The 143436-nt window shown below is 44.6% G+C and overlaps 3 protein-coding genes across 7 annotated transcripts; 2 read left to right on the top strand and 1 right to left on the bottom strand.

The window, feature by feature from the left end:
- Window positions 1-34113: 34113 nt before the first annotated feature.
- On the top strand, window positions 34114-87254 carry SESN3 (sestrin 3). Of its 4 annotated transcripts, none has more exons than XM_080376995.1 (10): window positions 34114-42636; window positions 66108-66173; window positions 69269-69466; window positions 70087-70269; window positions 70658-70894; window positions 72467-72635; window positions 75169-75284; window positions 77666-77856; window positions 78270-78414; window positions 79255-87254. In XM_080376995.1, exons 1-10 carry the CDS (start codon window positions 42538-42540, stop codon window positions 79339-79341), a joined length of 1491 nt encoding a protein of 496 aa, XP_080233121.1. In that variant the 5' UTR covers window positions 34114-42537; the 3' UTR covers window positions 79342-87254. The 4 variants fall into 4 exon arrangements, with proteins under 4 accessions (XP_080233121.1, XP_080233122.1, XP_080233124.1 ...); XM_080376996.1 differs by having other exon boundaries at window positions 34117-42636; window positions 72488-72635; XM_080376998.1 differs by lacking the exon at window positions 34114-42636 and adding an exon at window positions 44963-45088.
- Window positions 87255-97390: 10136 nt separating this feature from the next.
- On the bottom strand, window positions 97391-118765 carry ENDOD1 (endonuclease domain containing 1; the record flags this gene model as incomplete). The annotated part of the gene is made up of 4 exons (XM_080376080.1): window positions 97391-98815; window positions 104605-104861; window positions 109178-109246; window positions 118618-118765. Coding segments are annotated over 4 exons (1608 nt in total), but the record flags the coding sequence as incomplete, so codon positions are not given.
- A 1570-nt stretch (window positions 118766-120335) lies between these two features.
- Window positions 120336-137136, top strand: CWC15 (CWC15 spliceosome associated protein homolog). Of its 2 annotated transcripts, none has more exons than XM_080377008.1 (7): window positions 120336-120458; window positions 122760-122898; window positions 124989-125101; window positions 126033-126121; window positions 126907-127017; window positions 135933-136051; window positions 136787-137136. In XM_080377008.1, the coding sequence occupies exons 2-7, from the start codon at window positions 122768-122770 to the stop codon at window positions 136914-136916; spliced, it is 693 nt and encodes a 230-aa protein (XP_080233134.1). In that variant the 5' UTR covers window positions 120336-120458; window positions 122760-122767; the 3' UTR covers window positions 136917-137136. The 2 variants fall into 2 exon arrangements, with proteins under 2 accessions (XP_080233134.1, XP_080233135.1); XM_080377009.1 differs by lacking the exon at window positions 120336-120458 and adding an exon at window positions 120950-120968.
- Window positions 137137-143436: the final 6300 nt, after the last annotated feature.

Genomic DNA, 143436 nt, shown 5'->3' with positions numbered 1-143436 from the left:
ATGTAACGGGATCTCAAACTGCAGTCTGCAAAAACATTGGCAGTGTACGCTCAGATCTTCAGTTTATGTTCTCAGGTTGCCACAATATAATACTCTCTCTTTTTTTTTCCTTTTTTTTTTTTTTTTTCAGTAGTGCAGAGATATACTCTGTTTGTGGGAGTTGTTATTCCTATTTAGCTTTGCACACTGGTGACGCAGCCAAGAGGGAATGCATAGGGCTGCAGGCAGTCTTAATTTCTTGAGCCAAACCTGAACTCTATAAAATCAGACTTGGACCAGCAGTGTTTATATAGGACAGCATGTGGTCCTTCTGCTCTGGTATGTGAGGTAAGCATCAAGACTTCTCAGCTCAGCAAAGAGGAAATAGGAAATACTTTAAATGTATGCATCTTTACTTTCATTTCCTTTATTTTTTGGATTATTAGTGTGTAGCCACAAATTTTCACATTTGTTACAGCCTGCTACTTCTAGCAGAGGCACAGGGTTTCAATGTTCTCCAAAAGTTTCTTGAAGTATTTTGGTTTTCTAATGGTTTTCTCTTCCCACAGGTGAAATTTCAGCACATATCTGAAATGGCTTCACATAGTCTCAGAATGCATCTTACCTTCTGTCCATGTGTCATTCAGCCCTGCAGCTGTAATGCTGGGGTAAACACCCTCAGGTCAACACAGTTAATTACTTTTGGTGGAACAGGGTTCAATATCTGTCCTTCATATGCACTTTCCACTCTCTGCTGAAGAATTCTTTATGGGCTGCCAGGGTCTCTTTGCTGGTGGGCTGGCTTTAAAATGTTTCTCTTCTTGGTAGTAAACTGCCTTTTCCAATGTTTCCTCTGGTAATATCTAGAATTTGTAGGCCACCTTCATAGGTGGTCTAATTTAGGCCAGATGCGCACACTTGTTAACGTGTCTATGATGATATATAAAAGCTCTGCATTTAGAAATGCCTAATAGGGTATTTCAATAGTAAAAATTTTTTTTTAAAAAAAAGGAAAGTAAAATAAAGCTCTGTTCTATAAGTGCATGTGACACCAGTAAAAGATTAACTCTGAAAAAGATGGCTTTTGAAAACTACATCAGGTCTTAAGTCCAACAAACTAGTGGGAAGCCACCCTGATAGTAAATAGCCCCAAACACAGACGCCCAGCTCAGTGCTGTAGAAGCTCAGAGAAGCTTTGAGATCCAGGCTCAACACATCACTCTGGGTTTGGTTGTTGTATTCATCGGGATAACACCTCAAGAAACCCAGGGAAACAGAGCAGTGCATTTCTGTCCATCCCATTTGAAGCACTCCAGTTGTCATCTTAAAACTCCTTTTCAGACAAGCCATTGCTGACCACAAGAAAACACTGTGATTGCTGAAATACTCGGCAGTCTTGCAGAGCCTGCATCCTTTGGAGATGATGAACCAAATCTGGCCTTATGCTCAGTAAGGAGCCAGTTCATGAACGCTGGCTAGTAAGCTCAACTTTGCTGACCTGTTGAGCTTAGCTACCTAAAGAGACTGCTCCAGTCCAAGTGACAAGAGGTATAAGACTGAATCCACTGCAATTTGCAGCAATGCTTTGTTCTCAGCTGAATTGGTGTAGATCTCAAATACCTCCACGATTCCTTTGGTGCAACCCAGAATGACTGCTATGAGTGGGATTAGCTTCTTTAGGGTTTGAACGGTCATGGCTTGCCCCAGACAAAATGGAAATCACTGGAAACATCTGTAAATGTTTATCTGCTTTCTCAAAATGTCCCCACTGTGTATTAAGCAGGGAGATACTTCTTTTGTAGTGTTTGCAGGGCATAGGAACTCAGGAGGGTCTCTAAAACTTTTCACGCTAATTTGTGACACTTGATTTTCCTCCTCAGGGATGTCTCCCACTCCTTTGATTCAGCAGGCTTGTTTTCTGTGTTGTGCCACGTGGTCCATCTCGACTCCTTACCCATCAGATGTAGCAGCTGTCCTCTGGCAATCTGTTAATGAAGAAATGCCCAGGTAAGAGAGCTGATCATGCTGCACAGATGTCTCCTGATCTGTACGCTCTCACCAGCTGTGATGGAAAACCACTGAAGCAGACTTTCAGAGACATCCAGCAGGTTCCCAAAAGACCATTGTGGATGGCAGAACTACCCCACCTGGTGCACAACTTCTGTGAAAGTGTCCTCAAGGTGGCACAGAGGCGAGGTGAACAGCTGTTCATGAAATGCGTGAAATTCATTAAGTAGCCAGTACTTCCAAAGCTGTAACCACCTAAGCCCCCAATACACACGCGTGGGAGGTGAAGGCTGACATCCTATGATACCAGAACTCAGACATTCCCCGAAATTGTCTGTAAGTGTTGGAAAATTTGAGTTGCCCTTCATAGCATGAAAGTTATGGTGAATATATTTGAAATAAGCCAGAAGAAGGGCAGAACATGGGGACCCAGCCCACTTTAACATTTTAATGATTTTCCCTTAAATGACATAGAGACTAAAACCCAAAATCTAGGTAAAAATATCCAAGGGTTTGCAATACTATGAAATTCCTGAGAAGTTTGCCAATTAATTCTTTCCTTCTAAAGCCAGGAAATAAATCACCAGCCTTAAACTCACCCTTTCTTACCCTACCCCACCTCAAATGAGGTATCTAAACTTGTACCTGGAATAAAGCAAGTAACTGGTTTACAAGTAGACTTTTTTTCTTGCCACTGCTCTATCAGTACTTGCAGGGAGCTAGAAAAAAAACCACAACCCAGAATAAAACCATGAACTTAACTCAGGTTTCCCAGCTCAACAGAACAAAAGGATGAAAACATCACCTGGCTGGCTACTCAACAGGGACCCTCTCAGCTAACCTCTGTGAGCTCTCAGCATATTCTTTTTCCTTAAAGTGGTCTTCAGCTGCCGTGGATGGGTGTAGCACTATCTTAATTTACCCCAGATGGAGATGTCTCTTTTTCCCTCCTTTCTCCCTTCCCTTCACCACAAATTTTAACCAAGTCCAGACTGAGAGAGCCTTTGGCACCATTCCTATAAGCCTGCAGAACTTACAATATTCAGAAGCTGCAGTAAACAGTCTGAAGATAGTGATATTCACTGCTGTTCCAGCAAGGATTCGCAATACAGCAGGAGCCTTATGACAAAACCATGTGAGCCGAAGCAGATGACTGTAACAGCACTGCATCGCTATACTATTTTCTCACATTCAAGCTATGATTTGTAAAATACCCAGTTGCCCAGATGGCTCACAGAACCAAAAATACAAGTACAATTTCAGGATTTTAAATTTCTATGAATTTTCTACATTACTTCTACCTTTCTTTTGTTCCCTACATACTATACTCAGTCGCGCCAATAATATATATTCCCTTCCTGCTTCCATGTCCTTTTAGTAATTTACTATACATATGGTAAATTCGTGTGTGTGTGTGTGTGTGTGTGTGTGTGTTAACCAATGGTCTTTGTCAAATTAACCTTGATGTCACTCCCTCAACTTCAGTGATTTTGCTCTCTGTGAGCTGAGATTGTTGTAGAGAGGTAGTAGAATAACCTCAATATTTTGTACTCTTTTGGTCCTCCGACTTCCATAATCCTACATATTTTTCAAACTACACTACTGAAGCGTTCCTCTGCCTCATTTCCTCCCAAAGCCTGAGCATACGCCTGAAGTCCAGCCTCTTCTGTGACGGTGGTTTTTGCACATTTTAGCACAGAGCTGTAAATGTAAGTAGGGCTGTCAAGTAACACTGATTTAATAATGATAACACTTCATGCTCTTACAATGCTCTGCATTTCCAAAGGACTATTTAAGCAATAATTAACTCGGCACAGTGTCAGAGTAAAGCAGGTAGGTCAGTATTTGCTGTGACTACTCGACAGAAGGGGAAAGCGCAGCAGTGAGGCTGAGCAAGCTGTGGCAGTGCTCCCTGCTCCCACTCCCACCTGCAGGATCTCGTCCCGCTGCATCCCTGAGCTGAGCCACAGTCAGCAGCACTCCCCAGGAAGCAAGCAGGGCAAGCAGCCCCAGCAAACCCTACAAGGATGCAGCTCTCCATTGCCACCAATGCAACCGGTGCATGACATGATGTCGGGCCACTTGTGTCTTCTATGTGTCCATCCTCCAGAAGAAAAGGAATGAGATTGTCCTCATTGGAAAGGAAAAGAATTGTCCCTGGATAGAGAAAGGATCCCTTCCATCAGGATACCGGTATATAAAATACTGTGACAAGATAGAACTTCCTATCTTTTATTGATGAAATTACAGGTTGGGTTGATAAAGGCCATAGCACTCATCTAAGATTTCCAGAAAACGTCGGAATCGCCTATGCATGACACTTTGACTCACCAGCTCAAACAATGGGAAAGACGGCACAGAACATGGTTGAACACAGGTTAAACAATAGCAATGACAAGTTTCAAATGTAAGACTATCCAGGGAAACATCCTCAAACAGGATCCCATGAGACTTTTTCTTCACCTTCTGTTATTTAACAGTTTTGACTATGACATGGAAAGACAAGCTATTGAATAAAATTGATGGCATAAATATAGGCATAATAGTAACTAATGAGGACAGTATACCACCGACAGAGTAAATACCTAACAACAAAGACAACCTCTACAAGCTGGAGGATGCTACGGAAAACAGCGACTAAGGCCAGGAATGGATAAATAAAAACTTGTAGCCAAAAGCAGATGAAGCCAAAGTGATTGAACAAACACAGAAATGCTGAGTGGGAGTCCAGAGGTTATAGTGCCTCTGGCTATATAAAAAGAAATTAAATGGTGCATTGATGATACCTTGTCAGTTCTTCCCACGCAGGAATCAGAACAACAAAGGGTTCACAACTCTCAAGGACAAACCTACAACACAATCCAATGTCTATAAGCTGACAGTTGACATCTTCAGAGTAGAAAGATGTATTTTAATAGTGAAAGGGTTAATCACCAGAACAGCTCACTGATTGCTATGGAGAATTCTCTTATCAAAGGAAAAATTTAGATCAGGGCTCATGTTTTTTCATAAAAGTTATGCCCTAGTTTGGATTGATTCATGGGAGTCACAGCTTTATAGATTCTGGCTTCAGCGAGTGACCAGAACTTATAACAAGGCCTGTGTTCTGCTGGAGATCAGACACCTGATATGATTTCTAAGCTTTACAGTCTCTTAACTGATAAATGCTCAGATGGCTGTTCAATCACGTGAACACTGGGGTTTGTAGGTGTATCCTGGTTTGCAGCTAACTCCCAAGGTAAGGCTGGGCTGATAGGTAATAACTCTCTTCCATCTCAAGGTACTTAAAAGCATGAAAAGTTAGAAATTCAGTGGATTCAGTGAAAAAACTTGGACTTTAGGGGAAAGATCCATTTTAAAAGTGGGATAAATTTCTTCTTTCACCAGCTAAAAGTTAGCAGTGAGATTCAGCTGCAGATTGAGACACCTCTATGAGTGTCTGCCACTGCAGGAGCACGTGTGAGCTGGGTGTCTGTGTTCCTCCATATCCCACTGAGATCTAGAGTCTTGATTCACATGGGCAGGTATCTGAGATGTCCCAGAGTATCCTGCCTATACTCCAGCGGCTTCTCCAGAAGGTCTCAGATCTGCCTCCTATCTACCTGCCTGGTGTGGATATCTTGATACTGTAAATTATCTTGTATGGCACTATATGTCATGTAAAGGCAACCAAACCTTACCCCAGCCAATGGATCCTGGAGACTGGTCCACATTACCTTGAAGTAGGTATCTATTTGTGCCCACTCAAGTCTCTCCCCAGGCACCACTGATTGCACTAATTAGATCTCCTCTGATCACAGTGAGAGTCTGAACACTCAACTGCTATGTAGTCAATATCTAAAAGCAGGTGTCTCAATCTGCAGCTGCACCCCACCCTCGAGGTTTGGCTGGCTTTGGTTTGGTTGCCCATCATAAACATCTTGCACCATGTGATGTGTCCGTGACTGTCCTACCTCCCTTCCAGCCATCACTCATTAGGGCTGTGTCCACCAGCCTCATGCAGGTGTCTCACATGCCCTCGAGTTTCAAATGCCACAAAATGCTGTTTTCAGGTAACTTAATCATGACTTAGTACTCAGTGTAAGGTAGTTGTTGAGTTTCTCTGCACCACTGATGAAGACAAGAAGTACATTCAGAAGGTGATCAATATCATCTGGTTTAGGCAGCTCTTTTAGGATGACTTGTCTCACAGCACACCAGTCTCAAAATGTGCTATTGGTTTAATCTAATCTTGAACATTACATGCAAAACCTTTTGTACAACTGTATTTTGCTCACTTTTTATCCACATCTTCTTATCTGAGAATCTGCCTTACATTGACAGAACAATTTCCTGTAGTCCAGCAATCAGCCAAATCAGTCAAATATGACCTGATATTTGCAACTTCTTTTTTTTCTCTTCAGCAGGATGGGAATAAATTGATGAGTGCATCCAAATGGCTCCAGGCATCTTATAAAGGAGGTATGAAAAAAGGAGGTATTAAACAAAAGAGAAGCATTTGGGGAAATATCCATTTCTGTGGTTAAGCCAAAGCCTGCACTCAAAAGCAACAAGATACATGAAATAATCCTTCAGCAAAACAGAAAGCAAAAAGGAACCTTTCGGTAGGATCTTTTGTCTCATGATGGGATTTTGTCCAGTGACTGCCCAGTGCTCCAGCTGCGTCTGAGTCGTGCCCAAGCTTGACGTGAGGGGAGGGTAGGATACAGCCGTGGCAGTGCCATGCTGGCCCCGGAGCCATCCGGACCATTAACCCAGCCAGGCATCATCCAGACCCCTGGCCAGGTGCAGGCTGGGCGTGCTGAGTGGTCTCACCACCGAAGCCTTTGCTAGCTCATTGCAGAGTGCAGACATGCCCTGTGCGTTCGGTCCTGGCCCTAGCAGACGGAAATAACACTGAGAGCAGTTCCATGGCCTTCCGCCAAGAGTTATATCATTCAATTCTTTTTAATAGGAAATATATGTCTGTCTTCATTTGCTTGCTGGCGTCCAAGCTTTTAGAGCTCCTCACTTTGCTTGCAAGCTTTCTCTTCAACTTTAAATAGTAGACGTTCTTTTAAAAGACAATCCTTGGTACTAATGCAAGATCACTTGGCTCCAGAAGCCTAAGCTTTAAGACAGCAGAAACTACAAGACTAAAATGCAAAATACTGAGCTCTGCCTGCCAGGCACCCACCAGTGTCAATGCGGGGGAGGGATGAAGACAAGTGAGCCCACAGTCTTAAACCCAGACATTGGCTCATGTGCGAACTGCAGATCTCCTGTCCTCTTTTACCTCCTGAGCTAACGATACGTTGACACTGTGTTGTCTTTAAACATTTCTAATGATCTTGCATGGATGCAGCCTCTCATCAGAAACGGCAGCATTTGCACCAGTTTTTTTCTAAACTATTACGTGCACATCTACGTACCTGAAACACATACACATGTTTATGAAAGAGAAAGAGAGGAATGAAATTTCCCTCCTGCCCAGTTGGTTGAGACTAGTTTTTCATGATTAGCCAAACAAGGTCTTGATAAACTACAAAATGCAGTGATCAGGACTCTGATAATCTGCATTCTGAAAGCAGCACACAAAACTATAGGTACAAAATGGGGAAAAAACAGTGATCTCAGCAAGGCAACTGCCAGTAGGTGAACTAATGAAGCAGACACAATATTAACATCAATTCTGCAGTCCCGTCTGAGTGCTGGCAGAAATAGGAAAGTCCATTATCAAACTGATATCATCTCAGTCCTTGCAAGTACACTTGTTGGGGAAAAAAAGCCAGAAGGGTCTGCTAAGCTTAATGCCTCTTTGTTCAGGAGTCTTCTTGGTGTTTAGACAAACTGCTTTCTAATTTATGGAGGTTAAAAGTGGGCGATTCTGCTAACCCAGCTCTGAGGAGCCTTGCAAGCATGTGCGTAGACTCCACTTGAATGCACTCCGCAGGCAGCAAAAGGCACAGCATAAAGATTTTATTGGTGCAGATAGTTGGTGCCACTTACCATAAACAGCAGAGCAATGTTTGGATCCAAAGGCTCCATAACTGTGGAAACTCTTAGTTAATCAAATTGTGCACAACACTGTAAAAGGGGCCAGGACCACCGTTTCGTTTTGTGCATCTTCATCTCTCCAGCTACTCAGTTGGACAGGGTAATATTAGCATCAAACGTTCCTTACAGACCCTTTTGTGTTAAGCTAGACCTCCGTTTCCAAAGTTCAGCTGCACAGGACTAAAACCAAGAAAAATATACAATTAATGAATTTTCAACCCCTCCAAAAATCATGTAAACTAAGCTTTCTGAAGCTAAAAATATCACGACTTTAAGGTGTGCTATGTCTCAACTCGTCAGTCAAAGAAAATGCCGGTGGTTCTTGAGAATTTATCTTGTCCAGTCATATAAAACTCCCTTTTTCAAACCTGCATGGCCACACAGTAAGTAGACCTCAATCTCATTTTTGGTCCAGGCCTCAATATTGTCTAGCCTGCGTTTCTATGGGTGGGGTGGTAACGGCACTTCTGTATGAGGTGGGTGGGAAAGGAATTTCCCAGCGGGGGGGAGAAGGGAAGCAGTTTTGTGGCAGGTTGATCTCACTTCAAGGACTGTTGGCTGCTGGCAGCCTCAGGGAGGTTTTGGAACAAGAGAAGAGCCCTTGGGAGATGGACCAGCATGGCCAAGTGCGTCGGAGGCGGTCAAAGGTGCACAATCAATTCATCAGGATCACTGCCACAGATTTTGTTTGTATGTACATGTGTATTTACATGCGTGTGTGTGTAATGTAATACGTTCACATCGTTGGTTAAAAGGATCGTTTCTATCTAGCCAAATATTTCATAATTTTTTATGGTCTGCTTAGCCTTGGATCGGCTGATACATTGAAACGTACCAGTAAGTGCTGTCTAATAGATTGCAGACCTCTCTGAAAAACCACTATCAGTGTTTCAGCAGCGCACTGTACATGTGTCAGAGAAGTGCACTGTCAGCAGGATAGCGGCTGGCGGCTGTCCACATTTTCCTTACTTTTAAAAGAGCCGGTGACCTTCGAGAGGCCTTGATCAAAATGAGATGAATAAAAACTAGGTTAGGCATTGTAGTCCTTGGTGCAGCTTCTTTCTTTGTGCATAAAATGGTCTGTATGGCCATTTGTGGGCACAGAGACTGAGTCTGAGCCCTTCTGGGGCACTTAGCATGAATTCATCCACAGTCTGCTGCTGTGCTGCCAAGAGCGAACTGCACCTCGTGTGACAGGCTTCCAGAAGAGGATCTGGAAAGCTACAAAACAAACAAGTGAAAAATAAAATACACCTCCGAAGCACAGAACTCAGCCCACACATCCAGATTGCTTTTCTTGTTTGGTTCCTGCTCTCTTTGCTCTCCTGCTGCCTCGTTTTGCGAAGGTATGGGCAGAATGTGCCTGCTGCTACATTTTGGGTGTGTTTAGAGCCAACGTGCTTACACAAGATATAAAAAGCAGTGGGTGCAGGAGGGGAAGAGGCAGGAAGAAGTAGAACAGGAAGGAGGCTGAGGAGGTGCAAAGAAAGCTTAGAGGGACTCTAGATCCCTGGCTTTGGGTGCTTCTTCCCAACGCTGGGAATTTGGTTAGTCAATAGCTGCCAAAACCATGCTATCAGCATTACTGGGGGACAAGGCATGCTGGGGGGTGGGGTGGAAAAGGGGCCATGAAACACTCCTTTTGGATCTGAAGTCCATCAGGATCAGCGGAAATCCCTTTACTGATTTCACTGACCTTTGGGTCGAGACTTCCATCCACTGAGGAGCACCAGCAGCGCTGAAGTTGGAACAAAGGCTGCAAGATTGCTAATTAAGTTCAATTTGATGTATTGCTATGCCAGAATGGACCACCCAGCTGTACAAGGACTAGCTGAGCTTCTCAAAGTGAGTGGCCCATGTATTTGCCCAAGTGGTAATGACTTAGGGATCACTAGGGACCAGAAAGGCTGATTGCCATTAAAAGTCCTGCACCCTGGCTGGGCACAGCAACTGGTTCTAGCTACCCTTGGCGAGTTAGGAGGTATCAGACCTTGTATCTCTTGCTTCTTATTCCCATATCTTGCATCTGGGATCTGTCTTATGTTTGTTCTCATGGGGTCAGAAGCTCTTGCTTCTGTTTCTGCCTGGGGAGGAGGCACAACCACCCCACCCTGCTATGGTAACGTGGTCTCTGACCTGCTGCTGAGCCTGTCTAATGTCTAGATGGTGACCCAGCAGTGAAAATCCAAACAACAGACCTGACTGCTTCCTCCGTTGTGTTCCCTTGCTGCTTCTGGTGGCTTCCCTGCTGCCCTGTGACATATGCCAGGCATCAGCTGGATGTGTGACCTATCTGCTTCCTCAGCACATGGGCCAGGGACAAGCTGGGAACATGTCACCTTGCAGGGCACCAATTGCAGTGATCTGAGGCATTCTCCCAGTCCCAGCACCATGGCCTTCCCCCAGTGCCTGGTTTGGAGCAGCGATCCACATAGGGACTAGCGGCAGGGTCTGGGTGACACCACACAGAACACTTCAGATCCCCATCAACGGCTTCTGAGGTGTATGGGCTCCTTGGTGGCTGCGTCGAGGAACAGAAGCAGAGGGAAGGGTCTGCAAATGGCTCAAAGTGATGTATTGCAGTCAGAACTGAAGAGATTTCTAGACTTTTTAAGGAGGCAAGCCATGCTCAGAGAGCACCTGGGATGAGGGGTCTGTGGCTTCGGAGGAGATCAGAGTATTGTTGCACTACAGATGATAAATGCAGTCTTCACAGCTTGCTAACAAAGTTGGAAGCCCAGGAGCAGGCAGAGTCCTCGGCACACTGTGGGGCTTGCATTGCACTTTCACCGGTAGGTCTTAAGGCCATTCAGGATGATAATCCCCACTCGCAGGGGGGGAAACTGAGGCAGGGGCAGCGGCAGCTCACAGCCACCCAGCAGGCTGGCGAGCACAAGGAGGGGGAGCAGCGGGCTGCCACACTCAAGCCTTCTGCTAGGAGATATAGTAGCAAAAATAGTTACCTAATGTGTCCCATCCTAAAGGAAAAGTACCCCCTTGGGCTTTATTCCCATGTCTAGCACTACAGATTAAAACAGATCCTCCTTGCTCACTGCATCCCAGCATAGAAAGGAAATACTCCTTTTGTAAAGCTGTCAGCTCCACAGTCTTTATCAATAAAATGGAAAAGAGTTGCTAGGAGGAACAGCCTGAGCTGCCCAAGCTCTCTGAGGCATCAGGATTACCTGCAGCCACCCAGGGAAAAGCTCAGGGTGATGCCGAAATTAAATAGCCCATCAGGATACGGTGGTAGTCACACACAGAGCCGCAAAGAAGAGTTATTTAGAAACCATGAGTCAGGCTGCAGATATTGTACCATTCAGTTTTGTCTGATGTCCTTTAAAGCACTCTCTATATGGATATGGCAGACAGGTAAGAAAGGAGGGAAGATCAGAGGTAAAGTGAACCTTTCAGAGCAGGAGAGGATGAACCATGGGTGGCTTGGTCACTAATGAGTGGTCTAGAGCACAGGTTCCCAAGTGCTTTTTCCCATATATTGTCAAAGCCAAAGGTTCCTGTGCTCCACTGGGCCAGGTATCACTCCAAAATGGGTTATGTACCTCCAGTGGTACTGGTACCATGTGCTGGGCTTTTCTGGGCTGGTTAGGTAACATACCACGCCTGCAACTCAAGCAGCAAAAGAAATTTGTTGCAATAAAGAAGATGGACATCTTTCAAAAGAATTTATTTGTACAATGGCTAAGCAGCCTGTGGAACTTAAAGATGGCATCATGCCAACAAACTTAGCAGGAAAAAAAAAATCACAAAGCCATTTTGTTGATTAACGGCACCAGCAGCAATTAGCAGAACAGCTGCAATTACTAACAAGCAGAAACAGCCTCCACTTCAGGGTATTGCAGTCAAGCTCAGGTAGACTTGGAAAGAACATTATTTCCTTTCCTGAAAAAGTGGCTAAGACATCATAAAATTATTTTGTCCCAAACCAGGACAAAAGATCGAAATCTCAAATATAAATACACATCTGAACAACTCATTCAGACTACCTTAATGGAAAAATTTGAGTCAGGGCACTCTCAAAAGTTATTTCTTTAATATTGATCATAATAATGTTTATGTGCTGAAGTGTACCACCATAAGTGCAACTTCCCTCCAAAAGGCTGAGAGCTTTGATGGGACTCTACTAAATAATATGGAAGACGTTCCACAGACTGGACTTAGCTAAAAAATTTTACTTCAGTTTATACCTTGGCAAATCAACTTGGAAAAGGATATTCAAACTCAACTTAGACCCCAATATTTAGGATGCTTGCAGTGTGACCCCTCAGCTTGAGCTGAACGCAATAAAAACCTGTTTACATCAGAGCTAGCTGGCCAGACCCCATTAAACTTTGTACAGCTAGGTGCCTGCAGAATGCAATGCATCCAGCCTACCTGGGTGAGCTGTACCCTCCAGCTGCCTGCTCCTCCCCACCGAGGTGAAAGGGGCTCTGCTACCTGTCCATATGCAGACGCCACCTTTGTGAGTGTCTAAAGTTAGGTGGGGTGTTTCCTCTGGCCCTGCTCTAGCACACAGCTGTTAGCTATGGTTTGTCCACCACCAGCTGAAGCACTTGAAAGCCAAACAATGTATTTCAAACCTACAGCTCATTTGAAATGGAAAAGCCAACTTTCTAATTTCAAATGTACCACAAAAACCATTTGGAAATGTCCCATCCCAACCTCACCAGAGGCTGCCACCACCCAGCCTCTGCCACTGCCTCATTCCTTCGCTCTTCCATCCTTCTCCAGGTGTCTTCTCTCTTCCCCATCTGTGAACTCCCACAATTGCCCCTTCCCCAGCCTTAACAATAACTTGGGCACACACTCCCCGTTCTGCCCCTCTTGGATGTTACCACCTCCTGCTACCCAGCCTGGTGCTTGAGCCCAGCTAGCACTAGCCTCTCCCAGTTAGCGGGGTACCGGGTGGCCCCTCTGACTCACTGTGTCGGTCCGTGCCTTCCCTTGCATGGCCACTGGGCCCTTACAGGGGACACAAATACGATACTCAAGGGCAAACCAGGACATTATAATGTGAAAAAATATACAGAAGAAATCAAGAGGTATTTTTGCCACCATCTTCTGCAGGGTGGGGTTAGGCATGTCAGATTTGAGCTGGTTTAACTCCGTTTTCTTGGAATGCCACTTTTCAGTCTATTCTATATTCTGGCTGTAAACGCATGGCAAGAGATCTGGAGAGATGACCAGGGTACCTGCTCCTGCAGAGCACAGCGGTGCCAGGGATCCCTCCATCTTGCAGGGTTTATTTTGGTTTCTGTCTGACGGGGAGAGTGCCACTTACTCTTTTTCATTAAAAGACACTCAGAGGTAAGGTAGCCTTTCCTGACAGCTTGCTCCCTTTCCTCCCCCACGCTCCCCCCCACCCCTGCCAAACTGGATGAACTGGATACCTTCCCCAGATACACCCCAACATTTAAAGCGCCACACTGCTGACATGGTCTCATTCACGTCTCCCTTCAGCTCCTCCATGTACAATGACACAAACTTTCGTTGACTCCCAGGAGGACGGGCATCACGTGCTGGCCTGAGGTGCTACACAACCTGGGAAGGCAAGCTGTGTGCCACCGGGAGCAGCCGGGCAGACCCAGGCAGATGTTTCTCTCCAGAGGATGAGCCAGCAGCAGAGCTGGAGGCAGTGCAGAGTGGGTTCGTGCGGTCTCCATGGGAAGCCCAATTCAGCCTATAAATCACGTTCCTCTTCTATACTCATAGTTTCCACCAGGATCACAAGTGGTTTAGGACACATCAGAGGAAGATGGGGTCTGGAAATTACCGTAGCAGCAAGGGTGGCCCATATACCCTCAGTATGGGTTTGGTGCCCTTGACTGGGCGAAGATAGTTGGTTTCCATTGATGTAGGAACCAACAGACTTGAGCTTAAATAGGGAGATAATGGGGAACAAAGATGAGCTGCTCCACAGCATCCACCTCTTCTCCCACCAGGGACTGGTGAGAGCCCTGCTTTGCCCTCATCCTTGGACACCCTTGTCCCCTGCACCTAAAACTCCCCAAGAATAGGACTGCAGCACCTGGATTTATGAGGCCCCGCACAGGATTTGGTCTCTGGATGCTCAAATATACAAGACCAATTTTTGGTCACAGAGCCTCAGTATTAATTTACTCAACTGAAGTGAAAAGAAGGGTCATAGTTTGAGAAGAATAGGATATGTGTGTAAATAATAGCTCTCAAATTAACATTTCTTTCCAGCTTTCACCATATTTGATCTGTGATAGTCCAGCACCCAGACTGACCTTTAAAACAAACAAATACCTTTTCACCCAACATATAATTAAATTGTCAAACTCAGTGTCATTAAATGTTGTGGAGTCCAATAGACAAATTCATAGAGGACAGACCTACCAAAGGCTGCTGAAAGTAGTGTTCTGGATGAAACTTGCAGGCCAGGAAGATCTCAGACTCCCAACTGTGAGAAGATTTATGTCTTTCCTTGAATTCTTGTTACGGACCAGACTGAGCCCAGACTGAGATGCGTGGACATTTGCTCTGGCTGCAAATGATGGTTCTTCCCTCTGTGTATGGCCTCTCTGCTGTGAACATAAAGCTTTGTTTCTCTGGTGTACCTTATGCTGTAGAGCCACACTTTAAGGTCAGGCATTTGCTTGTTCTGGAGGGGTATTTGCTTGGGTTTTGGTCGGCTTTGTTTTCAAGAGTGATGCGGTTAAATAAAAAGAGGTGCAGGCTGGACTCTTGCATTATTCATCAGAGTTAGGCAATCCCAAACAAAAGCCAGGTTGGCGTTAGTGGGAGTTTCATGTGTTACTCGTTCCTCAAGGAGATCTGCTCCAACAGCACTAATTGGTAGCCTCAACACCAGGAGTCCATGTCTCCATCTCCAACTCTTCCCAGGGTATGACGACACGGGAGCCACTCGCAGCTGCTGCAGCCACCATCCAGCGTGCACCCACCTCCGCCGTGGGCTCCAAGGGGGGATGCAGGAGCAGCGAGGCAGGTAACCCGTGCCCAGCGTGAAAGCCCATGCCAGGCTGCAAGGAAAAGGAGAGGAAGGGGACATGGACAAGTGAAATCTGAATAGGAAACAGGATACATTAGGCTGGGTTTTCTCTTCGCATACAGTGGCAGGCAGCAAGATTCGCATGACGCAGAGTGGATGGTGATAGCCCAGCAGAGAGTCCATAGAGCCAGCGGAGATGTGCTCAGCTATTCCTGTGGCATGTTGATGTGTGATGCACTCTGGGGCTGACTCATCCTCATGCTACTTTGGTGGATCCCCTTTGTTGTCAGGGCAGCAGCATCAGCACAAAACAAGGAATCATACAGCAGTGATTTCAGGAGCCAGGGAGCAGCATTTCCACTAGAATGGGCCTCTGTTTGCCATGGTCTTCACTGCGAAGTACAAATAAGCCTATGGAATGAACTGAACTTTTAAACGCAGGCTGCTCAAGTGGGTTTCAAATTAGGACCTTCTTTACTTAATTAAAAATGAAAGGCTCTTTACAGCATTAAGCTAGCCTTTGATACAGTTAAAATTCTAAGAAGGGAGACAATCCAGAATCTTAGCTTGGGTTTGGAGATGTAGCTGCTTTACCTCAGTGGAGCACAAGTTGTTTACAAAATTGATGTTTACAATAGGAACAAAGCGCTCTCAGATAACGCAAGAAAACCCCGTTTACCTGTGGGGAGAGCTGGTAACAGGATGCCTGAGACAAATCCACTAGCTCAGCAGGGCATACCGAAATGAGTTATTTTGTGCTGCTTTCTGTTGATTTAAAATGAGATGACACAGAGACAGATTAGCTAAAACCACAGACATTATAAATTGCAATTTGGCCTCAAAAGCTGAAATGCTTTGATCTGTGACTCAGTTAGGGCCAAACTGAAGAGCATTTAAAGAGGGGAAAAGACGTACAAGGGAAAAAGAGCTTGGACATAAACAACATTTTCTGAAATTACAGTAGCTGACCTGAATAAGCCTTCACCATTATTTTCATCGGAGTTTAATCATGTCCACCAGGAAAGGTGCATAGCAGCATTCGCACATGGGATTTCTAAGACAAAACATGGCAACCTCCAGTGTGTTCATTAACCACAAGAGCAGAAAGCATTTCTTCTCTGCTGCCCAGTTTGAGGCTCATATTTGGTCTGGCCTTTCTGTGAGAATGTGGTAAGAGATTTTGGAGCTGACACATAAGCAATTGGTTTGATTTTTTTTTTAAAGTAGAATCAGAAAATCTAGGATTTGGCAGCCTTGAAATTCCTTAAGGGTTAAGAATATGGTTAAAGTTAAGTATGTGAGTTGGTGTGTGCTGAGGCAGGAGCAGAACTGTCTTGCTCTTTAGGAAAAAAGATTTCCATTCTCTCCTTCCCTCCCCTTGGAGAGGTTTCTGCTCCAGCCAGCCCTCCCCACTTCACACAGCGGGTCGTGGGGCAAAATCTTGATTTATTTGCTCAGCAACGTGAGCTCCTCACACTGCTCTTTATGCAGTCTGGCGGTCTTTTGCAGTCTTTTGCAACATTTATCTTTTAAAATAACATTTTATTTTCACCCTGTGAGTCGACCTCCTTTGTGTTTCTAATTGCCTTGCCACGTGTTTCACAATCCTGCTTTTGCCGACGTGAAAGGAGGAGGGAAGGCTTCCAGCTAGGGACTGAGCCTGGCCACCCACATGAGACAGGCTGAAGCATGGAGGTGGCCCCTGAAGAGCTAGAAGTCTCCCCAGGCAGGAGCTCAGGCACTGGAGCAGGGGCCATTCTAGAAGACAACCTGCATCTTTCCAGTATATCTGTGCAAGCCAGCTTGAGGCCTTGCTACATCCCAACGCTGGAGGGCATCCAGCGGAGCTTCCCTGGAACAGAAGAAGGCAGAGAAGAGATGTCAGATTTGTTTTGCCAGGAGTTTGGCACAGGTAGTTTAAAGCCAGAGGATTTTCCCACTTCCCAGTGTGTAAACAAAATGCACCTCTAGTCCTTCCCCCATTGGCCTTGTTACTGACAAGCGAGCATCAGCACAGCCAGCAGAAGAACCCCTCCAGACCCATCAGCGCACCTCTTTACTGCAGGTGCAGTCATAACTGTGTGTGTTTGCACTGCTTTTCAGAGACTTACCAGCACAGTGTTGTAAACGCTACCTTTCATCCCAAGAAATATCCTTCCAGATGAGAAAGGAGTCCTGGACTTGCTGGGATTATCCTAGACTGGAGGCAGGAGGCTTTTGGCTGACGTCTCTGGTGGTGGCATTTGGTGATCCAATGGTCTAGTCCTGTGTCTGCCGTGGCACTGACTGGTCCACCGCACATCGTAACTCACTTGGTTGTTCTGCCTCATCTTCCCTTTGGCAAAAAATCAGCAGTCATATATCCCAGAATAATTGCAGTGTTTAATGAGGTAGTGGCTCTTGTCTTGCTCTTCCTTCTTTAATTGCTCCTACTGAAGACAGACCTGTCTCCAGCGTAGGATGAGCAGGATTTAATGCAGCGATTGTACAGACCTGCAGTATGAAATGCTACCAGGAAGGTGTTTGGGTGGGAGAGTAAAGATGATTTACTTTCAGAAAGGGTCACTTTGGAGAGGTCACCGACTTCAATGTAGATACTGCTCCAACATACTGCTGAACCAAACGGTGCTCTTTTATATGCAATTCCACTCTTACCACTCATGCTTAAAATTAAGCATATGCTTAAATACTTTGCGAGATGAGGTCTTCAGAGCTCAAATAGTGCTGTATGTTTTTGCTCTAAACTCACTGTAATTGTTTCTCATTGAATAGATGCTCACTGAGTAAGATATAAAAAGAACATGGCAACAAAGGGGCCCTCAATCTGAGACTTTGATCCACGTATTATTCAAATACATAATGACTGCTTTGATTTATGGATTTATAATTCTATTGAGGCATTCCAGAGATTACCTAAAACATTCCAGCTCCAGTCGATGCTGGAGGGTGTTACCAGAGCCCCTGCCTGGAGTTAGATGGATACAATTCAGTTGCCTGTTTGCTGCTGAGATTGCATCACAGATTGCAGAATAAGGGCGAGCTGCATAGTAATGCACTCATATTTGGTGCTAATTGCAAAGGCGCTTTTTTCGCTGTCACCTAAGAAAAGCATCTGAAAGTACAGATTCCCTTCTACCCACAGTATATAGAGTTTTGGCAGTATAACAAGACAGCAGACTACATAGTGGGTGTGTTGAAAGAAGGAGCAGATGGTAGATTGCTAGCACAAGGATTTAGCAATGCATTTAGAAAACAGATTATTTTGGAAGGTGAGGAATTATGAAGTATGATTAGCCCCCTCCCCTCTACTCCCACTCCCCTCCCCAAACATATCCCCACAAAATGTTCATTTGGTCATGTACCATAGGAGTGACTCAGCTTCAACACTCAGTAAGACTTCTGCAAGAATTCAGATAGGTGACAGCTGTGAAGAAAAAAAATGCCCTGCTTTGCATTTGTGTCAATACCAGTTTGGATTTTTAAACCCATCTCACCTCACACAGCAGACCCACCCTGTTGTTAACAGAAAGGATCACTAGTAAAGGGAACTGGCCTGCAAGAGGGTTCCCAGATGATGGGGACTTATCACCCAGCTCCAGACCTGCTCTTGCTGCTTGCTCCCCACATACCACCACTCCTGTGGGTAGTGGAGTTTCTCAGTCAGTGGGAACTCGGATCTAGGATGAGGATTTATCTTCATACCTCCCTCGCTGTAAAATTTCCTTTCTCTCATTCATTACATACTGGTTACGTTGAGAGATTTAGGTGTGGGATAGTGTGATGCTTCTGCTGTTTGAGCAAGTAGAAAGAATAAGACTTCATTAAGTGCTGAATCTCTTAATGTGATCCGTATAGTCTGGCTTCTGGGAGAGAAATAGCAATGTCAGAAATGGGAGCAACCTCTACTGGCAGACCCTAGGGAGCCTTCTAGTTGCATAAGGTGTCCTCTCTTTCCCTGTTTTTTATTAAAGGTGGTCTTATCATGGGGAGAGGATAGGTGAAGGGCTTTGCACTGCGAATGGTAAAACCCCTGGCAATGTGAGAAGAAACAGGTTTGGGTTTCTCCCCATTGCTGGGACCGTGGAAGCAGGAGATCAGCTTGGGGAGCGACTGTGTTAAAATTTCCCTTCCACTCGGCCGCAGTGACAAAAAGGGATTTAAGAAGGACATAAGAGGGGCTGTAGAAAACCTGGAAAGCCTTTCAGTGTGAGACAAGGAGCAGGAGCTGGGAAGGAAATTCAAGCGCTTTTCTGGTATGGTGCTAGGAGGTCACTCCTGTTACCCACTTCTCTGCTTGACAGCTGCATCTCCTCAGCAGCTGCCATCATTGGTGCAAAACCAGGGACCCAGTATGAACACCAGCAGGGAAGTCCTGAGTCCCTGTGGCATCTTGAAATTATGTAATGGCAAATAACAGACAATACAGATCCTGGACAAAGAGTTTAATTTTGGTCCTTTCCGGTTCTTCCTCCCAGGATCACAAATACTTGGGATACAAGGGTGAGATTCAGCTGGATACCTAGATCACTTTGGATGTTTCAATTAATATCATCCTAAACAAGAGGCCTAAAATAAATCAGGTGGACTGCATTCTGAAGGTGCCTGTTTCTTCCAACAGCTATATAAAGAGCCCAAAGTAATCAGCTCAGATACAGATTATTACTCTGTAGAATTTAAGTTGGGTGAGATAAATGCCACCCAAATATCCTGGTTAACTACAAGCAATGTTCTGTTGGTAGGAAAATCAGCCACCTGCAACACAAAAAATAATAATAAATGTAGTCTGTTACTTATGCACGGGAGTCGTATTGAATGCTGCCACGATTTAGCAGTAGACCATGGAGGGAGAAGTGGAGGCTGTACTGATCGCTGAGAGGAGATTCTCTCTGGAGATGAAAATGTCTACTTCAGCATGAAGTGACGCTGGGTTTAGTGTGCCATTTCCCCAGGTGTGCCATCAGATTAGTTCATATCACTTCAGCACTTAAAAGGACTCTTCAGTGCAGTGACATTGGACACGATCACTCCTGGCAGTGTTCACCTGCCTAAAGATGATGGAACTGAGAAGGGAGACGGGAATTTTCTGATCATCAAAGTAGCTATGTCTCAGGGATTACCAGCAGCTGAGTGTTCACATCTCTTTTTCTGAGTTGAGAGTGGAATATAGGAAACTAGACCTTGCATCAACCACTATGTCAGCATTTCAGAGTGAAGGCATATCCCTCCAGAAACCACCTGTTTTCCATTCCTGCCAAGACTGTGTCCTTTTTGCTATCCAGAATCCCAGCAGAGGTGTCTTCTGGTTTTAGGTAGGCTGGTAAGTCTGGATGGTCTTCATCTCACAGCAAAGCCAGGTGCCTATAATCAGGAAGGAATTGCTTTTTTTGTGGATATGACTGATCTGCTGGTGGAATAAAATCACAAGGTAACACAGTCCTCACTTTCTCTTGTGGAGTGTGGACTATAGGTACTCCTAAAATACTGTAGAAGTTGGAAGAACAAATTTTATCTTGCATCTGTGTCATCTTTGGTGGATGAAAGCTGGTGGAGAATTATCAGGTCCTTCACTTAGAGATGATCAACACTGCTTTTGAAGAAGGCAGGCTGATTTTGCTTTGAAGGAGTCAGTAAAGTGGTTTCTGCTCAAGAGGTCATTGCTGAAAATTGGTAATCCCAGTCACTGTCAGCTACAGCATTTTCTTTTGGGATCAGATTGTGGAGAAGCAGCTCTCAGAGGAGCCAAGTGCCTTTGCTCTCCTTTACCCTCCCCAGTCTCACTATAGCCCTGTGTAAAACGCAGAGCTGGCTTAGAAAACTCCTCTTGGAGACTTGTGATCACCAGGGACATACTGCCATTGGGCTGACTGTTGGCTGCAAACTTTCCAAAATGGGGTGGGGGCGGGGGTGTGTGTTTGGTTTGGAGTTTTTTTCCCTGAAAATGCTGACCTGACACAAAGAAAACATACTTTGGGGATGATTTTGACAATACTCTGACAGAAACCAGGCAAGTTTCCAGCGCAGCCCCACTTGCCAGGTGGGTTTCCAAACCCTCCTTGTTTCTTGTCAGCTCACGCACAGCACCCCTGGCAGGCTGCCCTGCTGAATCCCAGGCACAAGGCTGGTGGGTACAGCAAGTTCCCAGAGCTTCTCTCTAGTGCTTTGGAAGAGCCCAGCAGAGGTGACTGATCCCAGGGCTGCAGTGCTAAGCAAGCCATCCTCCCCGAGCCTTCTCTCTGGGAGTCATGGGAATGCTTGTAAATGGTTGACACACAAAATACCATCTCAAATTTTTCTCAAATGACTTTTGGAACTTTGCCATTTCAAAGTTTTATTTGCTTTTGGAGTAAAGTTGGGGGTTTGGTGTTTTTTTGTTTGGTTTTCTTTTTTTTTTTTTTCTTTTTTTTTTTTTTTTTTTGTCCCATCTGTGGAACTGAGCACGGAATAAAGTGTAGGTTCATCTGTTCAGACTACCAGTTACCTCTGACTCCATTAACAGGGATGTGCTACTGCACTGCCTGCAAACACTTCTGGAAGTAGATGTGACCTCTCCTCAGCAGCTTCATTCTTTCTCCTGGGAGATCTCCACAAATGGCCCCACTCCCCACACATCCTCCCAAGGGACTCCTAGCCCTGGGGCACCACAGGGTGTTAATCCTGCCATCCTCTCTTGTTCCTTGTGGCCTTGAGGAAAGGCTATTCAGCAAGATGCAGCTGTGTTTTCTTTTTATCAGGTCTACAATGGTCAAAGGCATGGCACTGTTTCATCTGGCTGGAGGACACAGGTCAGCCTCTACATGGGACCAGTGCACTGCCATGGACAACCCAAAGGGAACCCCACGCAGGTGAGATGAGGGTGATCCTGCAGCCTGGAGACATGGTGGAAGCCACATCAGCTCTTCTGACTACAGGATTACACATTCCTGTATTTCAGGGGAAATCTGCAATTCAGAATTGATTTTAGGCTCCCTGTTTGTTCCTTGGTGGTTTGATTACAGCAGTGACACAGCTTTGCAGAGCCTGGGTCTGCCCAGCAGGTTGTGAAAAGTGGGCAGCCCATCTTTTCCATCCTTTTCTCACCTGGTGATCCGGTGGCTGCTGTGTTCCAGTGCCTTCAATGGATGCTGCAGTCAGAGCCCTGTGAGAGCCTGGCTCTGCTGCACAGCAGCATCTCACTAATTAAGTATGTGAAACCTGCGGGTTCCTAAGGGAAATTTAAGAAAACCCAAATTAAATAAAAAATAAAAGATCTGGTGGTTTCTAAGCCAGTCTGGGAGGTTTTTTTGTGTTGAGGGAGGGGTGGATCTTGGGTATTTCATACACTGCAGTGCCAAGAATGGCCAGAGAGCATCCGTGAGCCCCTCACTGATATACAGAGCTGGGCTGGCATCTGATCGAAAGCACTTGGTTCACCCTTTAAAGAAAGACTTGAAAGGCTCCACCATGGGGGAAGAAAAACACAAGAGCAGTGGTATGAGGAGCTGGCTGAAGGGACAGAGACAGGCTGCAAGCTGGAGTTTAGCAGCTGAAGCCTATTAAGTGGACAGATCAATCAATAGCCCTTTTAATGGGAGGGAAAGATCAATCTTTTTCTTTACATGGATTACCGCTTCCCCTGCTCCCTTGTGTTCACTACTTATAGCCAGGCAAATTCAGGAGAGCTGGACTGTGAAAGGCTGGGTTTGGACCACAAAACTTGCCCTGGAGCAGGATCCTTCTGGGCTGGGGTGGCTGTGGCAGGGGTCCCCACTCCATCCCAGTCCAGCCAGTTGGCACTCACCTGCCCCTGGCACAGGGCTCGGAGCTGTGCAGTGGCCACATCGCTCGGGGCAGGGAGGTGGGAAGTTAGCAACAGTCACACACACAGGTATAACTTGTTAAAAAGTCATACTGTTAAACAACAGGGTCAGGCACAACACCTGGTTTTGATTAGAATCAAGCAAAAGAGAGAGGTCCTTATGATTTATACCCGCAGCTGAGCAGGTCACTCTCTTGTTTCCCACAGTGAGTAATGCTGGAAGCTTCACAAGATGGGTCTAGAACCTCTTCAGTAAGCAGGTGTGGTCTCTCATAATTGGGGATTAGCTTCAACCTTTCTGTGTTGCTTCGGAAATGTTCCTATCAGCATTTTGCAGGGATACCGTACTTGTCCATGGGCAAGCAGAAAGTCTGGGAGTCCCAAGAGACTGGCCTTTGGCTGTAGCCCATCCTCTGCCTACCTAATTCGGAAGGCTCCCAGGCACAGGCAGCGTGCCTGCCTGCTCGCACAGCCCCCACAGAAACGTGCAGTGCCCTAGACATGATTTTTATACAGTCATGAAAATAGTCCACCCAGTCAGACAGGCACAGCTTTGTATTGTTAGGGGCTGGTTCCACTGGGGAATTTTTGAATTCAGATTGCCCAACTCTAGCTCGGCAGGGCTGGGTGCCAAGGTATTTGGGCACAAAACGGTCAAGTGAGGTTTCATTCTTTTTTTGTAGGCAGACAATATTTTTATGCCTCGTCATGGCTGGGCAATCAAAACAGCAATTAGGTTGCATCAGCAGATGTGCTTGCTTTTTAGTGACTGTTGGTCTCAACAGCGCACAAGCTATAGTCTGTTTGGTACAAAGATCTTTTCATTTCCAAATAAAACTTGGAACTTTAAAAGTGCTTTGTCAACCATCTGAAAAGCAGAGCAGGGGTGGCATTTGCTGTTAGCACTCTCAGCCCATAAAACTGCACATGTTTATCTTTAGCACTTCCACAAGGTGAGCAGAAAACGGAGACCCTGCATCTGCTCGGCAGAGGCAGGCAGAGCACAGCCTGTGCCATTGCTCACAGTCCTGGATAGGAACAACAAAGCAGATTTGTTTTCACGTCAGCACAAAACCAGCCCAGCTTCCCAGGTCTGCAAGGCCACTGGGAGCCATGGCCGGCACAGCTCCACATCATTACTCTCTGCCCTGGTGTGGCCTGGCTCAAAGTTAAGCAGCTGTCCCAGGAGTCACGTAACATCCCTCTGCAACTGGGGACAGTGACAGTGTTGCAGGAGGAGTGATCTGCCACAAGCCCCACAAGTCAACAGAGAGAAATGGTGACTCGTGTGGTCCTGAGCATCTTATATCAAAGAGACAAACCACCTGCCGCAGGCTCCTGCCTCTGCAGCTGACCAGAGGAGACAAGCCACCAAAACATGGCACTTCACTTTTAGATGACCAAAGCTAGGTGCCAGGAATCCTACCCTCTACCTATAGCATCTGCACCCATATTTTCCCAAACATCCTGTGTTCCCAAATCCACCAAGCAGCAATGAAACTTGCTGGTACCTGTTACTTCGGAAAGTCTGGTGTCAGCCATGCCTCAAGCTTCACAGGAATTGTTGCAGGTTGGAGCAACTAGGGGATTAAGTACAATAATACACATGAATTCCACTCAAATTAGCTGAGATGCAGCAAGGTAGAGGTCTAGGAAAGTGTTTTGTCTCCCATCGGCTCACGTCATCATGGGCACAGCCACGTGCCCACCCTGGCACCAAGGGACGGCAGGAACAGCCACCGAGCAGCATGGGCACCTTGGGTTACAGCACACCACCCTGGCAACATGCTGCAAGGAGACAGTGCAGGGAAAGCTTATTGTTTGAATAGCACAGAAGAAAATGGGACTCCGTTTTCATTTGAGCTTCTTTGATATTAGAGTATGAACTGAATTTAACAGGCTATTACAACTGGCAAGAGCACAATCTGATCATCTTCAGGTTTTCTGTAGGCTGCCTGCAAGGAAAACGCTTTCACCTCTCCATGTTAGGTCATTTCTAGTAATGTTTTTAGTTAAGACCAGACCCTTATTTTTCCATATTGCTCTTACTTCTGTTATATTCACTTTGCTCTTTTTTTCCCCTCTTATGCCCCTCAGGTCTGCACATGCATATTTGTGCTGAGGATGGCCAGCTTGTAGGCACTAAATAATGCAGTGGATGCTACTGGGACTGGCTCAGAAATTAATTCCACATCTAGGATCTGAACCAAGGCAAGTGAAGGTCACCTGAAAGTCTTTTACTGACCTCAGAAGAATGTTAGATACTTTGTGCATGTAAGAAAAAAGAAAACAACAAGAAGAAGCAAATTCTGAGCCTTCCAGCTTTGGCCCTGGCCCACTAGTTAGTCACTGCGTGTTGCAGTGGCCAAAGCACCAGTATTGTGGTGAACATGGGACAAGCTGGAAAAAGGGATCACAAGAGCTGAGAGGGCAGGTGCAGGAGAAAAATAATGGACTCAACAACATATCAATATGATCCTAGTTGAAGACCCTTTACTTAAGTATCTGCAAACTTATATACAATTTTCATATCCGTACACGTGTCATGCCTTAATTCTTAATTGGTTACATACACTGTTCACACGCTTCTTGGCTACATACAATTGTTTAATTACTAAGCTACAAACACACCAAACTTCTCGCATATTTTTTTTCTCTCTTCCTTCTTATCTCTGTGAGTTTCATGTTCTCAGCCAGCCATCAAGACGTGGCATCACACATTCGCTCCGGCCTTGCTTCATATCCCATTTTTCTTCCAGGCGTTCATCCAACCTTATCTTACTTTCTTTCTTCTTTAGCCTTCAAGGTCCTTCACAGGCATCGTGGGCACTTGCCATAAAGCTCTCTACAATTCCCCCTTCTTTATTTTGAACAGAAACAACATACAAGTTAAACTGTTTTTGAACCATAGATCTTATACAATTCAACATACAGGGAATAATCATCAATATAACTACAATTACCAATAACAACATTCCCCCACGTATTGTAAGCTCCTGCAACCATCTGGTGATTCCCCATGACTTCAAAAGATTCTGCAACCAATCTCCCGATAGTTCATGCTGTAAATCCTTTGACATGTCCAATTTTTGTAACTGACAGTGAATCGACTTCGAATGGCCCGAAAGGTTCATACAACACATTCCTTACCACTGTTCACTATAGGCAACTCTCTGCTGTTCATGCTGTTTCCTTATCTTCTAGAGGTGAGATCACATTCCTCCCTTGTTTCTGTCTCATCCAGGTTTCTTCTCATACTTCCTCAAAGTTATTTAACTCTTTGCTGCAGGATCACAGCTGCACATAGTCAAAGCAAGGGCACAGCTGCATATTGTCAATGTCCCAACAACTCCGTTCTCTACAGGCAGGGGCTTTTTACACGAACTTATGAGGGCCCTGAGCTAGGGCTGATGGAGTGGCTGTGGTGGATAAGCCCAGCACTGAGAGCCAAAGTGTTCCCTGGGGCTTTCCCGTCAATGTGTCCCTTGCAGGCAGATTTCATCAGATGCAATTTAAAAGATATCAAGCTCTTTCCTAACTTAATTTGTCTGTATAAATAACTACTGCAGTTGTCAAAGGGCTGTTCCAGGATCATGAAAAGGATGGGAACTAGTACTCAGAGCTGGAAACAGGAGGGCAGACTTGAGACATCAGTGTTTTTTACAGGTGAGCTGTGTGGGGCACCCTTTAAGCCTTTGGCAGCACCTTGAATTCCCGTCACCTACTGCAGGACTGGGGAAGTCAGGCTGGGTGCAGAGGGTCGGCTGATGACGTTCCACTCATTACGTGGATGAAGGATTTCAGCTCTGCAGCCTCCTTTCCATAGACAGGAGTTTGGGACTCATTACTACGCATCCTAAGTTACTGTGCTACTTATGTGTATTAAAACCCGTACCAGTCCCCTCCACTTTACCAGCTTGCGTAACCTCCTTATTGAAGCAGGGTCACCAAGGCTCAGGGCAGAAAGTGGCTACTGAATGTTCTCCACTGCAGTGTGGGTCCTGATTTCTCCTGTCTATACCAAGACAAGACTCTGACCAACACCAAGACTTGGGTTATCTTCTTGCCCTGGACCCATGGCTGCAGAGTGGCTACCAATGGTGGCCTCAAGTGTCTATGTTCATTGAGCTAAAGCTTCAGGGGCTGATCTGTCCAGAGACTGAACCATTTTCTCATGGTGTACAGAGCATCAGGGCATCAGGACCTTGCCATGGAACAACCCAGAAACTATGAGGTGTCCCCAGACCATGCTGATGGCAGTACTAGGGAAGGCATGACTACATGCATGGGGGACATCTATGGTATCAGCAGCGAGACTTGCACCTAGACTAACGGGGGAACCCAAAGGTCAGGATCAGACAAAAGTAAACGCTGATATACTGACATACTGTAAGGCTTAGACTCATCCTATATCAGCCACAATTATAGGATTTTCCAGTGAAGCTTCAGTTGTCAAACGGGTTGATTTACCCTTTGGAAAGTTCCACACCTCCCAGCTCACTACAAAGGGCGTCCGGCATATCTGTGGTCCTAACTTAAACACCACTGCTCTGCACATAACTTAGGTGAGCTGAATAACGTCCAAGAGCTGTTCATGAAACTGCACAAACACACACTGAACTCCTGGGAGGAAAATGTTTGTTCATTCCTTGATCTCTCCCTTATCTGGTGCACTGCAAATGCTAAAACAGGCCAAGGAATTTTGCTCAAGAATTGTGGTGCATCAGGAATGGAGATCAGCTTTGTGCACCAAGCATGGGCTCTTGATGCAGTGGCATTTTGAAACAGGTGGCAAAAGGAGAGTATGAACCACAAAGGAAGGTACAGTTTGCTTTTGAAAGAAAGCCTGAGCCTTTTTTTTATTTTTAAATACAAAATCAGTTTTGAAGTTGCCTAAGCATCTTTTCTCTTTTTCTTACCTCATTCTTACATGACAGACAAATGTAGAGGGTAAGCAGGAGAACTGCAGCACCCTCTAAATACTTTGTGAGCCCGTTTGTGTCCCTCACCACCCTCTATGCTTCAGCAACTACAGCAGAAGCAACCAGATGTCTAGCAGAGCAGCTTGTAGCAAAGTGCTGTCTGTTGCACATATTCCATAAAAGCAGTCATTTGAATATCCTATTCCTCTAGCTTTTTCTAATAATATTTACATACAAAGACCTGCTTTTTTTTGCAACAGTTAAGCGGAAACATAAATAAGAAGGACTTCTCATAACTGGCTGTTATAAAAGTACTGTTTCTCAAAATCTCCATCTCACTTGTTGGGTACTGCCCCTTTAAACGATGGATTTGCAGTATCACCGGGACGTCCTGTGCAATGCCCTTAGCTAAAGAGCATCTCTGCTGGCAATTGACTTTTCTGCTGCTGTGGGAGACCTCACAGCACAACCTAAGTAAGAGTACAGTCAAATCAAATGGTTTCTGGAGTGTGCCACTGCAGAAAGACAGATGCAAAAGTTCAGTTCTCAGCTGTGCCCATGACCTGCACCATGAGCTGGGCCAAGTCACTTCATCTTCCTGCACCTCCGTTTCCACTCCAACCTTTGCACCTGTATCTCACGACTTGTGAGCTAGGCAGATGAGTTTCATTGTGTTTGTCCCAGACACACTAAACCAGAGCTGTCAGCCTGATTTGTGCCTCTTGGCGCTGCCGATGTTACCAGTTCTGGGGGATTTACTGCAGGTCTTCATGTTTGGAAGCTCTCACGAAGTCTCCGATCCTGCAAAGATGCGTTGAATTAATTTTTCATTTAAAAGGAAAGGAAATTTTTAGGCAAGCTTGAAAAGGCAAGCACTAGAAGTTCATACTTGAGAACGGAAATAATGCAGAGGTGAGGTGGTGTTATTTTGGGTGTGCAATCGTTATTTTTAACACGTGGTGTTAGCAGCGTGGCAGTAACACAGAAAGAACCTAAATGATGTACCCACAACAGTAAAATTAGTAGAGAGTTAAAATGCTCCTGTTGTAAAGGCACTAGACAAGCAAACATCTAATTACCGTGTTTTAGCAGTACGGAAACCCAGTTAATTTACCAGGGATTGCATGCGTTTGCATATTCTGTTTACAAAGGAAGATGCTGCCATTCAAAGCCTGCAGAGTTGTCGGTGAGGGTTTTTTAACGTTGATCAGGCCAGCCCCACACTCCTCTGCACTCTGCTGCACACGATGCCAGCGGCCGGGCACTCCTGCCCTCCTTCAAACCGCACTGCCAAGCCAAAATCTGCCCGCTCCCCAGGCGCTGCACATGGCAGCCCTCCAGGAAGAAAGAAAAGGGGCTGGCAAGGAGGAAACATGGACTTTCTGATTTTGTTGTTGATTCCATGGCTGGCTTGCATGGGCCTGCTAGCCCACCTCTAAAACGGGGATAATGAGTCATTATCCTGCCAATAACAATGTGTATCTTTATTCAGTTCTCCTCCCAGCATGTTGGTTGCCAGCAGGTGATGCAGATGGCCCAGGTCGGGTGACAGGCAGCAACCGCCAAGCAGCTGGGTCGAGCACTGGGTGCCGGGGGAGAGTGTATGCACGCCATGCCAGCTAGGTGACAGCACCCAAGAGCCACCTTACCCATGGGCCGTTTGGGGAGGTGCTGGGGAGGGGATCACCACCCCAGGGAGATGGGCACAGTGCGGTGCACTGGAGAGAGATGGAAAGCCCAGGGGCAGGGCTCCAGTCTGCAGCCAGATGCCTCCCCTTGTATTCATTTGCATGAATAAATACAAAAGTGGGTTTATTGCGTCGCCTCTCCCCAGGTGGGAAGCAAAATGACTTGCCCCACCGTCACCCCAGGAGCCTGCAGCAAAGTCCAGGCTGCAGCCAAACTTGTGAACCAAGAGAGAGGAAATAAGACCCTCCTCCAATCTCACCCATCTGCATAGGATGCCCTGAGAATGCAGGGGGAAAAGCTTGCTGTTACCTCACAAATAATTTGATAAATTCAGTTTTGAGGTAAGAAAGCCAAATCGCTCACTTCAGTAACTTTATGCTCAGATTCATCCTACCTCGGTAGTTTATGAGTTTCCTGGCTTATCTGATGCTGGGGGGATGCACAGAGCAGCTCCCCCGTGGCAGCTGCCCCTGTGCTGTGCTCCACCAAGAGTACCTGCTCAGCCCCGGCACTGCCTGTATCTTGGCATCAGATCTCACTGGGCTGGTGTGCCGCATACAAACCATTACATGCAATAACAAGCAAAGCACTGCTTGAACCTTAGCACAAAGAAGCAAAAAGCCAAAACAATAAATGCATTTTCCACAAGGGCAGAGACATCAGCCTTTGAATAGGAATTGCTGGATCGGCTTATGACTCAGCTGGCTGCTCGCAGAGCACTTCAGCACATGCTCAACTTGGGGTGGCAGCTGAGGCTCTGCTGGCTTTGCTGAATGCAAAGCAAACTGCACGCAGATGTCTAGTAAAGGGTGTGGGATACGGTCGAGGTCTGTAACACCGGTAGAGCAGAGGGGTGTGTTACCCACATACCCTCCCTCCGAGTGATGGGGTCCTCCCATTGCAGGCAGCCACTCAGGAGGAGCTGGGTGCGAAATGGCAGCTGAAGGGCAGTCCGTGCTGCGCACAGGGCTCAGCATGGCATGGGGTGCAACGTGCAGGGCTTGGGTGATGCGTTCACCACCCGGGTCAAGCCCTGCTTGTTGGGAGTGGGAGGAGGGAACCAGCCCAGGCGCCAAAATGTCTGTGACTCTGCTTAGATCATACTTATAATGTTTTTCTGCATACAGATCTACGTACATAGAAAGAAAGCATTCATCTCAGCTGGAAGGACTGGCAGTCTTTGGAGTCACCCTGTCCACTGATATCCGGCCACCTTACTTTTTGCCCATTCTTTGATTTCTGCCCTCCTCCCCCCAGCCAGCACTGTTCCCAGGGCATCGTCTTCATGAAACAGCCCTTTGTTCATAGGTGCCCGAAGCCAACGTGCCTCTTTGACTGGCTGCTTCGTTTCACACCGACACCCTTAACTGCTGGTTTCATCTTCCTGGTAGCAATTGTCTCAGATGAAGTTTCAGTATCGCTGTTTCTCATCTGCGGCTTGAGAGTCCCATTTTCACCAGCCAGAAGCCAAAACCCTTGCACTTTCCTGACCTCTGCAATTACCAGCGGGGCTTTTGCTCCATGTTGCTGCAGCCTCTGGCCATGGGGAAATTTTGGAAGAGGGGCCATATGGATAAGCCACAGGAGACCTAGAAATGGAGCAGAGTTTTTGTAAAATGTCTGGCTCTTCCTGCAGTTTCATTCACATTCACTGCTGTGACCTCGCTTGCTGTGAAGTACAGTTTTGATTGCGGTGTCATTTGAATACTGCCTGTGGTGGCAGAGAGCCTCGCCTCACCTCTGGGGAGTCTACTTGTTTTCTACTTTTTTGCTTCTTAATCTAAGAGAAAAGTCACTAGCCACTCTATACTGCAAGTCTCCCATCACTCTTCATGGGCAAGAGGTGGAACAGAAGTGCAAAGGAAAGCATCACACATAATTATGCAGGTTTTTCCCACCCCCAACGCATATTTATGTGATAGCTTGTGCAAGCCTCTTGGTGCTGCTCAGGATGTTCTGCTAGATGCGTCCCACTTTTGGTTTTCATTATACCATGAACATCCGTCTAACTTCAGCCAGCAGCTTTTAATAGCCCTTCAGCAAACCCCACATATTCGCCAGTGCCTTCAGCAGTGTAAGGAGCCCTCAGCATGCATTTCTACCATTCTCTTAAAAGATGAAGAGCAAAACATCTTCATACTTCTGCAACAGATTGAGTGGAAAAATGGCAAGCCCGCCACACGCCCGTAATGCTGTTGCACCAAGCAGGTCCGTTTTTTATTTCAGCTTTCACATTTGAGCTGCAGCACACAGGAGTCTGCGCTGGAAATCCCTGTCACACCACTGCTGCACCGTGGGGGTGTTCAGGTCCAAATGTGAACTTTGCAGATCAGTAAAGCACCCAAATGCTGGTGTCTGGGTGCAGCACCCACGGGAAGCCTGGCACCACAATAGATTACCTCAACCCTGGAAATTTTACAGCATTTGGGCGAGATGTTTAAGATAACTCAGAGGCCCAGGACATGGCTGCCTTCCTACGGGCTCTCCTCAGACAGCTCTGTCCTCCCAGGGAAGGCTGCCTGATGGAACAGCAGCACCGTGCAATGGGCTGGGGGACCAGACTCAACAGCTCTGCTCAGGGGCTGGAAGATGGATAGACATTCAGCCCAGCATCGGGGGAGCTAACTGGCTCTGCTCATGGACCAGCTCCAGCACATGACTGTCCTCCGTGTCAGTAAAAGCTCTAGGAAACACAAGCCTGGAGGTCTGGGTACCACACCCCAGCACAGGCTATTGCCATGCCTTGGTGTACTCAAGACATGAAGGATTCTCCTCTTTTGATGGCATACCAGCTTTCAGGGATGGGTGCAACTGTGGTACTGGGGGTAGGGGAGGAAATCTGCTGCTCAGCTTTCCTCCTGCACTAAACAGTGGCAGCTAGTTAGACGGTTAATGGCCCACCAGGCCTTGTAGCTCTCCTTGGAAACCCTGCCTTGGCTAATCACTTTAGCATGAACTGCAGGAAAGTGTTGATAGCAGAAGAAAATGAGATCACACCAAAACTATCGCACTGTGTTTCTTGGTGAGAAGAATAAAATTTATTTCATCCATCACTCAAATAACTTCAGGTACACTGTGCATGATCTGTTGAGTCTTACCCATTGATGCCATTATCAACAGTTCAGCAGCCACATCAGCTTTGTCTTCAGTTTGGGTGTTTTCCTGTTTTACTTCCTCTGCAGCTTATCAAGTATAGACACTGGTCTTTGATAACTCCATAGACAACTGCTCTTTCTGGACTTTTATTTTCACCATTCAACACCTTAAGTGAGTGGATCTCCATGTACCTCAGAAAGCCTTGAGAGGGAGTATCAGGAGGCAGATGAGGTCTGATTCTCCAGTGCCTCGTGCTGTCCTTTGTAACTTCGTAAAGCTTAAAGACCTCCAAAGCAATTCTAGGTGTGGGAAAGGAGAATCAGTTCCATACAATTGCAGATCCTGGCTGCCTGTCATGATGAAGCTGGATGCCAGCGAGCATCATGTCTCTGGAGAATAACTCACACACAAAAGAAGACACAAGAAGTCTGTGGCAGCTCCAGCAAACAGCAGTCAGCTGTCCCAGCCCCTAGTGCCTTGTTTTAAGGGTGAGCCTCGGCACACAGATGCACTGGAGACAGGGCTTGGGTCCCAGGTGGCTTGGGAAGATGACAGTCCTTTTAGCACTAAGGAGTTTCATTGCTGCCACAATGCCCACCCAGGACAAGTGCCCCCCCCCCAGAAGCTAGCCAGCACCTCTTCTTGTTTCTGAACATTCTCTCACAAACCATCATGCTGGTGGGCAAAATAAGAACATGCTGCAGACAGGACATGCCTTGATTGTTCTTATTTTTTTCATGAGACACCAAATATTTTGTCCAGTATTTTTCAGATTAAATGTCAGCTTCTCTGCTTTGGGACAGATAGCTACAGGCCTGCAAACCTGAAGACATGATTTGTTCACTTGTGTCCCTCTCTCTTGGTGTCATCGTTTAACCCCTGGCGACTAAGCACCAGGACACCCTAACCAGGACACCCACCCATAGCCGAACAGGTTGGCGATGCTTTAACAACAGCTGCACGTGGCGGCTCAGAACACAACCAACAAAATTACCTGGCACAGTCACAAATTGTTCACCACACTGACAAACAGTTACCAGACACTTTCTTCTGCGTCCCCGAGCTTAGTCATATTACAGACACCACTTATAAACCACATCCTTCTGTTGCAGTATGACTTGTTGTCACTTCTTATGACATGTTTTCTGATTAAATGGATGCATGCCATGTTTCATCATGGGGAGAAGTTGCTGTGGTGGTTTGGAGGATCCCTGGTCCGCATGGAGGATGCTTTGCCCACCAGCTGCAGGAGTTTGCTCAAGGCACCAAGACCCTTTTGCCTTTAATCAAGCGCTGCCCTCATCCCACGGTGGGCTTCTTAGCACCCTTTCTCCAGTGCTTTTGGTTTACACGTTGCTTGCACGGTAGCACATCATTGTTAGTTTACTCAAAGGGAATCTAACAATCCTGCCAGGGAAGTAAGGGGAGAAATTAACTTCTCATAAACTTACCAGGAAGAGACAAATTCTCTGCCTACCAACAGGAACGTGCCTATGAATAGCCCCTGTGTAAACACAGATTACATATTGCAGAACGACATCGAGCCTGGTTACTGCCAGCCATCTCCTCCTGAAATTCAATAGACATTGATATTTATATCCAGCCTTTGAGGTTTAGCATGCTTCAGCACAAATATACATTTATTAATACCGCAATACACCGGGTCTTATTGAGTCTCATTTCACTCACAGATATACTTTTTCCCCAGACTGTCATGCTTGAAATAAGTTAAGCCAAGAGTAAATGATCTTTCAGTAGAATAAGTAATATACTTAAGGTCACATTCAGAATTATTTTCCTTACTTCCCTTCACCAAAGTGATATTCGTAGAGAGGGCTACATTCTGCTCAGCAGTGCATTAGTGTTAATGATATGTGACTCCAGTGATTACAGCTGAGTGGCTCTGAACATGTATCGACAAAACAGGGAGCGGGAATTTGGCCCAGCATTCTCAGAATAGGAAGGAGTACTAGAACTGGAGTTATGCCAGGAAGAATTTGGCCCATCCTGTTTCTGAAATGAAGGCGCCAAATAATACAAGAAAGTAAGCTGATCTGTAGTCTGTTTATAAAAAAAGGAAAAAGAAAAAAAAAAAAAAGAAAAAAAAGTGATTTCCAGTGATTTGATGAATCCAGCTAGAGGAAGGTTAAGTTTCAAGAGCAATACAACATGACTAAAAGATGTTATTTCTCCCTGTAAAAGGACATTTTCATAGAAACAAGGATGAATACAATTCTTAAGACATGACCTTGCAGTAGAAATACAATCCTTTTATGTTTTCCATCTCAGATCACGCTCCTGTGCTGTACAAAGACATCGTTCTGCCTATAAAACAGTCATTTCTCTGCTTCTGCTGTCCAGCATTCTCCTGAACGTTCATCAATATGAATGCTTCAGTGGCGATAGTAAATAGTCAGGTCTGTGTGCCTGAGGTTCAGTTATACCAGATGGATCTGGCAGTTAGCAGAGCAAGGTGCAATGACCCCTGTTATTATTCATTTATTCGCCCAAACAGGAGTTAGGTCCTGCCATTTCCAGCTCGGGGGCTCCAGCACTGAAGCTGTAACTGCCAGGGCTTCCCCAGCAGAGCAAGGTGCATTGCTTACACACCTTTTTTTCCCTTATAGGCTGACCCTCCCTTTCCCCTCTCTCAACATTATAAATAGAGTTCATGCCTACTGCAAAGGTGGGCTGAAATAAGTCAGAGGGTCTTGAAAGGAATATATACATGCAGGAGTCATGCACTTCCAGCCGGCGGCAGACCAACAGGCAGGCTAGAGGAGACAGGAGCAGAAAGGAGCTGGCTGATGTTGGTTCAGGAAAGCTGCTGCTCCTTTTCTCTTGCTCTGCAGTGGCAGATGGCTGGACCCATCCTACTTACTGTGTTTTGGTTTATCACAGCGGGCACCGCCTGGCTGTGCAGGAAGGAGGGAGGCAGGAGATCCAAGGTTAGAGGGTTGTGTGGTTCGGCACAGGCATATGGTACTGCAGATTCAGGCAGCCAGCTCCCCTGCACGGGTGCTTCTTTAAGGCTGAACCTCAAAATTTGGGACCTCTCCTGTCCAAGGATCTCCCCAGCATCCAGACAGTGATCAGTGAAAGAAGAAACATGCCATCCAAGCAAGCCTTCAGCACCTAGCTGATTTTGCTGGGTAAGATCCCATGTGCTAACTGCCTTCACTCACACATCTAATTGCTTCTAAGTGTGGCACCTTCTGCAAAAATCCCGCTTGCACTGACACTCTGTTTTTTCAGGGTGTAACTGTCAGAAAAATAATAAAATGGGGAAAAACATTTTAAAACCAAAATAAGCAAAGTCCATAACAGATGTAAATCTTTCAGCACTTCAGCTCTTCTTTGTCTAGAAACAAAGAATACAACTCTGCTATAATTCAGCCTGATCTTCCAATATACTTATCTTCATATCTTGGGGGCTTCAATGGGAAATAGACCTAAATTATATGCCATATCTCAAAAGCTGCTGAGTTTTGTATTTGTTTTCTGTATTTGTATTTTATATTTGAAAATAATGAAAGTCATAACGTTGCCAGTGAATACAGGAAGCTAATTTCACTGATCAGCTCCATCCTTAATGTGGCATCATGCCGTACCATGTGTTTCATTTGCAAAATATGAACAGACAAGTTCTGCTGCTTGAGAAATTTTAGGGTTTTTCAGCCAGACAAAGACATTTGTGTGCTTCGCACTGCCTGGGCACAGATCTAAGCGAAAGCAGTGGAAGGAAACAAGCAGCAACCCCCTGGTTTCCAGTTCACCTCCCCAGCCAGCAGGCACCTGAGCCAGCCGCCTCCTGCTTGACCTCTTTTGGCTCCTTGGCTTTTGAATTCTTGACCTTATGATACCCTGGCTGCAAAAGGAGGGCCCGAGGTGTTTTCACCCAGCCTGACCTACAGCATCGTGGTTAGGTTGTACTCTCCAGGGATGTGCGATGTAGCTGGGAGCTGAGGCAGGAGCTCCTGTTTCCCAGCCAAAGGCCAGCAGCATTTCTCTCTCTTCTTGCGGAAATCCTGTCACCTGGACCCAGGCCTACAGAGGGGCCACTGGGGGATACCTATACCTCACAGAGATGTCATAACTGCAGTTTTGATGCAGGGACCCTTGAATAGGAGAGGGTTGAAACTTTGGTTGCATCCTTCCCAGTGCTGCGGCCGGCGTCTCACGTTGTGGTTGTGCAGCCGGTGCCGAGACCCAGGCTTGCCCCTGCTCCGCATGTACCATCCCAGGCATCCATGTCTGCCCCATCAACTCCACCCCCAGTCCTGGGGGAGGGAGGCATTTCTGTCACCACAGATACTCCTGCTGCTGTCATTAAATCTGCTCAGTAGGACTGTCTTCAATATTAATATGAATGCATTGCAAGGGAATACTTCTTATTCTCCTTTTTCAGGGATTAAAACCAGACTACCTTTGTCCTGCCTTTCAGACTTTTTTTCAATTAATGCATTTCCCCGATGTATCACTCCCAAAAATCGTACAAGCCAAAATACTTCCAAAGTAAACTCGAAGCACAACCTATTTTTTTCCAGATGATCCCTATTTACAGGCTTGCAGCATCGGCCAGTGTGGTCTCAGAGGGACGAACTGAAGTAAACAACATGTTGAAATATATTTAGCGAATTATCATGCAAACCACAGTCAAGAACATAAAGAGAGAAAGCAGAAGAGGTTTCTTGCTTGGGAAGTGATTTAATGCTTTTTAGAGTTATTCAACTGTCAAAGAAATTAGGTATTAAAAAGGCCTATCAGGTCAGCAAGCTCAGCTCTCCCGGGCCAGGCCATAATAGTTTCTTACGATAAACACAATTTTGAGTGCTTTATCTAGTCAGGGTTTAAACACTGCAAATGAAAAGGCATGTACCTCCACCCTCGAGGAAGAATTCCACAAACTATCACATCTCCCTGTCCCACACAATTATCTGAACACTCATTTTGCAAATTAGGATGTGTAATCGTAAGGATGGGAAATCATTTAGTAGTGTCACAGAGCATGTAACATTACTAAGGGCACAAACTGTATCTGCTGCCCCTCCTTCCCCTAACAACATAATATAAATCTTGTGCAAATGACACTAAAACAGTGCAACAAATATTATGGTTACGAGGGCAGGAATTATCACTTATTTTAATATAATGGCAATGATGGGCTGGATTTTTGGCCTGCAGAAACCACATCCATTTTCCTATCTACCCATGTTCAGTATGGTTTTACTGAGTGATTCACAGACCCATGAAATGTAAGGCATGTGACATGTGTCAATCAACTCATCTAACCACGTGCATAACGCTTTATTGTGGCAGTCAAATGGGGAGAGTGGGTAAAGCTCCAGAGCTGGGTGCTCATGCCCTCTTCTCCTGCTCCTGGGCAAAATTTGAGGATCTTTTAATTTCATGAAGGATTTCTAGGCTTGCAACAATCCAGTCAGAGATGCTGCGTTGCAGCTGCCCCCACCCTTCCGCTCTCTCCAAGCTGCTGGAGGTCTATGAATCAGAAACATATTCACGGTGTAACGAGTTCGATTTTACAGCACTTGATCTTGTCAATCCAACCTTTTCAGGAAGCATCAGGCTGTTGCATTAATGTATGAACAACAAAAGCACTGCACACTTGTACAGTAGGTGCACATCTTGGGGAAGCATCGTGCAGACTTACTGAGTGCTCCCGTAGCACCTGCACAACACACTGCAGCTAGGCTGACTTTTCTGGGGGACACAGTAGTGTCAATGCTTTACATTCGATCTACAGAGCATCTTCTTATTGCTCTTGCAATAAGAAGATGGTTATTGCTCTGTGCTCTCTCACAGATTGCTTATACAGTGGATGGTTGTGGGTGTGATGCTTTCTGGAAAGCAGTGGAGATGCATTGTGTCCATCTCTCAACCTTCTCTTCGGGAAATTCCAGGCAAGAAGTATTGCAGTCCTAGCAGAAGTTCAAAGCTGAAACTTTGAAAAAGCTATACTGCTGAAACAGTGCAGCGCTGTTAAACCACAGTGTAAGTGCTCGTTCTGGGGGATGAAAGCAGCTCAATGTTTGGATGAGCTATGTCTCTTAGCTGATCCATTTGAACCATGTTAGCTTAAAGGCTGCATAAGGTGTTAGGAGAACTCTGACCTTCTAGCAAAGGCTGTCACATCTCATCCACTCCTATGGCAAGGGCAGCAGTCCACGCCTGGCTGCAATGTGCCGGCCAAAACTGCATCTGATGATTTCAAGAGGCAGAGAAAACCCCACTTCCTTTGAAAGTTTGTTCCTGCCTTGTTGTTTCTTCATAGTGTTTGCTTTTTAAACTTTGCAAAAGCTACGATCGTTGATGATAGAAATCTGTTTAAAGTAGTAACCACTTGTGCAACTCTATCTCAGCAGGTCAGCAGTCTCTCCAAGAGGATGTGATGGTCTCAAGCCTGTAAGCTCTGTACCATCAAGAAAAAAATTATCCACCTTTCCCATAAACGGCAATAACTTGCAGCCTTTCTAGGTGACCTCAGCAGAGAGGACTGGTTGGGTTTATAGAACTGACAACTTTCTTAACATCTCCAGGCAGGTCAAGACACCAGGCTGCTTGTAAGTTGATTACCTCTTAATTTCAGGATTCTGCTTTCTGTTACAACTCAGTAACTGGGCAAAAACTGACAGAAATCCACAGCAGCAGCTGGCAAGTTAGGTACAGTTGCATCATAAAAACTGCCAGACAATTGTGAAGGGAGCACTGAATATTTTTTGTAATACTTCTTTTGAGAAATAGGTTTACCAGAACTTTCAAGAATGTGGGTATCTTCACCAAGAAGCCAGCTTGTACAAAAAGAGGCTTTTACTCTGCAGAACTTATGCACATGGATAACTCAAAATGGAACAGGCCAAGAGCTTAAGATCAGACACACACACCCAAAGTCTTTGCAGGCAGCAGGACTCTGCACATGGTGTAAGCTGAGCACATACATGGCATTTTACAGGATCAGTGCCACAGGGTTCCCAACAGTTCATTTCCAAACACTGCATCTAGACAGAGTTCAAGTGTTCTGAAAATTCTAATATTGTCTCTGGTCTGTATGCTAATTATCTAATACTGATCCTGGATCTGCATCTGGCCCTAAGAGGTTCACTTCTGATCTCTATTGGACACTAAACCTCTTTATTAAAAAAAAAAAAATATCCAAGCAAAACCTGAACTTTAGACAAGAGATTTTTTGTTGGGAGAGGAAAAGGATTTTAGGCAACTTCCATTTGCTGTATTGTTTCCAAAAACAATGAAATACTCTCAAAGTTTATGCTTCTCTTGACATTTCTCAGATACTAAAGTACTGAAAGGCATGACTGGGAGCCACAAAGGTACTTAAGTGCTCATGGTTTAAGTGAGGGTTAGTCAACTAAATTCTTCAAGCATCTGGGCATACACGTCTCACCCCTTTTCACAAGAAGTTTGGGGCAGAACAGAGACTAGATATCAAATTTCTCAAATTTTAAACTGCCTTACAAGTCAGCCTAACTTTCACACTTGGCTAATGGAAAATTTTCCCTGTTTTAATGGGCTTTGCTAAAGGTTTGAAGTTGAACTCAAGGTGGAAATAAATTCAGTGCAGAGGAACAGAATCCAACCGCATTTCTGAAGATGTCCAGTCATGTGTACTTGCCACTGTGGGAATAAAATTAATGAACGGATGCTATTGTTGAAATCTGAGTATTTGCCTATGTTTCAATGTTGAGAGTAACTCAGTTGAAATCATTCTCTTATTTGTGTTTCAAACTTGCCTGCTACCATCCTTGCCAATGGGTTTGTGTTTTGAACTACTCACTGTGACAGCAAATGACTCAAAGTGATCTTACTTGAGCTAGTCAACTCTCCGTTGCTTGTGGCTATAGTAACTGCAAACCTCTTCTGCTTCTTTTAAAACATCATTTCAGATAACATTATCATGGAGTTCAGCAAGAAATAAAAAGCCATTTACATCATTCATGTTGTTTACTTTCATTTTAGCATTACATTCAGATTAGATTATGACAACTGATCTGTTTAGCTCCTCTTCATCACTTTTTGTAACAGCACCGTGCTTCAGCACGTGGGGTTCAGACACAGCACAGCAAGTACCTGCACTCAAGCAAACTGTTTTCTCATGTTGGGATACCATCTCTACTACACTGCTTGGGGAAAAAAAATCCTCTTCCATTTATTCCTCTCCAAGAATTTTGTATGGTTGGCTGTGACTGTAACATTTGGATGCATTCCACACTGGCAATAGCAGAGTCCACAAAGCATCTGTCTGCTGAAGGCAGCTCTGCCTGAGGGAAAGATCCCTTTGGAAATGAATGGAAGGCAAAGGACAGAGTAGGATGTTTCTGTGGATGGGGTTTTCCTTATGGTCACAAAGGCTGATCTGAGAAACTTTTCAGTAGTTCTCAAAGACAGTCAGATCTACGTTCAATTAGTCTCCTTTAAGAGGTGTAAATTACTAATTGCATTGTGACCTTTTCAGCCAGCCTGTTGGCTAAATTACACAACGTTTTGCAAAAATATAAAGTATTCCTAAGCAAAGCAGATCACAGCTCTCGGGCAGCTGATTTACAAATGTTTTGCAAGAAGAAACCTGGAAAACAACGTATGTAAAGCCCCAAATCTTCTTAGAAATTTCATAGGGTTGTAGCATTCCATTTCCATCAGAGAATCAAATCCTTCTGTACCTTTCGAGATAGGAATTATATAATGCTCGACATTTAATAAACAAACTTTTATTGATGTCAGTGGGACTACTCATGTTAAAGCTCATATACACACATTTAAAATCTAAAGCTAAAGAGCACACAAACAAGGAAAACTGCAGTGATGCTATGATGTAAAGCAGAGGTTTATACCCCAGCTATCCCAGGCTGCAGATTATAGATTCGTCTCTGTTCTAATTACACACTCCATCTCCGTGCATTAGCATGGAGCCTAGAAAACCTGACTCATCATTTCTAACAATCCCAACGACCCGAGGCAAACACACGCATGCTCACATGCGTGCTCCAAACATTCCCAACTTACCCTAAAGCAAATACCTAATCCTATTCTGCCTGGCAGCAGAGCAGTCCTGTCCCTACATGTGCAAACTGACGCCTCGGAGCGGGCGCTTCTGCAGAGCAGTGCACCCTTCACACATACAGTCCCCTGCCCCGGATGCCTTCGGCGGGTAGCAGCGAGTACCCTCACTACCATTAACGGACCCGCGTCTGCGGGGAGGCGATACCCCAGGAGGGTGGCCTGGGCCTGGGCCTGCGCCGGGCCCTGGGGCTGGGCCGGAGCCTGGGCTTAGGGCTCGGCCTGGGCCTGGGCCGGGGCCCGGCGGCCTGGGAAACTGAGGCCCGCACCTCATCACACCGGTGACCCCTCGCCCTGCCCGGCTCTGCGCCCCCAAACTTGGGCCCCTCGGGGTCCGCCCTGGGGGGGGGCGGCGGCCCCGAGCAGGGCCGGGGGACCGGCCGGGGTGGCTGGGGGAGCCGAGCCCCCCCGCTCGCCGGCCGGCCGCCCGCTGGCCCTGCCAGCCGCTCCCTCGGCCCCCGCCGGCCGCGGCCCTCCGCTCCGGGGGCGGGGCTGCCCGCGCCTCGTTTGCATAGCGCCCGCCGCCCCACCCTATTGGCCAGGAGAAGGCACGCGCCAGAGCGCCGGCCCCGCCTCTCTCCCCAACACTGCCCAGAGACGCGGCCGGCCCCGCCCCTCCGCGGCGGTGACCACGCCCTTTTCCCCGCCCCCGCTCGGAGGCTGCCTGGAGATGGGAGCCGGAGAGGGCTCTGCCTATTGGTCGGCGGCGGGCGGCCCCCGCTATTGGCCGAGCGCGGCGGCGGCGGGCGGGGCGGCTCGCGCGGATTGGCGGAGCGCGCAGGGGTGTGCGCAGGGGGCAGCGGCCCGGAGCGGGGTGCTGGGGCCGCGGCTGGAGGATGGGGGTGGCCGGCGGCGCGGGCTGCTGAGCGGCGAGGAGCCACTCTGCCGCCTCCCCCCGTCCCCGCCCGGCCAGCGCCGCGCTGCCCGCCAGCATGAACCGGCTCGGCCCCGGCCCCGTGGGCAGCGCCACCGCCGCCTCCGCCGCCGGCCAGTACCGGGTGTGCGGCAATTGCCGGAAGGTGCCGAGACAGGTACCGGGGGGGCCCCGCTGTGAGGCGGGGGGAGCCGAGGGGTCTGCGGGAGGCGGTGAGGTAGAGACCTGCAGGAGGGACTGGGGGAGCGGGGCGATGGGGCGGCGGTTTGGGGGGGGCAGCGGCGTGAGGAGAAGCGGGCCATAGGGCAGCAGTGGGGCGGGGGGATGGAGGGGGTGGGGGGGTGCGGTTTTGGGGGGGCTGCCTGGAGCTGAGTGCCGGCGGGGAGCTGGGGGGCAGCGGAGGGGCGCAGCGGAGGGGCGCGGGGCGGGGAAGGTGCGGCCCTAGGTGTGCCAGGGGGTGCGCAGGGGTGCCAGGTCCCGTACCCCATCGCCGGCTTCTCCCTGGGACAGTTGTCACTCGCCCCTGCCCTAGGCTGCACCCGCACCCCCCACCCCCCCGAGGGTCCGGGGTGCTCCTGGCCTCCCCGATGGCACGGGGGGGGATGGGGTGGCTCGGGGCCCAGCCGCGCTTGGAAAGTTTACCCACCTATTTCACTGACAGAATTCATCACCGCGATCTCCGTCAGGTCTTTGCGCGGGGGCATCGAAATCCGAGCTTTAAAAACACCAAAAAAACACCAGAGAAGCCCCTGCCCCCCCACCCCCCCGCCGCGCCAAGCCCCCTCCCCGCGGCTCTGCGGCGCGGCCCCTGTGGCTGCGGGGGCTCGGCCAGCTCCTCCCGACATCTGCCGGGCGGGGGGCTCCGGCGGCGGTGCTGCCTGTTTGTCCAGCGCAAATGAATTAAAATTGCTGAGCTGTGCAAACGCGCCGAGCCCCGGCGCCCGCAGACGAACGCGAGGCCGTTTTTTGGTTTTATTTTAATTCAGTCTCTGCCGATACGTTTCACACCAGGTTGCTCCTTGCGAATGCTAAGAAAGCCTGTAAGTCAATCAGCTCAAATATTTGCGCTCTTTGTCCAAAAACTGTTTTTCTTCCTCTGTGGGTCAGGCCAAGTGCCAATCAAAGTTGTTTTTCAAGCCTCTCTTCCCTGCAGTAGGACTGCTTTTTTCTTTCTTTCTTTTTTTTTTTTTTTTTTTAAGGGTTTGGGTTTTGGAAAGGAGGTGTGTATTTAGGGGAGGGGGGAGGAGAAACGTTAAAAATCGGTCAGAGAGAAGCAGATCTGAAAAACTCTGTTTCTCGAATATTTTAATGGAAACAAAATCTTACTAAATGTGCATGCTTGGTATGTGCAGCTATTTTTTCCATAAACTCTTGGATCATATTACAGTTGATACTTGGTGCTCAGCTCTTAGCTCAGCTTGGGAGAAATGTAATGGATCAGAGAAGCTCGCATCAGCAGAGTCTGATTTTTAACTATTTCGTTGCAGGATCGAATCCCTTCTTGGCTTTAACTTGCTGCTGTTACTGCTTTAAGAAAAACAAGTACTTAAAAGAGAGAAGTTCTGCGGGGTTAAAGCTTGAAACAGCTTCAGACTTGACATATGTCTAAAGACATACAAATTAACCGGTGCCAAATGTGTCTGTGGAGAAAGCAGGGAGGGAGCTTGCTTTGTTCTGCCAAATAATCAAAATGTTTTGTTGACAAATAAAGTGGTGCTTGGCAGCATTTGTAGATCTAAAATTAAATTTAAATAACTGAATTTTTTTGAAGCCATAGTCTCTTCCTGCTGGGTAGGACTTTTTTTGTATACCTCTTTAATATCGGGGTGGGGGGGTGGGGGGAGCAGGCAGTCTAGATGTTACTTTTCTGGTAACAGGAAACTAACTTGCTGGTTTAGATTTATTTTTTTATTTTATTTTTATTATTTTTTACAGGAATTTAGGGAGGGTGATGATAAAACACAGCTATCTGTTTGGGTCTGTTGTGGAAGGCAGCTCAGCACTGTCCTGCTTTGTCTGTGCTCATTTCAACTGCTTTCCTTGTAAAGTTGGGGAAAGAAAAAAGAAACTGAGAGCCTATGAAAAGGTTCTGTGCTTGCAGTTGTTGTAGTAGGACATCACTGCATCTCTGTTTTAGGCTGGAGAATAAACATAGAATTACAAAGCCTCTGACTACATCTGTAATTATTTAAAAGCTGGTATAATAAAAATCACTGTAAGTTTTAACCTTTTGCACTTCATTGGCAAGCATGCAAGTAGAAGACAGGAGGGAAAAAAAAAAAAAAAGGCTTGGTGGAAGTGAGATGCAAATTTGACCTGAGTCTCAGAGTAATAATCTTCAGATAAGTGCTGCCTCATCTGTTCTTTTGATGGTGTTGGGGATTTTTTTAACACTCATGTGATAATATACTGGAAAAATGATTGGCCTTAAAACATGTTGAATCTCTTCTGCCCTCCTCAGTCTTAAGTCTTTATGTGAAGTCATTTGAACGCTTGCTGTTGAGGTAGTGCTGTTGTCAAAGTTGTAAGGGGCAAAGCAAGCTTTCTACTCAGTGCCATATAATGGAATTGTAAATAGTCTGGCAAGTTTTGGATTCTCATGGGTGAAGGTAAGTTTCTCTTTCAATGGGGAAACAGGAAAAGCTAGATGCAGTGCTTTGGGTTTCAGCTAATTTCAAATTAATCAAAGTTATGTTCTATTGCAGAAAGTTCTGTTAGGGTAACGCTTGAAACTTGCTGAGGATCCATGGGTTAAATTTGCCTATGAGGAAGGTTTTGCATATTAAAAAGATTCAATTTCCGGTTGGGTTTATTGTTTACGGGACACTTTGAATAACCAGATCTACTTGCAGAACAATTGCTGCTAATCAGAAGGGCTTAGACAGTCATAGATATTACAGCTACATCATTATTTGATTTAGGAAAAAAAAGACAATCAGTAGTAGGTGATGCTGGCTTGGATTCGGTGAGTGAGCTTGTTGAACAGACAGCTGAGGTTAATGCTTTGACTCAGCTTAAAATAAATGGAAAAATGAGCAAGAAGAGATGAGTAGTTCTGGTTCGTGGGATTGATGGGCAAGCATTGTAACAAAACTGGTATATCAGTAGAGAAGAGTGCTTAAAAGGGTACATGAGTGCTGTAGCCAAGTCTTTTCCTAGAGGTGACTGAGAGTTGCTGCCATTGCAATAATGAGGACAGCCTCCAGCTCTTGTGTTTGGAAATGCAGCATCTGGGGCAGTCTCTGAGCAGGGGAGCTCCAGGGTGTAAATCTGGAGGGGGTCTGGAGCCTGATGGAAACGCAAGGTTCTCCTGCCTCAACAAAATCAGTAGCCCGAGTAAACAAGAAGAGAATGTATAGGAAGGGCTTAGTATTTCTTTGGACAAATAACTGCTTCAGGAAGGCATTTAGCAATAGGCAAAAAGTCTTCAGGGGATGGAAAAATCCTGATATGTCAGGAAATGTAGGAAGAGGGAGAGTTTGCCAACTGTTCAGGCTTAGTTGCAAATTGCAAAGCATGTGAAGTAAAAGGTTCTTTTACATGTACGTGCAAGTCAGTAGGATAGAAAAGAAAATTAGTATAAACATGGTTCCAGGATTAAGTATTTGTTTTGTGTTGGATTTCAGTGAGGGAGATAAAAGGGCAACGGCAAAATGGGTGATAGTGGAGTGTGGTTTATAAGTATCCACTGATGTTGGCAAGATGGAAGTGAACCCAGCTTAGCTGACCCTCTTGGCTTGAGCCAGTCTCTGTGCTAGAGTCCTAGATAAAAGTGTATGAAATCCAGGATCTGTTTCTGTTTTGCATAGACCTGCCCAGTGAGGGTGATCCTGTGTGAGGGAATGGCCGTCAATATGACAAACATAATTTTCAGTACTCCTCATTCGTCCATGCCAGTCTCCTTTAGCACGAGTCTCAACACAATGCAAGTTATTAAAGCAAATTTTGATGGAAAAGCATACAGATATATGAAAAAAATACATATGACACGATACCACCAAAAGTAGGTCACACTAGACTAAAGTAGTAGTCTTCTGTTAAGACATCAGCTAGAGTGTCCTGTTTGGAAAGCTTTGGATGAACTAGTGCTAGACTTCATTAAACATCTGAAGTAACATCAAAGGTTGAACTGCTTGCTGCACTAGCAAGTCAGCTCAAATTAAACTTTGGGATTTGCTAACACAAAATGTTCTAAATACCAGAAAGTTTAAGTGGGTTTGAAAAGTATTTGGGCAAATTGGTAACAGAAAAATCAAACAAGATCTGTAAATAGGAAATAGCAGCACTTTACGGTATAATTTCTGTATACTTTCCTGACTGTTACATGTCTGCTATTGCCCCCTGCCAGTGGCAGGTTACTGGGCAATAGGGGCCTTTGATCTGACGCTTTTGTCTATTTTTCTCTTCCTGTTAATGATAGAGGAGTGATTGGGAACTGATGGGAGGTGGGGATGGAGTGGGTCGTGCTGAAGGAGAAGTCGCTGTGCTGAGGGGAGACTACCAGTGGGTTTTCTATCACTTGAAACTAACTTGGTTTAACACTGTCCCAAATCACAATGAGAGCGTGACTGTTTCTAAAAGACATATACACACGGCAGAAGTGGTAAATGTTGGTCCTGGGAAAGAGTGGAACATTTCATAGAAAGCTGGGAGACCTTGAATGCTGGTGTAGTTATAAATGGGGTCAAACCCAGTGGTATGAAATGTAAGAGTTACAGGCTTGGCTCTTTGTTACTCATAACTTTTAATAAAGAGCAGCTCCTTGGAAGGAGCAGGGAGAAGGATGTTTGTGTGTGTGTGAGGACCAGCAGTTTGCTGTCAGCCTGCAGGACGGTGGTGTTGGAGGGAGGGATGCCGGAGAGGATGGACCCTGATTAAACCAGGTGCAAAGGTGAGCTGGCTGGGTGGTGGGAGAAATGGAGTACTGATTTTGCAGAAGGAGACTAAAAGAGTTTGCTTTTTTTAATCCAGCAGAAACAAAGGCTGAGAGGGGTTGTGATCCGTGTCTATAAATACATCCAATGGTAACAGCCAGTGAGGAGAAATTATGTCAAGAGTAGATGGATGTAAAATGGTCATAAATACAGTTAGGCTGCAAAATCGAAGTGTCCAGAGGTGTGAGGTTCTAGAAGAGTTTGTTCTAGGTTTGGTGCTGTCAAAAAAAGCACAAAGTTTTAAGATAAAAAAAAGTGTAAACGTTGTTAAATGATGTGGTGCTTACAATAGCACTAGCCTAAGCTCAGGGAGTTGAGGTCATATCCAAATAAGAAAAAAAAAAAAAAAAAGACGTTCATTCACTTTATTGTTCTGTGTGGGTGAGTAAGAAAGTAGCCCAAAAGTAAGCCAAAAATAGTCTAATGTCAGGTCTCATAAGCCCATGTAAGCTAAAATATGTGTCACCGTGAGTCATGAAGGGGCATGGAAATGCTAATACCTGTTCTGTAGAAATCAAGAGGCCTTCCAAGGACATCTCAACTGTTTTGGAGAAAGTCAGCCTGGTTCAATCTATTTTGAACACAGGCAAATGAAAGTTGCTGTGCCTTTGCTTGGAAAACACCCTGGGTTTTCCACAGTGCAGCAACATTTTGTTGTTGTTGTTTAGTTGCGTAGTGTAGTTGGCTTTGGAAATCTGATCAACAAACTTGGCTGTGATAGAGGGTCTGATTTTGTAAAATCAAATTATGTCTTCCGTAGTTTGACCACTCTTAATAAGTCTCCTCACACTGTAGTTGTCTTAATTTACAGCTGCCTAGATGGCTTTAAGTTTCTGATGTGCCTCCTCCTAAAGGAGTTCTCAAAGTGATCTGAAAAGTCTTGTCATGAAAACCCAATTCTGTATTGGTTCTAATTTTAGCAACTTTCTGTTGTGTAAAACACGGTGTCTGCCTTTGTTGTTTGTGTCTTCCAGTCCCCTGGAGCACTGCTGTGGTGAAACCAGCTCGAGTCACTCCTGCTCTAATACTGCGTGAACAGCTAGGGGGAGAGGATGGGTCTTTGAGGGTCCAAAATGTAAAGCTATAAACCCAGAGCAACAAACCTGGCTATTTAGTGCAGTTAAGACGGTCAGCAACAGGGCCCTCATGCTCAACATTCTTACTTTTTCTGGAAAGATTTATTTAAAAAGAAACAATTTGGAGAACAGGATTCTTTGCTGTAAAATAAATGCAGTGCAGATCCAGAGATGACCGTGGTTTCTCTCCTTCCCCATCCTTGCAAGTGTTGCAGTAATTTTTATCTTTTCAGTCTGACCCTTTTAAATAATTGTTCTCCCACCCACCTGTGTAATTACTGGCTTCATTGCCCAGAATTGGAGAGTGTTTTTTGCACATGTATGCTGATCTTGAGGGTTCCTGGATTCTTCCAGTTTTGCCTTAAAAGCTCTTGTAAAAATTTTTCCTTGTACCTTGTAGTCTTATGTGCTGAAAATGAGAAGGCAGAACTATTAAATTTTCATTAGACCTGTAATGAGAGTGACGTGGGTGAAATGAACCTCTGGTGAAGGACGCTGTTTTGCAATGAAAAGCTGTAAGAGATGGCCTCGTAGGAACCACGCTCATTTAGAATAGTCACTTTTATTTAAGAAAACAAAAGCAAAAAGATGGTCATCCCTGAATTACAGGGAGGGAGTGGAGGCAAGAAAGGAAGGAAAGTGGGAAAGAGGATTTTCTTCAAAAGAAACTTTGAGGTTTAGTGTTGGGAGTGGGTTAGCCAGGCGTGGAGGTTGTCCTCTGCTAAGATTTACTGCTGCTGGTGGGAATGGTGCGTTACATTAGCCAAATCTCAGGTTGTGGTTTGGAGATGTGGACTCTGTGAGCATTTGCTTTAAATTTATGCATATTACTTAATTAATGCTTCAAATCTCACATCTCTTTAAATGGTGGTGTTTTGAAATCTGAAAAAAAAAATACGGTTTGTTAAGCATCCTTGGGTTTTTTTCTCTCTCCCACGTTGGTGAGGGAGCTGTTAATACTCGCTTGGTTCCTTATTTGAACCTTTTTTCTGGCTAGGGAGATTTGAGCAAGAGAAGATAGTGGTATAATTCTCCCCTGGCTTTGTATAGCTAGAGGAGTTAGTCTGGAGATTTTATTACCAGATTTCCATTTCCAGGGCTGGAGAATAGGGAGGGATTGCAAGCAATAGTTTGCTTGGCCAGGCTGAATGTTGGCTTTCATCTAAGTGGGTCAGGAAGAACTGGGGGGAAAAGGGGTGTTTTCAGCAGAAAAAAAATTGGAATTGTCAGGAGGGAGACCTTAGTTAATGAGAAATTGCACCTCATCAACTTTGGAGGAACCTGTATGGAAATAATTTATGCTGTTTAATTTCTCTGTTCTTTGCAGGTGTTCCTGTTTGTATGCAGAGGTCCTTCCCATTGTTGTCTCTGCAACCCAGCCTGGTAGTCTGTGCGCCTTAAGTAGAAGCTATAGGGAGCGTAATGCAGATGACTCAGATATCTTGTGAAATTCCATTACAGGGAGGTAGGGATGTTCTTCGCAAACATTTTCTTTTCTGACTGTTTATCCATCAGTCAATCCATCGAAGACGTTAGAGATAGTTTAAGATATTTTTATGGGGTGCTTGGTATGCCACTCTGGGCAGATTAGTGTTACCCGTAATAGGGGAAGCCATGATCAAGGGATATTAATTTTAAATGCCTCTCTTAACCACTAGTTTCAAATTTTTATTATAGGATGCTTCCTGCATATCAAACATTGGATAACTATCAGTTAGGGGAAAATACTGGTGTAGATGATGGTTAATATTACGTGTTTAGGACACTGAGAAACAGTTTTGTTCTTGGTATAGACCATACCAACCATTGATTTATTCACATAACTTCATTCTTACATCTTATTTAAATTGAAAGTAAGATGTTTTGAAGCACGGCCTTTTTTCTTCTAGGCCATAATGCTTGTGGCAGTCGGGGACTTAAGTCAGGAAGGGGCTGAACAGGGTGTAAGTGATAGTGCTCAGGGTAAGAGACAGAAGTCGGTGCTCTTAATCTAGAAAGGCATCTTAAATCTTTACTCAATGTCCCAGGGTACCTGAATTAGAGTATGATAAATGAACAGATAAAACCTCCTGATCAAACAACTATTTTTTTCCCTGTTAATGACTCTGTCATATTTCTCTCAAGGTAAGCATCTTGTTTTGTTAGACCAACAATGGGTTTCTAATGGATTCTGAGCTCAACACCCAACTTAGTGAACTTGGTAACAGTGTGAAGGTACTTGCGGTCCCCCTTTCTCAGGTGATCAGATGGAAAAAATAATGGAGAGGAATATGAAGTGTTCCTGGTGTCATGTATGGTGCGTGGGCTGGAACTGAAGTGATAAGCCTGCATCTCACAAGAAGTAAGTTCCTCATGGACTTGCTCCATATTGTGTGGTCAGTGTACGGACCACCCTTTGGGTTGTGTCTTAAGTCTTCCAACATGCACAAATATTAGGTTAACATGTACGAAAGCCAGGAGAAATTGCATTCTTGAGAATTGTGTGGAACCATAGGCCTTTATTATCTCTCCAAGTGCAGAAGACTTTTGGAAGAAAAGTAAAAATTTAAAACCTCTAAAAAAAGTAAAAAAAAAACCCTCTAAAATCAGGTTCTCTTCTATTCAGAATGAGCAGTAAACTCATAAATACAGCCAGTATGTCTCAATTGCTGCACTTCGGAATCAAAATGCATAATTGTGTATCTGATTTAAAGTACAGTAAATTCAAACTCAGGTTTGATATGAAACTAGAGAGAAGTTGTAAGTTCTTTTGTAAGTAATCGTAAGTTCTTTTACAGTCAATTGATACTTTAAAGGATCCATTGAATTCTTCCTTAGAGGGGAGGAATGGTTGAAAGGATGACTCCTGACTTAACATTTTTGCACAAAAATGAACATGAAGTGTGACTTGGAGGTTACTTGAGAATTAAGAATTTGTGCTTCTGAGCAATTTCACGTAACCGAAGTAACACAAGAGTTACGTTGATGTTGGTGAAGAAGTACTAGCTGTCTCGATGTAAGCCATTCTTAGAGTAGTACAGAGCTGCTTACTCAGAATCATCTTCTGTCTGTCTCTGGGATGTTCATTACTGCATTGGATTTGCTCTGGCTGATATAAACAAAACAACTGAAAGCCAGCATATGTTCTCTCCTCTGTATGAATTGTGCAGTTAAAAACTATTTAATAAGACAGTATCTTAACAGCGCTGAACCTGATTTAATAGCATGTGCTTGTAAATATGTTTAATATCTCCTGCTTTAGCGTGTGGTGAAGGGAATATAGTTACATTATTGGCTAAATGTATCTGGAGGGGTTTTGGCCATATGGTTCTAAATCTGTTTTAATGTAATTATCCCTATTAACTAAAAAAATAAAAAATATTCCCTCAGAGTTGATTGACATTCTTCTCCATAAAGCACCCTCATTGCTGATTAGAGGTGTGGAAATAGTAATTTGTTCTAGCATTTAGAAATTTGATTAGACCTCTAATGAAATGGAGTGCCTACACGCTGTCTAAATATTCTACCTGACACCAGTTGGATCTCATCCAGCATGGAAGAACACTCAAAATGTTGCTTTACTACAATATGTTCTGTGTCTTGAAATCAACTGTGCTGCCTGCACACAAATACCCACAGGCTGTTCAGCGGGCAGAGTGAACCATGACCCTCCCAGGGAATTGGCATGAGGATTTGATTATTCTGCTGGGCACTCATTGCCTTACTGCAATAACTAGCTTAGAATTAGAAAATTAAGACAACTGTTCATGTGGAAGCACTCATACTGTTGACTCCGTAAGCTGAGTTTAGAGTGGCTGCGCACATACGTTATAGATGGTACGAAGTGCATGTGAGGTAGAAGCATGCTGTTAAAATTCACAAGTTGTCACTGTTCTTGTGTAGTAACGAGCTGATAACAACACACTATAAATAAAATTCAAAGTTAAAGCACCACATTTCTCTCCCTGTTACAAGCAGGCTTGTTCTGTTCCCTCCAAAGGCTGATTGAAACACCCGTTGGGTGCCACGTGGCTGTTGTAGCACCCATGTTTTAAGTCCTCTTTAACTTCATTGCAGCAGTTTTCACTCCAGAGCGCTATTGCTAGAAAACTGAATCAGGACTCTTTTGTTAGCATCCTGTGGTGGAAACATCCTGCGGTGGAAACTTCCAGTCCACAGTGGTAGGAAATCCATTGAAACAATGCTTCAGGTGCATGATGTTCATTAGTCAACAGGTCATTTTGACTGGCTAGCTTCTCCCTCTGGAATACAGAAGATAAGTTCTGATGCATCTGAACTAGAATCAGAGCCTTTTGTATTCTTCCTTGTAGTTACTTTTACTCTGTTTCTCCACCATATGTAGTATTTTTACATTTTGCAGTCTCCACATCTAAACAAATACAGTGGAAGTGTTGAACCAGAAGAATTCCAACTAGTGCATGCTGTATTAAATATTTCAGGAGAATCAGAGACTTTCCTTCCAGAAAACCCAAACTGTTCAATTGCATTAGTAGTTGTAAATTTTGTGTTACTGGGGAAACATTGGATGAGGCAGGAACATCAGGCATCATGCAGGTAGAACCTGCTTTGAGATAGGTGACTTTTATTCCAGCCATTTAAAACTTCATGTCTCGTTTTGGTGCTGGTGCTTGACAAGTAGTTAGAAGAAAAGGTGTGTTGGTTGAAAAGGTCAACTGTAATGTAATTAAAGGGCAAAGGAGCCTGCAGCCAACGTTGTAGTTCTTCAGGGGAGATGGAGCTTGGTGGTTGTTACACCTGAGCTGAAGTCAAGTGGAAAGAGAACAGTCTGCTCTGAGGGAGCGTGCGCTGGAGCTGTCTTTCACACGTGGGTTAGAAAAGCAAAATGGGAATGAACATGGAAGGAAGGTCTCCCTCCATGCCCCTGCTCTTTAGGTTACTTATGCAAAATATATTAGATAAAGATGTAGTTACTTGACCTATTTATCCAACAGAAACCTGCAGTACAAGCAAAAGCAGTTTGACTATTCAGTGCTGTTGCTGTTTTGTATGGGACACTCCTTTGGGTTAAGCTGTGCCACATGAATACTTAACAGGTAGCATCCAGCCATTCAACATGAGTAATTTGTCTTGTTTGAGAAGCTAGGTCTATGGCGTCGGTTCTTGTTCCCCAGAAAAGTTGGAATACCCGTTGTATGGTCGTAACTTCTGTCTGTACAGAGCTAAGCTGAGTGCAAATAAAGGCTGTGAACGTGTCTCTTAGGAGCTGGGCTTACTCTGATGCAAAGGTCTCAGTTTGGGTTTGATGACTTCATTCAGAAAAGGAGCAAGCAGAGTGGAATGCAATGAAGGGTCTCATTAGACAATGCATGTTAATCACTCTGCCGTAGCTACAGAAGGCTTCATTCGGGCAGGGTATAAACCAAGTGTGTTTATTATTTCTGTAGTACTTGGTGGTGGTATTTTGTAGAGTCATTAAGCCACTAAAACATAGCCGAAAGTCCTCTTAGTAAAAGTGTAGGCAGCAATGTGAGGACACAGTAGTGCCTGTCATCTCTGAGGTTGGAGGTAAATCTGAAGTTCTGCCAAACTGCTGGCCTAGACGGCTGAAGAAGGCAGGAATAGTTTATCTGTCTCTGGATACGTCTCTGTATTTACATGCAATAAATCTTCCGTAACAGTTATGAGTCTTCATTTTTGAAAATCAGCATCTCTTTTAAGCTCTGTCAGGAAAATACATTTATACCTCAGGTCTCTGTTGCCACCAGCTCAGCCACATTAAGTCAATGTGTTTTGGAGATTTTATCACGGTAATGACTCACTTTGGTAAGATGTAGCTTAAGATGCAAAATGTTCTTTAAAAAAAAAAAAGAAGAGGAAAGAGGAAGAAACTGCCTGACTGCAAGTATTGTTATGGTTGTTCCAGCAAGTTGGTGGCTTTCAGATGTGCTTCCAACATGAAGCCTTTCCTCTGTCAGCCTTTTGCCCAGACCTCTCCCACATTAACCAAGCATAAAACAGTTAGTGTGTCAAGCTCCTTGGTCGTTGTAAAATGGTCTCCAGCCTTTGCAAACAAGACTTCTTGGAGAAATAATTCACTCTAATTGATGACTGTTTTACAGATTTCCTATCAGGTGAAGAATCGAAAGGGCTCACCCATGGTTTTCTGTCTGTGGCCCTGGCACCTGTAAGATTCTGTGGACTTCTTCCAAGGAGACTGTGTAACAAAACTTCAGTAAACTCAGAGGCATGGTGTAGATGCCACCTCCTTTTGAAAAATGCTTACGAGTCAACTAATCAAAAAAGGCTTAAAATCTTGGCTTAGACAACAAGGTGCTTGCTCTTGGAAATTGTACCTTTAGGCTAGAGGTAAAGCATGTTAGTCAGGGAGATGTTATTTTTTGTCTGGCACGTTCTTTCTGTTTGAGTCATCAACCAAAGAAAGATGGTAAAAAAAGGTGCTTCTCTTAAAGCAGAAGGATGTTGCTCCTTTTGGATGTCCAGAGGAACTGTTCCTTTCCAAGCAGTGCTACGAGAACAGCATCAGTGTTCCTTACATTATTTAAACTGTAACAGAGATGCTTAGCAGTCATCAATTGTACGTGAGCATTCATCTGAGAAACTTGTGCCAAAGGGGCTTCGCATTTTTTAAAAAAGCTTTTCAATGGATTAACTTCTAAAATCTTAAGGGATGTCAACCACAGGTTCTGTTTGCTACGGACTAGAAACCTTATGTCAGCCTCGTGTTTTAATATTTTTATGTGGGCTTGAGTGTTAATGTGAACAGCTTAGCTAAAGTTCTTCGTGGTGTGGTAGCATAGCCCATGTCTGCTTATATTCTTCCAGGTAGATACCATCAATTTAAACAAACATCATCTGCCCATCAGGTGAGTAGGGAGGGTGCATATTTATACTGTCTACATTTTTTAACTCTTGGGGGGTGTGGTGTGTGGTTCTTCACCTTTTTCAGATCTAAATTGATGTAACTGTTGATGAAGTGCATTCAGAAAAGGAGAAAAATAACATTTGCTTCCTAAAAAGAAGTTAGTAAATAATTGAAGTGTAATGTACTCAAGATTATGAAGCAGATGATACGATACCACCTGTGTTGACCAGTGTAGAAACGCTCACCCAGGCACTAAGGAGCTCCGTAAGGTGGGCTGCATCTTTACACTGCGTTAGCACAGTGCTTTGTTTCTACAATGGTCTGGTTTAGCTAAAATGTCCCCTTGTTTGGGTGACACCAATTCCTATCTCTAATAGAAAATAGGTTTCACTTTTTTAGTAGCATTTATAGAAAAAATTAGTAGTATTGAACCAGTCTGCTGCAGATATATAACAGCATTAGAGCGGGTATAGTGGGTCAGATGGAAGCTCCGTGTCCTGCCTCTTGACAGTGGCCAAGGAACAGTATCTCAGGAAGAGGGCACAAAGAAGTTCATCATGACAGTCCCTCAGCCCTGTCTCCCAGTCTCCAGGTATTTGCAACTTGAAAACCTGCTGAGCTGGAGGTGATTTCTCCATATTTAATAACCGTTCCTGCATTTCTGTTCCATGAGCTCAACAATTCACTTTTAGACATGCCAACTTATGGTGTCCATGGCATCTTACAGCAAGGTTTTCCACAGCTTAGTTGTACGTTGTGGGAAAGATTAAGAACCTCCGCTTGAGCTTGTCACCTGCCGGTTGGTTCGTAATCCTTTTACTGGAGGTGGTAAAAGCACACTGTGCATGGCCTGTGACAGCCAGGAGGCAGACCATAGAAATATCTTGACATACTTGTGACAGCAAGCTCAGCAGTTCAGGAGCAGCTTTCCAAGACTCCAGCTACTGTGTTTCACAATCCTATGTGGGAAAGGTGGCAGAAGGCTAGCCGTGGGGGGCTCCAGTACAGAGCTGAGCACATTTCCTTCTTTTATCTGGGTGAGAGGATTTGTTTTTCTGAATTTTGGCAAGCTACTTTCATGATTCTTAAGAGAGTTCCTGCACACAGATTTAAAATAACTACTATGATAATTTTGTACATAAAATGTGTGGGAAAGGCAGTTTGAAAACCCATGCTTCTGCCATCTGTTTGACTTTATTATGTCTCAGAATAGAATTTGGTTTTATATAGTACCTGGTAGATGAAAGGTGCTTGGGAGCATGTTTCTGTAGCAGCATATTCTGGGACACAATTTATTTGCTCAGTAGTAGTTCTTAACGAGCTGAAAACACTACCAGGACACAGACTTCTCAAGACGGAGGATGGGCAGGGACACGTGGTGAGTTTATTTCTGGAGTGTGGGGCTTCTGCGATTTTACCTGTTCCTGGAGGTGCAGCGAAGATGCCCCAGGTAACAAAATGCTCCTGTGCAGCATGTGTGTTGCTTTCCTGCTAAAATTCAAACTTTCCACTCAAATGTCCTGGTTCATTGGTTTTCACCAGTTGGCTGATCAGGGGAGCTGAGAGAGTGCATCACCTCCTGCATTTTAAGAGAACAGCTACAAGAAGCAAGAGCTGTAACCCAGCAGTGACATTGCATGTGAAAAGTAGTGGAAGTGCCAGGGAAGCAGGACTATGTGGTCTGAGATCTCATAGCTATAGGTGAAAGAGTTTTCACCTTGGGAAGATCCTCAACCTTTGCATTCTTGAGTTAATCTCTATGGTGGATCCCTACACTTCCAGTGCTTGGTAGTTAGTAAACATACAGTGTTTGACAATAGTCGTGAACATTGCTTGACTAACACCTGAGCCAGCAAAATACCTTGTGTGGCCAGGACACCTGTGTAGCTTTGTTTCTTCTGGTGGCCTATCACGCAAGTAGTTGAAGCTGTGAAGGAAACAGCTTTAGTGAGCTGGTGCAGAGGTCAGAGCCCAGCTTCCTCCCCTGCAACTGCAGGGGGATTGAGATGCTAATCAGAGGAGGTTATTGTTCTTATTCTTTTACATCAAAGTGCAAAGGTAGGTATCTATACTTGCTGTGAGCAGATGTTTTTATGATATTACAGTCTGAACTAACTTCATCATTTCAACTGAAAACTCAGCAGTGGCTGAATTAACATTCGATTTCTCAAGCTCTATGCACCCGCCTGGCTTAGGAACCGTTAACCAAAGACTTCTTTAAAACTAACTGTTAGTGAAGGACTTCTTTAAACCTAGATTTAAATATTTCTAGAAGAACAGCAGTTGTGCTAATGACTGCAGTGTGATGCAACCTTAAGTCTTAACCCTTGGTAAAAACCTAAATCTTAGTGGTTTAGGGCACACTGCGCCTGAATTCTCTCTCTCTGCTCTTTGTCACAGCGAATGCAACAGCATTGCCAAAGAGGAGAGGTGAGGGAATGCAGCCTCCTTGCCAGTCCCTGGTTAAACAGTTCTCCTAGTTTGCTTTTATAGTAACCTGCGGTTAAATGCATCTTCCTTCTGACAAACCCTTGGTGATGATGATCTCTGCTGGAATACTGTAGCACTTGATGTTCCAGCATGAATTGCAATGGAGTCCGTTAAAGGTTTTCTTTAAAATACATTGTTGGAGTATTTTGCTGTGTGCTGCTGTTATATTAATCTAGTATTTCAAACATTTAGCATCTCTGAAATACTTTTAAAAAACCCAACTTTCTTCACAGTAGAAGGATGCCATTATGCATTTACAGTATGGATGAATACCATTCAATTTTGCTTGCTTACAAGGCATGTATTTTCAGACAATACTTCCATTAAAAATTCAGCAGAGCACTCTTGGGAGGCAGTTCTGCCAGAGATACATGACAGATTTACATAACCCTAGGGGTCTGTCTTTTTTTTTTTTAATATCTACCAGTTATGCCTCTCCGACTGGCAGTATGCCCAATAAATCAAACGCGTGTGTGTCTATGAATTCAAGTATTTAACCATTCAACTACTGTACAGTAAAGAGGCTGTGCTATCAGTAGTTAATTTAGGTATTCTTTCAGGTCTGTCAAAGCAGCTGCTGTTTTATCTGTACTTTCTATCAAATGTTTGTTCTACCTGTTGGCAGCGGTTTGCTGCGTGGATCGAATGGGGAAGTTGATAACGGTCTCTCTGCAGGAGGACAGAGTCCACATGCGTGGCCCATGCCCACGCTGAGCATGCAGCCTCCCAAGCACATGGGACCCCGCCGGCAGAGAGAAACCAGGCTTGGGTGGATGGGCTGTGCTCAGGCAGGATGAGGCAGCTCTCTGCATGGGAGGTGGCGGATTAACGGATATGCCGTGCTGCTTCGGAGACTCTTCATTAGCAAGCAGCGTTGCTGTCCTGGCTGATGGTGTGGCAGATTAACGTGATGGCAGTTTTGCCAATTTAGTGGCTAAAGGCTGTGTTTCCCAAACTAGCTAATACTGGTCTCAGTATGTCAGACTTGGACTAAATCTGAAGGTGGAAGTGGGCCAAGGTACAGATAAAACAAGTCCCAGCTTAAACCACTGAAGTTTTCCACTGTAACTTTTGCTCTTGATATCTGATGCTGTTGAAATATAGAATATGGTCTTCTGCCATGCTCATAGAATCTTGAGTCATCTTGACAATCACAAGAGGATCTGTCCTGAGGGCATTTCTAGGGGAGCACACAAAATCCAGTGTTACCGTTGGTTGTGCAAAAGGAGGGAAGGAGGTGAGGTTCTCCATGGACTGATGAGGGAAGCTTTGCTTTGTCTCTTTTTTCTTTTTTTTGTTTTTTCTTTTTTCTTTTGGCTCAGTTTTTGGTGTTTTGTTTTGGGGTTGTTTTTTTTCTGAAGGCTGAAATAGACCAGAAGACCCATTTGTTGTCTGCTGGTAGTACATGTCTTGCCTAACTTCAGACCACTGCGTTTGACCTGGTTAGCTGTGGATTCCTGTTAGTCTGTGGAGGAAAACCAGGCTTTTCCATGACACAACTGATCTCATCCCGAGTTAGACATCAGCTTACTTTTTCACTTGTAACCAGGATCCAGCCAGCTAACTCTGATTTGGCTGTCTGTGTTTGGTCAGTTGAGTTTCACCCTTGGTATCTGGTAAGGATTGGGGCATGACTAAGACCTCAGGTTTTGAAGTTTGCCTTAAATTAGATAGAAGTGATTCTTTAGCAACAGGGAAGTAGAAGTAGCTGTTTGTCTCTCATCTTTTTTGTGTGTTAATAGTCAATGTTTAGGTTTGACTTGACACCTTTAGTTGAGCAAATCTGAAGATCTAACCATTTTTCCAGTCCGGAACCTCAGCCTTTCTCAGATGTACTACTCCAGTTACATCAAGAGTAAGTTATAGGTGTATCTTTTACTTGGTATATTCAGATATGTACTGACAAAAATGCAGAACACGGTTCAGGCTTCTTAAATAAAGAAGTATTTTGCAGCATACCTGTTACTCTGGTGTTTGACTTGACTTGCAGTCCTTGCCTGTCTGCTCCCAGATGTAGTTGAAGGTTGGTTTTGGTTACTAGAAATTATCTCCAGGACAGGGAATGTAGTGCAACAGAAGTAGGATAAAAAAGGATGTAGATGTAGGTTTTCTTTATAAAAAAGGCAATAGGCTTTTCTGCCAGTAACTATGTGTTCACTTCTGAGGTTTTCTCCATAGGCTGAGTATACCGGATATCTTCCGAAGATCGAGGAACCGCTGTTAGACTACTGCTGCCTGGCCATCCATCTTGAGTTGGGTAGAAATTGCTGCCCTTTGGTTTCTAATTAGTGTGGATTGTGTTCTTAATAGCTGGTGGAGGGATGGGAACTTGGGATAGGCTTCCTTTTATTGTATGAAATCCAAAAGGGCTGTAACCTGTTACCAAAGCAAAAGCTCCCCATCAATTGTACTGCACTGGCTCTCTTCCCAGCTCCTTGCACCACTTCATCAGCTGTTAGGCACAAAGATGCCAAATTCTTAAATGTTAACAGTGACTGTTTTAAGTATTTTGAAATGCTGTTCCATAAAAAAAGATTTCCTACTGTTTGACTTCCTCTGCTAATTTTCATCTTTATCACCTAGTTTGCATTTTTGGACTCGTACAGTCTGTTAAGAGGAAGAAACCATTGCAAAACACTTGAAATACCCTTAACAAATGACTGTAGGCTAGGACTTTTACTTCGTGAACTCTCAACATTTTGACGTTGTTTGTTCTGAACACTTCTTTTATTGCTTCTGGAGGTACGTCCTCTGTTTAATTACAGGAATGGGTCAGTCATGAAGAGGAGTTCTGCACTGTCAGCAAATGTGAAGTGTTGTGCATCGTTCAGATTGCCCCTCTTCCTATTTTCTCCTTTGTCCTTTCTTTCTGTATGGAAATTGTTTTGAAAAACAGGACACCAAGGTTTACCCTTCTAATGTGTATCTAAATTTTTGAAATTGCAATGCAAACTTAATTTGAGATGAATTTCAGATACATTCTGAAGCTATAAAGCCCCTGATTTTATTACATTAAATGCCATAAACAGTTTTTTTTTCTTTAAAAAATGATGCACCAAGAAATGTTTGTCAGTAGATTTCAAAATTTCACAGCTTTGATGAATATGCTTTTTTATTCTTGTCAGTCAGAACCTCCCTGGAGTACTGACATGTGAAGGCAAGTAAACGATGACTATTAAGTTTTCCTTTTAGTCAGCAAGACTATGTGTAGCTTTAAATATTACATTAATCCTCTGTAAATCTATGAAAAGTATTAAAGTTTCCACCTGAAATGAGTTGGATGCATCATAAACTTATGCCATGTTTCTAAACTGCTCTTCCTCTGACAAAGTTAGGTGGATAAATTAAAATACAACTTGGCATATGTAGAAATAAAGAAAAGCCCTCCCACATCCTAAGGAAAGGTTTGAATAATAGTAAAATCTAAGATACAATCAGTGTTCAGATAACTTTTTATTTTTTACTTTTGTTTTCATCCTTTCTTCTGTCTTTAGCAAGGATGGAAAGAGCAGATGGTCCAGTATGACTGTAAAATTGTGGTAGGATTTACTGAAACCCAGAATATTTGACTGTGATCAGAGCAGGTGGAGGTAGACCCTGCCTCAGGATCCAAGAACTGAAAGTGGAAACCAGTCTGTAGGTAGGGGTTTAACCACAACCACCACCAAATAATACTGCCTGTACCGTGTGAACTAAAATTCATGGCATTTGTGTCTGTCAGACTGAAAACCAAAGTGGGATCTGCAGCGTCGAGTCTGTGAGACTGAACTGGTGTATTTCGATTTTGAAGAACTTTAAAGATAAATTTGAGACTGGGAAAAAAATCGATCCCTTTGGGGAGATTCAGCCCCAGATAGGGAGTCCTAAACCCAGTTCTCTGCTCTCCCCAAGGTGTCCCAGTGATGGACTCAACTCAGGTAATTGACACAGATGATAATGAGTATTATAAAGAGATAGACCACTGAATTTAAACCACAGTTCCTTAGAAATGCTAGATGATAGCAAAATATTCATTGCCTTTCCCCAAAAAACAATTCCTGCTTGTTTAGGAAAAAGGGTTTCTTCTTCAGGAGGAGCTGATTTTGGAATGCCCTTAGGATTTATGTTTCATATAGTGCCCAATTATCCTAATGTCTTTATAATGATAGCAGTTTTTGTCAGTGGAAGCTCTGAGCCCCTTTCTGGGTGTTTCCCAGCCGCTTGCACTGCTCTGGGCATTTGCAGGGACATGAGTGGTAGCATTGCCACCACTTGCCATATTCCCTCCTGAGGTGCAAAATGTTTCCTCCCCGTGATTTTTGATTTTTCTTCCCAGTTGCAGCATAACCACCTTGATACTGAGTTCAGTTTGAATTAGTTTTTGTGCACCACGTGTGTGAGGAGCTCTCATGCACCCGCATTAGTGCAACCACTTGCTTCTCACTTGCGCTTTCTGCGTTCGTGGGTATTCAGAAGCACTTTCTAAACCAGCTGTTCAATCAGCCCCGCCAGCTAGCAGCTCTGTTCTCAAATAAAACGGCCTCCTTTTAGAGCTTGCTAAAAATAGCTATTTCTTTAAAGCCTGAGGACATGGTGACTCATGTGATAGCGAAGAGGAGGAAGGGTTATTTCTTTTGCTTTAGGCTTTGGGAGGAAAGCTGCTGTGCTGTCCCAGTGCCGGCCAGCCTCATGCTTGCTCCAGCTTGGGCTTCACGGCTATGTCGCCAGCCAAGCGGCTCTGGCATCCCTTCCTTTGCCACAGCAGCCTAACAGCTATTTGAGATGCAGGTGCCATGTCCCAGTGCCCGCAGCCTCTTGGCTCTGGAGGGAGGGTGCGCAGTCAGTGCCACAACTAAAAATAAACCTGGAGATGGCAGGTCGCAGTTTTTGGCTCTGTGCAATTTGGGCAGAGTTCGCCGAGGGATGAAGGTGTTCCTTGCAAATTATAGACATGGAATTACAAAATGGTTTTACTTTGTCACCATAACAATTCCTGATATTTAGCTCCTGACACCATTGCAAGTGCAGCTTAAGGACAGAAGGCAAGTCACAGGTAAAGCTTGCTCAGACCTGATTTTTCATGAATTCCTGCAGCAGCTCTCCCATGCTCTGTAGAGGTCTTGTTCTGCTGCCTGATGCTGCAGCATGCTACTGCAAAGCCACTTTCTAGGCTCTGGCTTGTAATGGCCCTTTTCCTAGTAACTTGCCTGGGCTAGGTATTCTGTGCTTATCTTTGAAGCTCTTCATCATCTTTTTCCTTCTGAAGAAGCACTCCCCCAAAAGGTGCTAGTCTTAATGTAAATGGAATGTGTTGCAAACCTTTTAAGAGAACTTACTCATACTGTGGTAATGTGTTTCTGGAGGAACGAGAAGCAGAAAATGGCTGATATGTGTGCAGCATTATCGTTGCTGAGCAACCTGTTTCAACTTGGCGTAAGAATCCAATTTCAAACAAGATATTTGGGACCCTGGTTGACTTAGCGATAGCTAGTGTAACCTGCAAAGACTAGTTGGACAGGAAAACAAACCCGCTTTCTTGAGAAACAAGAAGCTTTGCAAGAACTTTCACCATAAAGGATCATGTATCTGCAAAGTTGCTTTGCAGTTCCCATACGTAGTTTTTCATATTTGGATTCTTGGGTAGACTTAAATCACTGCTCTAGATAAAGCGTGCCCAGATGCAGTGGTTCGTATGTACAGCTCAACAAAGCCAACATTATCTTTCTTAATGCTTGTAAACTTCCCATGTTTTTATTAATAGCATCCTGAGAACTTGTGCAACCAGATGATGTTTGCTCCTTCTGACAAGCTTGTTTGAACCAGTTTTAATAAATTAAAAGCTTTGGCGTGAAAGCAAAAGAACTTTTGTGTTGATGGAAGGGAAGAGCATACACTTCTAATATAGAAAAAACCCAGCTCCCTGGAAGTGTGCTGTGATTAGACACACCAACTTGAGTTACCATGTTTGGGGGTTTGATTTTTTGTTCTTGTTTTGGTTGGTTGTCTGCTCTTTTTAGGCTTGCGTTTTTTAGAATTGTCACCACCCAAAAGGAGCTGGGTTTTGTCTTTTTTGTGGTATATTTAACACGTCTAATTTTTCGTGTCTGACTGTCTCCTCGGCTTTCTGTTGTCATTCACAGGAATTCATTGGAGAAAGTTGCCTGCATTCATCCAACTAAGTACCATTTCCTCCTTCTCAGCGGTAGCAGGGTCAAAGGAGTAATAGCAGTCACATTGAGTGGGGAAATGGGGGAACAGAGGCCAGATCCTGCTAGAAGGAGCGTGTGCATTTTTTTGCCCTAGTCTGGCCTCAAGGACCAGCTTTGCAGAGCCTGAAGAAGCAGGGTATAGGTCAGAGAGCAGGATGGAGAAGGCATTCAGCTCTGGTTCAGACCTGTGCTCCAGGGAGAGCTGGCAGTTTGCAGCTACCAAGTTGTCTTGCTTGTGAAAGCTGCTTCCTCTAGATTATGCAGTATGAAGTGAAGGTTTTAAACTCTAATTTAATCATAAAACAAGTAAAACTCAACCTTAATAGTAATCTTGAAAAGTGTTTCTTTTTTTAATGTTGGCAGAAATGACTGGCTGCCAGCAAGATTGTGTTTTTAAAGCTTAGAAGGATGTCTTCTTGCACCTTGTGTAGCTGTGTGAGGAAGGGGTTGCATGTGCAGGTACCCAGTCTCTCTGCACCCTCTCTTCTTACTTCAGACTGAGTGCATTTGATTCGTAAGTATTTTATGGGATTTTGGGATTATGACAGCAGGCAGCGGTTGCAGTAAGTTGTCTCCTGATTGCTGGGCTTCACACAGCACATTCAGCTTATTTCTGCATCTTTTAGCAGCTAATTATGCCAAAGTCAAAAATGTAATTGTCCTGTGAGAGTTTGCTTTGGAACATCTTTGGTGAATAACCACTTCTGAATTTTGCATGTTTTTTCATAATCTAATTTAGAAAGGACAGGATGTTTTTAAGGAGCAGGACAATAGTTACACAGCTCCAGTGGCTTCATTTTCCTGTGTGGAAATTGGTGGCATGCTCCTTCTGGGACCGGCACTGCTGTTTATGCACATGGCAGTTAAGCCTAAGCCCCCCTGGCAGAGGTATTTAAGAGTCATTTGTTATGGAAAACCTCGGACTTCCATGTTAGGGTCTCGAAATATTTAGTATGCAAATCCGATCCTGCTGTTGGTGGATGACTTACTGAGAGTCACAAACGCCGTGGTGCAGCTGGGGACTTGAGAAAGTGTGCAGCCATAGTTCCCAGATAGGTGGAATATAACCATAAAGAGGAAGAGAAGAAAAGACAGGAGGCAGTGGCATTAAACGACTGCCAAGGAAGTTCAGGCTGGACCATTAGGAAAACTTCGTAACGGTCTGAGGAGTTAGTCACCAAAATAAATGACCCAGGGAGACAGAGGAACCTTCAGGAGGGTCTTTAAGAGGAGGTGGACCAACATCAGTCAGGAATGGCATGGACAGTGCTGGTCCTGCCCCTGGTGAAGCCAGAGGAGCGGCCAGCCCCTCCAGGTCCCCTCTACCCCTCTGGCTGTCAGCAGCCACACTGTGAAAGCCTCCACAGTTTATCTTAGTTCAATTTCTTATTCCTCATAAATCAAAATAGTTCTCTGGCTCTTGTTACGCTATCAGCCCGTTGTGTACTAAATATATCATCCTCAAAGGGTGTTTCATGACTTCCAGCTAGGGTATGCGCAGCAAGGCCTGCGTGGCGCGTGGGTTCTCCTGCAGGGTTGGCAGCTGAGTGAGGCGGCCATTGTGTTGGGTTTCTGGAACAAGCCTTTAACCGGTTGGCATGGACAGGGCTTTACATGCCAATGTTTGGCACGCAAAGTCCGTACACTCTTTGCAACAGTGAGGGTCTCATCAGATGCTGATATTCAAGAAAACGGCGTTTTGCTTATAATTTCCCGAGTGAGGCCTTTTTTCCCCTCCGCTTCCCCAACTTCCATTCAATCCGATGGCTAATTTTAGCATCGTGCCAAATGTTTTATTGCTGTTGTCTATATATCTTCAAGCTGGTCTGTAAACCAGTCGGGATTAGCTTTTTTGCTTTTTTCCTGTCTTATCCCTTGCTGAAATCGTTGCTGTTGATTCATGCAGAGTACAGGGGTTGCGAAGCTGATGGAACCAGTTCAGTGTGGTGGCTTCACCTCCTCACTTGGCTGTAAAGCAACCAGGTGTCCTTGGGAAGAGAACCAAATCCAAGCCTTGAAGATCTCATCTTGTGAGAAAAATAAGCAAGTTAGTATGTTATTCCTGATGTTGACCAACGTATGTGACTGTCTTGCAGGAAAAAAGAGTGCAAGTCTCCCCGCCATTGACAAGAGGACCAAGTGCCTTTATACCAGAGAATGAAGTAAGTTTGTGGTTAGCTGGGCCAGGTGGGTGGTTGCTTTTGAAATGGAAACAGTACAGGACAGTTTTATGAACCTGCTTTCCCGTGGTACCTGGATGAGCTCTTTGCCAGCAAAAGTGATGGTTTCTCTGGAGCAGGCCCCAGTGGGTAAGAACCACCCTGCCATCGCACACAAGCGGTGCTGTTTGACATTTTTCCGGTTGCCAGCACTCCTGGAGACAGCCATGAGCGCCGGCTCTGCTCTTCTCCTGGGGGATGATCACTCACTACTCCTAATGCCAGGCCTAAGGGGAGGCCTATCCAGTACTGCAGTGGTATGATTTTATAGCTCTCAGAGCAGTGTCTGACCTTCAGTTTGAGAGAACCTGAAAATATGACTTAACTCTTAGACTGTAACTGTGGGTCTTGAGAGAATTTATGGTTGAAAGGTACGATTTCGCTTGAAACTCAAAATTTCTGCCCATGATTTAGCGTTCAACTTAAACCTTGATTTGCAGCTTGCTGCAGAAAGTAGAAACTTTGCTTTAGTGGTATTCTCCTGTGATCTTGGTCTTCACAGAGTATTATTTATTGATCAACTAATTATTTGGGATGGCCCACTTGAAACCAGGACCTTTTTTTTTGTTTTGTTTCAAGTAGTTGCTAAAGGCAGGTAATTCATATGCTAGAACGGCAAAAAGACATTTTGGAAGATGAGATAGCTGCTGTTCTCTGAATCTGTCTCCATTTATACACTGGCAAGGTTTGAACTGGGAAACAAACAGACTGTAAAGGCTGGTAACAAGAAAACATAATGAAGCAAAAAGGAAGAGAGGTCCAAAAGAGTCTTTTAGACTTGGGAAGAGGGGAGCAAAATGAGGTCCAGCTGGCCAAACTTGTGAAAAGGACTTCCCTTTTGTGTGAAATACAAGATGAAATTGAGTTGCCAAACTTGGTAATGACGTAATTTTTCTTGTAAAGTCAATAATTGTATAAAAAGTAGAAAAATAAGTGTAGTTAAGATTGTAACATATTCTGAGAGAATTGTTAATAACTTTCTTTCAGAGCTGATAAACTTGGTAAAGTTGCTAGCCAAGCGTGCAGGAGGAGTCACTGAGTAGCTTTCAGAAAGGAGTAACCCCAGCAGTTACCCAGTAGAAGTAGGGAACCTCCACCTGCATAGATAAAATAGCCATTGAGTATCACAAACAAATGTTAAATACTGTTTTTTAAGCAAATTACTACATTTTCCCCCCACTCCTCAGCATAAAATAATACACTGGGTAGAAAGGATGCAGTTAGAGATCAGTAACACACTGACTGTCTCACAAATCTTTATAATAATACTGCTCATGTCAAAGCCTGCTTTATTGTCGTAATGGAAGGAATATTGACAGAGCAATAACAACTTAACTATAAAGGTTCCTGTTAAAGTGCCATAAAGCTTTACAAGCAGAATAAAAAAACATGTTTGTGGTTCCATGGATGGTAATAAATCAGAAGTAGGTACGTATACAGTATGAAGGGGATGGTAATACAGGTAGAGATAAATCTCGGAAGCAATAATGCAGCATATTGCTATGCCTAACATAGCAACGGTGCAGTCCTACAGGATTATATTTCAATTTGGTTAGCAGAATTTCTTCTCCATAACTTGTACTGTTACAAGGAAAACTCCTGTCAAGCTGGAGAAGATTAGAAACCTTGCCAGAGACACGGGAAGTATGATTTCCTCAAGAAACTACTAAATGAGACAAAGATCTCTTACACACACAGGAGGTGCACTTGCTGAAGGGTAAGACTTCCTGGAGTGGCACAAGGGACACACAAGTAATAAGTGAGATAAGAGGATCTCTAATGTGTGAATAAAGTTCCAATGGTAAAAACATTCCTAAGGAAAACTGCGGAGGCATCATTTTGGGTACAAAACACAGAAAAGCTGCCATAGTGAAATGTAAACATGATGGAGCTGCCTAACTGCCTAGCTGCTTCTTCCCTTTCTTTCTGGGCCCACAAAATAAAACAGGGAAGTACAGTGGTGAGAAGTGAAAATGTGGCATGTTGTTTGCGTTTCTTTTTATGTACCTTCTATATAAGATTTGATGGAAAAATATTTGAGACACAGTCCATTCATCAGCCCATCATAAAGAAGGGAAACTTACTTTGAATAGGAGTATTTCAGCTATTGTATCCTCAAAGTTTCAGCATTTTATCTTCTTGGTTTAGGTGCTTTCTATCTTCATGTGCAGTAAACCAGCTAAAATGTTTTCTCATTTCATGGTGGTTGCAGTGGTAAGCTGGCTCATTTAATACTGTGCAGTTTCAGAATAAATAGTGGGCATTCTAGTCTTGTGCTCGTAACTTCAGCGGCAAACATGTTGAGAATGGCTGTTCTTGGTGATAAACGCTGAGTAACAGCACTAATACTGTGTCAGGGCTTGCAATGCGAGAACTACTTATACTTTTGCTGTTTCATTTCATCTTGTGCCCAAGGTTTGGATTGGTTGGAATAATTAAAGAACAGCTTTTGTTTAAAGAAAGCATTAAATTCCTATTCTAAATAATACTTGAATGTTATGGGCAAATTAGCATTTGATCTCCTCTTCAATTATACAAGCACAGAAGGGGTAGATTGCCAGGCTGTTTCTATGATTTGGTTACATAACCCAGTTCCTCTCCATTAATTTTGAAATTGGTTTTAGGGCTGAATGCTGGGGTGGTGTCTATACTGGCTGACTTCCACAAAGACAAGACTTTCCTTTCCATTTAGTTCTTGCTTACTTCCAGCTCTGTCTACAGGTTTGACTTCAAGCATCTGCAAGTTTAGCTGTTTTGGGGATATCTACAGAAAAATGGTTTTGGTTTTCATAGAAACACAGGAGATTAACAGAGGTACAGTGTAAAGTGCGCTTCAGTTCTCAGTATACAAGTAGCATCTGTACGTGTGTATTCGCACACATGCAAGCATGTGTATTTACAAATACACATCTGGATCTCCAGCATCGCCTCTTAAGTTTGTACACGAGCAAACCTTTCAGATTGCAGTATGCTTCTTTCCAGGGTTAAAGCTAGAGAAAATCTCTTTCTCTGTTAAGTTTGTCCATCTTATTTTTAAGGTTATGCAAGCAAATGGTTTGGATGAACGTACTAATCTTCTTGTGGAAGAATACTCAACATCTGGTCGCCTGGACAACATCACACAGGTCATGAGTATCCATACTCAGTACCTGGAGTCTTTCCTCCGCAGCCAGTTCTATATGCTGCGCATGGATGGGCCCCTTCCTTTGCCCTATAGGCACTACATTGCTATAATGGTATGTACCAACAGGCTATATATAGTTTCTCCTGCAACTTTGACTTGTGTTATTTTAAAAAGAAGAAAAATGGAAGGCTTTGGAAAAGAGAGACTAGTGTGATATTTTGACAGAGTATGAATTTTTGTAGGTGATTTTCATCAGAGCAAGGCATGCGTGGACAGAAGTTTTCAGTAGGAGGGGGGAATTGGCAACATATTTCCCTGTTTCTTACAATGATACACTTCTCACATGGCCACAAGAGTGAGGTTTTGCAGAGAGCGGTTAAAGCTGTGTAACCTTATTTCTTCGTATTTAACCATCAGTGTGCAGCAGTAGGATGAGGTGCAGTGGACTCCAGTCACAACAAATTCCAGATGGACACTAGGAAAACAGCTTTTATCATGAGGATGTCATGACGTTGCAACAGGGGCCAAGAGTGGTTGTGTGATCTCCATCCTTGGAGACGTTTTATTGGAGAATCCTCCGTACTGTATAGAAATGCATTGCAATATAAAACATAGCCCTTTGGAATGAAATTATACTTCTGTTTTGTGTTAGTAACCTGTCTTCCACTTGCAGCAAAATCAGATTACACACTAACGTGCTGCACTTTTCCCCTCTGTGCTTACTGATTCCAGGCTGCTGCCAGACATCAGTGTTCCTACCTAATAAATATGCACGTTGATGAGTTTTTGAAGACTGGCGGGATTGCAGAGTGGTTGAATGGTTTAGAATACATTCCCCAAAGACTGAAAAATCTGAACGAAATAAACAAACTCCTTGCACACCGGCCCTGGCTAATCACAAAGGAGCACATTCAGGTACCTGTTAAGTCATGCTCTGTAATAGCAGTAAACGTCCGGTAATAAGAATTCCTAAGAACTACACAAGCGCCTGGTTAGGCTTCATTACCTTGAGTTTAAAAACTTCAGGGCAGTACTAGAGTACTGAATAAGCCAATAAGTTCTTCTATGTGACAAACCCCACAAGATTTATTTTTAGGAATAGCACTGACTAAAATTATCCCAAAAGAAAAGAGGTAATACATTAGGTATCTCCTTTTTTTTTAATCCAGTGACAGTTAGCATGCAAGAGCAATACAGTATTATTGGAAGAAAGGAATTGATCCCTTTTTAAAATACATAGTGTTTTATAGAAAAGGGGGCCAAAAGAAATTTTATACTCACACTTTTTTTATTCTCATTTCAGAAACTTGTCAAGACTGGGGAAAATAATTGGTCTCTTCCTGAACTGGTGCATGCTGTTGTCCTGTTGGCACATTATCATGCCTTGGCAAGTTTTGTATTTGGTAGTGGCATTAATCCAGAGAGAGATCCGGATACATCTAATGGAGTCAGACTTATAGCAGTCAACAACTTCTGTGTCTGTGATCTTGCCAATGACAACAACATAGAAAATGCATCCCTCACAAGTAGCAACTTTGGGGTTAGTGTTGCAAGAAGATTCTTTTGCTTGCCTCTGTTTTGCATTAGAAAGCTTTCTTCCATGCTTTCCTGTTTAAATTTCAGGGTAGTCTGAAAGTTTTTGTCTACTCTACTGGAATGCTTGAATCTGGTAACTCTTAGGTTCATCTAGCAGTTTTCAGTGTAGTCAGTTGAAAACCACATTGTAACAGTGGGTGGTAGTCAGACAGCGCTGTGATTTTGATAGCTGATGTCACAACCCATTGGGCAAGATTAAAACTTTACTTTCAGCTGAAAGCTTGAAGTCCAGGTTTCTTCAGATAGTGTGTCGCTGACTGGAGCGTTGTGTCATCCATGTTCCTAACATGTGGGATGAAAAAAGAAATGGGGAAAAAAAGCCCAGAAGTCATCATCATAATAACAATAATTTTGACTTCATGGCCTACAATCACAAAACAGGTCAATTCTGAAACGCTTCCATGTAGATGGGAGGAACTGTCTGAAATAAAATCACTTTTTCACACTGGTATTCTAGTCTTGTATCAACCAAGAGAGAACTTCAATTAATAATTAATAAAATCTTTTTTTTTCAAATAATAAAAAATATGATAAAAAATAATAATAAAAAATATTAAATGCGGATTTTTTTCTGAAAGTGGCTCTATAATGCTTTGGTGATGTGTCCATGATTTAATACCAATTGATGATTTAGCCTCATTGCCTTTGATGGAAGATCAGGATTATGAGCAGAGTCATGAGATAAATTTTTAAAAATTAGTAGTACAATGTGAACATGTGATCAGTCAGTTCAATTGCTGTATCTTAAATTTCTGGGCTGTAAGACATGGTAGCTCAAATCGCTGGTGTGTCTTATTCCCCATATGCAGTGGTCAGTGGGCTGCAGCTGCAGCTGTGCTGCTTGTTAAAGCAGTGAGTGGCACACTAGAAAACAACTGTAGCTATGGGCACCAGAACAGAATCACAAGGAAAAGAAAAAACCAAACAATTAGTATCTTAAGAGAAATCTGAATTATAAGTACAGATCACAGAACTCCAGACTGATGTATTTCTAGCAAGGAGGCCTGGTTCCCTCACAAAAGCAAGAAAAAGTGTCAACATAATGGTTATTTTGATCACATATAATGAAAACTGCTCATTTGCTGTCTCGGGTTGTGTTCCTGTGTTGTAGTATTGCACTGTATCTCTTCAGAAATGTATTCTGCATTACCGATAGACTGAAATAAGTTACCTCGATATTAAAAGTTGTTTTCTGATAACATGTAGGGCACTCAGATGGCTTTCCCTGGGCCATCTATGTGGTGGAATATATATTGTAAGTGACTGTGGCTTCCATATTCAAACACCACCTTTTCTGCTGTTAATCCTACTGCAGTAGATTACTGCGATAGGTTAGATTAACACTTCCCAGCTCGCTTCTGGCTGTCTGAAAGCTGTTTGTCTGCGCTGTATGTGACAAAACGCATTCGGGCTCAAGTTTTTGTGTTTGCTGCTGCTGCTACCTGTTTTTGAGAACGTTTGTTGTCAAGCATGAAGTCTGAAGATGACACACGTTGTCTATCTTCTAATTTTGCAGAATGTCATGGTGTTTTTGCAGATCACAGATTCTTTAAGTGAGCTGGAGGCCTTAATGGAAAGGATGAAGAGGCTACAAGAAGATAAAGAGGATGAAGAAGCCTCTCAGGAAGAAATGGCAACTCGCTTTGAAAAGGAGAAGAAGGAGAGTCTGCTAGTAATTAGTGGAGGTATTTGTGCTTTTCCAGTTCCTTTTTATTTGTGCTTTGTAAGAACTAAACAATTGAGGCCAGTTCAGTGACTTCAACTTTTTCTGTCCATTTCTTTATTCTGACTCTTGGTCTAGTAGGAGTGTAGTAAGGGTGGTCCTGTCACTTGCTTCATCTGCTTAGGATTTCTTGGTTGGTAAATAACACCATCCTTTTTGCTATTTGAAATTTAGCTTTTGTATATTTAAAAAAAACAAGCCTGTAGACTTTTTTGAAAAGTTGGGTGTAAATTTCTCTTTCTTTATATGCTTTGTATCTATATCTATATCTTAGAACTAATTAATTCATGTAAATATTCAGTAGTATTTCACAGGCGTAGGTTCTGCAGCAGTTAGAACTTCAACAAGTAGTCTTCAGATACAGCATTTAGTTCAGAAAGTAGATTGGGATGAGGCTCAACTTCTTCACCACTTACTGTCCACCTGGAAAGGACATTTCTAACTTGCCATTCTGAGTGATCATAATACTGTGCTGTTCCACTGCCTGTGCTGTGATAGAGATTCTTAGTTTTTAAAAAAAATTCTTAAATAATGTTCAAAATTCTGAGCTGAAAGCCTCTTCTCCAGTATTTTTCATGTGCTCTGGAGGCCTTCATCTCTAACAATACAATGAAAACACAATGAAATCTATTTTCTATAGACAGGAGGGTGGGGGTTTTTTCTGAAGAAAGTGTTCAAAGAAAGAATACTATTAAGACCGTAAGAATTTCCAACCATTTCCTTATAGTAGAGCCTATGCGAAAATGATAGCTTGTGTCTTTTTAAGCAGTTACCTCTAAAATGCTTCACAGTTTACTGACACTGTGAATTCAGACCACAGCAGCTCCGGACCAAATGTGTCTGAATATTATCTAAGTTTTTTTGCACTGAGCCCAGAAGGGAGGAAGAATGTATGGTGGATCAACAGGGAGATTGTTTTGTGGCTCTCTAGGAACATGCTCTGAAAAGAAGATAGGTCCAGCAACTTCATGGCTGGATTTTAAGAAATGGGCATTGTCCATTCTTGCTCTGTTTTGATTTGGTCAGACAGTATCAACAGTGTGGGTAAATGGATGCCCATTGCAGTTTCATTGTCAAATTAGGATTTCCGTGGGTTTCTGCAACTTTAGGTGTATAAGGAAGAGGTGTTGTTTGGGACAGAAGGGTTTTTTTGATGGAATTGCTGATGGTTTTGTTGACTTTCCTCCCTTTTTGCCTTTTGCTGGTTTGAGTTTGAGGAGTCTCCATGTGTCGAGCCTCTACCTTTTCATGAAATTCAGTCCGTGTCAGGGGAGTGTGTGTGTACGCAGGTTTTTTATTCTTCACTGAGGATTTGCTGTAGCAGATGCTGTGCAAGCTTCTTCCTACACAGCCATGTTTTGATTGTTTAATGAGGCAAAGAGGAGATAAAGCAGTTCTGCAATTCTTAGATTAACTGAATTTTCAAGGTGTTAACAGCAGACATATGGCAACTGTTCTGTCAACGCATGTGGAAGCAACCCAGGATTTTAACATCAGGGTCAAATGCAGTCAGCTATGCAGTAGTCAACTTCTGTAGAGGTAGTTACACAATCAAGCCACCTGTTTATTTGGGAGGGAAAGATTGATTCCTGATAGAGAACCTGTGCTTGCTTAGTGACACATTTTGGAGCTCTTTGAAGATGCTTAGTTACTAGAGCTTCTGGCAGAATTTCAGCCTGATGTACTGTAGCGCTCTTTGCTTTCATATAATCTTCAACTGATATTTACAAGTGAAGTGTTGCTTTGCTTTCTGGTTGCTCGTACTCCAGTTTATAGAACAGAGCTGGTGTATTTCCTGATGCTGTATCTGCTCAGCATAGCAGTCACTTTGTCAGGGGTACATTTCCCTGTTTCTTATCCTAGCACAATGACTTTACAAATGGGATTCATCTTCTGATTTAAGATACCTAGCCCCCCTCAGAAGTCAACAGAGAGAAGAGCACACCTCCAGACAGAAGTTTAGACCATCTCTTCCCATTTTGTAGAAGTACATTAGATGTCTGGTGTAGGCTGACATTTAGTTGGCTCAATAAAGGGGATGGATCCCATACAAGCAAGCAGACTGGGATTGCAGTGTTCCCTTCATACCACCCTCTTCTGTTGCAGTACAAGCAAGCTATCAAGCTGCAACAAGGCTTTACCATCAGTTAGATTCTACTGTCTATGCTGTGTGCTGTTTTTCCTTCCTCCAGAGGACAGACCACACCACTCCTCCTCCATCCAACCCCCTCCCCCACCCTCCTCAGGGCTATTTAACCACTTAGCTGAACGAGCTACAGCTGCACATCATCCATGTCAATCAACCCACTGCCTCTGAGGCAAGGCCACAGCTGCATGTTATCAATGCTGATCAACCCACTGCCTTCATTCCTCTACACTCTTCGTTTGCACAACTTCTAAAAGTGTTCTCTAGTGCTGTAGTAGAGTAGTAGTTGGAAGTCAGTGCTAACTCATGGGCTAGCCTAAAACAAAGTATGTTGCTGCTTTATTCACAGCATTTGATGATGAAATAGTTTCTACAGATGTCTCCCGCTATATTGAAGATCCTGGGTTTGGGTACAAAGACTTTGCAAGGCGAGGAGAAGACCATCTGCCAACATTCAGAGCTCAGGTACCATCTCTAAAATTACATTCACTTAAAGAATGTTTGTATATCTCACTACAGGGCAAATAAGGCAAATAGTGTGAAACGTTTGTAGTGGGGCATGTTTGTTGCATGTTCCTTTTCTTGTCCTGGTCTATTAAATAATTTGCAAGCTTCCATAAATCTACCTTGAGTCTTTTACTATTTGTAAATCTCAGCCAAGGGAGTACTTGGCATTCAGTCTTACTCCAATTACTACCAGAATTAATGTTTGAAAACTACAAAGCATATCACTAAATCTGGAGTAAAAGTGAAGGGTAGAAAAGAAAGAATATATTTACTTCCCGCCAGATTTCATAGAAGAAAAATCCATTGGAAGAACTCTTCGTTTGATTCCTGTCATTTTACCAAGTATTCTTTGTCCAGTGGTTATCAATATCTAGATATGTATATGTCTGTGAAAGCAATTTGCTGAGTATCGTTCTCATATATGCACCATATCACTGGACTTTGAATGCTGGGAAAGAAAGAGTTCCTAAATACGATTCCTAAAGTTTTTGCTTATATTTGAATGTAATTTTTTAGTGCCATTGAAAGAACAGCATGTACATTTTACCTGTACATTGTCTTACATATTGGCATCTTTTTCTATGACCAGACTCATGAACTTCATAATATATATAACAGGAGGAACATTCTAAGTGGTTCTGTTGCAGTTTATATAATAAATTGTAAGCAATGGAAGAAATATTAAACCAAATCAAAAGAACTTCAATTAAAAAAACAGTAGGTGCAGGAAAGCTCCATAGTCAGAAGATGTATCTAAGTGTATAAAATAAAGAATCCATTACCATTCACAGGAAATGTATTTAGCTATATATCAGTCTCCACTGATCTGGACAATTCACTTTGTGGTCTTTATATGAGCCTGAAGTAGGTAGATACTGCCAAAAAGAATAAGGCAGAGTCAGTGCCTGTAAATCAAACATTCTGCTTAAGTACTTTAGGAGCAGCAGGCTCCCATGGAAAAAAGCTCTACAGAAGTTGAAATTGGAACCAAAACATCTCTACTCTTAAATAAACAGGACAGCTTCTGGCCTACATTCAGGGGAGTCACTTTGATTTAACTTTATTAGTATGTCCTGCTCTTAAGCAGTTTGATGTATATACACACAGCTTCCCAAATGCTCTGCCGTTAATGCTATTTAAATTGCAGTAGCGTCACAAACCCCTGCAATAAATCTAATCCTTATTCTGATAAAACAAGATGGCCTTTATCTCTCTGGATTTAAATTTAGGAATAGAAAAAGGTAATCCATACATAGCAGAATGTCTTTAAACTTTTTTTTTTTTTCCTTTTTCATTGTTAGTATGTATCAGCTGCCATTAGTAAACTTTTTTCCATCCTGGGTCTTCTGGCTTTCAGAGCCTTTTGTGATGCCCCAGGTGTCCCAGACACCTGTACAGGGCTGGTAGGTATGGCGTATTTCTCACAAGCCTTACGGTCTTTCGGACAGGCAGCTGGAAGCCAAATGTGATGTTGTGGCCTGTTTCAGAGTCGCTGAATGCCTCTGTCAGGCAGCAGAGTACTGCCCTGCCTACTCTTCTCCACTATCCTAATCGGGCTCAGTCCAGTAGACGTGCTCTGAAGTGCCTGGGTGAAGACCCTTGCCCAGCAGTACCTTTTGAAAACAGCCAGACACAGGAAGGACATGGAGATGATGCCCTCCATTGTAAAGATGGCATCAGTGATTGAGTGATCGAACACCTTGCCGAGGATGTGGCAGACTAACATGTTCTGTGTAGCTGCAGCATGGAGAGCAGTTGCATGGTGCTCTGAAGCAGGGTTGTTCTCTGATGCTGCTGTGGTGCCACCACTCTGCAAAGATTTCCTATTCCTGGTATGAGCAGGCAAGCTTTTATCCTTGCAGTCCAGGTGCTTGTCTAAGACCAAAGCAGCCTGGATTTTATTAGTTTGTTCAAGGACAGTTCAGCACTTTACCCAATGATTGTACATCCTGGCTCAAGTAAATACTGCCATCTCTGCTCAGAGCTAAGCATGAAAGCCTCTAAGAGGAGCAAGTTTTTAAACTCCATCCCACATAGAATGACAGTGGTTGGAGTGGCATAGCAGACAGTGGAAAATTGCCTCAACACTCAGAAGTTTGGTTTTTTTCTCCTGTAGGCTAATGATATCCAGCTGGAGGTGTGGTGTTGCAATGTGGTATTCATTGCCAGGAAGCCTGGGGGAACAGAGCAGGTGATATGGATGAAGGATTCAAAATGTAAATTTTTTGCAGAGAATAAAGCTGTAACTAGCAGACAACAAAAGCTGTTGAGCTATAGGGGGAATCAGCTAGCGACTTCATTTCATTTGTACATTTATATATTTCCTTCTCTTCCTGCAGGACTATACCTGGGAAAATCATGGCTTTTCCCTTGTAAACAGGCTTTATTCTGATATTGGGCATCTCCTTGATGAGAAGTTTCGGATGGTATATAACCTCACATATAACACTATGGCAACGCATGAAGATGTTGATACAACTACGCTAAGAAGAGCTTTATTTAACTATGTCCACTGTATGTATGGAATCAGGTATGGATGAAAATCCCCTGACTTGGGAGTGCATTATGAACTGTGTAAACAGAATGGAAAGCGAACCATGTGAAAAGCATGATTTTAGACTCAGGGTTTTAAAGTGGAAGTGGTACCTCAGTCTGGAAGCTGGAGTGGTTTTGCTGGCATGTCAGTATAACTTCCGCTTCCATTGGAGAAAATTATTATGGATCAGGGTGAGGATTATTACAGAAAGGTTTTCTCTGAAGCCAGCCTGTATCCTTTGTTCAGAAAAGACAGTGTCCTAGTACTAAGCCTTTCAGAACCTTTTAGCAGGTGGTTTTCTAGTGTGTATAATAAAGGCTCCAATTCCCAAACTTAAGAGCATAATGCTGAAAAGACCATGCTTTTAAAAACTTACATCCAAGAGAATGATTGCCTGTGTTCCTTAGGTATGATGACTATGATTATGGAGAAGTTAATCAATTACTTGAACGCAGCCTGAAGGTTTACATAAAGACAGTGACCTGCTACCCAGAGAGAACTACCAAGCGCATGTACGATAGTTACTGGCGTCAGTTCAAGCACTCGGAGAAGGTACATATTTCAAAGCTAAACTGGCTTCAGAGACCACCATGCTGTTTAAAAATGAAAACACAGCAATACCTAAAAATAGCAGTATGTGTCAAACTGTTTTTAACCAGAGGAAAACAAATGAGATTAATTCATTGAGTGTTGGATATCAGTTGTAGAAAAATACTCCTCAGTGTACTGGAAATACTGATTCTTTTTGTTGTTACTATTTTGAGTGACTTCTCCATAAAATTAAACTGACAGCTGTAATAGAGAATTGGATAAACTGGGGAATGGAGAAGTGGTCAACTGTGCCAATACTTGGGATCTGGGGATCAAAAAAGACATTAACTCATACACGTACATGTGTGTGTATATATATTTTTATATATATGTAAAATCTTTATGGTATTTTTCATTAATAAAAATGTCAATGTGTCTTCAGAAATGCACATTAAATGCTTCCTGACCAGGATTCAGTGCTTATGTGCCTGCTAGCCTATCTGGCACGTGAACTATTCCTTATTCTGCACGCCCGTATAGCAGTTACACATAGTAAAGAAAACCAAATATAATTCATAAACAATACCATTAGGATACAAAAATGGTTTTATTGGGACTTCTCAAATGGAAGATTGCTTAAAGTAGCAGTTGAGGCTAGTTCCTTGCAGTCCTAGGGTGTTGTCTAGTATTGGTGTACTACACAGCTGTCTCAAGAGGAACTGAAGTCCTGTGGCGGGGTACAGAGAGAGAGGACGTAGTCTCTTGCAGCAATACTTAACTAAAGGTTAGAAATTACAGCCTAAAAGAATAAATGGTGTTGCGTCCAGAGGTGAACTAAATGGCTGATTTAATTTTTAACAGGTTCATGTCAATCTACTTCTAATGGAAGCTCGTATGCAAGCCGAACTTCTGTATGCCCTTCGTGCCATAACTCGTCACTTAACCTGAAGCATTCGCTGGGCAGGAGTAAAGGAGTTTTTACTGAGTATGTAAAGACCTTTCAAAATAGATACACACCAGAAGCTGTTTGTGATGTAGCATCAGGTTATTCAATTCTCTAGTGTCAAAGTTTAGCCGTGCTTCTTGACGGCTGTAATGTGCAATGACGTGTTTTATTTTCTTGATGCTTAACATTACTAATGATAACAAAAGTAACACTGAGGAGCACTACTCTGCATTGTTTCCGGCTGGATTTCTGCACAATGGTCAGGATCCTGAAACTGTTTTTATTGTATCCAATCCTAGCGCTTTGTTCTTTAAGCACTGGAGTGAAGTGCTTAGAAACTTCTTTTTCCAAGCAATCATTTTTCAGATTAGTGGAGTCCAGCAGAAGGTTGGTTTTGCCTGTCCTGAGAACGTACCACCGTGTCGTGACTTGTGACAGAGACGCGCAGGCTGCGTTGCATTGAATTGCCCACTGGATTCTTCTGTGTCTCCTGGAAACTGCTTGCCAGTCACTGTCTTACTACAGCAATTGAAGGTGTTGTGAGATGTGAATGCAAACATTGAGCACACTTTAATGTGAAGTTAATCATGATAAACCCTACGGCATGCTACTGAAGTGCAAAATTCATCTGCTTTGTTGCGCCCCTTCCCAAGAGAAGAGGCCTCACGATTTGCCATTTCAGCCACATTTACTGTGTTTCAGTCATGCACAATCTTGTTGTACTGACAGTCACCCTCAGTTGTCCTCACAGTATCCATGCTCATCACATGTTGCTATATGTTTAGTTGGCACCTATAAAGTTAATATACAGGCTGACCAAAAATAGGGTTGTGGGTTTTTTTGCACTCTCTTCTTTCTCAGTGTTTTGACTAAGGAAAGTAAAGGAAGGCTAGCATATCTGTTCTTTCATATTGGATGTATAGAAATTTATTTCCCATAACTTTTTCATAGCATGAAATTTTAATATTCAAAGTTTAAAAAGTTTCTATGCATTAGTGTGAGTGAACAAAAGAAAAGTGCAATATTTAAAAAGAAAGCGAGCTTTTTTCCCTATCATGCCACTGCTAAAGTGTCCTTCTTATATAGCCATAAAGAAATTTCAAAACCAAATTTCTTTATTGTCTAAGGCCTAGCAGTTTTGTTTTAGCTTTTACGGCTTGAGACAACCTGATACTGAGATGCCAAAGCATCCCCAAAACAAAGCATTCTTGGACAACTGGTAATATTGGGGAAGGGAAGAAATAAGCTGCCAAAAATGTCACACTTTTGTGCTGTTTTCTGTTGCTTTTGACTAATTTTTAAGAGCACAAAATGTTGATATTTATAGCTTTATTTTGTATTGCATTTAATGAACCAGTGAAGTGCCTAAAGAGATGCTTAAACTTACCCAGTAGGATGCAAGTTGTCACTGCTTCAACTTTGTCTGTTGGTTTGGACTTTCCATATTTCGTTGAGGAGGGTGACCTTTATTTCTGTTGCGTACATTCAAAACTAACTGGATAGGTTTATTTTTAATGTTCCATCGGATTGTAGAAGTTAATACAGCATTTTTTTTCATTGGTGATTGCAGAATAGTTTTAAAAAGATAACTATCAGTCATATCTTAACACTTCTCATTGACAAAATCATGGACCAGTACGCTACTAAAGTTAGTTTTCTCTTTTCTTCCCTTTTCCTGATACCTTGCTGTGACTTCGCATGTTGTTTTTTTCGCTTTAATTGGAAAGCTAAATGATTGTACACTTTTCTGCACTTTCAAACTGCAGACCCTGCATGTGAAAACCCTTTTGAGGAAGAAACCAGTAATATTTTTTTTTAATGTAACGTTGGTTGTTTAGAAGAATACCCAATAGACAGCATTGGACTCTCTTCTAGAGAAAGCATTGGGTAAAACATCAGATTTATTTATCTTGTGTAGCTAACTGCAAAGATTTCTCAGAAGCATTGAGATGCTCTATGTGTGAACTTAGGTTAACTTAACTTTCTGAGTTGTAATGATACTTTTTCCTCCCTCTTGTGGCTGTAGTGGCCATACCTGATGGCTTTTGTGCATAAAACAGTTCTGCTGAGAGAAGTTTTCATGCAATACTTTTGCTTTTTTCAAGCGATGGGAACTGTACAGTACTACTTCAAATTCCTTTGCTTTGAAAAGTCAAGTAGTTCTCAAGAAGCACGGTTGAGCTCTGGAAAGGAGATGAAACTAGATTCAGGTAACTAACACAACGGCTTAGTTTCCCTTCAGAAGTGCAAAGACTTTTAAGGTAGGTTGAGTTTTATGTTTGGAAACATGAGTGCCTTTACTTCTTTCCGTATGAAATATACTTGCCAGCTCAAATGCCTTCTGAGCAAAGTACATGAGCAGATTTGGAATACAGAAACCATAAATGGATTGCTTCATAAAATTTGTAGTAAGCCAGTGATTTCTTTTTTTTAAGGTGCCATATCAAGTCACATATGGCCTGGAAGACATTCCACAGTAGGAAATGTCATTGTAAACTAGTTTGCAATTCCTCTGTTTTTTTCAATATTAAATGCAAACTTGAAACTTCTGGAAATTTTTTCCATGTGGCTTTTTTTTTTCCCCCAAAGTATTGCATTTACAGTGTAACAATTTATATATAGCCTGGTTTTTATACTCAAATTTATGATTTTTGATAGGTGTTTGTTCAGAATAGGTATTTAAAGTCAGACAACTCTACCATACACTTTATGCATGTTTTAGGCTCCCACTGTGCCAAATTTTAATGTGCAAGTGTTCTTGGATTTTTTTGCATTTTTAAAGCACTCATGAATGTGAATTTTCACACTTTATTCGTTATTCTTATTCTTAAGAGCACTGTAATCATTGGAAGTGTAGGTACTCTCCCTCTGTGTTCCTTTGTTGGAATTGATATTTGCCAGCATTAATGTTAGCCCACAAAATCCCAGCTGTGACCAGACCAACATAAAAACAAAGTGTACGGTCTCCTGTCTGCTGAAGAGGAAACTCGGTAGGCACAAATTAACCAGCTAGCACAGGGAATGCTGCAAGTAGGGAACAGAGCTTTTGAGCATGGACAGCTTCTTGTCATTGCAGAATTGCTTCAAGATGTGTATTGCAATAGAGTACATTCTTGCTGAAATTCCTCCATTTTTTGGGTAATGCAGTGAAGAAATGCTGATTGGAGAAAGCATTTGCATTTCCCAGAACACTCTGCCTGCAGCCGAACGTTACAAGAGTGCCATCATACAGGAACAGAAACCATTTTAAACTAGGGCAGGGTTTGTGCAGATAACTACTAAAGCTAGCATTGTGGTATCGTGTGAGAATTCTGGCGAGCTGGAGATGAGTTTATTTTCATCAAGACTGAACTGAAACATACATTCTTTCTCCTAAAGCCTTCACTAAAATGAAAAGGATGTACCTTCAGACTTAAGAGTCACAGAATTGCCACTGTCAGCTCTTCCTATGTATTAAAAAAGCCTTAAGGACAGATAAATCGGTGATTGTAAACAGTTACAAATGTAGATCTCTATAAATTTAGAACAGATCAGAACAAAAAGGAAAACATTTTGCTTCTCTGTTACTTGAGTGCAGAAGGTCAAAGCACCAAATTCTTCAAAAGTATTTTTGTTTGTAGTGATGCTGATAGGTGTTTTCATAGGATTTGGAAAAAGCAGCTAGTTACCTAAATTTCAGTGGGAATTTAAGCACCTAGGCACTTAGCATAAAACCTACAAGGTGCCCACTTGCATTTTTGAGTCAGATTTTTAAAGATACTTAGTTGCCTAAATTCCATAGAATAAAATCAGTTTCCATAGAGATTAAAGGAGTAATGTGTGGCAGATCCATGTGATTTGCAGCGATTGTTAGTGAAGTGGGTTGTTCTGGGGGCTTAATGTAGGCTTAGAGAAACCTCTCCCAAAGCAGTTAAACTGTAAGTTGCTGCTCTTGCAGAACAGGTTCTCGATGTTTCTCTTGCATGTATGTTTTCCATGAACATAGGCATGCATTTCAGGCTCGTGTTCCAGAGTTTGGACTCCCTTTTAGAAGAACTGGATTATTTAACCTCTACTTGCAGAGATTTATTGGCAGTAGCGAGTGGATTGCTTGTGGCTGAACTAAAAAGTTTTGGCCAGAAAGAAATATTCCAGATCTTCTTGATTTCAAGTGATGTTCTTTCAGTTACTTTCCTTAGAGGTTTGGATCCTCCTCCCGTAAATAAGGGGTGATGTTGCACAAAAGGAAGGCAAAGGAGATGGATTCATTGTAAATGAACTTTCTCAGAGCTGATCTGAACATAAAGATGTAAGAATTGGTTTGCTGTTAGCAGTCATTCCAAGAGCTGGATGAAAATGTCAGTTACTATCTGAACTTCAGATTTATCCTCCCTAATGTCCCCCAACGCTATGTTTGTCTGAAGAGATGCATCCACCAGCTTTTCCACGTTTGGGAACCGTAAATGAATTTTTTTATCTCCAAATGAATTTAACATTGCATACCTGCTGCATAGATCACAGGTGTGGGAGATGGAGAGAGCACAGTAGTATGAGGAAACTTTAGGAGCATCTTGATCAGTGTTAACTTGTCCCTTAGAGCACGTCCTAGCATGCAGTCATGCTGCTGTTCCCCCAACACACATAGGTCTCTCTTGCAAACATTTAATCCTGCTGGGGCAGTGACCAGAGGCAAAAATGGTCATTTTCCAACCACCACCACCCTGCATCAAGTGCTTCCTATCTTCTCAACTCACAACCCCTAGCAGTCATGCATGGAGAACCTCCTAGCCTTAACCTTGTGAAACAGTGCTAGGTTCCTGTATCACCGTTTGCTGTTGAGTTCAGAGGGTCAGAAACACTTAATTGCCATTTTAGGTTATTTCTGGACAGGAAAATTCTACGTTTCGTTCGTGAGGATGACACTCAGTACTTGCTTACATTTAGGTAGCATTTGCCAGTAGCGTGTCAGATCCCATCTCTGGAGTTGGAGTAATAATCCAGTGGATCCACTAAGGAAAGCCTTTCTTTGGCAAAACTCCCCGTGCTTGAGCTGTTCAGCCATGCAGCATGGTTTCTTTGAGGGACATCTAATGGGGGATTTGAGGTCCTCTTGTGCCAGGCAGCCTTACAGGGTTGTTGGGTTGGCAGCTTCTCGGGTTCCTTGCAGCCGGGCAGACAGTGACCAGCCTCTGGAAGAAGTGGATTTGGGTTTTTCGCTTATCTGTGGGATAAATCCAAACATGTGGCATGGAGTGGCTGCGGAGACATAGGCAGGGTTGGATGTTCTCACGGGTACCAAGTGTCATCAGGGCTCGTGGAAAACAGAAATCTGAATTCTGCTGTCGTTCCTGACAGTAGTTAGAGGTGGTACTGAAGATACCCGTTAATATACTAGTTGCGGGGAGCAAGCCACACTGTCAGCGTTAGAAGGTGCAGACCACAGGTGCTCTCGAGGGGACACAACTAGCACAGGAGGAGTTGATACGTTGGTCAGTTGGTCAGAAACTTCACTGATGTGTCTGAGAGGTTCTTGTGTATGTCTGCGCGTAGGGGACATGGTGGAGACGCCTCCTTACCGGGTGTCCAGAGGGCTTCTGTAGTTGGGCAAGAGCTGGGACCCTTCCTGGGAACTGTTCGCTTCTGCCTGAGAAGAACGTGCCGCTGTGCAGTTACATTTTCTTGTTCCCATCAGCCCTTTGAAGGTAGTTGTGAGACGAAGTGGGTGAATCGCCAAGCATTGTGTCTCCAGCTGAGGGGTCTGGGGGGGCAGCGACAGCAGCAGATCCAAAGGCGCGTGGTCCAGAGCTGTTCCTCATTGCCCACTTCATGCTCATATTGTGCCACCAGACCCAAACCTCTTCCTGCCAGCCCGGCTGCCGCGTGCTCAGGGTGGCAGGGATGCGGCTGCTTTTAGGGGAATAATAATTAGGCTACGGCTCTTGGACTCCGCAAGGCGACACAGTCGGAAATCTTTTCACGGCTGTGACTGGAACTGGATATAAACTGTAGCTTAAAAAAATAGAAATTTTGTAAACTTGAAATCTCTCAGTTTTACCCTTTCCTCCTTTTGCTGGAAAGCCACACAATGAATGTATATGCTTTATCCTTCTATCCGACATAACTGAAAATCAGACTGCCAACTCCTTGTTTCGTATTAGCCTTTTTTAAAAAAAAAGAAAAAGAAACGTTTGTGAGCAATATATGTAGCATGCTGTGAACGTCTGTTTTGATCTTTATAGTTACTCTTTAATCCATCAGTATTAACACCAGTTCTTTTTTGTGTTCCCCTTGGTACTTCGTATGCAGTGTAAGCAGAAGCTGTGATCGGCTTTGCAGTCCTGTGCCGTGTTACTGTAACTCCTTGATTTTTTAGGGAGCACCTGACTGTGGGCCACCCTGGGGCAGGCAGCGTGCCCGTACACAACTGCCACTTTTCAGTCTCTTGTACTATGTATAGTTTTAAGTAGAATAAGCTTTTTAACAGAAATATTGATGCGGTTTATGAGTCACGCAGGCTGCAAGTGTCTGGTGTGTGAGAGTCTTTGTATTTATAGTTGTTGGGGTTTGGTTTTTTGTTTTGTTGTTTGGGTTTTTTTTTTTTATTTTTTAATTCATAAAGTAGCAAACTTGATAAACATAGCCACTTTAAACTGCTCTTGCTAAACAGACCCTGCTGTAGATGAAATACCACTGTAGACACAGGGAGGTGCACCCGCAGACCTCTCCTGACCATGGGTGAGCTGAGCCCCCTCTCTGCAAAAAGCACGGTCCGAGCTGCACGGCCGCCCTGCGTTTGGCTGCATTTGGACCCAGACGCCAGGAAGGCCGGGATCTGGCGTGGGTTTCAGCCCCCCCGTGCCCATAAGCCTGCCACTGGCTGGTGCACGGGGCAGACGTGAGCCTTGCCAGCATGCAAGGGATGGACGGACCAGCTGCTGGACCAGAAACGTGGGCACGGCATTTCTGCAGCTGAAAAGCTTCCAAGCCTCTGTTGAGTGCAAAAATTAGCCCTTGATTTGCTGTCTGCAGGGCCCGGCACATTGGGGGTAAGAAGTGGCGTCGGCTCCCCGTTGGCAGCTGTGGGTCTGAGCCCCCTTGGCAGCAGGCAGGGCAGGGCAGTGCCCAGGAAAGGTGGCGTTTTGTCACATCTCCCACCTCTCACCCTCTGGACAGCGGGTAAATTGTACCCAGCCCCAGGCCGGCAGCTGTCAGCTTCTTGCCTCCTGCCGCCCTGGCCGCACGGGTGGTCAGGGGTGGAAGATTAAGGACAAAGCTCTGATTCTGCTGCTCCATCCCACCACCACAAAGCGGGGAAGCATGGTAGCTCTGTGGGTCCCATGGTCCCTACAGCATCCCACAGGCGGGTGGCACATCACCTGCCTCCCAGGCCACCACCTGCCCTGAGCTCCAGAGATAAGCCATGGGCTCCATGCTTTCGCAGGAGGCTTGCCTGCAAGGTGAGGCAGCTGCTAGGAGCTTACTGTGGGTTTCCACAGCAGCTTTTATCATTTATTTTTTTCTGTTGTTGCTGGTTGGGTTTTGTTTGGGTTTTTTCAATATTTTTTTTTGTTGGGTTTTGTTGTTTGTTTTTTTTTTGCAGAGGACAGACTGACTAGTGGGATGGATTTATTTTTTTGTGTGTGTGTGACTTTTGTTAGTTTTTAAGTTACCCGACTTGAATTTATCTGAACAGATGCAGAAGGAACTTCTTTTTTTGTGAGTTAAGAGACAAAACGCATTTTTAAACAAAGGAATCATGTATTAACATTTTAACAGCAATTCATAAATCTGCACTTTTTATGAGGTTTTGAAAAATCTATTTATAGGTACGGAACAATGGGGTTTGTTTAAAACTGTATCACATTTATACTTGCTGAAATTACTTTCATTGTTATCAGTAGGAATTTCATTGGTTAAATAAAATGGATAAAACCTGTCTCCTGTTCGAGCATCATTTGCTGCATGCTGGGGAACACACCTCTGGGGCAGAGCATCCCATGTTTCAGGACAAGATCCAGCCCTGGAACTGTCATTTTCCTCCATACCTTTGTCCTGGCTTTTAATCTGTGTATTGTTTAATATATATAAATTATTTAATCTATATGTAGATAATATAGGTAATAATTCTATTTAATCTGTGTGAACATAGGTCCTGAAATTTATAGCACTTGCCAAAGGGAGTGTCTTTTAAACAGGCAGTTGTCTGTGATGAGGGAGGGGGCGATGGGCATCGTGATGTACCGGGCTTGTCACCTTCCTCTTGGAGCAATGTTTTGTGAAAGCCATGGGCAGTGGGATGCACCAGGAGCTGCTCCATCTTCCAGGGAGCCCTGAGCGAGCCCCAGAGCAGAAGAGGGTGAGGGCTGTAAAACAACGAAGGAAATGCGAAGGAGAGAGGAGGTGTGCGCCGAGGGTGCTGGCTCAGGGCAATGCCAAGCTTGCCTAGCAGCTCAGTTGCCCCCCAAGCCCCCGCAGTCCTGCTGTCTGCCCCATCCAGCCCCCGGGGGAGGGTGGCAGAGTGCTGGGGGATCAAAGGGGGGGTGTCCTGGGAGAGATGCTCATGTCCCCCCAAAAAGACAAAAAGCAGTTAACACAAGCCATGGACCTGGGGTGGTTTTGGTGTGTCTTACCCTCCCACTGCTGGGTGCTTAGCCAGCCTGGCCTCCCCTCACCCTGCGATGGAAATAACCCCCAGACAAACCCAAAAAGCCCGTTTCCAGTTCTGGTAGGGCTGGTGCGTGCCCTGAGGAGGGCTGTGACCGAGGGCTGTCACAGCATTCGGCTTCATCCTGCCCTTTAAAAACACACGTTAAGTAAAATCTGTAAATACATTAAGTACTTGCTTGCTTTTAGTGGGAGTTTCAAAATACTGAAAATATCGATCACCTTGGGTCCAGGCAGAGTTTCCCGTACCCTGACGGGCACAGCAGCTGTCACCGCCGGGTGCCGGTGCGGCTCTGGACTGGAGGGAGGGTGACCGTGTTGCCAACACCCTTGTGAAAAAGATACAAAACTTGTAATATTCCCCAAAGCCCAGGGCTGTTGTGGATCTCCTGCTTTACTTCCTAAAGGTCCCGCAGGACAGGCAAGCAGCAGGGCAAGACAGTGCCCTCCTCAAGCAAGCCCGGCCCTGGTTTTGGTCCCTGCGCTGTCACTGAGTGTGTGGCGTGAGCGCTGAGGGGGGACCCAGAGCAGGCAGAGGGCAGCCCCTCTGCCCTGGCACCCCAGCCTTGCCCTGCACCACGTCCTCACCTCTCCGGCCAGTCCCTCCCAGGAAAGCCAAAGCCAAAAACAAATGTGTGTGTTGGGAGACTGGCTGGACCTTCGCCTTGACCACCCTCTGGGGCCACCACGGCTCTGCCGCCATCGAGCCGCACGCCCACCACCTCCCGCTCCAGCTCACCCTGAAACGCTGCACGTGGCTGGAGAAACCCAGAAACCCACACGCGGTGGCAGAGGGACCGAGTCACAGGGGTGCTTATGTGCACGCACCGGGTGGCCAGAGACAATCCCCCCGCACCCCACAGGTGCATGTGATCGAGGGAAGGGCTGTGCCTGCGGGAGGGGTGGGCAACCTGCACAGGCAGCGTGTCCTCGGGGAGACCCGGCTGGGCTGACCCCAAACCCCTCCTTGTCCCTTCCCAGGCTCAGGGAGCATGGGGAGACACCCCAGTGTGCCCCACGAGTGGCATCAGCCGGGAGCATGGCCACCCCAGCCCCCCAGGCAGAGCCACAAAGCCAGGAGCAGCAGCCGTATGCCACTGCAAGCCCAGATGGGGTGCCCACGCACAGCTGGAGCAAGCCCACATCCCTCGGGTGGGATTTCAGCTTGTACTGGGGTCTCCTTCGCCTCTTCACAGCATCACCTCAGGCTCCTTGTGTCGTGGTACTGGGAAGAAATGGTGACCAGCCCCGGGCCCCCATGTAGGGCCACTGGTGGGTCCTCTCCCAAACGTTTGCATTAATTGCTGCTGAAGTGCACCCACCAGCAACGTGACTTGATTTCAACACTGCACGCTAAACTAGCCCAAATTACAGGCCACAAGGGAGCACAGAAACTCCCCCCAATAACTTTTAATTTAATCATGATGGAGCAATCTGGTGAGACACCTGGACAGCAGAGCGGAGGCTATAATTATAGATGTTATAAATAACATCGCTCAGCCCACTAACGAGCTCATGTAAATATCGCTGATTTTTTGTAAGCTTTTCAATGCTTAAAAGAAGATATTCACTGGATTTGTATTTACTGCTAAATTAAAACCTACCCTCTGCATCCTCCACACATGCTTTGGTGTCCTCAGGGTTTGTTCAGTTCATTGGAGCCAAACTTAAATGTTTCCAACCTGCAGGAAAGTGCTTTTGCAGAGGGAAGCCCTCCTCCTCCTCCTCCTCCTCCTCCTCCTCATGCCTGGGGCTGGCAATAAAGAGTGTCAGCATGTCCAGGGAATAAAACATTGTCAAAAACTGGACACAAAAAATACAGCAAAATGTGATTTCAGCCCCAAACAAAGTGGTTTAGCAGTCATGACCTGCAGCATTCAGTGCTGACTTGCCCAGGAACGACTTCCCCAGCACTTTGCTGCTGCCCCAGCGTACGACCCCACAGAAGAAGGTTTAGCTCCAGCCCAGGCCACCTCTGCCACATTGTCCTCACGGCCTCGTGCCTCTCGTGATGCACTGAGAGCACCAGGGGGGGAAGAGAAGAGCTGGGCTGGGGAGACGCTGCTGCCTGAATGCAGACTTGTAATTTTAATTTGTCTTGCTAAATTACCTAGCTAGACTCTCTTGGCTTCCTCAGCAACCGATGAAGAGATGGAGAGAGTCCACCAGAGGGTGACATCTGCCCTGAATCATCTCCTGGGGGAGTCTGATCCGCCTCCATTCTTCACGTCAGACGTTCAGCTGGCAGGAGATTAACCTCCAGCTCACATCTGCAATACAGCACAGTGATGCTGAAAAGATCCGCTGAAAATGTTATTAGATATAAACTAACCCCTAGGGTTTTTCTTTCAGATTCTCCTGTGGGGAAAAAAAAAAAAAAAAAAAAAAAAAAAAAAAAAAAAAAGAGAGAGAGAGAGAAAGAAAAATGCAATTTTTGCAAAAAAACGGGAAGAGCAGCTCAGCTGGAGGCACCCTTACCAGCTCTAATTAGTAGACCTGAGTGTGAATCCCCACCACCACAGAGGTCCAGCACCAGTGCTGCATCCCTGGGAGTGCCAGTAGCAGCAGTAGGGCATGTTGCAGGAAGGTGCTTAGTGCTGAGCGGCTGCAGCTGCTCACAGGGGGGAACAGGTGATGGAGAAAGTGTGAGACTATGAATATGCTCCTGAGAGAAATAGACAGGTACCAGGTTCCCAGATACATCCCACCCCACCAAACCTCCCTCTGATTGGGTTGGGGGGGTGGTGGGGGGGTGTAATCTGTGGCATTACAGTATCTGGGGGATGGACAAAGCTATCATCCATCGCTGGAGCCTGAGTGCCGGTCCTTAATGGCACCCAGCGTATGAGCTGTCACCCTTTACTGGTCTGCTGGTGGGACCATGAGCCTCAGAGATCGTTTGCAGCTGTCTGACACCAGGATGCTAATTGTTACCGTTCAAACTTCTTCTGTAGCCACTGGGCTTCGTGGTCTCGAACACCCTTGAGAAGGCAGCCCCTTTGCTCCACACCAAATAACTCATCTCAGTTTTGCAGAGTGCAGGAGGTTTTTTTTCCAAGTAGAGGCTGTCACCTACAGCGCAAAGGTGTACAGACATGTCCCACAGGTGCCTGAGGGTGAAGGATGCGATCGGCCACGCCACAAATATGCATGTTTTCCGTGAACTCAAAAAATTGTGGCCCAGTTCTTTGGGGGATGGGCTCACTCCACACAGGTCAGGCCAACTTGCAAGGTTTGAGGCACGCACAGGGGTTAACCCCATCTGTTGCAGCAGGACCGCACACACATCCCTGCCACCACCCAAATGTGGCTGCAATCGCTGGGCTTTGTTTCCAGCAACACTCAGGAGGCATCAGCCCCTGGTATCATTCCTAGCTGCGTGGAAGGACTTAGTGATCCAAGACCATTCTAAGGGGCTGTGGGAAAGACCATCCCACCTGTGCAATCATCTGGGTGAACCATGCCAATGGACATCTCAGAGGTCTTCATGGGTGGGACGAGCCCCATCAGCCACCAACCCCAGCAAAGTTTCACTGGCCCCAGCTTCAGGCATCCAGCTGAGGTGCCCAGGTGAAAGCCTAGTGAGATAAATCCAGATAGTGATGTCTCCCTGAGCCTATTGTATCATCCCTCTGGAGCTGCTCCACTCATCTCAGCAGCTTGTTGGTGTCAGGACCAAGCAGAAACCACTTCTCAGCCACTACCGTTCACTGTTTAGCTAGCAGCCACTTGGTTTCATAGAATCATAGAATGGTTTGCATTGGCATGGACCTTTAGCGGTCATCTAGCCCAACCCCCTGCAACGAGCAGGGACATCTCCAACCAGATCAGGTTTCTCAGAGCCCCGTCCAACCTGACCATGAATGTTTCCAGGGATGGGGCATCTACCACCTCTCTGGGCAACCTGTGCCAGTATTTCACCACTCTCATCGTAAAAAAATTCTTCTTTAAATCTAGTTTGAAACGTCCCATCCATCTGCTGCTCTTCTCCCACCGGTGAGGAGCTCCCATGGTTCCTCCCCTGCCCACTAGCATTGTCCTGCCCACCTGCTGCAGCTTGTGGCTTTGGTCCACAACCATATTCTACTAGCAGACACTGGGAGATTTGGCAAAATCTACAACATCACAGCCTTAAACATGCAGTGCCATCTGCTCCAAATGTCCATCCTCCACCATGTTAAATTAATTTAAAACATCAAGTTATCAATAAAGATGATACTGTGGAGGAATTTGAAGCCACTGCTTCAGTTTTGCAGGCAAATTTGCAGCTGGCTCAGTGGAAAATGGCTTCTACCTCCCAGGAAGATGATTGCAATTTCAGTATTTTTGGAAGGGAAACAGGTTTTTTTTTTTCACCCTTAGAAATGGGAGAAAATGAGACACATGCTAAGATGGACCACGGCTGTAAGGGGACTTCTCTGAGATAGAGACGGCCATGTTCACATGCCAGGCTTGGCTTTAGGCAGGAGCAGATGCTGAATGTCCACATCCAAACCTCTAATCCAGACCCTGGGCTGCTCTTGGATGATTCTCATCCTTGTTCCAGCCCAGACCTGGAAAATCTTTTCCACTAAAAATGGCAAATTGCCATGAAAAGAACCTTGTTTGATAAATCACCCCATTGTGACAGGATATATTTCCTTGGAGTTTTTCCAACCAGCTGTAACACTAACACCGCTGGAAATACTGTAGGCTTTTCTGCTTGGCTGGAAACACCAGTTCTGTGGAAATCAATGGCAGATGTTGCCCAGTGTGAGATCCATTCCCAAATCGAAGCAAGTCCAACAGCCTGGGAGACCACGCAGTGAAGAAAAATCATCCCATGCCAAACCTGCAGGATTGCAATCTCGCTAACATGCACACCCCGGACACATCTCACGCTCCTTCTCCCAGGCAATTCTTCCTGGCCAAACAAGTTACACTGGTATTTATTTTCCAGTACTTTTTCCTTTTTCTGGCACTGACTTTGCTGCAGAGATAACCTGTGAACAAGCGTGGCTCAGTTCCCTGCAGAGCTGGAGCAGCTCCCTGGCCAGAGGGAGGTATGGAGCTTGTGATGGAGCTCCATGCAGAGGAGAGCAGCTCTGAAACGTGCAATGTCAGCAGAGGTGTGACCCAGAGGACCTGAGCCCAGGGCTGTGACCGAGGGGCTGTGCTGCTGGGGTTGCCGAGTCCCTCTGCTGTTGTCGGTCCCAGCCCCAGGGTGAATGCAGTAGAGACAAGGGGTCACCTCGAGGTGCAGAGACCCCTGTGTCGAAGCATTGGGTGATCTGGTTGAGGCAGAGACAACTTCTGCTAGACCACATTGCCCATCCCACCTGACCTTGACCACTTCCAAAGACAGAGCATCCACAACTTCTTTGGGCAACCTGTGCCAGTGTCTCCTCAGTTCCTGCAGACCTGAGAAGAACACAGACTCTGTTGGAGGGGTTCATCTGCTCAAAGAAATGTATCTGCAAAATGCAGGTGCCAACACTTGCTTTACTCATCCCAGGATCTCTATAATGTCAGTGGTGGAAAATGGCCACTTTCAGGCAGGGCTTGTTCCCTTTCTAAAGAATTTATGATAAAACCAGTCAAGGGAACAGCATTGTACAAGAGGGAGTTTCTCCCTGTCAGCTTGGAAGAACCATCCTGCCGTGATTTTTTTCTGCATCAGAACTGGCCATTGTGCTGCACCCCAGGTGCATCTCACTGCAGCTCAGGAGCAGAACATCCCCTCTCCCTCCCTCCTCCGACACACACAGAGAGCTAAATTCACTGCCTGCAACCCTCAGCTTCTACCTACACATTCTGCAGCTTAATGACTTGACTCTTTTAAGGTGGTTTGAGAAAGGAAAGGTGTTTTAAAAGCATAAAGGGGCCATTAATAATCAGATGTCAAGCCGTAACAAAGAACAACTGTGCTGCTGGTGCTTTCTTGATTGGTCAGGGCACCCCAGGTTGCATTATCTTGTTTGCAACTGTGACAGAAACGTGATACCAGCCCCTCTTTGGAACTTTTATTTTGTTGAAGCCATATGTTTTCAAGGATAGACTAAAGCTCAGAGGCCATCAATCATGCCCAGATAAGAATGATAGCTCAAACAATAGTCAGTTTGTAGCAGGATGTTGCTTGTTCTGTAATAATTGCTCAGCACTGGAGGCAAGTTTCCCATCACCTGCTCAGACATGCAGCACAGAAGAAAAATGCCCCGTGCCAATTGTGGTTCTTAGCATTTGAAATCCGAGCATGCTAAGACAATTTTAATAATAGTATTCCACATCTGCCCAAATCCCGTAGTGCTGTAGCCCCTTAGATTTCAAGGACTGTTCAGTTGCAGTCAGAAGACACAGTTGCAGCGCGGAGACCTGCTGGCCTGACCTGTGCTAGGCTGGGTAGCAACGGTGATGGAGATGCAGCAACACAGAGCTCCTGAGGTGCCTCACCTTGGTAGCCTCTCAGCACGAGCTCCCATGTCACTGCGACCAGGGGGTGCACTGGAGATGCTGGTGGAGCTGGGCTGTGAGGGCTGCTGGGTTAAGCTGTGGGAAGATGCTCTTCTGGATCCAGGACCCTTGGGAAGTATGTCACTGGCTGCTGCACAGCACTGCACAGCTAAGATGGGTCAGAGATAAGGCAATGCAGAAGACACGAGACAGGCAGCTGGGGTGGGGGAGGGGGGGGGCTCCCTCCTCGCCAATGCTTGGGCTGCACTTGAGAGCTACGGCCACCACACGTGCCTTCAGAGGTGGCTGAGGACCCTGCGTCCTCCAGGCTGGCACCCCTGTCCCCCCACCCTGCCATCTCCTGGACCTGAGCTGGCTGCTCTCCTGCCTTGGTGGCTGCCTTGTAGCCTGAGAGGAGTACTGGGGCTGGGACAGGGTCTTGTGAAGGAGTGGGAAACCAGCCTCACATCTGGCTCTGCAGCAGGGAAGGCACATTTGAGTAGGTAGAGATGCAAGTTTTGCTTTGGAGAGCATCCTCGGGCTGCTGCCTGCCTGCTGGAAGTAGTGACCTGGACTTTGTCCCTTGCACCCAAATCCCCGAACTGACAGCTCCAAGGCAAAGGAGGAACTTGTAAAACACCACTGACTTCACCCATCTACGCCCATGCAGGCGCACAACAGCTGCCTTTCCTTTTGAACAAAGCCGGTGCTGCTTGCAGGCAGCCCCCTTCTCCACAAACCACCTGTGGGCTGCTAAGGTTGACATGAGGAGCCATCCTGTCTCCTCACTCATCCTACCGCCTCCCCATTTCATCTCCATCGTTGGCATCCCCAGTGATCCCATCAGCATCATTGCCCAATGGGGGGCCATCTGGTCAGGGTGTGCTGGGTCTGGGATACACGCACACAGCTGGTTGCATCGAACGCAGCCCCTGAGCTAAGGAGATGACCCTCTGTCACCGTCATGAACCAGCCAAATCTCCTTTACCTGCTGGAACAGTCCATCCCAGTTCCGTTCTGATGCAGGCAGCACGAGGCAGAGAGGCAAAGCTGCCACGTTGAGTAACTGGACTTCCTTTGACCCAGGACTGGCCACCACCAACACAGCACTGCTAGACCCCCTATGGGGATCGCAGCACTGGCTTGCACACCCCTGGGACTCCTGAGGGGATGCTATGGCAGATCAGGTGTCCACAACCAACCTGGCATCAGAGGGTGGGACAGAGGTGGGGGTGAAAGGAAGGATCTGTGTGCGTAGAATTCCCAAATGCCTCTTGGAGTCCTGCCAGAGCGGACACTGCTGAGACTGAGAGCCTCCCTCCTGCAGGCAGCTGCACCAGGAGATCCAAAGCCTTTCACTGAGCCAAGCCCTGGGAAGGGCAGCGACCCTGTGCCCTCCTCCAGCACCAGCGGGTGTCCCTGTGCCCTTCCTCTGGCTGCAAACATCCGATGGTCCCCTGCAAAGCCCTCACGCCTGTCCCAGCTCTGGTGTCCCAGATGTGGGAGGTCCCGGGTCATGCCAGCAGGGAGAAGGGGTGAGGAGTGAGCAGAGGATGAGCAGTGCAGAAGAGGGGTTGCGTCCCCCTCCAATATTAAAAGCGTCTGCTTGTGCGTTAATACCAGGTGGGTGTTTGCACAGTAAAACAAGCACAGCACCCCAGATTCTCCTGCCTCTCCTCCCACCCGACAGTCCCCAGTCCCCGTGGGAGACAGAGGCAACACAACTGCTTTTTTCCTCCTCCAGGTTTCCATAATTGGCTGAGGAGGGGAAACGTCCAGCAAAAGGCTCTGCTGTTAGGGCTCGGTTTGAGCTCGGCCGTGCTGGTTCCTGCGGCTGTGACAGCCGTGCAGACTCTCTTCCTATCGCAGGTGGAAAATGCCCCTTCTACGAGTGTTGCCAGGACCTCCAAGTGCAAGTAACTCATCACACGTATCCTATTCCCTCTGCCTTTTCTCTCCTCACTGCAGGACTCCCTCAGGCCAGCTTTGCTCCCAGCACAGCACTGAGGGGACCCACCTGCCCTGCCCAGGGCTGGCTCCTGCCCTACTCCGACTCTACCTCTGGGTAGGGGCTCTGAAAACATCCACATGAAAGCAGCAAAATCCACCCCACCCCCCCACGCTCCCCATGTATCTCTTCTCCCATGTCCCCTTTCTATAAGGACATCCCTGCTGCCAACCCAGACCAGTGGGAAGAGCTACTTCTCTTTTGCCTTAGCGGGAAACCCAGAAGGATCATTTTTCCCCAGCCAGGTGTGTTTTCAAAACGAGCCTCAGAAGGATGGCTGTGGTGTTACCCACGGCCAGCCTGGGCACCATCCTGTGGAGATCTCAGCTACATAAATACCACTGCATGCTTGGGGAGCTGGCAGCTCTCAAGGGAGGCAGGGCAGGTGGCAACTGATTCAAAGCCAAAAGCGTGCCTCCTGCGTGCTGCTGGGCTTCAGAGCAGGCACAAGGGCTTCAGGGCTGAGATATTCAGGGGCTTAGACCTTCAGGGAATGCCACATCTTGAAGCTTCAGGGCTTAGACCTTCAGTGGTCACCAGACAGTAAGGAAGGGTTAGGGGAAGATGACCTTGGTATGTCTAATGGAAAGTGTTTTCCCACCATGTGAAAGAACAAGCAACGGGTCTTTCCTGACAGCGAGATCCATGTGATTTCAGCTGCCTGGAATGGCCTGACAGCTATGAGATACACCCAGCTGCATCCTCGCTACCACTGGGACCACAGGGCAATAAGCAGCGCAACCAACAGCAGGACCTTGTCCCCATCCCACCCTTCTCCCTGCTGTTTTCCCACTCCAAATTCATGCACCCTTGCTTCCTTCTTTCTCCAGGTCCTGGAAAACCCTCCATAACTGAAAGGCTCCCCTGACCACCACCTCCTTCCGGGTAGGGATGGGCTTCTGCAGAGATCACCGCCAGTGTGTAGATCTCAGTGTTATCAAAGCCGGAAAGAAATAAACCTCATACCACAGTTAGTGCGCATCTTCCAGAGGAAGCATCTTGACATCTGAAAATCCCAGAAACTTTGTGGCCTGCACCGATAAAACCCGAACACTTTACAACAGACAGAACTTGAGTTACAATGGTGGTGACCCCTGACAACATTACCTCAGCCCTCCCTGTTATTCCCCAGTTGGTTCATTATTATTAATGTCACTACAATAAATACCAGAACAAATTTGACAGCATTTGGCCACGTATCTTAAAGCATTGCCCCACTCCTCCTTCACTCCGTGTCCTTGCAGCCTTGGTTTCCATCCCTATCAGTCATCAGAGGAGCCTTTAGGAACAAACCGTTTGACTATGTGACCAGCCACGTAGTAAAAGCCATGCAGAAGTGCAGCCGTGGCATCGATGACCAGCGAGAAGGTGCCCCCGATGCCCATGGCCAGGTCTTTGAGGACAGAGGGAATGGCGCAGATGGAGTGGTAAGGGAAAGCAGCCAGGTGAAGGACGAACTCCACAGGGATGCGCAGAATCCTGTAGGTTAGGGTTGCCACATCTTGAACAATTTGCAGGAAGCCCAGGAAGATGTTGATAATGACCCTCCCCACATCATAGGGGATGCTGATGAGCACCATGCTGATGGCTTTAAGGTAGGACACCACCCCATTCCACAGGCTGTAGACTCCATCCAGAACTGTACTACCAACCCGCTTGATAACAAGCCACAGGAAATAAAACACAAATTTCACCAGCTCCACAAACACGTAGATGAGGAGTTCCAGAAGTTTGATAAAAGGGGTGGCAATGATGCCAGCCACTCTTCTCACCAAGCCGCTGTCTTGGGCCTCCTGGTTGTCACTTGTTCCTGCTTGATCTCCAGAGCGGATCTGACTGAGAGCTTGTAGTATTGCTTCTGTTTTCTCTTGGCTTTGCTTGTCTTTCCCACAGCTGCCTTTGAACAAGTGAACTCCTGATAGATGCTGCTTCTCCAGCTCTCCCACCATGAGGTCCACCAGGCTGTTTTCATCATTCATTTTTTTCACTAGTCCCAGGGACCATCCCTCTGGACCATCGCAGCAGGCTGCCAGCCAGAGGCTCTCTGGCACCGACAGCTTGCCTTTAGCTCTGACACTGGAAGGAATTGCGCCCGCAAGGAGATACAGATGATCCTTCCTGGAGCAGTGAGGGACCAGAGCTTGCTCCACTACCCTCCTGATATCTCTGTGCCAACTTTTGCTCAGAGATGGGCTCAGAGGGACAGCGTTTGTGAGTGTGTACGTGGCCATCTGGAAATCCTCCTCATGGAGCACGCTGGGATTGAGCAGCCCTCTCTCATAACCGGAGCCCACGTAGTCTGAGGTCAGGGCTTGATTTGCACCAAGGTTGGCCACAGTGCCAACGACATCGGCTTCACGCACCATCTCATGCAGGTCATTTTCTGGATCATCTATCTGAAATAGTAGAGAAAGGAGTTACTGGGTGCAATTTGCCTCCCTAGAAAGCAACATGTGAAATGGGGCTTGAAGTATATTTTCTGTTATGACTGCTACTACACACCCTGCCTCGGACCACATCCTGCACTGCCTCCTTATTTTCCTTGTAGCACTTCAGAGGAGCGTATGCTCTACTTAGCTGCCCTGCCAAACACTTCGGCTTAGGCTGCAAGGGATGCTTGCAGCTCTCCAGTCTGGTCCACAGCACAACACAACCACCAGAATCTCACCAGCCACCCTGCATCAAGCCTCTAACTTGCGAATTTTTTTTTCTGGAAGAGCTTTTTAAGACCAATAGATGGCCTTGTTCTCACCTACTACATTGCTGGTAGCTCCAGTTCATTTAAGCACCTACCACAGCACCTTAATTCAGTCCCTTTGAACTAACAAATCCAAGCCATGAAGATAAAAACTCATGGTATATAAAATGCCTGGAAAAGGCATTTACCTCTCACTACTGGTTGTGTAAGCCAAAATGAAGCCAGGCACCTTGGCAGGTGACCTGAACCTCCCTGCCTTGAACACAGACACGGCAATGAGCTCCTAGGGCTCCCTCAGTGCTTGTCATTAGTCTGAACCTCATGTCACTAATAGTCTGAACCACACCTTTAATGGTTCACACAGCTCCTGGCATAACACGGGTGAAGATACCATCACCACAGGTCCTTAAATGGAATCTGTGCTACCTGCTCATGTCTGCCATTCCCATGCCACGGAGCCAGAGGTAGTAATTGCTCCAGCAGGAATTCATCTTGGAGTCACGCACCAAGCCATGCACGGGGAGGTAACAAGCAATCAGAGCACAAGTGCTAAATGCCAGGGCATCATGCTCAGGTCTTTCTCGGGTGGCCACAGCTCGCTCTGCTCCTTGCTGACACTCCTCCTTACAGACACTCCTACTGACACTGCCTGCAGCTGCCCCTGAGGGGTTGTGCCGGATCCTCATTTTATTTACCATATTAGAGGGTGAGCGTGTTGGTAGAAGCTCAGGGGTGGCAGAGAGTCTCTGGCAGTCATTGCCTCCTGCAGTCTGTGTTTCAGAGGCTGTGTGGCCCTCAGCTCCCAGCACTGTGCTGGCCCAGTTAAACCTGCTGCCTTTGCTCCTGGCCTGTAGACTGTTTACTGCACTATGTAATACGTACTTTGGAGACATTTATGTCAGACAGTTCATAATCTACCTTGAACCACTCTGCAGTCATCCCTTCTCATTCCTTGGCCACCCTGCCGTGCACTTGGACAGATGTCCAACTACGTCCTTGCAACCTTACCCAGAGTTTGCATCCTCTTAGTGCTGCATCACCTCTCCACAGCTCTGCACCAGCTTGTGCTGAGAGTCAGGTGAAAGGGCTAGTGCCAGCAAGTGTCAGCAGCTATCCGTCACCGTCACTGTGGGAACTGAGCTCTGGCTGGCCTCCTGCATCAGCCAGGTCCCTGCAGTCCAGGCTCAGGGCTCCCTCTGCACCAAGGCTGGTCACAGTGCCAACGCCGGCCACAGTGCCAACGCTGGCCATTGCAGAGGGCTGCATTACTCCCACCTGCACTTCATTTTGGAGCATCTGATGCTTTATTGCTTCAGGACCAGGAGGATCACAGCAAGTCCTATGTGCTGATGCACACGCCACAGCTTTTTCTAAATACGCCACTTAAAAGAAGGCTCTTCTGCCTTATTCTGCTCCTCTTGCTCAGACACCTCACGCGCTGCAGCTGGCTGATGAGGCCAGACATTTTGCATTCCACAAAATCACTGTCCCTTCCTGTCCCCACAACTAATTCTCCCTGCTCTGATGAGATGACAGTGTTATGCCATGGGACAAGGGAAGCACCCGGTGTGATTAATCCCACAGTACGGGTGACAGGGAAGCAGGCACAGGTGCAAGGCTATGCCTGGGAACTGCCCTCCACGCTAAGGCCCTTCTGAGCCTGACACACCTGCTGAACCCTCATCCTCTCTCGCTCCCATGGCAGGGCTGCTGCTGCACCACAAGGACATGTAGACCCAAGACGGGTCGGCTCTGCCTCCCGGCAGAGATTCCCAGTCTACAAGGAGCAGATGATATAAATGTAATTTTCCCTCCTTATGAGCTGATGCATGCAAACCTTGAGCTGCCTATCAAGAAAATATGTCCCCAATTACCTCTTCAGCTGCAGCCTTTTGCACATACCATTGGGATTGTTTAGGTGCAATTAAAACAGAACATGATAAAAATGTGGCTGTGTGCTGTTTGTGTGTAAGGCTCTGACATCACTGAGTTATGCTTATAATAACTCATATTATGGTTTGTAATAACTCATATGTAACTGATGTTTTTGTTCCTCCTCCAGCTCAGCCCCAAAAGCAAGCTGTCTCCAGCACTGCATCTAATCTGCATTGCAAGCTACCTTTCCTCACTGTTTCAAAAAGCTTTTGGTTTGTGTCACTATCAAAGCATATTTGCATTCACGGGGCCAGCCACAAAGCCACCTGTCCAAACAACCTGGAACAGCTGAAGGCAAGATGCAAACAGCCAGGTAAACACATCATTCATAGGACGGGGATTTAAAAATAAATTATACATCTGAACACCTGTATGGATGTGAGCACCTAACAATATTGATGTTTTTGATAAAGCATGGATTGCAGTTTCACAGAAGGGACAGAGGGGGATTAGAAGTATGGCCACACAGTTATTAGCACAGGCAGCTTCCATCAAGCGTGGTCATTTCACAAGGCAGGACACTGTTACCTCCCACCTTCCCCACCCTAGTACTTAGGATCCCAGGTGAACTTCAGCATCCCACTCCCCTTGCTACTGCCTCAGGCACTCTGACGCCTTTGATTGCAGTGGAAATATTTCATCCAACATTAGCGTGGGACTCATTTCTCAGGGAGGAGGCGCAACGCATCTTACCCCAAGGCTTCTGTTGCAGGACATTCACATGAGTGGCTCTAGAAGTACCTGTTTCTTTTGACTGTCAAACAAGAGAGGTGGCAAGAGCAGTTCAGAGGTAGCTACGCTATAGCTGGGCAATGCAAATCCTACCTTGGTCATCTGGCCGCTGGTAGCCATCAACCAAACGAAAACACAAGGTAATTCATACAGCCCTTCACACGTTAGGACAGAAAAAGCAACTCCGGAGTTTTCCATCTCTCGCTAAGCTACAGAAAGAGCAAAACCCACAGGTTTTCAGACAACTGAAACAGCATGAGGTGAAAGCCACCTAAGTGACTTGCTCTCAACCCCTTGGAAATCTGTGGCAGGGCAGATTTTCAGACCTGAGCCTGAGGAAGTCCCATCAGTACCCTGCTCATCAGCCTACCCTTCCTGCTCTCTAATTTTTCACTAATTGCTGAATTAATTCGCCGTTTCCAGCTGCCAATTGGCAGTGGGTGGAACTAACATTCCTTGCACTTCTCACCCAGTTACTGCCTCTGTGCGACATCGGGCATTCGTTTCTCAGGCCGACATTCCTGAGGAGGTAGGCACGCAGGGAGTGAGACAGTGCCCTCACCACTTACGTCGTTATCCCCCCCAAAAAAATCTGACAACCCTGGGGCCCTCACCAGAGGGCTGAGTGTTTTTATGGTGATTTCTTTCTGCTTGCTGTGTGTCTGAATCTCCGCGTGCGTGCACGTAGGCGTAAGCACACGCTGCTGTACAGCAAAGCCTGTTTACACCTGGCTATCCCCGTCTCAGTGAGGAAATCACAAAATAGGCAATATAACCTCATGGGACTATGCTGCAGAGCAGTTGTTGCTAAGAGTTCGGGTTCCCTTCAGCAGCCATCCGACCTTTCCTAACCCTCCGACCTAGCCTTGATAGGAACACACATAACGAGTATGAAATTTCTTCCCCACTTTCTCCTCCCAGATCTGGTGTGGCAGTGTCTGACAGAGGGGTGCGTGCTTATTTCTTGAGTAAGAGGAGTTTTTTGTAGTCCTGATTTCTTCTCACAGATTCTTCTGCAGATTTATTTTTTCTTTCCTAGTAGTTTTTGTGTCTCAGGCTGAGGTTCCTCCAGTGAACTGCAAAGCTGCTACCTCCCACCTCTAAGACACCTGCATTTCAGCAACGGGTAAAGGGGACCTATTGGTGTAGACTAACAACAGACCCACAGTAACGCATAAGGGTGCTCTGGAGGAGCCAGTAGCACTTGGTCAATTATTTCTGGGGCTGCAGTAGGTTTTGGTGGCAGGAGGCACACGGTTTGGGGCTCCAGAGTGCTAGCAAGGACGATGACGAGGTGAGGGGTGACGAGGTGAGGGGTGAAGAGGGGTGGGGCAGGGAGGGCCAGGGAGCCAGGTGGAGGGAGGTGCTGGAGAACTGAAGCTGCTGTGGAGGGGCTGCCCACAGCTCAATCGCAGGAACGCCTTCCCGGCCTGCCTGGGCAGGTCTGGTGAGTCAAATCACAAGGAGCAGGAGGAGATACGGCAGCTAAAGGTGACAAAGGGTGTCAGTAGCCAAGGCAAATGGGAAAGGACCTGATTTCTGCCACTTTGCCTCGCTGCCTCCATGGCACTGAGCAAAGATCTTTGCTCCCCTAGGTCCTCTTTGTGCTTTGAAAACTTACCACCCTTCCTCAACTCCATAACGGCAGAGTCTGCGAAAATCTTCCCTCTGTTTTAAAAGGGCAAGCAGATGCACACACACACACCCCCCAGCCATCTGTGAAGTGGAAGGAGAACAGATCAAAAGGCCCTTGGGAACTCCTGCAACTCAAAATCCAGCCCAGAGAGCAGGGGGACAGTCCGAAGTGAAGAGAGGGACATAGGACCTCCTGTCTTCACTGCCTGTGACCTTGCGGCTTTAGTATCTCATCACCCCGCATGAGGAAAATGAGTAGAGCAGCCATTCTCCCAGGACAGGGGGGAGCTTTCATTCTGGCAACATCCACCACCCAGCACCTGAGGGCCCTGCTCCCAACACGCTGCTCTGGTCCTGCAGCCATGCCCACCCTGACCAAGCACTCTCGCACACTGCCAATCTTTCCTGAGCGCAATACACGTGGGTAGCCTGATGTTTGCTACAGAATTCCCCGTGACCACTGCTGAAAAACCTGAAACATGGCAAAAAAAGAGAGGTAAAGTGTGGGTGTTCTCTTAGGGCACCAGCAATTTTTTTAAGCATTTCCTTTACATCTACCAGCCTGTAGGACTTGCTTACACATGCCAAATGTCAGGGGAGACAGAAACCACTGAGGCTCTGGCAAAATTCATTTTACACCGCACACTTCTGACCTGACTGAAGCCTGCACATTCCAGGACACATTTCCCTACTGGAGTCTGCAACACAGGGACACAACAAAAAGCTGCAGAGTCAACTTGGCAAACCACAAATGGATGTTTTATCCCTGTGCAGCGAAGCTAAAGAACTCTTATCAACACTGTGATCACACTGGCAACAGAACGAACTTCAGCCTGACACTGCGATGTTTAACGCTGCTACCCACCAGCAGTACCCCCTGCTCGCGATAGCTGGCTAGGCAGGACAGACGCATCAGCTGGTGTCAAAGATGCCTTTCCTCTCCCCTGGCATTACACATCACATGCAGCAGTCTCTGAGCTTTCATTATAAGCCCTGTGGGACAAGGAACTATTTGTTTGCTCAGTTCCAAGCACAAAAATAAGTTCTGCTTGTGTTAAATTAATATGGGAAGAAGTTCCACGAGCAGAGCTCCTGCCTTCTTTGCAAAATCCTAGCCCCAGCTTCACCCCAGAGGAAACATTCTCCAGGAACATTTGTTTTACAGCAAAGGAAAAGCTGACTTACCTGCGGTTCCACCAGCCAGTTCTCCTCCTCATTTTGGCCTGGCTTTGTATACTTAAAAGCTGAATAAAGAGGTATTTTGTCTTTAGTACTGTAGAGGGTTGCGAAGCGTGGCTTTTTGTTGTATTGCTGACAGATTTTCACGTGGAACGGCTCTGTAAATCCTTCGGGCGGGACTTGTCCAGAGAAGAACATATTACACTCAGCAAAACCGGTTTCATCCTCTCCAACAACTCTGCCCTGGGAAAAGCCTGGGAAAACTGAGATGCAAAGCAAAAATACGATTGATGTCTCCATGGTCCGCTCCCTGGAGCTGCGGGAAGCCCCGTCTGCCTCCGCTGGGTATGGCAAAGGACCTGGGTTCTGAGTCCATGCAGCAGCGCAGCCAGAAGGCGTCTGGAATTCGGGTGTAGCGTGCGAGGGAAACGAGAGGGGAAACCAGAGCCGATCCCTGCGGGGAGCCAGCGCTTTCTGCAGGCGCAGCGCTGGGGAGCCGACCGTGCGCCAGGCTGCGCTGACACACGCTGCGGACGCCAACCGCCTGCAGGAGGGAATGCCAAAAGCAACCTGGAATCATCCGGGCTCGTCGGGAAGAGGAGGAGGGAAGCCGCCGTCGGCGCAAGGCTAGGGGCTGAGCAGCAGCGGCTGTCCGGGCTGGGGCTGCGCGCCCGCGGGGGTGTGGTGTGCTGCATTGCAGCACAGTCCCCGGCAGGGATTTTGGCAGTCGCAGCCAGAAATCTTCCTGGGGCTGCCGGGGGGGATGCTGCAAAGTCAGATTCACCGCCCTGAAGAAGGTGTTAGCTGCCCACTCCAGCTGTGAGTTCGGCCGAAGGAGGGGGAGAGGAAGGGAGATGGAGAGGAAGCAGAGAGGTGGCAGGATACTGGAGCTGCTGGGAACCCGCTTTGCCCCTTTCGGGGTGTTTGTCCTCACTGTTGCTGGCAACCATGTGCTGCTGAGGTGCCTGGGAAAGGCGTCCTCGGAAAGGCGTCCTCCTCCTGCCTCTCCTGGAGCTGTATGGGGCACCCAAAACCCTCCAGTACCACCTCCCTCAGAAGACATTGACAAGAGACAGAGGGATGAAGACCCTCGGATCACATGCCCCTCATCAACACCCACATCTGAATATTTTGACCAAACCATAGAACTGGACAAAAAAAAAAAAAAAAAATCTACCTAAAGGGAATGAAATTGCTGCTCTGAGTTTATGATATCATACCTTGGCTACTGCTGGGTAAAAAAAGGCTGTGTTCCTTCAATGACTGGGAAAATGAGTATTTTCAGAATAGTGGGGATGCAAAGGAGACTGCAGAGCACTTCCCCAGAGTCAAGAAAATGTGCATTTTCCCACCCAAGAAGTTAGATATGATCCGCTGTGTTGCCAACAACTTTAAAAATTCTGGGTGCCAATAAGGCACAGGTCCCTTTTATAGTGTGACTTCCAACCAAAAACCTCCAAGTGCTACCAACCCATAGGTGCTTTGCAGATGACAAAGGAGTAATTTATATTGCAAATGATGAAATGGTACAGCGGGTGGTTAAAGTGCCTGCACAAGGGCAGAGAAGCAGCCTGTAAAAGCACTAAAATAAGATTATCATTCCTCTGTGTAAGGATGACTTCTAGAAGTATCAAGGCAAGAAAATACATCAGCATCTCCTGGTGTGGTGTTATCAGCTGGGGGAGACAAGGCAAGCTGGACAGGCTGGGGAACAACAGATAATAAGTGGGCTTGGGTTTGGTCCAGGCAGATGCCTGGTCACCCAGCCCTGACAGGAAGCATTAGTCATGTTCTGAAGAATTATGGAAATGAAAGCACAGACACAGCCTGACCTGAAGACAGCAGCTCCAGAAGACAGGCTTAAAAATTCTTTTCCCTGGATGTAAAAAGGCTCCTGGGAAATCAAGAACTGAACCTAAACCTCAGCTATTAGATGTTTTCCTGGTCCCAGGCTTGCAATTGCCTGAGTAGCAGGAGAAAATATTTTCACAAGCATGGTAAGCCCTGCTCCCCAGCCAAACCTAGGCCATGTGTTGCCTTTGAACACCTCACTCCAAGACTGACACACATCACCTCAGGATAGGCATGGTCCCAATCCAATGAAAAAGCAGTATGAGGTGTCTCGAGAAGGGCATAACAGTGACCAGCATGCTGGACAGATTGATGACTTCCACCAGGAAACATCCTGCCTCTGTCCTGGATCTGCTCATCAACGTCCTGCACCAAAGCAGCGCCCGTCTCATCTGATGCACAGCCCCAAGCTGTCTTCTGAGCCTCATGGGCTCCTAATCTGCTTTTTGGGAACTCTGAGCAGCTCTTTCCTTTCAGTCTGTGAGGCTGGGGTCTGCCTGCCTAACTAGCTCTGTGTTTACCAGAAAACAGATAACCCTTGACTCAGCCTGAAGAGCAAGACCCTCAGGCTCTCATCTCCCATGAAGAGCATCAGTGTGAAAGCCAGCATGGAGTTCCACTCCTTCATTCCCAATCCCATTTCTCTCCAGGCGAGGCCCCTTTCTAGTTTCTATCTAATTTAAGATAGCTGTTGCACCCCTTGAATGTGGAGCTATGTGTAATTTTCTGTTCTTACCAACATCAGTATTACTAAAGAGACTAGTGCCATGATCATGTTGTGGCACTCACTGTGCCGGGAAGATAAAGGCCAAAGGATTGTCATGCCCCAGGAGGATCATACTCTCAGCCAAGGGATCACAGACAGACAAAGGAGTCAAACACAGTGAGATGGAGTTGGTCAGAGGTTTTGACAATTCTGCTTGGTAGCTTATCTGCTATCACACGTTTTTATAGGCATCACAGGGAGTGATGACTATAGACAGTGATAAGGAGTGTTATCTACAGGGAGTGATGCCAAAGGGAGTATTAAGATCAAATCCAAAACAACCCTAAGGCTGTTGACGTGAGCAGAAGGCCTCTGGCAAAATGTACATTGGGTTGGAAGTGGGCAGCATGAGTTGGTGGTGGCGGTATGGCCTCATGGGATCTGGGGGTGCCTCCTCCAAACCCACCAAGGGGTGACAGTGCAACAAGCCCAGCGGTGCCAGCGGTACAGGCATGATGTTTGACATGATGGAGCAGAGGGAGCCCAGGGAAGATGCAAAGAGGCAGGTGATGTGGTCTAAGGGACATGTGAGAAAATGATCTCTCAGTGGCAGGCAGAGGTGTGTGGGACGATAGGCAAGGCTGCAGGTAATAGGCTGTATGGGCACAGATTTTGCAAGGAATACCGGAGATAAAGCATATGACAGAAAAGAAATTAAAGACAGAGAAACTGGCGAGAGGGGAGGGCAAGAAAAGAGGTAAGGATCCAGAAACCGGTGTTGACCAGGAGGAAAAGGAGGGTATTGGACAAAAATTAGAGTTGAGAATCATCTGCATTCTTTAAAAACTGGCATACAAAGGAAAGGTTAAGAAGGAAAATGAATGGAAATATGTGAGAGGAAACCCAAGAGGCAGATTGTGATGGGTCTAGTGAGGAGATGAGAGCAAGCTGAGGAAAGCTGTCTCCTTCTTGATAAGAAAATGAGGAGAAAACATTAGGAGGAAGAGGGGGAAAAGGAGAATGAAAGGAGGTTTTCATCCATCTTCATTGACCTGACATGGATGACCAGTCTTCCGCTTCCCCCAGGGTCTCAAGCACCAAGACCAATGTCTCAAAGAAAAGAATACCTCCCTGCAAAACAAACCTGAGAAGCATGCCAGCATCCAAACCCTTCAGCCATAAAGAAGCTGCCAGGCTTGTTTGCCTGCTTTCCCACACTGCAGCTCCAGCCCCGTCTCTCTGTTCACATAGCTGACACTGGACTTGCTACAAATAGCAAATCTTTCTCCTCACATGCCTGACCCCTCTAGTCTAGTCTTTCAAAACATTCTTGACTCCAAATATTTTTCCAGGCCAGATCTCCAGTCTCCTACTATGACCTCTGGGTGGGCCCCCAGTGCTGTATGTGACTGTCCCATTCTTCTGAGAAGGAAAGGAAGAAAAAAAGTGTCTGTAAGGGCAAGAAGTCCCACTGGACAGACACCACCTGATTCAGTGGAGGTACCACAGATTGAGCTTGGAGCACAGCAGTGCCCGCAGGCGTGCCATGGCACGTCAGAGAGCACAACTGCTTCCTCACTGTCTCATGGGGAAACAGCCTTTTTTTGAAATTAGCTTAAAAACTTGCTCTGGGAAAAGAGCCCATTGCTGAGCTAGGGAGAAAAGCAGGAGCAAAACAATCTTCCTATTAAAACTAAGAGATTCAAGGGCCAGGAAGGCAGAAGGACAATAAACTCTTGGGGGAATTGCATAGCAACATGCTGTTGGATTTTGATTCCCATCTTAAGCCAGGTCTTGATACCAGTCTCTGCTGCCTACTTGATAGGTGTTCACACAGATGTCTTTGCACCTCTCCGTGGTGCTCTGTGTGCTGGTGAGGAATGGCTCACCATAAACCCTGCTGCTTTGTTGCTCACCATCTGCCTTGATGCTCACAAACAAGAGTGGGTCAGTGAGAGGCCGCTAACTGCCTCAGACTCTGAGCCAAAGGTGCTGATCTGGGTCCTCTGCTTCCTCACTTACCTTTCCTCCTGGCCACACTCACAGTTTTCAACCACTGCAGCCAGCAGATGCCTCGAAGTTGTGTCGCAGCTAAAATCAGAAGAGAAAAAGATGAGGGGGTTTAAAACATAATATTATGGAAGAGGTTGTCTGCGGTGCACAGTCAGAGGAAGATCACTGGTAACGATGAAGCACTCAAACATACTGCTCTCTGGGTGATAACACCATTAGGACAGGTTCTGGGTTTGTACAAAAACTTGCACAGTGGGAGTCTGACAGGGACCTTGTAAACCATGAAGTACAAATGCACTGCATAAATACTGAATAAAATTAATACAGTCCAAAGGGTACATCCTTTGGCACTTTACCACAGCCCTCAGCCTCAAGAGATCTCTGTTAATCTTCAGGCTGTTGGAAAGAAGTACAATGACAATCCCATGCTTGACAGCAGAAGTAAGATAAATTTAGATTAGCAGTACTAGGCAAGGTTTTTAATAGTGAAAATTATTAACTATCAAAACAAGTTATTGAGAGATGTGCTGAAACCTCCAACATTTTCATTCTTTAAATCAAGAGATGCTTTTAAATACAATTAATAACCACAATAAAAGAACTGATGCTTCAACTGTAATGGCCTTTGTTCTGCAGATTGTCAGTTGGTCAGAGCCACAACACTTCTGTCACACATTAAATCTGTTTGGGACAGGAAAGTTACCCATTTGCATGCTTTTCTTCTAGGTATTATTACTGACTTCTTATTAGTTATTATATTTTATTTTTTCAAAAGTGCGGTGCAAATCTCTCAGTGCTGAGAACTCGCTGTGCTAGGTGCTGCCTGAAAACAAGGTGTGACACAGCTCCCGACAGCCTGCACTGACAGAAGACTGATGAATGGGAACAAAATTAGAGGTACGGACTTGTTAGGCTTGCATCATCTCAGAAGAGAGAATGAGAAAGCCGTAACTCTTGAGAAAGCTAAACCTGCTGGCACGATTCAGAAGCTTTAATCAAGAGGCAAGATAGCAGCCACACCCAGGACTGCCTGTCTCCAGTTACACCACTGCGTTTTGGAACCAAGCAGTGGGAGGAGAAGTGGGGTTGTTCTGCATTGTTTGGCCAGACCTGATAGATGGAGGTGAGGTTCCAGCTGCTCCCTGACTCTGACACCCTCCATGCCACTCGGATCAGCAGTGGAGATGCCCACATGAAGCCCAGTCATCCCAATCGCCAAAGCAGAGAAGCAGGCACCACTAGGGTGTGACTTGCATCATCCTACACGGCCAGGTGAGAACAAGACGGCATCCTCCAGATGTGCCTCTGTCCCTGCACTGGCTGTAAAATGAGCCCAGGATGTCAGCAGCTGGTCAGACAAACCATGGGCAGGACCTAACGTGCTCCTGTCACCACAGGGATTTAGCCTGTGAAAAATCAAGTGTGTTGGCTGTATGTGGGAAGAGCAAACAGGTCTTCCTCCGTGCTCCTTTCAGGCTTTGGCCTTGCTACTGAAATACACATTGCAGCTGCTGCTAGACGTAAATGTAATATCATATTTTCCACGTGTTGCTTCTTGGCCAGTACTGTCTGGGGAAAGATTCAGATGTAAAAAACACAATCACCAGTCTGGGGGTCCCGTCACTGCCATGAGTACAGCACACAGCTTCTGCCCTTAGAGTTCACAGAACAGCATTTGTGTATGACAGCCAGGACAAAGTATTTCCTCTACAAAACAAAAGCAGCAGTGCTTTTAGTCACACTAGCTGACAGTAGGGTGGAAGGAAGTACTGGCCTTAAATTAATGCTTTAAATAAACGAGTGGCTAGTTGGGACTGCAGGTTAAATTAAAAATGCAAATCCCTAGACTTCTGCAGAACAGACCAGGGAGCCTCCTTATTTCAAAAACAGCTCAGAGGAAAAGAGCCGGACTTTGCAGCAGCTCTGCTGGGATCTGCTGTGTAATTGTCTGGCTTTACTTTCTTGGGAGATGGTATTAACTCGTCTGTGGCTGTGTAACACTTGTCATATACCCGGCTGAGGAGCAGCCAGTCCCCAAACAAACACTGGTTCATCAGGTGATACTCAGGGTGCACTCAGCTTCAGTGCTGTCGTGTTTCATGTCTAAATCTCCTTCCAAGTAAAGCTCAAGACCTCAGAGTAGGTGTTAATGGCTCCCCAGAGGATACACAACAGAAACTGTAGAAGCCAGCACATTACCCAGGGACCCTAGTAAGCTAGACAGCCACTCATGACAAAATCTAAGTCTTCAGCACTGCTTCACAAAGAGAATTAAAAGCCTGCATACCCTCAAGATCTGTAGCCATGAATCCTCTCCTGGCTGTAGGCACTCAAGAAAGATAACTTTGTTCTCGCTCTCTCTTAAGCTTAGCACCAGCATCTAGGAGGTTTTAGTCTTTCCTCCATCAGGAGGCAAGAGAGGTTTGGAGCCAACGGCCTCACTCCTGTAAGAGTGCGCTAGTCACTGTCCTGCTGCCCTGGGCTGCTTGCTATTCAGCTTTGCACAAATAGTCACCTATTCACGAAGTCACAAGGTGAAACACCTTCTGTCCTTTAGTTCTTTAGTGAAAGCACAAAAGCAAGGACTTGCAGTCCAGCCTGGACCGCACCGCTCACAGTGCCTCTCAACAGCAGTCCCTGCGCCCATGCCACAACACAGCGCTGTTGACCTCCTCCATGTAGCACCCAAATGAACGCTCTGGACAGCACCCCAGCCCTCTCCCCTTCCCCTAGCACAAGGCAGTGCATAACCCCTCCATGTGTTTCTAACCGAACATCCTTACACCTGATGGGGAGTGCTTTGAGGCCCATCTAGCACCACTTACGGAGCTCATAGCTGGTAAAGACTGCAGAAGTTGGAGTTGTTGGAGTAGGCAGGCTCCGACACAATGAAATTTTGAAGGGGGGAGAGAGATGAATAGTGCAGAATGCACATTCATAGCACGCCAAACATTCCTGTGCAAGCTCTACCCCCGCAGGCACCAGCTCCATCTGTGCTTCCCTCCACAGCTGCTCGTTGAAACGCTGTGCTGTGGTGGGACTCCCCACCAGTGGGATGCAGCACCTTGCACAGGACCAGGACTCCTCCCTCTATTCCTGCTTAAAATTTTACCTACAAGGATGGCAAAATAAAGTTGCTAAGGGCATGCTAAAGTAGTACTGGATAGGAGCGATGACAAGCTGCTTCATGTGCGTGTTTTTGTAGAGACAGACATGAGATGTGGCTGCCTGCACCATGCTCATGGCAGGCGACAGGCCAAGGAGAACAGGAAAGGGAGGGGAGGGGAACGTGAAGTTTGGTTTCAGTTACTAATCCTCAGGAACAATGATACAGAAACAGGCAGAGTCTTGCCAAGATGAGGCACGTCTGCAGATGCATTTGCAGTACACGCCTTCTCGCTGTGCCCCGAGTCTGCAGGGGAGCGTGCAACACCCTGTTCAAAAGGCCACCTGCTTCTGCAAAGTAGGGCTTTGCTTACACCTTCTGTGGAGCTCCCTGTTCAGCTGAAGGAACTGGCCACCACAAATCTTGAACCAACCAACTCTGCCAATCAGGTTTTGATATTCCTAACCAGCACTAACTACTTAAACTTCAGATGAATACCTCCTGCCCCTTTGCCCAACCCCCAAAACACAGATCAAAACCCAGGAAGGGAACAAACTTTGCCAGGCTTAACCCATCTAGGAGGGGCTTCAGTCATGGTTACTGATCTTGTAGAAGAAGCCTGCCTCATCCCTAGTACGTGCCTCACAGCAGAACTCAGAGTACAAGTCCAGCTCAAATGAAAGTGACAGTCAAATTACACGGCAAAGCCCTCTGAGCTTTGTAATACAGGAAATCAAATGTCATAGCCTGCTTTTATAGGGGATATTGTATGTACAGATCACAGAGCAAAAGCCTTTGGTCCATTTTCTGTGGTTTTACGAAAAAGAAAATGCACAGGACTTGGGGAGAGGGGGTTATTCAAGGTCCCCAGGCTTGTGGCTGTGCTGGGAAAAAAATACCCATTTCCTGAGCACCAGCCCTCCGTACTGACACAGCCCCACATAAGCAAAAGGCTCCCTTGAGGCCTCAGCAGCTAAAATACTGCGTATTTGCAGTCAAGAGCTAAGGGAAAATCAACCTGGTTGGTCCCAATTGTGGGTCAAGAGTTCATTGTTTTCCAAGCTGTTGTTCTTTGTTTTCATCTGAATCAGAGTAAACTCACTTCTGCCCACGTCTGAACTGAACAATGCAAGTGGTGAAAACTCTCCCAGAGCCAGAATTGCCTCTCTACTGGGTGAACCCTTTGCACAGTGTGCTAGTTTAGTAACTGAAAGATAACTAAATGTTATCACAGTGCTTGAGAGAACTCACTGCTGGTTGACACCAGCTAGATTCCTCTTAGGTAGGAAAACATGGTACAATCATATGGCATCTTTGGAGAGGGTGGGGACTGAGCCTATGGCTTACCTTCTTTTCAATGAGTTTGAGGACTGAACTACCAAGATGTTGCTGGAATGGAACCTGAATTTTGTTCTAACTTGGTCAGGATGACACTTGGCTGTTTTACTCTTCTTATAAACTCTTCCTTATATTCCTGGTTTGGAAACTCGAGATAAACTAGGACATTTTGTGTTTTCACACTGGTTGCTCGATTCCTTACAGCCCCATTTATAAAAAGTACGTAATTGCATCTTGAAGTTTTCAGTAATAGAAATTTTAAATCCAGAAGGATCTCATCTTATTTAACCTCATATTTGGAACAAAACCACTCACATTGTTTTACCTTGTAAACTCAACATCTTCTGCCTGCCTTTATAATGTACTAATGAAATACAGGGCATGATTTTCTGACACTGCCCAAGACAAGCGAGCAAATCATCTCCCAGAGGAACCTGTCACTGTCCACTGAACAGAAAAGGATCCTTAAAGATTTGCCTAGACTAGATACCTCACTTACCTGGAGCCCTGTGAGAGTAACCCTAAAGTTAAGGGAGAATAGCACATAAACTGAGGACTAACTCAGGCAGAAAATACTGGTAAAGAACTACAACTGAGAAAAAAACCCTTACAGAGCGATATGGGTACCAGTTCTCGATGCTATTGCTAAAAGTTAGAGCTGCAGCTGGCTCTTACAGAGAAAAATGCATCTCCACTCCATCCTGCCTGACAAGCTCAGTTGTGGAATACTTCAGAGTTTCCTTTGTTACACATCTACATAGAGAAGACAGAGAGAAAGCGAGCAGGTCCAGAGCCAGAGCTACTGTGGTGCGTTGACTGCCGGCCCTTCCTTTCATAGAAAGCTGTTTTTTCAGTCTGGGCACCTGGCTGCTGAGACTCCTCCCAGCCAGAATGAGTCATTGTCAGCCAGCATTAAGAAAAGGATAAAATTAGCTTAGCTATTAGTAGAAATGTTTGGCTAATAAATAAAAGTGGCACATTTTTGGTTACCAGTGTATGCAACCATAGACAGAGGTATGTCCTGGCCATTCGCCTGAATGTAAATACTGCATGACTAAAATTATTTGCTTTGTCCAAGCTCAAAAAAAAAAAAAAAATCGGTAGAAACAAGAAAGCTTCCATGGAGCTGAGCGTGCATCCAAGACTGTGAGGCCAGGAAGTATGAGCTGAGTGTGTCTCGGGGCGTCAGTCATTCCTCCTCCTCCGTCACCCTCCCTCCCCACATCCCCAAGTGCCTTTTGGTTGACATCATGTCTCACGTTGAAAGAGCACTGGAATCTCAGTGGAAAACTGTGCGCATGGGGAAGCAGAGAAAGACACAGTAAACAGACCATGCATTCAAACCCAGTATGTCAGACCTGCAGCACGGGTCCAGCTTGTTTAATGGCTAGCAAAAGAACCACAGTCTGCAGTGTCTGGTGAAGGTCATCACTGCCTCAGGCAGGATCCAGATCAGGTCCTCACTCTGTGCCTTTTCTTGCAGGGAACACCTGCTGACTCCCGGGATTCTTCCTCCATTGTGAATAATTCACAAGGTCTCTCCCTTGCTGCAAAGCAGGAGTTCACACCCACTAAATCCACCTGGGATCGGAGCACCGAAGGCACAAAAGGAGACAGCAGCCCAGATGGGATGGAGCACAGAAGCAGAAAGCTGGAGAGATGGTGCAGTGGGAGGCAGCGGGGAAGAGGTTAAGGGCCGGAATGACTTTGTGAGCACAGAGGCACAGCAGCACAAGGTTTTTACTGTCCCATGGCAGCAGGGAGGGTGTGATGGAGAGCTTTTCCATGATGGCCTCATCGGAAAGCAGCCCCTGCTGACTCACCGGCTGAGTCACAGCCTTGCCCAGCCTCTGTTCTTTTCCCAATCAAGGAAACAGCAACTTCCCACAAACTTCTTTTAAGGTTGCCATTCGGATGCTGAGCATTCCTGCACCAAGCCTCCCCTCCTGACAATCTTCTCTGCCAGGAGGCATGATCCTTCAAAGCACACAGTGTTCCCAAGGGAGAAAGCATGCTGCAGCCTCTCCAAAGCAGGAATGGGGTTTACTGCTGCTCAGCCCATGCAAGCTGTGCCCCGGATGGCAAAAGACAGGCTCTTACAGAAAGGGAGGCAAGGGGAAAATTCAAGCTGGGAGATTTCCGTTCTGGCACCGAACCTCTGCCCTGCTGGTGGAAAATGCTTATGTTCCCAGTACCACCATGCTGCTTTGGAAGAGGTGAATGCACGCCCTGATGCTGTGCTTTAAGGGTGGGCAGAAGATAGCCCCAGAGTCTACAGGGGGAGACCTAAAAATTCAGGAAAGAAAATTGCCTTCACTAAATTCCCATCTGGATTCAGAAACAACCAGTGAAAAGCAACAATCAAGAGTAATGTTACAGATGGAAGAAAGGGGAACCAGACAGCAAAGAGTATACATGAGAAGATTTAAAGAACAGAAAAATGACACAGGAAATGGGGGAAAATCCCTGCATTGGCAAGGCTAAGAGGAAGTTTTTAAAGTCCCTTAGAAACATAAGCAATCTTCATAACGCTACAGGCCAAGAAGTAGATGAGAAAAACATTAACAAGATTCCAAATAGGCACAAGGTTTTCATAAATGTTTCTGTTCTTTTTCAGGATGCGACATCTTTTGCAGTCTTGCAATATTCTCAGAAAAGGACCAGCATTAGGAGAGACCTGCACCCTAGAGCACTGAGATAACCAAAGAATATTGGTCTTCCAGTGTGATCCACAAGCAAATACAAGATTGCACTGAGAATATGTGCAGATACCAAAAAGAATTTGGGATAGTAACTAAGAGGCCATGCCAGTGACACCAGCAAGGAATTTCTTTTCAAGACAGATGCCTGTAACACAGCCAAACACGTTTATTCATCTCAGCTCAAAGACTGCACGGAATTTTCTAATCCAGAAAGCAACAACCCTGAGAAGGATTCAAAAGTCATGATGGACACGTATCTGAACTCAAGCACTCAGTGTAGTGGTGTGAGTAAAAAGGCCAGTGTGATCCTCAAATAGATAAACAACCATGTAGAAAACTGGGGGAAGAAAGATTTTCTCTCTCGAGTTCACATTAGTGGAGCTGACGCTGAAATAGTTCTTTTTATGTTTAAAAATTGGATAGAGAGCAAGAAAAAGCCCTTGAGTAATTTGGTGGAAGGAAAGAAACAATTCTAAGAGACTAGAAGAGCCCAGGCTGTTTACCTTATCCAAAGGCAGTTGCAAGACTGGATTACAAAGTATAAACACCTGGTGAGAAAATAGGCTTTTGAAATTACCGGAGAAAGGCACAACAGGCACCCATGGTTGGGAACAAAGCCAACTGAAATTAAAAATACAGTGCAGTTTTAAACTGTGAGGATAATTAATCACTGGAGGAAATTATCAAGAGACGTGGTGACTTTTCATGTTTTCCACACAGTATGCAATACCTTTCTAAGGGCTGCCACGGCCAAATTGCTCAGCAGAGGAGTAACTGAGGACATCCTTGGTTCCCATTGCTGTATGCAAAGATCCAAAGCTTAGCATGCCACAGGAAGAAAGAAGTCTTCAGCCTTGAGATGTTTTATGATTAGAGCAGCCAGGCGAAGGAGGAAGACCTGGGCTTTTGTTACTGTCTGGTTGTTTGCATTATCTGATGGCATTTTAATACATAATCCTGGAATCCAGGAATTCCCACTTGCCAGCTGTACCACTGAAATTGACTGGTGCTCCCTTCTACATACATGCTCTCTTTCTCGATGAATCTTTAATTCCTTCCCTTATGCTCAGCTAGTCGGCTTCAACAACTTGGGCAGAATGTTCCGAAATATCAAAGCAGCCTACAGCTGCCTGACTGATGGTTCAATGATTCTCCACACGCGGGGTCAGCCCTGCTCATGAAAGGGCTGTAGGATGTGCCCCAGAGGGGCTGAGAGGCTGGTAGTGACATCCGTGAGTGCTGGACATGCTCTGAGAATACTTACTGAACTGAAAGCTCTCTCAGCACTTGAGCTGGGGGACATATATATATAAGGCCCTAGTGAGAGCATGATGCTAAACTTCTTAGACCTAAACTAAGCCCAAACAAGTTGAAGATTGGGCAAAACTCCATATGTTTAGAGACCTTTAACTCCAGAAGTTGTGGACCTGTGAAGGTTAGGTGTCTCTGCCACTAGACCAAATAGGGGTTTTCAGGAGTCTGGACTCAGGCACCTCTGTTCTACCAATATCCTTCTTTAGTGCCCAAGTCTTCTAAGGAAACCAAACCCTTGATCATAAAACACATCTGTAGCTATTTGTACTTCATGTTGATACACACAAGACAGGGGAAGGGAAGCACCTTAGGGTTGTGGGGAACTTTTTTCCAAAGACACTAAGACATTCCTTTACTATTCAAAGAATCATTGCATCTGTTCAGAGCAGGGACTGTGCTAGATTTTTAGCTTCCATGTTCAAGTAATCTTCCACATAGAGAATGCTTGCTATTTACTGTAACCCAACAGCAGGAGTCTGTTCTGTTCATGAGGTCTTTAAGACCTGACACTTTCCACCAGATGGATATTCCAGCTGAACAGTAGGCTTTGCCTTCAGGACAGATTATTGAGCAAAACACAACATTCTGCTGCACCACAGTCAGATTAGCGTAACAATTCCTCCTGATTTAAAGTCCACAGATTTATAATCTCTGAATAACACCCACCAACATAGGATGATGCACTGATTTCAGGCTGCTGTGATCTGCAACTCAACAGTACTGAATTCCTGACCATCTGACTGGGAAGCCAGCCTCCTCTGCGAGGTTTGATCTTGAGTCTAAACTGCCTGTAGTGAAAGAAATCATACGCCCCTTTCACAGGATGCAGACTGAGCAGATAAGGAAATTAAACAGTGGATACTTAGTTACTGACAGGTGTGGCTCTTAGGAAATGACACAATAATTATTGTTGCTATTTACATGACTTCTGAGTGAAGCTCAATCTTTACGATGAGATGTTGAAAAAAAATAATGGTTTCTTTGCATACCAAGTGCTTTCTCTGATGGCTTGCTGACCCCAAGGGTGCGATTTATGCCGTTGCCGTAGCTCTGACTAGCAACATCTTTGGGGGCCTCTTGTGGACTCTCTTCTAAATTGCACGTTGGGTGAAGAGCGCTCGGGAAAATGATTCCATGTTAATTCGCAGATACATCAAAGAGCCTTTCACTCCACATGCCTTCATGTGGATTCACAGAAGTTTGATAATAACATACATCTAAAAGCAACATAAAACGCACGAAAGGAACTGCATTTTTAGAGGGGGAATTTAATCCCAAAGTGATACTCATTCATGTTTTGCCTTCTTTACAGAGACAGCAATGAATACACTCCTATGTAAAGGAGTTCTTTGTAAGGGAGGGGGATGACTCGCTGACTAACAGTTGGGCTTAGGCTGATGTTGCTAATACACACTTTTGAGCAAAAAGAATGATTGAGGCATTGCCTCTTGCTCTGTCAGCCATTGTTTCTATCCTTCCCCATCATCCCTACAAGGTTCCCAACCCTATCTCCTTAACCCCTTCCCTCTTCCACAGCCACTCCCTCATCACTCTTTGCACTGACAACCAGAGCAAGCACTCTGAAGCCACCAAGTGCTGTTTCATATAACTAATACATCGCCTTTTCCCTAGCCTCCTACATTAAGCAAGCAGCCTCTGGGCAAGACTCCTCCGAGATACGCAACTTGCAAGTCTATTCATGAGCTAATTTGTGAGAGAAGACCTGACAGTGGCTCATACCAGTAGGTTTCAGTTATGGCTGCAGTATGCCCTCAGCCCTCACCCTTTGCCTAACTGTCCCCTGGCCTTCCCTCAGGGCCTGCCTGGTCCCCGCCACACCGAGAGCGAGCCTGCAGGCCACCAAGGGAAGGCCTCACCCAGGCAGGACCAGCGCAGGGCCACGTCCTGGTGGCACCTGAGGGCAAGGCCCTCTCCCAGGGCAAGCCCCAGCCCGCACGTCAGGCCCCTGAGCAACCTGCTCCCAGATGGCCTTGCCTGACCCCAGCCTGAGGAGGAGGAGGGCAGTGTTAGCCCAAATCTGCGTTCTTCACCCTGTGTGCAAGATCCACGCACTGAGTCAAGGTATTTGTTTATGGCACGCGTGCGCAGAGGTGGGTGTTGGTGGTGATGCACCTCATCACCCTCTCTTAGCGCATGGTAAAAGATAGCCCCTCTCTTAACGTATGGTAAAACATTTTATGCACCTTGAACAATTGTTTACAATTACATTTAGTGACACTTCATTTTCATTGTTTTTTACAAGCCTTTGTACAGCATTTTTTTTTTTCACCCCACATGTTCTGTGGGGAGGGGGCTTTGTTAGCAGGAGGCTTTCCTTTTCTCGAGGGTGAAATAAATTTGTTTAGTCTCATTAGTCATTTGGTTCTCCTTGAGCTTATCTTATAACCTTTTAGCTTGATGTGTTTATGGTGTCTATTCCTTCTCCCAAGGCCATGTTCTGTTAACGGTTTGTAAGGATTAACAAACATCCTCTGTTTTTCAAAGTCTTTCTTTCTCACTACAGATATTTAGAATTATTTTTTCTTTCTTTCTTTTAAATGAATAATTCTTGTACCAGTAGGACAAGGCCACCATCGCTACGCAGGCAGCAACACTGCCACAGCGCTCGCCTCCGCCTCGGTAGCCATCAAGGTGGACACGCTCGCCTCCCTCACCTGACAGTCCCGCCAGCCCTCTCTATGGTAAGTCCTCCTCCGGCCGTGGCTTCCGTTCCGTTGTGTCTATGGTTCCCGCGCAGTGCCTTGTGGGCGCTTGGCGGAATTATGGTGGTGGCGTAAGGCAGTTGCGTAGGGTGAGAGGAGGCCGCCCCGTAAGTGTCCGGGGAGGCGGTGGGCGAGTTGGCCGGGGGTGGGGGTGCGTGCTTGGGAAGGCTGTAGCGAGGTCTTTGGAGGCGAGGGGAAGGCGGCCCTCGGGCAGGGGGCGTTGGGGGGGGGAGGGAGGGTCCCTATGAGGGGCCGGGCCGCGGCCGGGGCAGGCGAGGGGGAGCGTTTCTATGGAGAGCAGGGGAGCCCGGCCAGGCCGGAGGGCCCTGCGGCGGAGCTCCAGGGGCCGGGCGGTGTGACGGAGCCCGCTGGGCAGGGGTGGCAGCGGCGCAGTGCTGCAGCCCGCTCCTGCCGGCCCGGCCCGGCGCTGGGGTTCGGGCTCCCCCGGGCAGGCGGTCGCGGGGGGGCGGCTGTGGCGCAGCCCGGCGTAGCCAAGGCAGTGCAGCTCCGGGCCGGGCCCAGTCGCTTTCCTTGGCAAATAATCCCTGCGTGGCCGGTCCTGCCTCCCTGTAGCGCTGAAGAGGCACCTCCAGGGCTCCATTTCTGAAATCCGAGAGGTTGGTGTGACATCCCCGAGTGGTTTCAGGTTGAGTTCGGGTCCTTTGAGGCTGAGTCAAATGCAGATGGACTTGAGAGAAGAAGGGACAGTTTCCAGAGGATTTGTTAATGCTTCATGAAACTATGCAGCCACATTGGATCTGATTCTTCACCTGAATATATGGATCCCCCAGCTACTTATAACTAGCACAGATGAGGGTTTTGAGAGCAAGTGGCTTTCTTGAATCATGGGTCTGGCAGAGTCTGTGCTAGGGCAGAGCTAAAACGTCTTGCTGAGCTCCAGCTGACTCCAGCACAGCGTCACTGAGAAGCGTCAGCAATCCTTGGTTAACAAGCCAAGGCTAGTTACTCTCTCACTTCTTTTTAAAGGTGTTTCCATCTGTTATTTTTGTTTTCCGAGTAGTAATTCAGTGGGAGTAACTGTGTTTTCTCTAATGGGATGTTACTTTGAACAACAAATAATTGCATAATTTTAACACTGAAGTCATGTGTTTTGTGATCTCACTGAAAGTGAAAAAATAACTAATGCAAGCAGAACGTAAATAACCTTTATTTGTGCATCACAAAAACATATGAAGTAGTATCATGTTTTTTCTTTGCTTTTTAATAATCTTTAATATGTTGTCTTGTCATCCTGTAACATTCAACCATCTGGTTGATGGGACTGGTGCCTTTATGTATCTCTGCAGATGTACCTCTTGTATCTTCACGTCTTTGGTTGGTGCTTAATGGATGTTTGTGTCATGGTGAAGCATGAATGAGCATAATTTCAGATAGTAGATTTAAGCTGGTGCTAGTTGATCACACAGGGGTTTTTGACATTGGTTAACCATCCTAAACCCTTGACACAGTAGTTTGGGATTGGATGGTCTCAGCTCCTGTTCAGTAGTGCTGAGCACAGTACCATGCTGACAGGGTGTCTATGTGGCTGAGGCTGGTTGGAATCTTTTACTCCTTTGCCACAGAAGAATTGTTAGTAGCAATTTTGGGCATTATTTTTTAGGACACGCTGGCAGTATGTGAGTTCCCACAGTTTCTAAGCAAGAGCTGGTGAAAACTTCTGCGTTTGTCCAAGCATTTTTAATTGCACTTTGTTTACATAAGGGTAAAGCTGTCCGCCTTCTGTCACCAGGGAAACATTGGCTCTAGCTCTTCAGAAGGTTTTGCTGGCAAGCTGGAGCTCTGCACAGGTCAGCCCCAAAGGACTGACCTCCATTATTAATGACAGTGCTGTGCCTGTGCTAGAGAACTGAGCAGGTCCATGATGAGGGCTGGAATGTGATTCAGTTCAAGTTGCGTGATCTTCATCAGTATTTCATTGTCAACACCATCCAAGGCTGGTACGTGTCAGCCAGCATTTCTGGTGATGATACCTAGATATGGTTTGAGGGATAATGGAGGGGTTGTTCTCAGTAGGCAGTCATTTTTGGCTGTCATTTATCAGGAGGGGAAAGAGTTTAGTTGCAAGGCTGTACAGCTTGCCTTAAGGATAGGAGGCCAGCTCCTGGTTGGTTTTATTTACTTTGCAAACATAGCTTCATACTCTTGTTAGCATCTGTGTGTCATCTTTCAAGCATATTGGAAAATACTTTTATTTTGAAAACCTGAATAGGGTCTGTCAGTGCTGTCAATAAAAAGCTCCTTGAATTTCAAGGATCATGAGCTGAGTGATAGCTGGTATTCTGTAGTGGGCCTTGTTGCTTCCACAGTTCCAGGAACAAAGTAGCTTCTGGTGAGTGTCTTTCACTGTAAGTTGTAGTAATGACAGTGTTTATCCCTTAATTCTGTAGTAGTTAAAATGACGACAGCAGCGAGGCCAACGTTTGAACCTGCGAGAGGAGGAAGAGGAAAAGGTGAAGGAGACTTAAGTCAGCTATCCAAACAATATTCCAGCAGAGACCTTCCTTCTCATACTAAAATCAAATACAGGTTAGTATTGTTTTCTTTGGTCTTACGGCAAAACAGGCTGGGAATGATTTTTTTGTTATGAGTGGTACTCTGAAATTTTCATGTTAGATGTTGATATGCATGACACTGAGCAGACACCAGGTTGTATGGCAGTGCCGAATGAGTGAGCTGAAAGTGTCTCAAAAGCAGACCTAAGAGATCGAATGCATTGTAAGTAATTGGAGAGGCTTAATCTTAGTGGTATTTATTACTGCTTATGGACATGAATCATCAGAAGAAGGTGTGTTTTGGAGACCAAGCATTTCAGGCAGTGGAGCAGAAAGAAAATTGTCATTAGGATTCAGCCATGGAGGGTGCTGTCACTTGCAGAGCAAAATGGGGTAAGAGGAGTGAAGTTGAGCACGTCTTCAAAGCAGGAAAACCACATCATGTTATTTGCAAAGGACCGCTTGGAAAGGACATTAAGAGGAGGCAGGGAAATCATGGAATAGCACTCGTGAAGTAGTACATGTTGGAAGAGCTAAAGTTAAACACTGCAGGTGGTTCATGCAGATCCTGGGAAAGGAAATTGCTTTAATAGGTGAGAAAGATAATGGGATTTTGGGAATATTTTCCTCTGTTTGAAACGCATACAAAATATTCATTATCCTTTTGAAAGACTAAATGAAATCTGGAGTCTATGTGATACAGATACCTAGAATTTAAATGAAATGTTTCAGGTTAAAAATGTTCTTTTTATTTAAATGATGTTATCCTTGTCAGTGAAATGACTGTTAAGGTTTTATGTTTGCACTTTCTTGAGAAGATGTTTATCCTTGCATCTCTCCTGTGCCTTTGCATTTCAAGAATACATATGGGTAAGGGAGTTGGAGCATTTTGGAGAATACTAAAGTCAACAGCCCAAAACGTGCTGTCAAATACATTTTGTTGTTACGGGAAAAATTGTTGGCAGTTTGTTTCTTTAAACAAAAGTGGGGTTTGGAACACCAATCTTGCTTTGAAAGGAGTGTGTGGAGACAGATATGTAGAGGAATATACATTGTATGTTTTAACAAATCACTGTGTGTGAGAGAGAGATGGAGGGGGCATTAAGTGTCTTCTGTTCTTTCTCCCAAATACCTAATACAAAGTTGTCTTTGTTAAATTGCCAGGACTACATCATTGCAGGAAAAGTTCAGTGTTTCAGTCCCACTCATGTTGTCGTGAATGACAACAGGGCTTGTGGGGATTTTGCAGCTGTATCAGGGATTACAAATTCAGGTTTTTAATTACATAAGCAAATTAAATACTTCATCATAAAGACAGGGTGTGCACACGGTGTATTTGTAATGGCTTAAGTCTGGGTTTCTTCCAGGCACTCTTATTTCCAGCACCGAGTTCACAGGAAGGTGAAAGGAATTGCTGCTTGTTCTTATTCATTAGTTTTTTTCAAGATTTCCACAGAAAATTCAGTGCTGTCTAGGTAGAACTTAGTGTGACTCAAATATAAATAGTCTATTGCTTTTGGCCAGCCTGTGTTACATAAAAGAGGGAAAAACATGTATCTGCTACATGTTTCACTAAAGCTAGTGTTTTGTCTGTTCTCCCAACTTTTTATTTAATGGCCACGGGAGATTTTCTGGTAAGTCTCTTGGAGGGAAAAAAGTTTATGAAAAGTATGTTCTAGTCTTGGTCTTATCTGTAAGTCTTAGACTGGATTTGCAGCAGCAGCCTTGGATGGTAAAATAGTGAGGAAAGTTGACCATAATGCTTGTGGGTGTCTGGTAGGACACTGGGCTTGGACTGCTGGAGAACAGAAGATACAGACATAGCTACAAAAGGAAGATGTAGTCGTCCTGGTTTTGTAGGAATTTATGTAGGGTCTTATAATTTATTTGAGAGTCACTGGAAGGAGCATGTGTGTGTGGCATTGCATGTCGCTGTGTGTAACATGTACAGAGAAGGAGGCTGATGAAGAGAGAATAAACAAACATATGTTGACTTGGTACCCAGTTCTTATTCTCTATACTTACTTGTTCACCCCAGGATTTATTTGCCTCCTTGAAAAAATTGCTCCCAGCTGCAGACTGTCAACTTCAGCTTCTTTCCCCCCTCCCCCCATGTTGTTTTAGACAAACTACTCAGGATGCTCCTGAAGAGGTGCGTAACCGTGATTTCAGAAGGGAGCTAGAGGAGAGAGAGCGGGTTGCTGCAAGAGAAAAGAATAGAGACAGACCAACCAGAGGTAAGAACAAAGAAACAAAAATGTTAATACTTTTGTGTGGTGTTGCTTTTGCACAAAACTTGGTGTTGTAAGAAGTTTGTGGGTTGCAGACAGCATGTCATGAGAGTAGAATTTAGGGTATTGGTCTGATAGTTCAGAGCTATTGACCTGCAAGGGAATGTCCGCTGGCTTTCATGGTGGCTTCGTACTAGCAGAAATCTAGGCCAGCCAATAGAAAAGTGCAGGCCATCATGCAGACCAGCTGATACAGTATGATTGTAATGAACTGGCAACAAGTATGTACAGCTAATAGAGCGCTTTTTTTTGTTCTTGGACAAGCAAGACAGGAAGGAGAAGAGGAATGACCCATGTTCTAGTGTTACAGCACCAGTGTAGTAATAATTCCATTTCTGAGGAATGCAATTCTGTTCAGATAGAGTGGAATGATAATTAAAATGAAAATCGAAGTGGTTTTTGAGAAATACTCATTTTTAGTATAAAGCTTGACAGAATTTAGATAATTTAAGTTTAGGTGCAAAGGTATTGTGGGGCTTTCAAATTCACAGATGAAAGCAGGTGCGGTTTGGACTGAGCTAGCCAACAATAATGCTTTGAGGTGATCTCAAGGGAACCCTCCAATTGGATATATAGAACAAGGATATTTCTCTACTACTTTGTCTTCTGCTGTTCTCTCTTCTTGAAATAAAGTTTTCAAAAAACCTCTGGAGGCAAAATGGTAGGTTTGAGGATGTTATTGCTTCCCTTGAGGATACCTACAGGGAAGAATTAGCATGGGCATTAAGATTAAAAAATGAGGGAAAAGTAAGCATAAGCTTGTATCTCTTACTGCAATGCAAGACAAATTGTTGATGAAGATTTTTGCTTCCTGACATTAAATGCTGTTAAATGAAGTGTCTTAGTGACTTTTTTTTTTTTAAATTTTATGCTATAGAACATACAACATCATCTTCTGTATCTAAGAAGCCTCGGCTAGACCAGATTCCTGCAGCAAATCTTGATGCAGATGATCCTCTTACTGATGTATGTATCTTTTTTTTCTGTCTTCTTTCCTTTCATTGTCCTGCCTTCAGGGTTTGCTGTTAAAAAGAGTATGTACTTTTAGGTTTGCTAAAGACCTAAGACACGTTCCAATGTATCTTCCTTTTACAGTTACTTTACTTTGGTGGAAGTTCAGAGTGGTTCAGAGGATTCTGGTCTGTGCTGTAGTTGTATTCTTGGAAAGCCCACAAAAACTGGGGAACTGAAAGTACCACTTAAACTACAGGGAGTGGAAACTCTTTAGGCTTGTTCAACTACTGGGTTAGTTAGAAGATTTCCCAAAGATAGAACTGTTGATATACAATGATTGTCTACATGAGCAGTGAATTCTTGCTCTTGGCTCCTCTCCTCATGCTGATGTCTAGGAGTTGGGTCTAAGACTTGACAGTAACCTCAGGTTTTTTTAATCCTGTTATATTTGGTCCTAACAATGTTGGACAGGGTATTCAGATGCACTACTATAACAACTTATGTTACAATGATTAGAGAGTGATCGGGGACAGCCATTTTATAGAATCTGTCAGCTACATCACATTTGAATTAGAAAAAGAATAATTGCAGTCATCCAGAAAGCACAAACATATTTTTGTCGTGTTTATTTGCTCTTGAACAGCAACATTATTTGTGCCATATTTGCTGGTGCTGCAAGCACTCATGTACTTCAGAAATCAGCCAGCAGCAAATTGCAGCCTTAGCTGGGCAGACCAGGGCTGTTTTTATTAAATGAAATGAATGAGCTGCTTCTTGTTTCCGTTTGTTGCTGTTAGGAAGATGATGAAGATGAGGATCTGGAAGACAGTGATGATGATGACACTGCAGCTCTTCTGGCTGAACTGGAAAAAATCAAGAAAGAACGAGCTGAGGAACAGGCTCGAAAGGTAAGATTTCACCCATTAAAGAGCATCTGGTTTTTGCAAACGAGTTTACTGGTGTGCCTTAAGTACTTAGCATGAGTGAGAACTGGTAAACAACTCACACGCCCTTCAAAACTCTTCTCAAGTGTGATGGATATGTTCTGTCTAATAACTGTTGTCAAGAATTTTAAATAAAATTGTCGTAGTGCTTTTGAAAAATGTTGTGTGCTTCAGATTGAGTAGTTTTGTATGTTTTTATATGGAGAATCTCCGTTAGTGTAGAAAAACAAAACAAAAAACTCATGCAATGCCCTCCCACCCCCCCAAAAAAAACCCCAAAACCCCACCCCAAACCAAAACAAAAAAGCTAAGCCACTGTGTTGCCTTTTTATAAGGTAATCTGAGATGTTTTTTAGAGCATGCTAAACAAACATACTAAATGCTGGTCAGGATGCTAATCAAAAGGCTGGTGACAACTTAATCTTTGGGTGCCTCTGAGCTACTCATAGTCTTTCCTGTAGCTTAACACATTCTTGTAGTTTAATGTTTTTCATGAATGCTCTCCAGTAAGCTGACTGAATGGGGGGGTGTAGCATCTAGGAATAGCTAGAAGAGGTAATGTTTATAATTCTGTTGTAGGCAGCATTGGAGTACTTGCCTGCTTTTGGCTAGCAATACAGAAATTTACCTTTAGAATCAACAAGGCCAGTAAAACCAGTGAGCTCTGCGGTGTTGGTGTTAAGTAGTTTGAAATGCTAAAAGCCGTACCATGCTGCTTCAGTGAAGAAGATTTGCTGTAGAAGACTGTTGATACTTTATTCTCCATCTAGTCTGTGAGTGGTCTTTTACATTAAAGTGTCTGAAATGCCTCTCATCTCTTTATCTAGACATTTGAAACATGTCATGCAGCAATGAAATTGTGTTCTGCATTAATTACATGATAAAAATTACTTAAAAACACTATCAATAATTCTTCTGTGTCTTCCTGTGTGAGATGTACTAAACTACAAATTAAGGGTAGCAGTGTGTAGGAAAGACTGCTACTTCAGCTGTCCTTGCACAGTGCTTAAAATGAAAGCTTAATCTGTGTGGATTTTTCACTTTGCCTGATAGTTTTAAGTGTCTATTTTTTAATATATATATATATAAAAAATACATCTAGATTAAACAGTGTAACTCATCACATTTTGGTGTAGAAAACTTGCATTAGCAAAATAATGATAGTAAATTGCAGCACAGGTAACCAGGTGCATGCTTCTATGTTTGCATGTAGAAAGTGGGAGTGTTACCTCTATGAAATTCTGACTTTGTCAGTAGAGGGTGCTAAAAGCTATGAAGTATTTAGTATACTGCTTTTTCTAGTCTGTCTCTTCACTGGTATTATTTTTTACCTTCCTGGATGTTCTCTTTCCCCCAGAAGCAGGGTTTATAACATCCAATGCTGCGTGCATACTGAATACATGAACGCTTATCTGAACTGCATATGTTTGGGTTTTCCTAAAAATTGCTATTATTTATTTGCAATAGTGCACACTTGCACACTCACTGGCTACCTGCTCTATTCATCCTTTCACTGGTTGGGCAGATAGGCTTTCTTAAAAATTGTCATCTTTGGTAAATAGTGGGTTCTCTACGTGTACTTGGAATTTTTTCTTGGGGTTTTTTGAGAGTAGGAAACTAAGACTACGTTAATGGAAAAAGTAAAAACCAAGGTGTGATGTAGCCTTGGAAAGAGTGTTTGGGAGTAAGGGTCTCCTTCGGAAGGATCATTTATGTATGTTGGCTTTAGTGGTGCACTCTGTTTAGATTATGCCTTGTTTCCATGGCTTTGAAATATGGCCAGGTGTTACTGGCAAAGCATTTTTATAGCCATTTAATGTAAATCCCTTTTCCTTTCAGATATGTGGGATTTCATATTATTATGTATTGCAAACTGTAATTTAAACCTAATTTTGTAAGTAACCTTATATTAGTCTTTCAGCTGACTTCAGGATAACATCTCATGTCAAAGTCTTAATTGTGTGGTCACTGTTAGTCCTAATCCATGTACAGGGATGGTTGAAACATTGCTGTCCATAGTAGACAGCGTGGGTAAACCAGTGGCAAGGCAAAGAGAAACTGTAGTGTGGATGCCTGTTCACTGTTCATTCTGTGCATCATTCTCAAATCTTGTTGTTGTTATACAGATTAATATGTCTTTGCATCTTCTTGGAGCATACCAGGGTCTTAACAAGATGAAGTGGGTAAAATACAGTAATACATCCCAAATTCATGCCATATGCAGGGTTTTTTTCTTTTTCCTGATACGTTAGTTATTTTGATTTGAAGCACTAATCCAATTATTTCTGAGTCTTCCTTTAAAGTAAACTGCATTTTTGTAAATGTTTTCACTGGTCGCTTTGGTGTCCTGTATTTAAGTTGATATGAAAGGAGGACTGCTCCTTACAAAATGCATCTCTGGTGGGATGGCAGTTAAAAACAGAAGATGAGAATCTGCTTTTTTTCAGATCATTGCACTCTCTGTTAGCTTCTCTTATGTGATGATACCAATTTCCATAAAAATCGCCTAAATCTGATTTTGACAAATACTAGCATTAAGAGGTTCTAACTTCCTTCACGCTGATATTTCCCTGTTTGTGAAGCAGTTTGTCAACCAAATAAGCAGTTCCTGTCAAAGCTTGTTAACTTCTCAAAATGCTTAAATTCCCTTGAACTCTGTAGAAACAATAGAAATATTAAATAAATACTACAAATGTTTTTATAAACAGATTGAGCATGGGAGTCATCCTGACTTTTCTCATCCCTTCCACAATTTTAATCTCTCGGGTTGTTTCTCATAGACACTAAGCTGACCAGGAAATTTTAGCTTTGAAAGCTGTTTCTGTGGAATAATTCTGGGTCTGTCTAAAACTACAAATGCTAGGTCTGCTGTGTATGTGAACTATCCATGGATAGGTTTCATGGAAACATTTCAATATTCCAAATTCAGCATTACAAGGCTCTTGATTTTTCAATTTGCAAGCACTTCCTTAAAAGGTAAATGGAAATAATTAAAACCAAACCTCAAACCAGTGAGAAGCCAAATGTATGTGTGCAGTTCCAGCAAAGCTATTTTAACATCCAGTCATTTTGTGCTTATCTGAGAACAGACTTAAAATTTTGGTTTGTTTTCTTAACAGTTTTATTTCACCAAGTGTTTCTCTATAACTGAATATATTACTTTACCAATGGTCAGGGTAGATTTTAGCTCTGTCCTGTGTTTTAGCCATGTCACAGACTTACAAATAAAACATTAGAAAATGAATCTTGATAGATATTAACCTTTTCACTTAAAATTTAAGGTTCTAACTAAAACTAGAATATCAGATCAGTGATTAAGAATTTCAGTAAAGAAGCAAAAGAAGATGGCAGAGTATGTCTCTTCACTAAATGTGTGAGACATGCTAGTAATACTTACCCTTGCCAAGAACTAATGATAATGTCCCCTCCATTGTGGCAAAATAACAACAAATCTGTGTATAGATGCTGCCGTTGTGATTACTTGTTGTTTTTTGAAGGTTCAGTCAGTTACTCCAATCACTGTATTGCATGGTATTAGTAATTTGCCTAGAATCAAAAAACTGGGGTGGGTCTCTGTTACAGAGTTTTGTTCCCTGCTACTAAAGGCAGCGCTTCATAGTCCGTCATTCAAAAATTAGCATTTAGATAAGGTCATGTGATATGTTTTTTTCAGCCTTCAATGAAATGTGCGTATTTCAGGTTTTCTTCCAGCTACTCAACATCTATAAAAACCAAGTAGGATAACTTACTTTAACACAGTGGAGTAATTTTGGGAATTTCAGCGCTTTCTGTAAAAGTAATCTTGCTCTGTGCTAAGGGTAGGAACTATACTAAAAAAACCCCAACGCTATGGTAACAACGTTTTTCTTTCCTTTGTGGTCAGAAACAAATATGCCAAGAGACTGTTATTCTTTACAGCAAGATAAGGAATAATTGTTTGGTTAAGGTTAATATATTTTTGTCCACTTTTGTGTTTTTCCCAGCTGTGATGCTGTTGAGTTCCCTTGTACGTTGAAGGCTTCCTGTAAGATCCCAGTGACATAGCAGCATCTCCATCTGCTTGCTTGTGGTATGGGACTCCCTGTGCCAGTTCAGTCTTATTCCTCACACCTTAATATTCCTGGTTGATTGCCTCTGCATCTAACACAGTAGTTACAACATGGTTGATGTCTGATTGATCTCTGCAGATCATTGGTGCAACACACTGCAACTGGAAAGCACAGCGCTGCTGTCTGTAGTGATGGAATAATCTGTAGCATGTTTTTTTTGCTAAAATGGCTTAGGAAAAGAGTTGTATACCTTGTCTTGCGGAATGGAAAGGCAGGCAAAGAGGCATTATTTTAGAAAGGGTGGAGTGAATACAGATGTATTATTTTTCCCCTTGGGCTTTTCTTCTGTTGTGGGTTTGTTGTATCCATAGTGTTTTAGCTTAATAAGCCTTTGTTCCACCACACAAAAGAACAGTGTAGGCTTTGGAGCAACTGGAGCCTCTTATTTTGTGAACAGCTGTGCTTGATCGTGCCTCAGAGGTGTGAAGCTCAGACAGCTATGAAGGTTATGTCTGGTCTGTTTGATTTGATACAACCCTTGCCCCATCGCCTGGAGCGTCCCAGCTTTCATTGCAGGAGCAGACAGTGGAAGATTTATGTGGAAAATTCTGAAACGTAATGAAAACCTCTTTTTGGCTGGAGATGAGGGTTTCTGCAGTGCTGGCCAAAATGTATAACTTGGCTTAAGTGTAAATGTCAACTTTACACCACTGAGTTAAACTTATTGTTTCCTCCATGTCATGTCTCTTAAGATACAAAAGAGTAAGTTACCTGTTTATTAGTCTTCAATACCTTCTTTGGGAGGTTTTAGTGAAGTTAAATAAGACAAAAAATCTTCAAGACTAGTCTTCAGAATTGGCCTGCTTCTTAAAATTTGTAGCAAATATGTTGAAATGTAATCCAACCTAGAACAGTTTTGAACAACTGAATTCCATAAGTAAATTACCATGCACACTGGGTCTCCTATGTAAAGTGACTAAAACTGGAGATGCCTCACTCAATGGATCTGTTCCCTTTTTGCTTTTCAGATCTGTTGATCTTTAATGACAAAGGTAAGCTTATGCAGTTTGTTACAACTTCGAGTTTTTCTGCCTCTGTGGGTCTAAAAGACAGCAGAGTTCTGTTTGTGAACAGGGAAGCAAGGAAGGGTCACACAAAGTGTCCAGGGGCTCTGCAGCATCTCTTAATGTTGATATGGAAAATCAATTTCTGAAAATAAGATTCATTGATGTTTTATGTAACTGTTGTCACTATAGAAGAATGTTTGACAGCTGCCGTTAGTGTTATGTTCATAATTATTTTTAATAATATAATAGGTGCAAAAGTAAAATGTAATAATTTGAAATACCCAAGATTGCTCCTACCACTGCTTTTAATGGTAGTGCAGTTTTTGCTACCCTGCAGTCCTCTGGAATTGTAGTTTAGTTGATTAAATGGTTTTTGCTAGCTGTGAGCAGTTTTAGACAAGATCTAGTTGAGCTTGAAATGCCAAGTTGTTGGGGTCGATGTGTAAGTTCTGTATCCCAGCTTCTGTGGTGGTGCAGTGGAGAGGCAGTCAATAGAGCCTGGAGCATGGTTGGTCTCCTGTGTGTAATTTAGTGCGAGCAGAAGAGCTATCTTGACTCCTTATTGTATTCTCTAGATCTGTTCTTCATATGTGAGCTCAGGTGCCTACTAGTGGGTGTTTAGGTGTACGTGTCTTAATCTGGAGCTAAGTCCTACTCTTAGTCTCATGGTACTGCTTGTAGTGTAATGCCTTTAAAAACTTATTTCAATTTTGATTTTTTTTTTCTATGACCACGTTTTATCACTTCTGTCTGATAATGCTTTTTTCATTATCAGAAAACGAACTATGTCAGTCTAATTGTGGCTGAATGGGTTCTGTAAAGCAGATAAAAGTTAGGAGGATGCCTAACATGGCTTTCTAAAATCTTATTATAGAAAAATTAAATGTGCATTTGTGTGTAATAAGAACGCTGGAGTTCTTATGTTATGGAGAACTGCATGCATATTTTCTATGATTCTTAATATTGGCTTTATCCTCCTCTAGTAATTCTGAATGTTTACAGTTCAAATGAGTGAATGTTTTTCGGTTCTCTTCATGCATGGTAGAGAATGCTGGAACCATCAGCTTTGTAGGAACTGTTGTGATTAAATCTGAAATGGGGGAGGGGCGGGAAGAAGAGCTGTAATTTCCACCCAGAAGGTGCTGATTGACTCCAGTGGACTTTAGACCATTGAAGAAAGGCTATGCGCAGTGCATTGTAGTCCTGTATTTTTCAGTGGTGAGTGTATGCATTTTCATGCGTCGTGAAAAATCAGCGTAAGATAGTTATGTGTGCCCAGTAAAGTGGTGCATGAGGCACAGGTTCGGTAACTTTGGATCATGGCCAAGGTTAATGTCTTAGAAATTTGAGGGTGAGACTGTGTCGTGCTCTGCATGTCACCTTGAGGGGAGTTCCCCTGGAGTTCAGCTCTGAAATGGAAGACTGCTGCGTTCGTTCACCTGTATAGGACTTGGAATAAGTTCTCTTTACAAAAGCATTTTTCAACAGGGGAGTATTAATTTCTTCCAGTTCTCTTACTAGTGCTATCTTCTCTTGAGTATAGTCCAGTATGGATTTTTGGTCTGTAGCATTCTTATTTGCTTTTAGGGTTTATCCCAGACCTCTTGTTTTATTCAAAGTCTCACTTTTAATGGAGCTTCAGAGATTAATGATGCAGAGCCCACCTTATTTTGGGCAACACAGAGAATGCTTCACATGCTTGAATCCTGTTGTACATTTGCCTAATGGTCTTAAACAAAATTTGATCGCTTCTCAGGACGTACCCAAAAACCAATACTGATTTTCTTGTTTGTAACAATATCCTAGATTTCGCTTGGTTTCAGGCTAGTGCTTTGCATGCATGTGCTGTACAGTAGTCTGAGGGCTGCTTGACCTGTGTTGGGAACACATGACACCGACTGCAGTAAATCGAATTTCACTGCTGTTGGCTCCTCTGCGTTACAGGGGAAGAAGATGGTAAATCAACAGTTGTATACTGTGCAGAAGAAGCTGCGTATATCTCTTGTCTGTAATCCACAGAGGAAAGGAATGTATAATTTGAATTCATATTTCTAGTACAGGAGGAAATTGCTTTTCCATATAAAATATTTTTGCTCTCTGTGTTTCCTTATTTACTGGGGTGGTATTTACAACTGAAGTTGGAATGCAAATATTGGATTGAGAACTATGTTGGAAAATGCAAAACTTAAGTTTATTTGTGTTAAGAACTTTTAACTGCTGCAGTTTGTGTTAAAGCTCCATGGATACAGCAGCAAGGGCAAGTTTTGCCTACGCACATGTTTTAGTAAGGGCATTACAGGGCTTGTCCTGAAGCTGTGCCATGCTTTTAAGCGCTATGCCCTTTTGGGGAGCTTTTCCCATCCCACTAGCAATTATTTGCAGCTGGTTCTAAATTTTTTTTGTGAGAAGCAGTGTAATGGTAGGTGTTTTTTCATAACTAAAACTTGGGTAGATTTCAAAAGGTAAAATCTTTACCAGTGGTCCTGCATCATCTGATATTCGTATGTTTATTAAGTTGGTATTGTTCTTAAGAGGGTTGGGGTAGTGTATAGGTTTACTTCACATACCTGATCAATCCAATTGAAAAACATTGTGAATTATAAGTAGTTCTACTAACATTTCACTTAGCGTTGATTAAATGTGTGAAGCTAGAGAACTCTGGCTTGTTCAAGTTTAACGCTTAAACATCAGTGTTCAAGTTTAGCGCTTAAACCTTGTAAATACTATTATCAAGAAAAACATTTTCTCTTTTAGGATCCCATAGCAGCTGCCCTCAGCCATGAATTTTCTGCAGTTTGAGGGGGGGGACAACAACCCCACAACCTTGTGATCTCTTTGTCTTTAGTTTGTATAATATTTAAAAGCCATAGTTTGTGTGTCCTGCAGTCCTAATGAGACTTTTGTGCATTTTTTAACTAGAATGTCTTCAGACCTTACTTCACAGGGAAGCGGGAGACCTAGTTAGTCATCCGAATTTAAAGAATTACTTTTTTTCTCCTTCTGGTACTTTGATGAAAGAGCAGTCTATTTGAAAGATTGTGGAAAAGTATATTGATGTGAAACGAATATTACACAGACACTCTGAAGTCTGTGAACATTTAAGTCACTAAATACATTAATACAGTGCAGAAGCATGGGCAGTGTTTTGTGTTGCCTGTATTGCATCAATTCACTTAGGCCCGAGTTACATGCTTTTGACAGTACAAGGAGAAGACAATTTTTCTGGCCCTTGATATTGGAACTCTTAGATAGTCTCATGACATCCACTGCTCAGTTTCACCTTGGATTTCTCAATATTCTTTTTAATTGATCCCTAGGGAAGTTATGATTTTAAAACCCAATCAGATTGCTGAAGATAGAGAAGTTTCAACGTGCTGTAAGGTTTCTCCCACCTAATAAGTATTGTATAATGTACTCTTTTTCTCATGAGGATAAAGAAAATCTTTTAATCTGTGTACAGTTTCTAATATGAAAAGTATGTAAATGGTAAAACTAGAATTTAACTGAATATTTGATGGAACATCAGAGGTAAGTAGAGCAAATAGGAGTGTTGCTAGATTGATGGTTTCTTAGCAATTTTAAGCTCTTCAGAGTGTCTCTGCTTCTATCCTTACTCTACTCATACGTAAGTGTCAAATGTTCTGAAAAGTCTGAGCTAGGGATTCAAATCCTAGGTGAGTGTTCACAGCTAAGTAATGTTTATCTCTACCAGCTAAATGAGAAAGTGGCCTAGAAAAGTAATATATCCATTTCTGGTTCTCAGGAACAAGAGCAAAAGGCTGAAGAAGAAAGAATTCGGATGGAGAACATTCTGAGTGGTAACCCACTGCTGAACCTTACTGGCCCAGCACAGCCTCAAGCAAACTTCAAAGTGAAGAGGAGGTACTGTGCAGTCTGCACTGTGATAGCCATCCCTTTGCTCCCTCTTGATGCTCATGGTCAGAAAATGTTATCACTGCCATTGGGGTTTTTTTCCTTCCTCAGATCTTGTCACAAGCGGTGTAATGTAGAATCGGGATACTGATGCATGTAGTAATAGTCTTGTGCGTTTCTCTGAACGAATCATCCTGCTACTTTGTGTTCAAAAAGAGAGAGAGAGATTGAGAATTGTTTTGTGTGACGTTGTGCATAATGATAGAAAAAACTTAACAGGACCAGAGTTCCGCAAGAAATTCAGTGTTATGCTCCCCTTTAAAATCTAGCTGGTTTGGGGTTTTTTTAGTGTAAATAGAATTAATGAAAACCAGCCTTTTTCTCTGTACAGTTCTTGTTTGCAGCTAGTCCAGTTATTCTTGCATTTATCAGAATTCAGGCCATTAGCTTAAAGGGTTTTTTTCTGCTCTGTTCAGATGGTTGTTCTTCTCTGTAAGGGTAAAATATTTAATTAAAAAATCTTTAAGCTGCTGATACTCCTCTCTCTTCTAACTCAGGAGCATGTAGGAGATGGCTTGGATTAGAAAAATAGGTATTTTTTTTTTGTCTTAAAGGCTAAAATCTAATCCTAATGACTAGTTGTTCTTAGTACATTTAAATAGGAACACCAAACTTCATTTATGTATTTTTGTAAATTGCACCTGTTTTTCATACAAGCTTACTGAAGTTAACTTTTGTTTTCAGATGGGACGATGATGTTGTGTTCAAGAACTGTGCCAAGGGGATAGACGAAACAAAAAAGGATAAAAGATTCGTGAACGATACTCTGCGATCAGAATTTCACAAAAAGTTCATGGAAAAATATATCAAGTAGTACAGTTTTATGTGTGGTGGTGCTGAAGGACTTGGAAGGTCGTGGTTGTTCCCTCTCTTTCCCTCAGAGCTGAAGGCTGAATATTTGGTCATAAATTCCCAAATGCTTTTTCAAGATCATCAACAGCTTCATCATTAGTAATTGCTGTGTATCTGGAGTTCTTATTCCTGCAGTATGTTTTCCTTTTAATTTTTAATTAAATAAGTTTGTGTTTCATGAATGTTTCTCTGTTCATGTGCATTTCACTTTCACTGGCCACCTTATAAATGGTGGAAGAGAGAAGCTGGTTTGCAGTAAATACTTCTAATTGTTTAAATTGCTTTTCAAAACAGCCTATATTTGTAGTGATGGTGATTTGTGACTTATGCAACTTAGATAAATGTCAGTATCACCAAAGGTGGGGAATAGCTGAGTGTGATAAGCAGTGTGGACTGAAGAGAGCTATACTTTCTGTAGCAAATTGGACTTCCTCTTAATAGCTAGTTAGAAGCTTAGTTAATAATCTTCCTTTTTAGTTTCTTCTTACTGTCAACCAAGTTACCGTTTGGTGGGGTAGCTCCCAAGCTCTTAGCAGCCCTGCTTTCGGGGCTCTCTTGGCTCAGCACTTCTGGAGCAATACCATGTAGTGCTTTAGGGGAGCCTTGAGGGGGGAATACTCTGTGGAACCGTAGGGGTTTTTTTTCCACTTCATAAACTATTGCAGAGCTCAGTCCCTCAGTCACAAACGTGGCCTCGAGGTTCAGTCTGTGTGTGCATGGTTCAGTAGTACTAGTGTTGTCAGAAACTTGCAAGGGAGTGTTTTTATTAAACAAGTGATCTCAAGATACAGTAGTACACTGCTTAATTCTTAAATGTCCGTTTTAACACTTAATAGAGCAGTATAGAATATTAAGTCACTGTAGAAAATTTCAGCTGTGAGGCAATTTTTTCCCCCCCTCTTTTGTCATCTCAATTGAATTTGAAATCTTGGCCAAGTGATGCGCTGGACATGAACCTAACATTTGCAAAATGCAGTAGTTACTTCTCTGCCTAGAAGGCTACAGTGGCAGGACACAGTAATGTTTGTGTAAAATTCTTGCCCTTCTCCTTGCCTGTGTTGTGCTCAGCTTAGTTCATTCTTACAGGCACGTTTCATAGTAATATTATTATTATCTCAAGCTCATAATTTGAAAATATAGCTGACTTGCTTTTTAAGAGAGTAAATGTGGAGCACAATGTTTTAGATTGTCTTTGGGCATGACTGGTATCTTGTAAAAGCTTTCATTAGCTTCAGCTGTATTTGCCACCCTTCCATTAAGCTATGCATAGTGTACTAATGCCAGCAGCTAATACCTGTATTTACTTGGAAGTGGGATTTTCAACGTGCTTAAGGTCATGTGAGTTTCTACAGCTACTGGAGTAATATGTGTCTGTGTTACTTCTGCTACCTGCCTCGTGATAGTAGTGATTCTTGGGAAGCAGAAAAATGGGTGTAATTTGTAATTCTCTGTTTTCAATTAAACTACTAAAACCTTGGTATATAGGCAGTGTATTTAGAAAGGGGGAAAAAAAGTTGAGCTGTACTTGTCAGGGTCTGGCAGTGGAGAAGCCAGCTGCTGCTTTAGGTCTGACTCAACAACATGGTTGTCATGGCAACAACAAAAAAAAATACATTGGTCTCACAGTATTACAAGGTATAATCACTGTGCCAAAGTGAGCAAGTGAGCATACAGTTTTACTGGAGAGGAGAGACGTAGCAGGAATGCCAGTTCAATGCCTTCATGGAAATCTTAAGTGCATAATGCCATCATTTGTGTTCTTGAAGTAATGTAACACTTCTTGGGGAAAATAATACTTTTAAGAAATCTAAGAAATCAGGTGGCCAGGGTTGGATGAGGTTATCTTCATATATGCAGGCAGTTGTTCTCCACAGTGCAGGAACATCGCTTTCTTAAATTTTTGCATAATGCATAGGTATGATCAGTCATTTTCTTTTCCCAGCAGTGCTCTTCCTCCCTGATTCTGGAGAAAGAGCTGTAGAGACTATATAGCTCAGAGCTGCAGCTTTATTTGAGTTTTTTGTTAGCATTGTTGTTCAGCTTGACCACAGAATTGGCAGATCCTATCTCTAACTCCCCCCTCAAAGCTTTTGTGTTTTAGCCTCCTGCAGGGTAAGCTGACCCACAGTCTGAGGACTCAGCAATACACAAACACAATATGATAACTGAGGAATCTCAAGCCCTGTCTCTTGGTGGGTTTTGCATCATTAACTACTGAATTTTCTTCACCACTACTGGAAAGCTAAAGTGCTCAGTGCTTTTTCTCCGGGAAAAGCCCTGTGCTTTCAATATTGATGCTGTATTGATGTTTAATTTTCTACTGTGCTTCTTGTACTCATCTAGGCAAAGACAAGCAGATAATTAGTTTTTGTAAAACTGCAGTGTGACTGTGAGTTCTTAACAAACAAACAAACAAAAAAGTGAGACTGGTGTTCTATACGTCTGCTCCCAGCATAGTTTTTTTTTCTAGGAACCTCTCTTCAATATGACAAATAACTTTCAACACAGGCAGTGGAGCTGGTAAGGCAGCTGTTCCAGGAGGTGAAGTGGAAGAAAGTTAACATTCTCGTCACTTCAAGAAATGTAATATTAAACAGTTCCTAGCAATCAGGATTGTTTAATCCTGTGGGTTTTGTAAGCAACACCTGAACTCACTGTTAACTGGTGGCTTGAAACAAAGTCACTCCTTTTATGAACAGTTTCCCCCTTGTTTATGGGTGTCTTAGGTGTAGCATTGGAACTGAAAACCAGGATCTATTTTCCATAGGGACTAACAGTTAAACCTCTGAGGTTTTCAAAAAAAACCTTATCTTCCAAAATTTTTCTTGAATATGTTTTAGAATTCTGAAGGGATTAGTAGTATGAGGATTAAAGCTTAATGGTAGTCCTGCAGCTGGAAATAATTGTGCTGTGTGTATACAGGTTTTTAAAATGTTTAGCATCTATTTGTCTTCCTCAAGTAGATGACTGAATATTAAAGGTTTCATATTGCAACCAGCAAAATTACTGTCTGCATTTTTCAGGATTTCACATAGTCATAGGTACCACATAGGCATCCTGTGAATGCCTGGAAGGAGATTTTATTTATTATTATTATTTTTAAAAGTACTCCCTTTTTGGTGAGTTCCAGTTCCTCTGTTAACTTGGATTCTGTTTGAAATAAAATTCCGGGGCAGAGGTGACTTGGTACTTTGCCTGTTTACCTTTGAGTGCCTCCCGGGCAGCCCAGCTGGTGCCTGCTGTGGTGACAGCCTGGTGCCTCCTTTCAGCCATGGACGTACCGGTTCCCATTGAGCTGCTGAAATTTCTCTCTGCTTTTTCCTGCAACTACAAATACCTTCAACTCTTTCATGTTGGAGAAGAGATCTGAACGCAGGGTCAAACCATCAAATGGATGGCCGATGTTGCCTTGAAGTGCTTCGCTTCAAAGGATGATCTGCAGAATTCAAGCCTTGAAGGGACGTGCTGATGCTCAGAAAGTGCTTCAGGTTCAAGTGTTTATTCCTATCTGCAATCATGGCCAGTTGGAGCCTGAAGCCTTAATTCTCTAAGGAACGTCAGAATCATATGTAGGGGCTTCTCTGATTTTATTTCTTTCTCTGTGCCTAGTACTGTGCAGTACAGATTCAGGGGGAGGGAAAGAAAATGCTCACAGAAATGTTCCCTTCCATGGAAGTCCTCCTAACATATCCCGTCAACTTTTAGAATGGAATGTAGTTAGCTGTTGGTCAAGAACAAAACTTCCTGCCAAACTTTGTCTTGCTTATTCAGGAAGAATATTTTGGGATGCTTCTTCCAAAGAAATAAAGTCTGTGTTTTGTTGTAAGTTCAGCTACTTTTTCCCTAGGCAGACTGACATTGTTATATTTAGCAATAAAAGCAAATACAGCCTCATTGCCATACTTCATGTCCCCCAAGGTACAGTTCGAGCAGAGCATAAATAGGCAAGTTTGAAAAAGTCATATTTCCTAAGCTCCTCTGAGCTCTCTTCTTGAATTGGGGATAAGCAGAAAGAAGAATATTATTTCCATTGGTGTCCAAGTCACTCATTTTAAGTAAATTTAAAAAAAACACTCAATTCTTTTCATTGTTCAGTCACAGATATATTTTACCGTTGTGCTGCTTGCTTGCTTTGGCTGAGATCATACGGGTTCACTTTTATGAATTTCAGACTTGACTTTGTTTCCTTGTCACCAGTGGGCATATCATAGGATGTAACTGAAGAAGAATAGCTGTGATGCTGTGACTGGCAGGGAAATAAGATAGAAAATGAAATAGCGATTATGTCTAAATTAAATTGCTTTAGTTCAGAGAGCTGGAATATACCTAAGGGATGTGATAGACGTGTCTATGTAGTATGGGGATTTTCCCCTTTTGTAGCATCTGACCAGCTGTTCGGGAGCAGAAACTTAACATCACTGATCTTACCAAAATTTGATCTTTGAAGTGGGGAACAAGCACAAAATTGCTTGGAATTCTAATGTGCCCGGTGCAGCTCTAACAGGAAGGAAGTTTCATGTAGATCTAAGCAAACTACACCTCCAAATCCCAACTTGCCACCAAGCCTGAGAAATGGTAGAGGGAAGCAGCACTGTACAGGAGGTGAAAAAATGAAACAGAGAAGTCTGATTGCTCTCCATTGAAATCAGTAGCATCAGAATAGGAAAAGATGATTTCTAAATTGTACTATAATAAAATTTTCTGGATTACAGTGGGGTTCTGTTATGATAGGTTTTATGGAAACTGAGGCCGTAAAGCAGGCTGTGTTCTGAACAGCCTAAATGCTTAGAAGTTTGGGTGAAAGGCAGGAAGAGACAGACTATTCAGTCCCACAAAAAATTATATTTGAGGGCTGAGTGATGATCTGCCCCTCCTTCCAGCTTTTTTCCTGGAAATACTCGTGTTAAGAAGTTGGGCCATTTTTAATTTTTTTTTTTTTAACTAAGTTATTTCCAGTGGATGGGATTTCAAGCAACTGGTCTTCCTCCAGTGAAAAAGGGTTATTTTTCCTGCACTGGGAGAGCAAATTGTAAGTTTGAGCTGGGTAAGGGTGGAGGATAGATGTGCCAGTCGGTCTGCTTGCTTTCAGATGGGGTTCCCTGGGGTTGATCTCTGTCCTTTGGGATGGCCTGGTTGGACTTGGTGGCACACGAGTCGTTGGGATTGGTGAGGTGCGTGGAGGGTGTGCTTTGCTGAAGCATCACGTGGTTCGCCACCGCCTGGGTGGATGGTTGAATCCTAGCACTAAACTTTTGGACAATCTCTGCAAGATACATTAACTCTCTGAAAGAAAAGTCTGTCCTGACTGAAATCCCCATGATTCCTTCCTCTAGTGTGCATGCTAGACGTCCCTGTGTTCATGTGTCCCAGGTAGGAGCCCCAGATGTGCTGTGTCATGGTGAGACCAGCGCAATTCAGAATTCTGTGAATGTTACTGCTGAATTTGTCCCTCTGGTGAGACCAACATCATGAAAATGTCACGGTCCCTGTGAGGACAGGATGACAATGGACTTGGAACAAAACCAGTCATGTAGCCTAATTCATACCCCAGTTTGCAAAGGCTGATACTCTTGCGTGCTGTTTACCGGTCCTCAAGCCTAGTGTGTGGTAGTCTCAGTCTCCTCCCTTGCTCTGGAGAGGTACTGCAGCTGCAGGCTGCTCCAAAGCCAGGCAGCAACGGAGGTTGTCAACAGAAGAGTGGAAGAAGTTGGGCTCCTGTTGGGTTTCTTTCTTCTGATGAAGTGAACTTCACTTGCGCCTCTTAAAGGACTCCTGTTAAACCAACGTCCCCAGTCAAACCTACCCCTGCTAGAAACATAAGGATTCATCACATTTCCTACTGCAAGACTTGTTTTTGGCAGTGCAGCAAAGATGGTGAACCTTGCGATTTATTTTAGAAGATGACACTTCACTGGAACATCTTTTCGGTTTATAACTTTTAGGGCTGAATTGATTTCAGTTGAAGGCACAGGTAAGCTGATGGTAACAACAATGAATCATGTTTTCTGAGAGCTTTAGAAATTATTCATAGATGTTGAAATCTATAGCTGTTGTATGTCCACCTCCTCTTTTCATTTATGCTTGTTTTTCAAACACCAGCTTTTAAAAAATGAATATTCTCTCTTTCAGTGCAAACAGTGAGAGAAGGAATCATTTTAGAAAATTGCAGAGCTAAAGGATTTTTTTAAAAAAGCAGATTAAAGTCCTTTATGTAATACCCCTTTCTGCTATTTGTTCCAATGAAGAATAAAAGCAAGACGGTGTTATGTAGGTGTTGGGGCAGGGGATGGTAATCAGGACTCCGGAGTCTATTTCCAGCCACTGACACAGGATGGTGGCCTGGTTTTCTTTCTCCTTGATGGACTTCTGCCGCAGAACTTGTTGTATGTGCGGAGTCAGGCATGAAGCTAAGAGGTGAAGCAATAATTTCATCCCTACTCTGTGATGCAAAGAAAGCAGGGTTCGGTTTTATGGCTCTGCTG

The sequence above is a fragment of the Falco punctatus genome, assembly GCF_963210335.1.
Source record: "Falco punctatus genome assembly, chromosome: 2".
Classification (NCBI taxonomy): domain Eukaryota; kingdom Metazoa; phylum Chordata; class Aves; order Falconiformes; family Falconidae; genus Falco; species Falco punctatus.
The sequence above is the reverse complement of the archived record's forward strand: the minus strand, read 5'-3'. Positions and strand labels throughout refer to the sequence as shown.

Coding starts and splice junctions, on each gene's coding strand:
- CWC15 (XM_080377008.1), top strand. CDS start 122,768: ATGACGACAGCAGCGAGGCCAACGTTTGAACCTGCGAGAGGAGGAAGA. Junction 122,899..124,988: donor CATACTAAAATCAAATACAG/GTTAGTATTGTT, acceptor ATGTTGTTTTAG/ACAAACTACTCAGGATGCTC. Junction 136,052..136,786: donor AACTTCAAAGTGAAGAGGAG/GTACTGTGCAGT, acceptor TTTTGTTTTCAG/ATGGGACGATGATGTTGTGT.
- SESN3 (XM_080376995.1), top strand. CDS start 42,538: ATGAACCGGCTCGGCCCCGGCCCCGTGGGCAGCGCCACCGCCGCCTCC. Junction 69,467..70,086: donor GGCACTACATTGCTATAATG/GTATGTACCAAC, acceptor TACTGATTCCAG/GCTGCTGCCAGACATCAGTG. Junction 77,857..78,269: donor CACTGTATGTATGGAATCAG/GTATGGATGAAA, acceptor TGTGTTCCTTAG/GTATGATGACTATGATTATG.